At 43.1% G+C, this 113,233-nt stretch overlaps 12 protein-coding genes and 1 long non-coding RNA gene across 66 annotated transcripts; 8 read left to right on the top strand and 5 right to left on the bottom strand.

Moving 5' to 3' along the window:
- The first annotated feature begins 1,627 nt into the window (after positions 1-1,627).
- LOC127767708 (uncharacterized) lies at positions 1,628-3,504 on the top strand. The gene is made up of 7 exons (XM_052293136.1): positions 1,628-1,987; positions 2,086-2,132; positions 2,244-2,358; positions 2,649-2,693; positions 2,781-2,834; positions 2,950-3,045; positions 3,170-3,504. Exons 1-7 carry the CDS (start codon positions 1,682-1,684, stop codon positions 3,284-3,286), a joined length of 780 nt encoding a protein of 259 aa, XP_052149096.1. The 5' UTR covers positions 1,628-1,681; the 3' UTR covers positions 3,287-3,504.
- Positions 3,505-4,363: 859 nt separating this feature from the next.
- On the top strand, positions 4,364-7,435 carry LOC127765010 (thioredoxin-like protein AAED1, chloroplastic). The gene is made up of 8 exons (XM_052289808.1): positions 4,364-4,758; positions 5,041-5,087; positions 5,217-5,331; positions 5,670-5,714; positions 6,372-6,431; positions 6,507-6,602; positions 6,707-6,866; positions 7,148-7,435. Exons 1-7 carry the CDS (start codon positions 4,465-4,467, stop codon positions 6,824-6,826), a joined length of 777 nt encoding a protein of 258 aa, XP_052145768.1. The 5' UTR covers positions 4,364-4,464; the 3' UTR covers positions 6,827-6,866; positions 7,148-7,435.
- Positions 7,436-10,852: 3,417 nt separating this feature from the next.
- LOC127768042 (uncharacterized) lies at positions 10,853-13,641 on the top strand. Its single transcript, XM_052293552.1, has 5 exons — positions 10,853-11,339; positions 11,432-11,559; positions 11,641-11,753; positions 12,443-12,628; positions 13,338-13,641. The coding sequence occupies exons 1-5, from the start codon at positions 10,981-10,983 to the stop codon at positions 13,365-13,367; spliced, it is 816 nt and encodes a 271-aa protein (XP_052149512.1). The 5' UTR covers positions 10,853-10,980; the 3' UTR covers positions 13,368-13,641.
- Positions 13,642-15,007: 1,366 nt separating this feature from the next.
- LOC127768040 (probable zinc metalloprotease EGY3, chloroplastic) lies at positions 15,008-17,460 on the top strand. The gene is made up of 4 exons (XM_052293551.1): positions 15,008-15,745; positions 15,855-16,052; positions 16,194-16,418; positions 16,504-17,460. The coding sequence occupies exons 1-4, from the start codon at positions 15,155-15,157 to the stop codon at positions 17,254-17,256; spliced, it is 1,767 nt and encodes a 588-aa protein (XP_052149511.1). The 5' UTR covers positions 15,008-15,154; the 3' UTR covers positions 17,257-17,460.
- A 6,183-nt stretch (positions 17,461-23,643) lies between these two features.
- LOC127766810 (transcription factor bHLH74-like) lies at positions 23,644-27,363 on the top strand. Of its 3 annotated transcripts, XM_052291961.1 has the most exons (11): positions 23,644-23,834; positions 23,963-24,012; positions 25,167-25,385; positions 25,524-25,639; positions 25,745-25,936; positions 26,034-26,099; positions 26,177-26,245; positions 26,326-26,397; positions 26,477-26,650; positions 26,738-26,828; positions 26,921-27,363. In XM_052291961.1, exons 3-11 carry the CDS (start codon positions 25,205-25,207, stop codon positions 26,941-26,943), a joined length of 984 nt encoding a protein of 327 aa, XP_052147921.1. In that variant the 5' UTR covers positions 23,644-23,834; positions 23,963-24,012; positions 25,167-25,204; the 3' UTR covers positions 26,944-27,363. The 3 variants fall into 3 exon arrangements, with proteins under 3 accessions (XP_052147921.1, XP_052147922.1, XP_052147923.1); XM_052291962.1 differs by lacking the exons at positions 23,644-23,834; positions 23,963-24,012 and adding an exon at positions 24,029-24,594; XM_052291963.1 differs by lacking the exons at positions 23,644-23,834; positions 23,963-24,012 and adding an exon at positions 24,605-25,076.
- Positions 27,364-27,937: 574 nt separating this feature from the next.
- LOC127766809 (DEAD-box ATP-dependent RNA helicase 16) lies at positions 27,938-36,025 on the bottom strand. Its single transcript, XM_052291960.1, has 14 exons — positions 35,629-36,025; positions 34,954-35,118; positions 34,591-34,680; positions 34,361-34,489; positions 33,830-33,930; positions 33,358-33,472; positions 32,980-33,111; positions 32,281-32,346; positions 31,411-31,506; positions 31,152-31,289; positions 30,088-30,170; positions 29,748-29,785; positions 29,444-29,664; positions 27,938-28,321 (listed from the first exon to the last, which is right to left on the bottom strand). Exons 1-14 carry the CDS (start codon positions 35,980-35,982, stop codon positions 28,244-28,246), a joined length of 1,806 nt encoding a protein of 601 aa, XP_052147920.1. The 5' UTR covers positions 35,983-36,025; the 3' UTR covers positions 27,938-28,243.
- A 3,172-nt stretch (positions 36,026-39,197) lies between these two features.
- On the top strand, positions 39,198-54,434 carry LOC127767438 (uncharacterized). 50 transcript variants are annotated; one of them, XR_008016420.1, is made up of 14 exons: positions 39,198-39,689; positions 40,225-40,761; positions 41,218-41,266; positions 42,473-42,573; positions 43,329-43,394; positions 43,531-43,607; positions 44,010-44,235; positions 44,894-44,960; positions 45,064-45,158; positions 47,476-47,566; positions 47,870-47,960; positions 49,197-49,707; positions 49,781-50,306; positions 51,300-54,150. It is a non-coding gene; the product is annotated as an uncharacterized LOC127767438 (long non-coding RNA). The 50 variants fall into 50 exon arrangements; XR_008016429.1 differs by having other exon boundaries at positions 43,526-43,607; XR_008016439.1 differs by lacking the exon at positions 43,531-43,607.
- A 1,839-nt stretch (positions 54,435-56,273) lies between these two features.
- LOC127767437 (uncharacterized) lies at positions 56,274-59,228 on the top strand. 2 transcript variants are annotated; one of them, XM_052292776.1, is made up of 4 exons: positions 56,907-57,269; positions 57,593-57,788; positions 57,880-57,966; positions 58,750-59,205. In XM_052292776.1, the coding sequence occupies exons 1-4, from the start codon at positions 57,040-57,042 to the stop codon at positions 58,894-58,896; spliced, it is 660 nt and encodes a 219-aa protein (XP_052148736.1). In that variant the 5' UTR covers positions 56,907-57,039; the 3' UTR covers positions 58,897-59,205. The 2 variants fall into 2 exon arrangements, with proteins under 2 accessions (XP_052148737.1, XP_052148736.1); XM_052292777.1 differs by lacking the exon at positions 57,880-57,966 and having other exon boundaries at positions 56,274-57,269; positions 58,750-59,228.
- Positions 59,229-59,589: 361 nt separating this feature from the next.
- On the bottom strand, positions 59,590-62,893 carry LOC127767436 (uncharacterized). The gene is made up of 2 exons (XM_052292775.1): positions 61,404-62,893; positions 59,590-59,985 (listed from the first exon to the last, which is right to left on the bottom strand). Exon 1 carries the CDS (start codon positions 62,831-62,833, stop codon positions 61,415-61,417), a length of 1,419 nt encoding a protein of 472 aa, XP_052148735.1. The 5' UTR covers positions 62,834-62,893; the 3' UTR covers positions 59,590-59,985; positions 61,404-61,414.
- Positions 62,894-64,832: 1,939 nt separating this feature from the next.
- LOC127767324 (pentatricopeptide repeat-containing protein At3g49730) lies at positions 64,833-67,442 on the bottom strand. The gene has a single exon (XM_052292618.1). The coding sequence runs from the start codon at positions 67,192-67,194 to the stop codon at positions 65,305-65,307; it is 1,890 nt and encodes a 629-aa protein (XP_052148578.1). The 5' UTR covers positions 67,195-67,442; the 3' UTR covers positions 64,833-65,304.
- Positions 67,443-67,530: 88 nt separating this feature from the next.
- Positions 67,531-73,162, bottom strand: LOC127767325 (uncharacterized). The gene is made up of 7 exons (XM_052292619.1): positions 72,607-73,162; positions 71,811-71,852; positions 70,681-70,812; positions 70,154-70,389; positions 68,937-68,973; positions 68,110-68,167; positions 67,531-68,011 (listed from the first exon to the last, which is right to left on the bottom strand). Exons 1-7 carry the CDS (start codon positions 72,736-72,738, stop codon positions 67,932-67,934), a joined length of 717 nt encoding a protein of 238 aa, XP_052148579.1. The 5' UTR covers positions 72,739-73,162; the 3' UTR covers positions 67,531-67,931.
- Positions 73,163-75,425: 2,263 nt separating this feature from the next.
- LOC127767121 (GTP-binding protein At3g49725, chloroplastic) lies at positions 75,426-92,926 on the top strand. Of its 2 annotated transcripts, none has more exons than XM_052292349.1 (14): positions 75,426-75,988; positions 77,068-77,132; positions 77,358-77,420; positions 77,536-77,625; positions 77,777-77,889; positions 78,827-78,895; positions 78,986-79,130; positions 79,259-79,314; positions 79,397-79,447; positions 79,554-79,608; positions 80,237-80,293; positions 90,585-90,704; positions 90,809-91,321; positions 91,930-92,926. In XM_052292349.1, exons 1-13 carry the CDS (start codon positions 75,571-75,573, stop codon positions 91,319-91,321), a joined length of 1,815 nt encoding a protein of 604 aa, XP_052148309.1. In that variant the 5' UTR covers positions 75,426-75,570; the 3' UTR covers positions 91,930-92,926. The 2 variants fall into 2 exon arrangements, with proteins under 2 accessions (XP_052148309.1, XP_052148308.1); XM_052292348.1 differs by having other exon boundaries at positions 75,428-75,988; positions 91,950-92,922.
- A 3,806-nt stretch (positions 92,927-96,732) lies between these two features.
- LOC127765995 (uncharacterized) lies at positions 96,733-98,686 on the bottom strand. Its single transcript, XM_052290985.1, has one exon. The coding sequence runs from the start codon at positions 98,566-98,568 to the stop codon at positions 97,237-97,239; it is 1,332 nt and encodes a 443-aa protein (XP_052146945.1). The 5' UTR covers positions 98,569-98,686; the 3' UTR covers positions 96,733-97,236.
- Between the last annotated feature and the right edge of the window lie 14,547 nt (positions 98,687-113,233).

Raw genomic sequence — 113,233 nt, 5'->3', positions numbered from 1 at the left:
AGCCATAGACCGATGGGGTAGGGAGACATCTTCCTAGGTAACACCATCACGCAAAACATCTCTCAATGTACCTTCGAGCCTCTCCACGCACGCAATATGGACTAGTTTACGCCATCGCCTACCTTAAGAACGCAATACTAAATTAACCCTAACTAATTAGTACTCCCTCCATTTCAAAATGTTTGACACCGTTGACTTTTTAGTACGTGTTTAATTATTCGTCTTTTCAAAAAATTTAAGTAATTATTTATTCTTTTCATATCATTTGATTCATTGTTAAATATACTTTCATGTACACATATAGTTTTACATATTTCATAATTTTTTTAATAAGACGAACGGTCAAATATGTGCTAAAAAGTCAACGGTGTCAAATATTTTGAAACGGAGAGAGTAGCCCCTACTAACAATGTGGTGGGCAAAAGGGCATTAACCGACAAGCTTCCAGCACTCGCAACTCGCAAGTTCCAGTGTTTTTTTTTTTTTTTTGAAGCAAGTTCCAGTGGTTTTGACGACGTGCTATCGCGTCAACGAATCCGGCCGTTTCGGCGTTAGCGTGGAGGTGGGCTATTGGCCCGGTTTCACGTGAGAAAAAAAAAGGCCGATTACGTGCGGTTTTCATGGGGGAATAAGTTCATATGATGTCCCTTATTCGATTTTCTTTCTTCAACCGAAAAACCATATAGAGCAGGTCCCTCAACAGTCAAAACCAGTAAAAAATAAGTCCCAAGATGATTTGGACGACGGTTTCAGCTGACGTGACGCCTACATATCTAATTTGACTCAGTCTTCATATAACGTGGCGCTTATGTGAAATTTGATTTGAAAAAAAATAAAAATTGTGGGTCCACATATCAGCTTCATCGAATAATTAAGGAGCTGTTCAGATTACTGCTATTTTCAACCATACCATTTTTTTTGTGAAGTTGTCAGAAAAAATGTCTACGTTTAGTTTGTTGCCAAAATTGGTAAATACATAAGAAATTCTACCAAAATTTTGGCAATACTGCCATCTTGCCAAAACTTATTAAGGTTTATTTTAGATATAATCTGAACATGCCCTAAATTAAAAAATGTAACTCTTACCCCCATCTTCTTCCTTCTCTCTCCCCATCTCCCTTCTTCATCTCTCTCCCCTCTCCTCTCTCTAGGAGGCTGCGACACCCTCGTCTCCCTTGTTATCCCCGGGCGAGGAAGGAGAGAGAAGATGTGATGAGTGACGATGACATATTGGGCCACATGGGCCCACCATTTTTTATTATTTCGTGTGTGTAACTGACATGTGGGTCTCATAGTGTTTGTTATTTTTTCTGGATCGAACTATCACATAAGCGCCACGTTAATGCCTCGTAGAAAAAAATACCTAGTCAAAGGAGCCACGTAGATGTCACATTAGCTAAAACTGCCAAGGGATCTCTTTTGCACGGTTTTGTAAATTGGGGGTGCGTTGTATCCGGTGTTGCGGTGCAGGGACCTAAAGTGAACTTATTCCTTTTCACGGAGAAATCGACTCAAAACTCACCGCCAGCCCAACGAACGGCCCAGTTACTCAGTTAGACGAAAACCCACGCGTCCGCTGCCACTTGACGCCGCGCCACGCGCTCAAGGCCACACGTTGGCACCGGCGGCTGCACCTGGCCCTCGATCAGTACGCGTCTCAGAGTTTGGCCTCGTCGTACCTATGGAGATGGTCGCCTCGCTCTCGCGCGCCGCGCTCGCCGGCGCGCCCGCCGCTACACGCGCGACAGCGTCGCGCGTGAACAGGGCCGTGGTCCCTGCGGCGTCCCGGCCGCGCGGGGGACGCCTTTGCTGCCGACGCTCGCTGACGGCCGTCTCCGCGGCGGCAGGGGCTTCCCCTCCCGTCTCCCCGTCGCCTAGCCCCGATGGCGGCTCCCCCGGCGTGTGGGACGCTCTCGGCGGCGTGTCCGTGCTCGCCGCCGGCACCGGCGAAGCCGTTCAGCTCAGGGACCTGTGGGACCCCACCGAGGTAGTTGTCATCTTCATCTCTGTTTTTCTCGGAATCACGCACTCAAACACGAAGAATCGGTGATAGTTTTCGGAGTCCTGTGTCGTTCTTGCGCGTAGGGGGTGGCCGTGGTGGCGCTGCTCCGGCACTTCGGGTGCTTCTGCTGGTGAGGAGATGGAGCCGACGCTTCCATGTTCGCTCCGTTTCTTGTGTTTCTCGGCTGTTAATTACTAACATTTTTGTCCATGGTCAATCAAATGGATTATGATTTATGAAGCTGGGAGCTGGCCTCTGTTCTGAAGGAATCCATGGCGAAATTCGACGCTGCCGGGGCCAAGCTGATCGCCATCGGCGTCGGGACTCCTGACAAAGCTCGCATTCTCGCCGATGGGGTAAGCATTTACGCTTGCTGTGAAATGAAAGCGTATTGGAGTCAACGCGGTAATAGATTGATCACGAGCAAGAGTACACACAGGGACGATACATCCTTATTTCTATAACCGACTTATAGAAATAAAATCGGGGGAGAATTAGGGAAACCGAACACAATATAAATATGACTCTAACATCAAATTGAGATTTAGAGAGCGTACCAGCGTGCTCATTGTTACTGTTATTACGGCATTTAGCATGATCAATTCACTCTGTTCACTGACTTTCTCTGAGATTTTGCGCACTGCAGCTGCCGTTCCCTGTTGATAGCTTGTACGCCGACCCCGAGCGCAAGGTACGTGAAGAGAAATCTAACGGGCATTGGATTTTGACGATGTATTATGCTTATGCACGTATTTACTATGGATACTCATCTTTTCAGGCTTACGACGTGTTGGGGCTTTACCATGGTCTGGGTCGGACATTAATCAGTCCTGTAAGCATCAAAATTCAGTACTAGTAGTGTAATTCTGTAAGCTTGTGGCAATGCAATTCTGAACATTTGCACGAGTGGCATTGAAGTACTAAACATGTGATGTACGTCCATGAAGGCGAAGATGTACTCGGGGCTTAATTCCATCAAGAAGGTAACCAAGAACTACACGCTCAAGGGCACACCAGCAGACCTGACGGGTATCTTGCAGCAGGTTGTTGAACTCTGTGCTTTGCATGTACAAATCCTTTGTGGCTCTGTATTGAAGTTCAGAGTTTCTCTTGCATCTTGGTTCTGATCTGTCGTTCGCTGCTCATCGTACTCTGGTTTCTGTTCAGGGTGGTATGCTTGTGTTCAGAGGGAAAGAGTTGCTGTACTCATGGAAAGACAAAGGCACGGGTGATCATGCTCCTCTGGATGATGTCCTCAACGCTTGCTGCAATCAAACTTCTTGAGGTCTCTAGCCGTCGGAAGATGTGTATGTAAATATATGAAATGCTCAGCATGCCAAACAGAGAGCAATTAGACTCAACAGTACTAGATGTTCGATTAATTATGCATTGTTGGTTTGCTTATGTACTTAGCATGATATTGGATTAGCTACCCAATGGACATGACACTACAGTCTGAACTCTGAACTTCTGATGTAAAAGGTACAGTTACACCTAATCAATTAGATATCTCTACTCAATTAAAAACAGAGTCGCGTTCCTTCCATCCCCTCCTTCTACCACACGTATCAGGCTCGCACGTGTAAAATACGTAGATAAAGACGAGATCCAATGTTTTATCCCTAATACTCCCTCCGTCCTATAATATAAGGGATTTTGAATTTTTGATTGCAATATTTGACCACTCGTCTTATTCAGAAAATTTGTGTAAATATAAAAAATAAAAAGTTGTGCTTAAAGTACTTTGGATAATAAAGTAAGTCACAAAGAAAATAAATAATAATTGTAAAATTCTTTAAATAAGACAAATGGTCAAACAGTACAAACAAAAACTCAAAATTCTTTATATTATGGGACGGAGGGAGTATCTTTAACTAATCCCTTTTAATATGGGTCATAGAGCATGTACTTGTTACTAGTACATGTTAAAAGAACTTGAAGAAAAAAATCGCACGTATCTATCTTACAATTTAACGAAGAACTGGTATGCTCTACATGTTCTTAACTTCTACTTCTCTACTTTTCACAAGTACGTTTTTAACTACTATTTTTAAGTTCAACAGAAAATTTGTTTTAAAAACTAATATATATTAATTTATTTTTAATTTTTAACTAATATTTAATGATACGTTATCCCGAACTATAGGAAGGAAAGGCAAATTGTTGTGTTCTGATTGCGTGTTTTCTAAATCTTTATTTGGTAAATGGGATTGGAAAATAATATCCCACCCTTCAAAAGATAATATTGTATTATAAACATCCATTCTTCACAGCTCATTTAATCCTAGTGATTCATCCATTTCCATATCCAAATCTCATCTCTCATATCCCATTTTAGAAATACGCCTGGAAACTCGTGGTTACACCCCCCGCCATCCGCAACGACCTCCACACCGCAACGGTCCACTCGCTCGCCTCCGTCTCCCTCCCGCGTCTAGGGTTTCGCCACGTCTCACGCAGCCATGGCCGCGGCGGCCGCGTCCACCTCGCTCCCCGTCCCGCGCGTCTCCCTCCCGCCGTCCGCTCGCCCAGCCGCCGCTCCCCGGCACGGTCTCCTCATCCCCGGTCGCCGTGGGTGCTTCCGTCTCCGCGGCTCACCAGCGGCACCGGCCGCCGCCGCCTCGGGCTCCCCTTCCGTGCCTTCCTCTTCCCCGGAGGCTGGGTCGGGCATCGGGGATGCCCTCGGTGGCGTCGCCATCTACTCCGCGGCCACCGGCGAGCCCGTGCTGTTCAGGGACCTGTGGGACCAGAACGAGGTAGAGATGTTCGTCGGTCTCCCCCTAATTAGCTCGATCTACTTTCTAGTAAACTGCAAGGAGATCTGAGCTAGGAAATTTTTCCTTCATGAATGATCAAAATTTTGCACACATGATTTTTGACAATATAAGATGTGATGGGTTGCTGCTTGAGCAAATTTAGAGTCCTTTTGAAGACTGGAAAACTATCTGAACATTGGAGCATTGTTATTTCACTATGAGGAGTTTTGTATGAACACGATGTAGTACATAAATAAACTGGAGAACTTCTCTGTTGTACAGGGAATGGCTGTTGTTGCCCTGCTAAGGCATTTTGGGTGCCCTTGCTGGTGAGAAAGATTTGCTCCTCTCGTGGATATCTGTTTCCCGGATTTATGACCTCATTCATAAGAATTTGTTGCTGACTTGTTTAATTTCTTTTCTGTGCTAATCATGGACATTATTTGTGCTTCCTGTAGTTGGGAGTTGGCCTCTGTGTTGAGGGATACAAAAGAGAGATTTGATTCAGCTGGTGTCAAGCTAATAGCCGTTGGTGTTGGCACTCCAGATAAAGCCCGTATTCTTGCTGAGCGTGTACGCAGTGTTCTTCAATTTATACTTCAGCTTTTAACACACACATCATGAACAGTTCTTTCATAATGAAAAACCTTGTTTTACTAGTTCAAACTATGGAATTTGACCTTTTGAACCTCCTATCTGTTATAATATGAAAAAAAAAATTGGCTACGAATTATTGCAATAGATCATTACAGCTGCTGGTCAATCATGTCGATTGTCTAGTTTGCCCCTCTAATCTCACAACTTGCTGGACAATGGATTTGCAGAGCAAAGCAATTTTTGACATTGTTTATTGTGCCCGTAAAATTTTTCCATCCCAAATGACATTTTTCCAAAAAAAATGCTGATTGCAGTTACCATTTCCATTGGACTACCTCTACGCAGATCCTGAGCGCAAGGTGCATATTCTTGTGCCCACCTATTTATGAATCTGTTTTATATCTTCACAGGTCACACTTTCTTACTTAAGAGTACCCCATGTGCAAAGTGTCCTTGCCTTTCTATTGTTTGAACTGCACTAACAGGACCTATCCCATAAAATGTGTAGTTACTACTTTGGAGAAAATATTTTAAATTTTTGTCTCTGTTGCGCCTGATTGGATGAAATCAGAACACATAGATGCAGTATTCATGTCAACTGACAGCAGGAAAACTTTTAGTGTTAGATTGCATTCACAAATGGAAGGTTTCTACAGCTGTAGAAAGTGGTTTCTATCTTCTAAACCTCTCTTTTTTTCTCTTAATTTTTTAAAATATTTTTTCAACTATAATAAGTGCACTAATAGTATGCAAATTTGTTCCATAAGTAAGCATTCAATTACAATTGGGGTCTTCAGATACTGAAATTCTCCTGAACAGTATATGATGTATTTATTGTTCTTCCCTGTCCAGACATAGATGTTGATATCTGAATTAGACAGAAGCATCATCAGTTTGGACATAATACACATGAAGTTCAATTATCTTTGCATTGGACATTTTGTTGTTGATAAAAAAAACATTTTAATTCTTCTGTTACTGATTGCACAACTTACATTGAGCCTTTTCACCTTCAGGCCTATGATCTCTTGGGTTTGTATTTTGGTATTGGTCGCACATTCTTCAATCCAGCCAGTGTAAGCATCATTAAATTTTGTGATTTCACTTGCATAGCTGTCTTGTCGTGAAAAATGTTACATATTTCCTTGAAGGCAAGTGTGTTTTCACGATTTGACTCCCTCAAGGAGGCAGTGAAGAACTATACAATTGAAGCCACCCCAGATGATAGGGCTAGTGTTCTACAACAGGTTGGATCATATGCCCACACATCTGTGCTTCTTCACCATCATCTGAACTTATCTTTAGGATTTTAGGAAGAATCTTTGATGCTTACATTACTTGTGTGTGCTAGGGTGGAATGTTTGTGTTCAGAGGGAAAGAATTAATATATGCAAGGAAAGATGAGGGCACTGGTGATCATGCACCTCTGGATGATGTCCTCAACATCTGTTGTAAAGCCCCTGCGGCATGATATTGTGTAATCAATGTCCCATGAGAATTTTCACAGCCTGGTAGGACAGACTTTCCTTTTGCATCTTTTTTTTTCTCCCGAACATTTTCTTTTGCATCTTAGTATATAAAGTAGCTTGAGTTTTCTTTTGCAAAATAGAAATTTCATCTTCGTGTTAACTTGGTGGCCTGTTCACAAAAAAGGACGATAAAAGAAAGTTAGAATATACTTCCGTTGTTATGCCATGCTTAGTACTTTCATCGTCAATTCTCATTTACCATCAGCATGCTCTTTTCTCTGTTAACAAGCTACACGTGGTGTTCTATGCTTTCCTTTGTGCAGGTTCTGTTCGTGTCCCAAAGTTGTATGCAGAAAAGCATCTCTTGATTTTGGAAGGCTGGCTTCTGCAAGAAGAGATAGTATCTCTTTGTCTGTACGTCTGATCTACCATGCTGTTGATATGTAATATATCAGTTGAAAACTTGAGGGATGTAGGCAGACCAAAGGACTTTCTCATGCCATAAGCTCAGCAGTTCTTTTCCTTTTCCTCATAGAAATGTACTAATTATAGAAGAGAATCTTACACTGTACAATAAGTTTGTGTTAAAGTTGGCGAAATCTTCCTACAAACCTAAGTAGTATTAAAGCTGGTGAAGTACGGCTCCTTCACAGCATACCTGAACTTTACCCGCGCTGGGCTCGTGTGGTCTTTGACTCTTTAGTTTTGATTTGCATGTTTTAAAATGACCATATTTTCTAATTAGTAATTCTGTTCTGAAATCCGTTTAATGTATCGGGCTTGTTACAATTAAATCATCAAATCACGATCCATATCAAGTATGATTCACGTGTGTCCCATAAATTATTTTAATTGCAAACCAAACATCCGTTTCTATTAATATTTTATTCATCCTTACGATTTTCTATTACTATCAAGTATCAATATTGACTACGTTTCAGCCTAGTGGAGTATTCTTTTATGCAATGCTAGGCCTATACGGAGTACGACTTAGAGTGGGTTGGTATCATGTTTATGTTTCTTTCCCCTAACTTCTAATTTGTTCTACAAAATTATAAGTTGAACAATATGATACAAAACCTTTAAGTTTGTGTAGTACTATATTATTTGAATTAATTTTTTTCCCGCGATAACGCGCAGATTACGAGCTGGTAAATTATATTTCTTGAGGAGTGCTTCAGATATCCAAATTACAAAGTATGACATCTGGTATACGTCATGTTTGAACGCAAGGGGAAAAACTAATAGGGGTGGTTTGATGCAACAACTGCATTGGAGCTCAGATGGTCAAATCCTTAGGCTACCACCCACCCATCCAAATGCAAGTTTGGTGCTTCCAGGAGAATAAGAAACTGCCATGAACATGCAGCCCATGTGAATAACATTGGGATCTTTTAACCAGTAAAACAGTTCACCAAAACAAACTCTTGTTGGCCTCAGAAACCAATCCAGCAGTACCTTGATGAAACCACTCTGTGCATTTACTAATACTCCATCCGTCTCAAAATATAAGCATTTTTAGACTCTCACACGTTCTCCGAGATGATATTTGAACCAATAATATTTATAAAAATAAGATGTTTTAAATAAAAAATGTTGCATATTACTTCATCCGTTTCTAGATATTTGACACTGTTGACTTTTTAGTATATGTTTGACCGTTCGTCTTATTCAAAAACTTTTGTGAAATATGTAAAACTATATGCATACATATAAGTATATTTAACACTGAATCAAATAATAGGAAAAGAATTAATAATTATTTAAATTTTTTGAATAAGATAAACGGTCAAACATATTTTAAAAAGTCAACGGCGTCAAATATTTAGAAACGGAGGGAGCATGATAGTTTGTTTAATAGTAAATCTAGTAACATCAATTTTACATGATTAATCTTTTTCTTTTTTTGCTATTAATAATCAAAGTTTAAAATATTTGACTTGTCACTATATTAAAAATAATTATATCTTGGGACAGAGGAACTAGTATTTACTGGGCGTTCGGTGGCCCGTTTCCGCAGCTGTCTATGCTGCGCTGCGTAGCTTAGCCGTTCGGCTGCAGCAGTTTGCATTGTTCTGTATACATTCGGTCTGGCTGGCTACTATTGGCACTGTAGCTGCTGCTACTGCAGCCAGTTCTTCCGAACAGACCCACTGCTAGCCGGATAAATTCAAAGTTACCTACAACTGTAACATCTACTATGTTGCTTTCAATTGCCGAGTACGATTGGATAATGGTCCTTAGTTAGTGATATGCTTTCAAAATGGGAAAAAAAAACCTATGAAACGTGATACATTAATATGTATGTAGTATACTTTTATGTGCTGATGTTGGCACAAAGGATACGTACTAAGTGTGATATCGCTACCATACAGGATTTGGTCTAGTACATATAGGTTTTGATACCTAGGTTTCATGTTGATGTCAATTAGCACATAAACTATACCGCATCTTAAAATTATGTCGTGCACTTGCACGACTCCTTTCTAAATTTGAATGGTTAAATTTCTTCTTCTCGATTTGTACAATATCTAATCCTTCACAATTGATTCTGAAGTCCAACAAGAAATAAGGAATTGTCTAGTTCAGTCACCTAAAAATATATAAAAAAATTCAGTCAATTGTTTTTATGGCTAAGATAGTGTTGAGTAACCTCTTCCCTCACCTTCTTCTTCCCGTGTGCTGTGTCCACTCGTTCGAGTGTTCGACGCCACCTCCCTCGCCCAACCACTCCACTTCTGACCTCATTTGTTGGATGGAAGGCATAAACGGCGCCGACGAAGCCTGTTAGATTGGGCTCCTCCCTGCCTCCCCACTCTCACCTTTCCCAAGCAGGACCTTTTGTGCCACCCCACTCTACCCTGCTGACAGCCCCCTCATTGTTATCCTCCATCACCACAACTCCAACACCACCCCGCCGCCTCACTACCCACCCGTTGCTATAGCTCACTGTTGATCCAACCACGCACATGACCATCTCTCTAAACCCAGAAAAGCTCCCCCCCTCTTCCTAACTTTCCTTCCCACCCTAAAATCTAATCTATAACTTACCGTCACAACCAACCATCACCGTTGTGAAGAGTAGTTCACCGTTGTTACCGTCATTATTGGAAAGTCGCCATCGTAGTTAAGTACCCCGCTTCCTCACTCTCCTCGTCTTGAGCTTGAAGACACCCCTGATCCAATGGCCAAAGAGCACTCTAAGGCTAACATTTTCCAGGAATCCTATCTTACTATAAAGTTATCCCCCACTAATTTCTTAAGCTTAACATGCAAAGATGTCACATCATCATTCACTAACAATCATCACATTATCATGCAAACATGCTATATCTTTAGAGTTTTTATAATTTAAGAGCTTTTCAAATACAAACATGTTAAATTATCATCCAACATAATTCACATAATGTTTCAATGTATATCTTTATTATGTTTTATGATATCCTATATACTTATATAGTTCATCCTTACTTAGTTAGTGCTTAAATGATTAATCTATGGTCCAAATTATCTTTCTCCTTTTTTCCTCTAATTAAGTCATATCACATCAATTGCTTTTAGTCTTTAGATGATTAATCTACGGTCCAAACTATCTCCCTACTTTTCTTCTTTCATAAAGTCATACCACCTTACTTTTTACGTTTGAATCACCATTCTACATATTTTTTAAATTTAAATTATCATAAACCATATTAATTTACTTAATCTGATGTTATCTAGCTATCTTACACGTTATTTTTTTATTGTTATCATACGAAATTCCTGCAACCATGTGCGGGGTTTTATCTAGTTAATTAAATATCAAGGACACGAATGAACGGACGCACGGCTTACAAATGGACGGAGCTCATCCCACGCCAGGAGCTGAGCCGACGTAGACGGTCTCGTGAGTTGTGCTGTGTTGTGACTTGTGTGAGTTGTTACCGGCAGGTCCGCATCCAACGATCGGGGCCCCCCGCTTCTCGTCCACACCGCTGACGCCATCCACGCTTTCGTTTCCTTCCATTTTAGACCACCACCGCGAAATGCAAATTTTTAGACCACCCACCCAAATCCTTTCCTCCTCCGCCATCCCAATTCCATTCCATTCCACCACCCCCAAAAAAATCTCCACCCGCCGCCGCCTCCGGCGACACCGCCACCGCCCACCGGAGAGATGTTGCTGGTGAGCCAGGCCGCCAATGGTTCCGTCTCCGCGCGGCGGCTGCCCTCCAAGCAGCCCGGCCGCCACGGCGGTAGCGGCAGCAGCAGCGTCCCCAACCCGTACCCGCTCTTCGCCACCACGCGCCTCCTCCCGCACCGCCGCCGCCGCCGCCTCGCGCTCTCCGGCGCCGACGCGCGGCGGGGGGCCCTCGCCGCCGCGGGGGAGGGCCCCTCCGGATCCCCCGCCACCACCACCGCCACCGAGGACCCCGTCCTCGTCGGCGTTACGGACGAGGGCGTCCCCCTCGAGGGCGTCATCCAGTTCGATAAGCCCGGCGACGCCGCCGCCGAGTCCAAGCTCGTCTCCTACGCGTACGTAATAACTCCCCCGATGCACCTCGATCCATTCCTCGTGCTCGCTGATTTGATTCGGTTTCGCTGAGCGGTGCACTTGCGTTCCGCAGGAAGCTGGGGCTTCTGGCCAGCGGCGATGTGCTCTGCCTCCTCGTCTTCTCCGCGATAGGAAGGTTCAGCCATGGGCTGCCTGTTCTTGACGCGGAGACGTTCAAGACGGCCGATCCCTTCATTGCTGGTCAGGAAAATGTGACAGCCTTCTCCCCCTGCTTATCATTTTTTGGAGGAAGGATTGCTTACAGAATAGGGTGTTGTGCAGGATGGTTGCTCAGTGCCTATCTCCTTGGCGGATTCGGGGATGATGCGAAAGGTCGCAATGGCGTGGGGAACGCTGTAGTTGTTGCGGCCAAATCCTGGGCTGTTGGGATACCGGTAATTATCAGTTCTGTTTCGAAATTCAAATGTGACTGCTAATTGTAATGTGTTTGTATCTACATATAATTTGTGATGTTATTTTGCTATCATGGGTCAACACATAAGTAAACTGTATAATGTGGGAATTGCGAACTTTTATCTTTGAGTGTCTTCACTTATAACTTGGACTAATGGAACCCATTCTTTTGTTATAATGAAGCTATATGCTGTTTGCTTGACAATTGACTGATGCCACCTTGTACCAGTACCCAAACCATTTCCGTTCTGTCCTCCATGTGCTACATCATAGGCTCGTAGATTGTCGTGCAAACTACATGACACCTACTTTTACGTACACTAATACAGACAATGTCTTCTGTGTGTACATGTGTGCTTGTGCGAGGGTGGGGTGTTCTACCAAGATATACTCTCTTGAATGTAACGTAGTATATAATATCTTCATAAATGATGATATATTCCTCTATTATATCTTCATAAATGATGGAGACTATTATATCTGATTGGACAGTATTTTCAGCATCTGAATCTATTTCTATTCTGAACTCTACAACAGCTGTCCATCTGCCTTATCGTGTGATTGTTTGCTAAAGTTTATTGACTATGAGTATGTAGTTAATGTTAATGTTAATGTTTTTTCTGGTGTTTCATAGCTTATTTTTATTCTGTTTTCTCTCTCTCCTCTTTAGTTGGGCCTCGCCATTCGAGCACTGTCATCTGGTCATATTCCACCAACTCCTTTTATCCTGGTAGCCATGGGAAGTACTGGGGTTTTGTTGACTGGATGGCGTGCCCTGGTTTCTCTACTATTTTCCACTGGACAGAGCCAGCAAGATGATGTCTACAGGCGGGGAAGTCCTTTTGAGCTTTTTGAGGTTAAGAAAGTTCTTCAAATTATTGGCATATTTTTTTACACCTGCAACTAGTTTGCTGAAGAGTGATGTTCTAGGCCTATACTTTTGTTGTCACGTAAATGGTTCCATTTGGAGCAACTAGTAAAGAATGCATACAACCACATCTAACCATTTAAACTTTTGCGCCTTATTACCTGATGATACCATGCTACTCACGATGATTAGAAACTCTACATTTTATTGACTAACCCTATAGAGTGTCATCTAACAGCCACCGAACAATACTATCAATCCTCACACATCAGTATAACTGCAAATATGATGAAATCAAACAATTATTTGAAATTTTTCAATGAGCATGGATCTTATGTTTCTTTATATATATTGGGAGTTTGCTTTGGTCATAAGTTGGCTACTTGCCTGAATATATCTTGGGAGTTTGCTTTCTGAATATATCTCACTGTAATCAATTTGTAAGTTGTAACATCATGGCTCCAAACTCATCATGCATGACTGGAGGAGCTCATTGAGGTAGCCAGAATTCGTAAGTTAATAAAATGGTGAGAGCTGAACTGTTGCATTTTTTTTTAAAAAAAAAATCTGAAAGTGATCATGTGATAAGGTTTCTTGGTTTCTGTCGAAAGCCATTTTTTCCTTGCATTCTTACTGATAATTGTTTACTCAAGAAACTGCTTGCAAGAAGCGCTAACTGCTTCTATTGTTTTGACAGTTGCTCACATCACTGGTGCGAAGGTGGTGATATCTGATATTGTGTAAAGGTGATGATTGCCATCCAACACTAGATTCTAATTTCTATCGTGTAAGTACAATTTTGGAGGGAAGATGAGAAGGCTAGATCATAGTTGGAAGCACATCCATAATCGCTTTCTGTAACAAGATGGCACAAGGCTGTTACATATGTTAATCTTGAAGATGTACTACTAAATCCATCACTGACATCTCTTTCTTGTGTAGCATGGCCCAATCATTTTGATTACTACTCGTAATAAACTCTGCCTCTGGCCACGTTACAATATTTTTTTTTTAAAAAAAAGGAGAGGAAAATCACCTTAGAGCCACTGAATTTGATTGCCAGTATTTCACCCATCACACACTTTTTCTACACTGTACCAGATTGTTGGTACTTCTTTTTATCCCCGTTTCACTGGTCACAACTCACTAGTTCACTATTCAATGGACACTATTTAGTTCAATCCATTACCACTCTTTTCATTAACAAATTCACAAATATTTAAAATATATCATATTACCAAAGTATGATGGAATTTTACCCTCTCAAAATAAGAACTACACAACTTTTGTTCATTATAATCCAATGAAAAGTTATTATAGTTAAGTTTGAAATAGTATCGGTTAATACTGATAAGTATTTAGAAATGGAATTGTGGAATTTCAAGGGATTTTCGTGGGAATTGAACTAATTCTGATGAAATTTTGTAAACTTTCCTGCACCTCTAATGTAGCCCTTAGGGGGTGTTTAGATTCATGGGTGTAAAGTTTTGGCGTGTCACATCGAATATTATATATGGTGTTGCATGGGGTGTTCGGGCACTAATAAAAAAACTAATTACAGAATCCATTAGTAAACCGCGAGATGAATTTATTAAGCCTAATTAATTCGTCATTAGCAATTGTTTATCGTAGCACTACATTGTCAATCATGGAGTAATTAGGCTCAAAAATTCATCTTGCAACGATTAATCTGTGCAATTAGTTATTTTTTTTAGCCTATATTTAACACTTCATACAGGTGTTCAAACGTTCGATGTGATAGGGTGTAAAATTTTGGAGTGGGATCTAAACATGGCCTTAGTATCATATTGAGCTCAACACTGACAAGTAGTAGTACTAAAAATGGAGATAGTACTGAACTCAAATTGGTATACTCTATATTTTGTGCTGGAGCTAGGACGAGCAGCAAAAAAATATGTGGTGAAAACTTGAAAACTATCATTGGATCAAAAAATAAATGTTCGAGATTCGTTCACGTCATCATGAGTAAAAATTTTGTTACAAGTAAACTCGTGATCACGTGGATTAATCCTGTACATTTATTTTTTAATTTAACGGTAGTTTTCAGATTTCTGGCTACATATTTTCTAATTTCCCAGGACGAGCAGGACTGCGGGAGCCAACTTCAGAACAACTCTTTTTAAGCCCACAATGGAAACGTGGCAAGTAGTCCGTCAATGTAGGGGCCACACGACTACTACACGAGCAAGCGAGCTGCTGCCGCAAGTGTGCAGGTGCAGTGCAGTTCAGCTTGCCAGTTGGATAAGCCGAGGCCTCAACTCCTTCGTCGCCTTCCGCCGCTACTCGATCAGCAGCTCAGCCTCCTCACCGTCGCAGTCTTCACGACTCCTCCCCGCGCCTTCTCGACGTTCTAGAACTCTCCCTCCTCCTCTCCATTTCCGAACCTTTTTAAGCTCCCCTACGAGCTTCCATTCTCAGATCTGCAAGAAAGAACAGCTAGAACAATCACTTGCAAGCATACACACACCAAGCTAGCTAGCTCGATCGTCGCCAATGGCGTCGTCCTCCCTCGTCACCTCTCTCTTGTTCAGCAGTAGCAGCAGCAGTAACACTGCAACTAGTACAAGCTCAAGAAGAAGCTTCAGTCTCTTCTCCAAGAACCAGTACTGCAAGCCTAGGCCTCTCAGGCGAAGCAGTAGCCTCCTCCTCCTCAGGTGCTCCTTGCAACAGCAGCAGGAGGAGAAGGCGGCGCCGGCGGAGGAGTCGCACCACGCCGGCGGCGGACAGGACGACGCCGCCACGGCGTCGCACCACGCCGTGGAAGGAGAGAACGGTGTCGCAGACGCCGACGGCGGCGGCGTGAAGAAGAGCAAGGAGGAGTTGGAGGAGGAGGAGGAGGAGCAGCAGGAGGTGGACTGGAGGTCGGACGAGGAGTTCAAGAGGTTCATGGGGAACCCGTCCATCGAGGCCGCCATCAAGCTGGAGAAGAAGCGCGCCGACCGGAAGCTCCGCGAGCTCGACCGCGAGCCCGACGCCAACCCGCTCGCCGGCCTCCTCCGCGGCCTCGCTAGGGGCCAGCTCGCCCGCGAGAAGGAGAGGCTCGAGCTCGCCGAGAACACCTTCAAGGCGCTTGACCTCAACAAGGTATATCAATGGCGTCTTGACGTACGTCTTCGGTCTTCCCAATTGGGCTAAGATGAGTAGATGAGGGAAAAAAAAATGATTTGATCGTTTGGTCGATTGGTGTGTGCAGCTCAAGAGCTGCTTCGGCTACGACACGTTCTTCGCCGTGGACGTCCGGAGGTTCGGCGACGGCGGCATCTTCATCGGCAACCTGAGGAAGCCCGTGGAGGAGGTGAGGCCGAAGCTGGAGAAGAAGATCGCCGAGGCGGCCGGCACAGACGTCACCCTCTGGTTCATGGAGGAGAAGAACGACGACATCACAAAACAGGTACCAACTTATAATCTTGTGGCATAATGTTATCGATTGCATTTGATCACTCGTGATTGATGTTGTTGTGGCTTTGATTTATGGATCGTCGAAACTTGAAAGCAATTTATCTTGGCGTGTTCTTGTGATTGGATTGATCAGGTCTGCATGGTCCAGCCGAAGGCAGAGATCGACCTGCAGCTGGAGATCACCAAACTGAGCACGCCGTGGGGATACCTGAGCGCCGTGGCGCTGGCCGTCACGACGTTCGGGACGATCGCCATCATGAGCGGCTTCTTCCTCAAGCCCGGCGCGACGTTCGACGACTACGTCTCCGACGTGCTCCCTCTCTTCGCCGGCTTCCTCTCCATCCTCGGCGTATCCGAGGTAAAGATCTGCCGCTGAGCTCTGCTCACTTATGCTGCTGATCTCGGCGTGTTCTTGGACCAATCCGGCCGATGATCCATGGCAGATCGCGACGAGGCTGACGGCGGCGAGGTACGGCGTGAAGCTGAGCCCGTCGTTCCTGGTGCCGTCCAACTGGACGGGGTGCCTCGGCGTGATGAACAACTACGAGTCGCTGCTGCCGAACAAGAAGGCCCTGTTCGACATCCCGGTGGCGCGCGCGGCGAGCGCGTACCTCACCTCGGTGGCGCTCGCCGTCTCCGCGTTCGTCTCCGACGGCAGCCTGAACGGCGGCGAGAACGCGCTGTTCGTCCGGCCGGAGTTCTTCTACAACAACCCGCTGCTGTCGTTCGTGCAGGCGGTGATCGGGCCGTACGCCGACGAGCTCGGGAACGTGCTGCCGAACGCGGTGGAGGGCGTCGGCGTGCCGGTGGACCCGCTGGCGTTCGCGGGGCTGCTCGGGATCGTGGTGACGTCGCTGAACCTGCTGCCGTGCGGGAGGCTGGAGGGCGGGCGGATCGCGCAGGCGCTGTTCGGGCGCGGCGCGGCGGCGGTGCTGTCGTTCGCGACGTCGGTGGCGCTCGGCGCGGGCGCCATCATCGGCGGGAGCGTGCTGTGCCTGGCGTGGGGGCTGTTCGCGACGTTCGTCCGCGGCGGCGAGGAGATCCCGGCGCAGGACGAGATCACGCCGCTGGGGAGCGAGCGCTACGCGTGGGGGCTCGTGCTCGCCGTCGTCTGCCTCCTCACGCTCTTCCCCAACGGCGGCGGCACCTACTCCAGCGACTTCCTCGGCGCGCCATTCTTCCGCGGCGGCATCTAAGGCGCCCCTCGAGGCCTCGATCGATCTCTCCATCCATGGCGGCGCGAGTAGGCTTTAGTGGGCGAACAAGTAGCTAGAGGGCGATTACTCTGTTTATGCTTCGACGCGTATGTGTATATAACAACATAAATCATACGTATTACTAGTACTTACTAACCTCTACGAATTTTGCATTTGAAGATCTTATATCGTTCTTTTCGGCTACTTTACTGAATTATTATCGCTGATTATTTACACCACGCATTCAAAATTACATTTTATGAGCGAGTTTTAGTCTTAGATTTTACATGAGTGTTTGCGTTACGATGTACCTGTCGATAATAAGGCACCCGTATCTTTAGGAGGTGCTTATAAAAGTAGGGTAGACTTATACATGTTTACAGATATGAGTGTACGTACGTTCTGAAAATACTTTGTGTAACTACTTGTTCTAGATCTGGGTGAATACTTTGTTTCAAGCAGGCCCAAAGCATTTTTAAGTCTTGTGCAAAGCGAGCCTGGAGACTGAACAATATTGGGTCTAGTTCTGAACAATATTGAGCCTGGAGACTGAACTAATTGGGCTTTCAGGCTGAGAACGAACTCGATTTCATGGGCTCAATTAGTAGATTTTCCTCCAGGCCTGCTGCACAATTTTGGGCTGATTGGGCTTTGAGGCTGAGTACGAGCTCGATTTAATGGCCTGCTCAGGATATTTCTCTTTGGCCCAAAACATTCATTGGGCCGCTACCATTGCTACCATCCGACAGTGTCCTCTGTCCTCTCAAAGAAAAAGAGGAGCCTTGTGTGAGCAACCTGAGATGTTGGATTTCACAGTTTCAGAAGCTGCTGCCTGCTTGTACAATGAACTAGTACAGAATGTACACTTTGCAACTTGCAAGAAGTGCTTTTATTTGTGATCCTCTCTGCCAAAGAAATCTGTTCGGGCATGCATGCAAACTCCTCTTTCTGAAAGTACTTACTACTGTAGCTTAGGAGTGGTAATAATGTCGAGCAGATCTAGCTGTTGCCTGCACACCACATTGATCTCTTCGTTAACTTTACGTAACCCATATAGTAGTAGTATTAAAGCAGGGGAGGCACTTTGGTCTTGGTTAATTTTTGGTGTTTGTTGTACTGCCTAATCGGTACTACTGTTAACCTGGTTTGTTGTTCATTAAATAATTAATTTCCTCCGTAGGAATCGGTCTCTCCACTCTCCAGGATCCTAAGTAATCGTACATTTTCGTGCCCAACACCAAATCATTCTGAATTCCAAAATCCAAATCCAGAATTCAGAGATCAGAATAAATTAATCAACTTTTGCGCCAACATAAACCTTGGCTTTAATTTGTGCTGTTGTTCGCGCGCTAATAAAGCCGACCGGATGATTATGATTGTCCACGGGAATTAATTAACTAAACTAATCGATCTGATGCAAAATTAAAATGGCCGGCCGGTCTCCATCCTCTCGTCCATTGCATGGTGAGGTCTCCATCATGGGAGGCATTGATGCACGCGAGCTCTCGACGCGGCGATCGCGCGCACACTTGATTAGCGAGCGCACACCGGGCGATCGATCGATCGGGGGAGGCGACGATATGATCATTACGCGCCCTGTACGCGTGCCTTGCCGTATCATACAATTCACCGTATACATGCGGCCCTGTAATTAACTGGGCGTGCTTAATTAGGAGAGTGTGGTTTCAGTGGCTGGCTGATTCAGTTCATCGATTTGTAATCCAAGAGGAGCTTGGAGCCTTCGAGTTGGATGCTAATTCAGCTCAAACAGCTACCTGGCCGGCCCATTCTTTTATGATTATAGCCATCGGATTATCTCTTACGGTAATACTTCGTAAGTTGTAGAGAAATTTTGACGAAATGATGATCTTAAAAAACCGAGAATGAATTGTGCTAAGAACTACTAATTGCAGAAGTAGACAGTTAACTCGGCGCTAATTAACCACAACGACGCTAAGGTATAAAGCTTTAGGGGATTCGGTTCACCTGCAGTCTAGGACCATCCGATGAAAATCCAACAGTTAGATCATCCAAGATATTATTCAGCCGAAAAAATTCTGCACTTTTTACCATAGCTTGGATACTGATAGCGTTAAATCTGAACCATCCATAGAAAAAATAGATGATCAAAATCACGTGCAGTCCTTATGGAACCGTATTTGATCTCAATCTAGCTGATCGGTGCAATATATATTAGCGCTGGCGTTTCGGCCTAAGGTGACTAGAATTTACTAAATCATGGGAGGTCAGCGTCACTAGACTTAGCATTAAGCATGATTGGACAGAAGTGCACTAATAGAGCAGTATTAAGATGCGGATCTAATTTCCATGCAGTTTCTAGTGTGATTGTACTAACTTATTAAGAGATCACATTAGGACTCGTTTGGTTTAGAGGGGATTGAAGAGAATTGGAGGGGATTAAGGAGGAATAATTTTACACCACAATAGGTGTGGAATAAATCCCCTCTAAGAGATTAACCGAATAAGGCCTTAGGGTTTTAGATGCAAATCCAAGGGTCAAATTAGATGGGTAATTGTTCATCCATGGTGTTCACTATAGAACTTTTGTAGCATTTGATCTGGGCCTTCAATTGAAAAATTGGATGCTTTTTTACTCTAGAGTCAGGATCCGGTATAGTTACTAGTCTAACTACAACTTAATTAAGCAGTTGTCCTAGCACCACCGTGATGAGAAAGCAGCCAGATCAATACACTATACACTGATATAACACCATTTAACTCTAGCGAAAAGTATTGTTTTGTACATCCCATAGCAGCGAACGTGAACCGTTAGATTAAAATATGGACGGCTCAAATTACTTTCTGAAATTGGGGAGAAATTTGGGAAATGTTGGTAGTTTGAAAAAAAGTTAGGAATTTATGTGTGTAGGAAAGTTTTGGAAGTGATGTGATGCGATGGAAAGTTAGGAGTTGGAAAGAAGTTTGGCGCAAACTAAACAGTGCCATAGTCTTCATTGTGCAGGTGCAGTACCAATTGCACCTTATCTCAATCCGAACAAAACCAATTGCCATCTTATTCGCACTCTCTATTGTGACAAGTTCCATTTATCTAATCAAGTCGAGCGACTAATCTAAACTCCTCTGTTCCGTGTGCATTCTGCTCTAAAAAGAAAGAGATTTTGTTAGAGGGACGGTACGCCTTGGGTACAGGAGAAACGATTAAACAACAAAACTTGTGAGCTCTACCCAGTACAAGCGTGATGTCACAAGGCCTAGTGCACTAGTAGCACACTTGGTAACCGTGAAAACTAGACAATGACTAGTCGTTCCATTCCAGCTCTCAAATCTTCAGAAAAGTTGTGCTGTGGATTTGGCACGAGTGATCGATTCTCAGTGTCACGTCAAAATACACCCATAATAAACCATTATTAAATCAATTGTAGTAGTTCTAACCATGATTCTTTCACTCTCATCGCTTTGCAAGAACATCAATGGAACAGGCGATCAGGAACAGCTAATGCTTCCAGTATTAAAAACAGTCAATCTGGACAGAACCGTAGTTAAGTATATACTTTGCTTAGATTACTGCAAGCATGTAAACAGCCAATCACACCGACACATAAGAGCAAGTTTAATAGTATAGCTCACTATTAGCTCCAAATCATCTATAGCCAATGCAATAGCCAATTCATACAATAATTGTTTACTATACTATTAATACATGATCCCATATGTCATACACACATTGCGTCTTGGAGTTCATGCTGCAGCTGGCTACAGATCTGTAGCCCGCTGCTCTTCTCTCTCATCGTTTATCGTATTAAAATATGTTTATAGCTGGCTAATAGCCTGCTATTGTACCTGCTCTAATACAAGTCCCAGATTCTCTTATTGGGATGCAAATTAGGTGTCTAGGTGAGGGTAATATACTGTACTCCCAAGTCATCCCCAACTCATGACAGTGAGTCTCTCCCATCTGCTGCTACTGCCCTAGCTGATTAAACATTTTTCTGTAGAGCTGTGCTGATTTATTAGCTGATTAAACATTTTCCTGTAGAGCTGTGCTGATTTGTTGCTGCTGAAGTCATTCATCAATCTCCTTGTCAAATTCGGGGGCTCTAGTTGTATCCATAAAGAAAGCAGGGAAAAGAAAGATCTTGTGGAGATGGAGACACCTCAGCAAGCAAGCGAGCAGCAGGATTCCTTACAGTGTTTTCTTTGACCATATCCCCCATATCCAGCCAGTCCTTGCATTTCAGACTGTAGAGGACAAGAAGGTGAAAAGATTACAAGATTCCTTATGTTTTTCCTTCCTATCCCTCTCACCCCTGGCGTAGAACTAGAGAGAGAGAAGCTGAAGGTAGGCTGGCAAGGAGAGAAAAGACCAAGTGTAGAAATAGATAGCAGTATGTCTAAGGCTGTTTATATTTAGGGGCGTAAGGTTTTAGCGTGTTACATCGGGTATTATATAGGGTGCCGTATAGGGTGTTCGGGTACTAATAAAAAAACTAATTACAGGATCCGTCCGTAAACTGCGAGACGAATTTATTAAGCCTAATTAATCCGTCATTAGTAAATATTTACTGTAGCACCACATTGTCAAATCATTGAGCAATTAGGCTTAAAAGATCCGTCTCGCAAATTAGTCGCAATCTTTGTAATTAGTTATTTTTTTAGTTTATACTCCCTCCGTCCAAAAAAAAAAGACAAACCCTGGTTTCCATGCCCAATGTTTGATCATCCGTCTTATTTAAAAAAATTATGAAAAAATTAAAAAGACAAGTCACGCATAAAATATTAATCATGTTTTATCATCTAACAAAAATAAAAATACGAATTATAAAAAAATTTCATATAAGTCGGACAGTTAAAATTGGACACGGAAATCCAGGGTTTGCCTTTTTTTGGGACGGAGAGAGTATTTAATATTTCATGCAGGTGTTTAAACGTTTGATGTGACATGGTGTAAAATTTTTACGTGGGAACTAAAATTTTTCAGTTAGAAAGAGATCTCCCCTCCATTCAAAGCTTGCAGCTTGGTGTGGAAGAGAAGCACCTTCCCTCCCCCACCTTATAAGCAAAGCCACCGTAGTTTAATCTAAAAGACTATTACATGGTCCTATCTAGAAAGTTTCCAGCATCGGCAGCTTCTTCTAACAGCAACTGTAAACAACCTAAATTCTCACATTAATTCTCACATAGTAGAATATAAGAATATGTAGTAATAGAACCTAGAAAATAAACTAGAATTTAGAAGGTGAAAAACTTTATGCGTTTCACATTCTCATCAGCCACTTCTTAGTATCTTAGGCCCTATTTAGGGAGTTTGCGGCAGCTACAATTTCTCTAACTTCCCCAAACAATCCAGGTTTTCACAAGTTTTAAGAATTAGTAACCACAGAATCCACTACAAGCCTAATAAAAAGCTAGGAAAACCAACTTTTCTTATCGGCTATTACTTGGAATCTCAAGCTCTCCAAAAAACTTTATGCTACTGCAAAGGGGTTAATATAATGCTACTACAACAACAAATATCTCTACAATTGCAACCTCCCTTCCGCTCATATTGCACACACAACCATATCTTATCGGCGAGAAAAGAAAAACAAACGACAGTCAAAGAGGAAACAAATAAAAACTAAGCTATTGGTTAAAAATAAAATATGCTAGATCCCATCCCAACTTATAGGCCTGCGCACTGCAACTTCATATGAATCCATTGTAATGCATGAGCATTTTACTAATAAAGGGTAAAATTGGACTGAAGATTATATCTAGTCTAGAATAAGAAACATAGTGCATATGGAAACAATTGCTGGGACATTAGAAGTTGAGCGCAAAAATGGTTGAGCTGTTGAGGAGCTATTTGTATCTGGCCGCAAAATGGTATACTAAACATTGTGTAAAATCTTCTTGACTGGAACATAGTAGAAGCATTGCTGTCTGATATAGTTTATGTGATCACCTAACCTACTACTATTGCTACTTGGTCAAAATTTCCCTCTTATTTCAAACTTTGCAGTTGTGCACTAGTGTTTCTACTGCTACAGAGCCAATATTATAAACAACACTGTGAAAGAAAATCACAGTAGGGCACCTCTTCATCAATACTTATCTACATTCTACTTCAGCCCAAGCTGGGGCCAACTGGACATTGAGGGTATGCAAAGGTTGGGCAGGTGAGAACTGTATGCTACTATTTTTTTTTCACTCCCTACTTTATTTTTCTCCTTGCTACAGCTATTCTTTTTGTACTAAAGTAGAGCAAGCAGTAAACTACTACTACTGGTACACTAGTCTGTTGTAACTTTTGATTAGGTGTTAGCTTACGCTAAGGTTTTGGAAATATTAGAGAGATGAGAGAGAGAGAGAGAGAGAGAGAGAGAGAGAGGAGGGGGGCAGTTGCAGTGGTTAACAACCCTTTGCCAGAGGGCAAGAAGGAATCATTTCACCTCAGTGGCAGGTAACAAACACCACATTAGCCTGCAGCTCTCTTCTTGCCCTTTTGCTCCCTCTTCTTGTCCATATAATCTTTCACCGCACCATTCATTCTCCCCTGCGGTCAAATTGCGGCCAAGAAGACAACTGAGCTGTGTCCAAATGCGCACTGGCACTAGGTAAGATGCTGCGGAGAAAGATTAAAAAAAGAGAGAATTTTGAAAGGGAGGAGATCATCAAGCTGCTGTTTTTTTTTCCTTTTTTGCGTTATTGAATTGTTTCAGTATACACATGTCTCCATTTGCAGGTGAAATTGGTGGTGGGCTCTTGCAGGGGTTCATGTGATCTCGCGGTCAGGTAATTTTCGAACAGTTATTGTCTTGAACATTTTTGCTTCTGTTCCTTTCAAGATCTTTATACCACGGTGGAGTAGTCAAAGGTTGTTGCTTTCCTTCCTTCTGCTCTCGGAAAGCTTCAACGCCCTAGTAATGTCTCACAGATCCTAGTCCAGCTATCTGTGCATTCAAATGGCCTCACGCCCTCGCCAAGTTCAGTCTGAACTAGTAGCTTGCCCACTCTGCTTCCTTTTATAAGCTTTGCTGATGCAGTACTAGTGTTCTTTCTTTAGCTTCACATTTGTGATTTTCCTAGATAATGGTGAGATTTTATAGGGTGATCAAATCCTCTGTGAGGCCATGAGGGGACGTTCATCTTTCTGTGTGCCCCTGAGTGTGATATCTTGATGATTTCATCATCCAAATAGGTTCTTTTAGTTCAATTTTGGGGCAGTTTTAGGTGCTCTTTTGAGCTTCTTGGGACTAGCTGCCTAGCCATATCCAAAAGGAGACGCACTTCTTGGTTAGTTCTTAACTTGTCTGGAAGCTCTACATCCAGTGAAACAAACACTCTTTTTCTTCAAGTTACAACGGTGGTAATGTGGTACGTGCCTATTTCTTGAAGATTTGGTAGGCTTTTGCTGTTTCCAATTAGCTTTGGTGATTTTGAGTCTTTTAGGAAGCGCAGAGGCTCTCCTCCAGTCTCATCACTTTGCTCCAAAAGAATAAGTTAGTGGGTGCTGTTTGCTTAATGATGGAGTTCATTTCTCCTGTGTCTCTCATCCCTTTGTGTGCTCTGGGGTTTAAAGTTTCACTTTCTGGACTGTGTGTTCTTCTTTGGTGGCAGATTTGGTTTGTTCCTTAAGGCTCTGAAGCATATCTCCAGCTGTTACAGCAGAACTTTTCCTGGATGGTGATCCTTCTTTTGGCCTTCTTTTTATCTTTAGATAGGGGATATGTAGTGGTTCTTGAAGGGACTGGTTTGCTTTTAAATTTCACCACTGTGTGAGGATTACTAGTTGAGCTGTTCATTTGAATGGAAGGGTTTTCCAGGCTTGATCAAAGTTTTCTATGTTTAGTTTCAAGGTGTTCTTTAGCTTTCTATGTTCTGTTGGGGCAATCTTGTTGCAGTTCTGAATTTCTCATATGTCTTCTCTATTTTGCACTGCTGAACAGGGAACAGGGAAAGATAGGTGTTTCCTGAACAGTTGGAGATGTATTCAGGCCAGCAATCTGATCAGTGTCCTGGTCCAAATAGTGGCAAAGAATTCTTGGAGGTGAACTGGGATTCTGTTGCACTGCATCAGAAGATGGGGTATAACAGTGGCGCATTTGGATTTCAAGCTTACCCCATGGTGTTAGAGGATAGAGAGGGACTCTATAGATCACCCAACGGTTAGTAGTTCTTAGCTTAGTATTATGCAGTTGATGAGGTATTAGTAGCTCTTAACTTAGTATTGTGCAGTTGTTGAGATGTTTTTGAAGGTAATGATTTTGTAGATAAATCCTAATAGTGACGATAATCTCTCACAGGCACATTCTGTCAAAACATCCAACTGAGTGATGATCATAGCAGTGGTGCAAAGAGAAGGAAAGGAATAGATGATCACATTGCCTTGTTGAACCCATCAGCAAGTAGCAGGATACAAGTATGCTTTCTTTCTGGGCTTTGTTATATAATCTGTGTGTGGAATTATATGTGGATGGTTTCTTCTCTTATGTCAATAGCTAAATGCATTATATTGTTGGTTTAGAATGTTGGTGATCAACAGACAGAGGTTTCATCTCAGCAAGAGAGGATATCAATGGAGGAGGACAACCAAAGGAGTTGCTCCAAAATGCAAAGCAAGGAAGATTCTTCTGATGGTGATGGTACTAAAGAAGATTATGTTCATGTCCGGGCAAAGCGAGGCCAAGCCACTAATAGCCACAGCCTTGCAGAAAGAGTAAGCTTCTGAGTAGTACTCTTGACTCTTGCTCCTGGTTCAGTTTTGCTTTGTGATCTTCCTTTACTTATTCTTGAGTTGATGGAACTCTTTTCAGCTGAGGAGAAAAAAGATAAGCGAGAGGATGAAGCTGCTTCAAGATCTTGTCCCAGGCTGCAGTAAGGTAAATTTCTTCTTTTATCTGCAAGAAAATCTTCGAGACTATCTTGTGCTGTGCAACTTACTGTTGTCCCCTCACAGATCACTGGTAAGGCAGTCATGCTTGATGAGATAATCAATTATGTACAGTCACTACAACGTCAAGTTGAGGTACTATTAGGGTGGTGGTTCAGTTATTTCTTGGACAGTTGGAATATCACTCTGTAATCTAACACAATCTGAACTTGCAGTTTTTGTCGATGAAACTCGCAACTGTCAACCCTGAGCTTAGCTTTGATATTGAGCAGATTCTGTCGAAACAAGTAATGACAACTGCAGATCATTCTGATTTTTAAGAATTTGTTATAGATAAATTTTGTTCACAGAAATTATTATTTTCAGATGATGCTTTCACAAGATAGACATCTTGCTTTCTACGGAGTCGACCCAGGATCAAGTGCCCTCGTTGCTCATTTTAACCAAGGAATCATGCAGCCAGAAATGCTGTGTAATGTTTCCAACCCTGCAGATGTTTTGCAGGGGACAACAATTCAGGACATCTCCACAGTTAACCAGGTAACTTCAGGTCACATATTAAGATAACAAAATCACACATGAATAAACAAAATCATAGCAATGGGTTGATGTGAACCTTGAATCTAGATACCTGCCATGTGGGAAGGACTTCAGAACATTCCTCACTTGAACTACAACCCTGGTGGCGCAATGGCAGAGGGCAGCACCAACAATTCTGGTATATATGATCCAAAATTTTGTCAAAAATTATGTTTAGTACTAGTGATATATCAAACTCATGGAAATGTTCCTCCTTTTTGCACACTTCAGGTTCCATGAAGATTGAAAAATGAGCAGCTGGTATAGCTTGCACGGTTGCTTGGTGAATCGTAAAGCGCTCGCAGTATCAATTTTTGTATAGATGGAGGCCCCCTAACCATTCGTTGCCGTTGCCTGTTTCCACATCTTGGCTCCCCATAGTGTATGGTTTATCATGTGGCATCTGAAGATTTTGTACAGTTGGAGCTCAAAATAGCTGATTCCACTGTAAATCGCTACTGTATTTTAGATTGTGGAAATTGGGAAACCTTGTATTGTTCATGAGCTCCAAGATTGGGACCAAGTATTGATGGGCTTAAGCATGCAAACGAGTAGGATGGACTTTTGGTACAAATTTTCAAGGAATTGAATCTGTCGAAAGTTCATGATTTGCGCACTATTTGGAATGAGAACTTGCAGCTACCAATGAATGGGAATCTGCGGTTATGTGTGAAGACTGAAGATAGTGTGAATTAGCCTGAATATAAGTTTGAATATGTTTGATCATGTTCATCATGGGAATCTGCGGTTATGAGTGAATCGGCCTGAATATGGTTTGAATCTGTCTGAACAGGTTCATCCTCGTAGGAACTAGAGAACGACATTACCTTACATTTGATCGACCGTAAACAAGGGTTGACTTTCACTGAATTTATGGTCACAGGTAGACGTCAATATAGGATCTTGATTTCATTTCGGAAATGGAATAGAATAGTACTATCTCAAATAAGAGCAAGAAGTTGATGTTATCCATTCAAAAAAGAAGTTGATGTTAAGATATAAATCATGCTCTGTCAACGGCTTTCCTCGTCTAGTCTCCTAATCGCCTTCGAATGATCATGCCAGTATGTTACCAAGTGGCAACTGACCTTCATTAATCTGCAGTCAACTGTATATGAACTCACCTATGGTCGTTATTTTGTTTTTCTTTTCCAATTTAAATATAACTATAGCCCTGAATAGAGTTCTATACAGCGGTTTTCTTCTTCTAGAGCTTCAGCGTTCTCTCTAGAGTTTACTTGAGCCGTCTTAACCTGAAAACATCACCTTTTTATGCAATTTTTTATACAACAAAAATCTTGAAACATAGTTTTCTGCTGATATTCCTCGAATAAATAGAGGAATGGCAATATGCACGTCCTCTAGAAGAACTGAAATTAAACAAACTCTCTACTCGTCTGTCTATATAATGGTGTGCATAGCATAGCACACGCAGCATTCAGTAAAGCTTGACATTGTTATCCCCCTATATCTGGAGATGCTACAAAGTTACAGGACGAGATACCAGAAACCTACAAAACTGTGCGCACTTGGCAGTGAACGCTTCACAAAAGATTAGCTTTCCACCTTCTTCCTCTTTCTTCTATCCTGTTCTCCGTCTCTTTCCTTCCTCCCTCGCCTCCGTGATTTCCCCTAGAAGCAAACAGGAGATCAGAATAACAAGAGTCAATAGCGTGGAAGCATCATGTTGCAGCCAGACGGAATAACTGATCAGTAATCACATATAATAGATTGATTGCTAATATCTCTAATCAACAAAAGCTCATTTGAACTTTGAAATATTTGATGCTTCATAGATCCAAAGTATAGTGGTTCAATTTGAGGCTGCTATGTTGTGCGTCTTTTTAAAATTGTCATGGAAAAGAGATGGAATTTATGTAAATATATCCAAAGTAAATCCAAAAAATTCATGCTACTTTTGTAAATATTTTATTACCACAAATAGTACGCTTTCAAGGAACAACGAACAGCACTTCCATTTGCATATTTCACTAAACCACTGCATTTAAGCACTGCCATGTTTCCATAGGACCTGAAGCCCAGACCCACACACCTGACATCACAAGATTATCCCATTTTTGTTTGTTTACATAGAGGATAATTACCATGACAGACAAATCGAAACACCAGCATGACTAGGTGGCAGAGTGACTGAATGGAAGAGTGATTATACACATTTCCGCCTCATACTGTATTCAAAGCGTTTCACCCTATCTCTTGCTAGTCATGATGAAATTTCAAAATAGCACAACAAAAAGAAACAGGCCTGTGGAATGATTCATTGGACCTGCCCCTTGGATGTGACGACAATGCTTAACATAGTTATGTGAAGTCTCTAAAGCTGTGGCTTGAAATTAAGGTTTTGTGGTACTTTGGCCAAATGCAATGTGTTTTTGAAATTTTGCTCATTAATTTTCCAGAGTTGTCATACCACATTTCACCTCATATGTAGCTGGAATAATGCATCCATTTGCAACTATATTTTTAACACATTTGCAACTATATTAAGAAAAAAGATAGCTAAACAAACAATATCTTAAATCAGTTCAACCGTGACTTTTCGTAATTAACTGCACTCTCAAATTGTGACAGAATCTAGTATCCATGGCATCAATATCTCACCACCGATAAAGTAGAGCTAAAAGGTTCGTAACAGTTAAATAAAAGTATGATTATTCTATGACCTTGTAAGCTGCAAACTTGCAATATCTTTTCAACCTAATTTTTGCTTAGTTATTGAATGAATGGATGTACCTCAGCAGAGAAAGTCTTAAGGGGATCACTACTTCTGCCAGATCCTCCCTTGAATCCCATTCTTTTCCTCCTCCGTGGCTTATCGATATCCATAGCAGCCCTTGAAAGTTTGACTACATTGCTTGCTTCTTTTGTTGTGGGATCAATTAGGTACTCAGGGACATCACGTAGGTGTGCAGGGATTTCCTTGTTGCTCAATAACTTATCATGTTTGAGCAAATCTGGAAAGAAGAAATAGATTCAGTACACCCATTAATTTAGGCAAGTTCAATAGTAGAAAAGTTCTCAACAAAATGAATCTAACCAAGGTCTCTCGGATTCTCATCAAAATGAGCCTTCAACCTAAGATGACAAGAGATAGCTTCACTATTAGAAGAAAAGCATGAGGCAGAAAATGACTAGTAAATGTATGAAAAGTAAATAAACAATTGATGTCTTGTGTGTTTCCTTCTATGTAAAAAAAGAAATGTTTGTTTTGATTTTTTTTGGAAAAGATGACATGGCACCCATAGTGCAGAAGAAAGTTGCTAAGAAGCTCTAAACATTAAACAAGCAAGGCTATATTCATGTTCCCTTTTTTTTTGCATGAGATTCAGTTATCCCCATGACATGTGCATTTGCTTAATGATCAACCACTTTCTTACTTCTCAGAGTTGAGGATTTCATTCTTTATGTCTTGGCGACGTGCTTCTTTTATATCACGGGTTGTCACACTCCTGGCAACATCCTGTAAATGTGTCAATTGGCATTAGCTACCAGATGTCTTGATGAAATGGGAGGCTCTTGCATGTTCTAACAAAAGAAAGAACAAAAAATAGCTACCAAGTAGTACGATTTATCAAGATTCATGAACAAATAAACTCAATAAACATATGAGTTGCAAAATGAACAGTAGCCAACATAATGTTGCACTCCAGGAGCAATAATATGGTTAAAACATGGCCAGATTACTATTAGCCCAACAGCTTTGGTCATGAAAACCCTCTTAAGCTAAAAGGCACATCAGGCATTGTATTACAGAAAACAGATGACACCCTCACAAGGTATATGGAGGGCCCAAGACTAAAAAAAAGTAGAAATATCTTTGGCTATATTTCATGTTAGATGGGAGTGACCCTGTACAACAAGAGTCTCACGACGATGCTAAGAGAGATCCGTGCACAACACCTAAATGTTTACTAACAGGATTAGGCCAAAAAGAGAGGAGAATTTGGTAAAAATAACCGAGAGCATAAAATGGGGCACTGTGACGCATGGAATTGGCGATAAATAGATAACAAGTATATAAAACCAGTAGCCATATATGGAAAATAAAACCATTGCTGCCTACAGTTGGATAGAGGTGACATAGTGCATTACCAGATGAGCTTTCGTCCTTTTACTAGTCAGTGGTGACTATAGAATATATCTCGACCAATGCCTAGCCAGAGTTTCAGAAAGTGGACCAGTCTTTGGTTTCAAAAGTTTATGTTTTGACAACTAACAATATATCTACTAGCAAGAAACCGCTCTGAAAATAGGGAGTTCTGGCTGGAATACCAGTTTACCACTCATACTAGTACTACTAAACAAAGAGATTCTCCATGCCTAACTTCTCTTTTAATGCTAATGCTCAATTCTAACACCATATTGAATAGAGGCAAAAATACCAATTGAAAACATATTTTAATACAAAAGAATAGATTATCCATTGTAATATGCTCCATACCTGAGCTCTATAGCGTAAAGACTCAACGGCATTTTTTGTAAGTAATGGGAAAGGTGAAATGCAACTGGTGTCTCTATTTTCAACATCTTTCAACATATTTTCAATATCTTCAAAAATGCCATTCTCCTTTGGTGAAACCTGAAAAGGTCCAACACCAAACCAAAGGAATAAATAAATAACAGATAGGATCTATAAAACAAGTTAGCTATCTCTGCGATGATTTTTTTTTTTATTGAGCCACATAAAATGGTGAACTTACAAGCGATATGGATGCACCAGTTTTATTTGCTCTCCCTGTCCTTCCTACTCTGTGAACATACCCAGCAGGATCTGGAGGCATGTCATAATTAACTACCTAAAGAAAAGGCCAAATATAAAAGAATATCAATCCTGCAACCTGAATACCTGTTTCAGAAACAAAAGGTCGAATGGGAACTATAAAAATAACAAATAATTTACCATCAGGCTCAAGATAAAATACTATTTTAAAACAAAATGATAGCAAAGTATGTCAAACAGTTGTATGCTCAAGTTACCCTCTGGCCACAATGAGATCTGGTGGCATGCTTGCATATATCAATATATTAACTTACCGTGAATACATTTTTGAAGTCAATTCCTCTGACAACACCGAATTCAGCATCTAAAGTTTGCTGCAACTGCTTGCGTGACACCCTAGAATCCTTTTTGTTTACCTTATTGGCTTGCCTCTCCTCTTTAGACTTATTGTCATCCGTTGCTATCAGATAATCAAATAGCCTAGCATTGAATGCCTAAAAGAAAGATAATAGTTTAAATCGGTAGGACAACGCAAGAAGATATTCTTTCAGACTTCTTTAGAACACTAGAGCCTAAACATTTCCTGGAGCCCACTCACTTTTTGTTCTGGAAATTCTTTGATGTGGACATGTTGGTAAGCTTAAAAACTAAATATAACTGAACCAGATTCAGTTTCCCTAAAGATTATGATAATCCAAAATAAGATGAAAAACTATGGAAACATAGGTAAGCGATTTACTTGTTCAACAAACATTTGAAAGAGAAAGATATATTCAGTGGGAATTATCATCAATTATGTAATAATAAAGCACAATAGCAGCAATAAGAGCGTGCACTGTGGATATGCTACCTGAATGATATGGAGGCGTGAATTTTGTGGTAATTCAGCATTTAGCACTGAAGATCTTATCCCAAACTGTAAAAGTACAACATAGCCACCATAAGGATAAATTATTCATCAATAAGCATATTTATTTTTAAAAAAATGATGCAAGAACCAAGGAAGATAATTGTTGGACAAAGAATTCTGCCAGAAAAAAGTAACACAAAGAAATAATGTAACAAATATCATAGCGAGGAGCCATAACATGCCCAATATGACAATCAAAGACAAGGCACTGGCCTGTTTAACTTCAGTCCACGGTACTTTATACACTCTTACTCCAGTACATGCAATTAAGATTAAATAAAGTAACGTTCCAAATTCAGTATTTTGTGAAAGTTTTCAAGTGTCCAATAATCTAGCACTTAGATTCATTCTACAGACTCAACAGAAACATATCCTGACATGCTGCCCCATAACTATCTGTTTACCATGGAGTCTTCAAAAACTCGACACTCTTGTACCAAGTATTCTAGACTAGCACAACATTTTCACTTTGATTTATGTTCAGACAGCAATCAGACAATGGCCTAAAATTAAGGTTTGGACTGCACTTAACATACTGAAATAAAACAATGGAAAAAAAATTACAGACAACAAATTAAGAAACCAAATCATCAAACGTGTTTAATTATTGACTACTGTAAGGTAGTGGTTCCATTTTACCTTCTCCAGAAACAGCCTTAATTTGAATGCCGAGTCAATTGAGTTTACAAATATGAGAACTTTCTTCTGAATAAGCTCCAACTTCAGGAGTGCAAGGATATAAAGCATCTTATCCTTAGCATCACATGATATCTGTGGACAAAATTGAATAGGAGTACATGATATACAAGCTACTACAGGAAAGCTTAGGGGGAAATCAGCAGGGCAAAAATAATCACCACTAAAGAATTGTACCAGAAAAAATACTAGAAAGGAACATGAAACCATAGGTTGTTTAAATGTTTGTTGGGAATCTATGGATATCCAAGAGGGATCTTAATATGTTTCAGTGATACGACTGAAAGGATGATTGTCTGAAATGCAGGAAAAAGTACTTGCCCAAAACTGCTGCACATTTTTTGGGATCAAATCATCCTTCGCATGACCAACCTCCGTAAGGGTCAGAATAAAAGGGTTGTGCAGAAGTAGCTTAGTCAGTTTCTCAATATCAGCGCTGTAAAAAGAAGTCAACGTTACTATCAGACCAAATATATGAAATCTAAATGGAAGCAAGGGCAAGGAGGGAACATCAAACTACAACAGTGTTCTACCAACTCAAGGGCAGCAATATTGGGGATTCAACCTCCAGGTTGACTTTTAGCAAAATCTCATCAACAGATGCAATGACAGACATGCTGGAATAGTATGGTAAAAATTCAAAACAGAAAAGTCCCAATTTTTGGTTATTTAAATTACAGGTTCCATCCATTCGATTGAAATGTTGATGCTCAGAACAACCAAATCGTGTAACTGCAAAATCAAAACAATTGAACAATTGAAGAAAAGGAAGGAAGATGGAACCAAATTTCACCTTGACGTTGCAGACATCAGGATGGACTGGCAGCTTCTTGGGATATGTGGAACGAGAGCTTTTATGTCATCTTCACAACGATAGGATAGGAGGAGGTCAGCCTGAGAACTAACCATTAATGGATTAGTACCTCCTTCAAAAGAAACTTAGTATAATATTACACAGAAAAGGTGTCAAATTTGAATATACAACAGTCTAAGAGAGTAAGACAGCATATTAGTTGTCAAAATGTTCTTGAAATTTTCAACACCATAGCAAATTTCACACTGTTGCAGCGGCACATGTCAATGTCAGCATTATGTGATCATACAAAATAAACTCCATACTCACTTAAAATAATCACAAAAGTTTTTTGTTTAACTTGAGGAAGGGCACGACAGCCAAAATGTAGAAACATACACAGTTTAAACAGCCATATTTTTTATGTATAAAGAAAATTATCATCCCTTGTGGAAATAAAATCTTATCAAATTAGCCATTGATGATATGTATCAAACTAAAATAAATCATGAAAAGGCAAATAAACTGCACCTCGTCTAGAATCATCATTGATAGTGATTCTTTGATAGATGATCCACGGATAATGCCCTTTGATATGCATGATGCAACACAAGCAGGAGTTGTAACAAGGATATTAGGGGGGCCAGACAATGCAACTTTCTGCAAACAACAGTAAGAAACAAGTTAGTTTGCCAGCATACATACGAAAAACACGAATATTATTTACAGAAAATAACAACAGAATAAGATAGACTTCTCACAATATCTTTGTCTGACATGCTTGCATTCACTTGCACAACCTTCAATTTGGATGTACAGAATTCAAGGAGAGATGATGCCTCATTATGAACCTACCACAAGCAATTCAAATAAACAATCACATAGATGTTATGGATTATGACCATATAATGCAGTACATTAAAAAATAAACCAAAGGACTAGTATGAGGGTCTGCCATTAAATTAAAAGATATACTCATATGTCCATTCATATGTAGCCTATGAATTCAGAATTAATCCTCAACTTGACATAGATCATTGAACTACTCATACGTCATAGCTAATAATAAATATTAAACTGCCCACAAAAATCATCTCATCTCATAACAAGTAGATGAGTGATACCTGCTGGCATAACTCGCGAGTTGGCACAAGGATGAAAACATTTGGAGCAGATTTTCGGATACGCCCTTCTGCAGACAACTTCAATAGCTCATGCAGCATAGGGAGAAGGTAAGCAAAGGTCTTTCCGGAGCCAGTCTTGGCCTTAGCGACCACATCCTTCCCTTCCTGAAATCACAGTATTACACTATTCGTCAGTTGCACAAATTATTGAAAACCTGAATGTCTGCTGGAATTGCTAAAAAAACGTCGCAAGTTTTTTGGGAAAAAAACATGCAAATGTAACTATATCAGAATTATATTACAATTATACTATAATTAGATTTGAAAGTTTTTCCCTTAAAAAACTTGCGGCAGTTTTTTTAGATAGTCCCTTTTTTCTAAATAACTTAAACTTAGCATGTCTGCCCCTGACAAACAGTAGAAATATAGCAAAACTAATCGAAAAGGTTCACCAGACAAAGCAGACAACCCAAATATGCAAACGGCACAACAATTTGCACAATGGCATCACATTATCCATGCTTAATCTTCTCACAACGGAGAGAGGGCTTAAATCACAAATGCAGTAATCAATCATTGAAACACTAATAATTGGATATTAACGACGAATATTTCCAGTAATTCAACAAAACAAAGCAAAAAAAAAACAAAGCATGGATGCCAGAAATCACGCACCAGGATGAGCGGGATGGCCTCTCTCTGGATCGGGGTGGCCTTGTCCAAGCCCTTCTTCCTCAAAGCCCTCTTCAGTTGCTCGTCCAAGCCAAGCTCGTCAAAGCTCACCTCCCTCTCCTCCTCTTCCTTGCCCTCCTCACCTCCCCTGGCTGCAGCGTCCGGGCCCTCCTCCCCCTCCGCGCCGCCCTCGCCTCCTCCTTCGCGCTCGACACCCTCCTCAGCGGCCGCAGCCTCTTCGGCGGCGTGCGCCGTGTGCCCGTCATTCTCGGGCCCCACCTCCGCGGCGACAGTAGCCTCGTCGTGGTTCTCTACCTTCTGCTCCGTCGCCGCCTTGCGTTGCTTGCGCTTCGCCATGGAGGAGGAGGCGGCGGCGGCCGTAGAGCTAGGGTTTAAGCCGGAAGCGCAGCAGCGGGAGAATGGGCGGCTCGGCTCGGTTAATAGCGGCAAAGTTTCCAGCGGATGCTATCTACGCCGTCCGATAGAAATCAACGTACAGGATTACACCCCCCAAGAAAAAGAAATAGTAGAACGGTTCATACCTACACCAAGAATTTTGAATTAAGACTAGCTACATAAAATTTTTATAGTAAATTTTTCCCTAAAATTTACCAGATGTAAATAAAATAATCATAGTGTAATTACACTGTAAATTATATGTAACTATAATATAATTTGTATATCCAAGGATAACATGCTATTTTCCTAAAGTGAAGGCTGCGAGACCAAATCTCCTCACCTTGTGTGCTATGATATTTTTCACAATTTTGCATGGATCTTGAAATAAATCTGATGGTTTAAAAATAGGTAAAAGTTTCTTACCAATTATTATTTTTTAAAATTACAATTACACTGTTTTTGATTTTTTAAGTTTGAAGAGAAAATTTATCAACATACACTCTCTCCGTCCCAAAAATATTAAGAGATTTCGATTAAATGGAACACATCTTTTTTGTTCTCATCCAAACAAAATCGCTTATCTCGGTTACTTTAGTCCTATTAAAAAAACCCTTCTACTACCATCCAACCAAAATCGCTTAGTATATAGTAAAATCGTTTTGAATTAGTTACGAAATTTGGATGAAATCTTTAATATGTTAAATCCCTAAAGCTATCGTTTTTCTCCTTTTTTTTGGAATTTTTTTGGCTCCTCTGTAGTTGTCCCATATAGTTTGCAGGTGCAGAAGCTCCTCAATTGGGTGTCATGATTTTTTTTCGTTGTTTCCTCCACCGGTTGTGCCGGTCTTGTCCTGTATGTACGCCACACACAACCTTTCTCGTAGTAAATGCCGCGTGGTGGTGTTTATGCAAAAAAGTCCTCGTGTTTGGACGGAATAGCGCGCACGTCCTCCCACCGACTAACACCATATTCCGTTTTATAGAAAACACCCCTAATTTTTACAGAAATGCGACACAAAGAAGAGAACATTCTGCTCTTAGGGGTAGTGCTGTAAACATGAAAAACACAAGGGTTTTTCCAAAAAACAACCGAATCTATCCCTTCCTCTCCTACCCCCAACCCTATCCATCTGCTTCCTTCCCTGCCCGTCCCATCTCTACCCCAGCCTTTTTTTTTATGTTCCGTAGGTGGTGGACAACAGCGGAAATGGGGAGCTTTTTATAGGCCGAGCCGTCGCGACGGCGGTGAGGAAGCTTCGGACTTCACGGAGGTTGTGGGGGCTCGAATCCATGCTGTTTTCTGCAGGACGAGTGTGGGAAGAGGTGGAGCACGTGGCAACGAGGGAGGTAGCGAGGGCACGCGGGTTTGGTAGCGACGTGGGCATTGTGGCCGGCTCGGGAGGGAGAGCAACTAGAGGTTGGGGAATGAGTGACAGGTGGATCCTGGCCATACCAGTCAGCATGAGGCAGGCCACGGCCTGAAACGGAGGCATGCCGGATGGGCCGCACGAGTAGAGATGGCAATGGGGACCCGATCACCGATTCCCCATAGTGAAATCACACATTAAGGCATTGTTCGGTTTGGAGGGGATTGAAGATGATTGGAAGGGATTGAGAGGAAATAATTCCACACCACAATAGGTGTGGAATAAATCCCCTCCAATCCCTCCCTCAAGGGGATTAACCGAATAAGGCCTAAGGGATGGGGATGGATGGTATCTGCCATTCATGGGGAATCTAATGGTGCAAAACTCATCACCATCGGGGATGGTGGGGGCAGGCATGGTGCTCCACTCCCCTTCTTTCGCGGTGACCTGCGTGTCCTATAGCTAGGGACCTATTCTAGACCCATATCCGCTGCCACCCACCGTTTCTCTCCCTTGTCGGCTACTGGCCATGGCTTCGACCTCTCCCATAAGCTTCGACGGCGACGAAGTAAGATGAGCACATGCGGTGATGGGGATAACCGTGGGGATGAATTCACCGTGCGGGGTCAAGGATGGGTAAAATGTAGCACCGTCGTAGTTGGTGGGGCGGGGACGGTGAAATTTCATCACCACGGGGATGGGGACACGGATGTGACCCCCGACGGTGAATTCTCTGTTGCCATCTCTACGCACGAGGATCAGAAGGGAAGGAGTAGGCCAGAAACATCCAACAGAAAAGGAGATGATTTCTATTGGTTTTTTCTTTTCTAGATACGGATGAGTAACCAACAGATGCTTGTTCTTTGTAATGGGTGAAAATAACTTTTATTATATACACATGCACTTTGTATAATTGTGCGAATAAATAAACATTATAATATGATAGTTTCTCAAGTACTCCCTCTGTCCCAAAAAACGAATCTAGAATGAGATTTGACATATTCTAGTATAATAAATCTGGACAAATGTATGTCCAGATTCATAGTCCTAGAATGTGTCACATCTGGTATTAGGTTGGTTTTTTATGGGACGGAGGGAGTACAAGCGTGCCAACGGATAAGCAGTCCTAGGGCCGTGTTTAGTTCTTTGGCCAATTTTTTTTAAGCATACGAACACACATTTGAAGTGTTAAACGTAGACTAATAACAAAATAAATTACAGATTCCGCCTATAAACTGCAAGACGAATCTATTAAGTCTAATTAATCTATCATTAGCAAATATTTACTGTAGCAACACATTATCAAATCATGGCGTAATTAGACTCAAAAGATTCGTCTCGCAATTTACATGCAAATTGTGCAATTGGTTTTTTCATCCACATTTAATGCTCCATGCATGTGTCCAAATATTTGATGTGACAGAATTTTTGGAAGTTTGAAGGGAACTAAACACGGCCTAGGAGTGTGTTCGCTGCTCCCAGTTCCCAACTAGAACAACTTACGGAAAATAGAGCGGTACATTAACACGTGATTAATTAAGTATTATGTATTTTTTTCAAAAATGGATCAATATAATTTTTTAAGCAACTATCATATAAAAACCTTTTACAAAAAACGTACTATTTAGCAATTTAAAAAACGTGCGTGCAGAAAACGAGGGAGTGGGGTTGGGAATTTCTCTTGCAAACACAGCCCTAGTATACAATTTATGGAGTACGTCTCAGATTCTCAGCCACCTAACGGTAACATCTTAATCCAACGGCTACTTTTCTGCGTGTGATCCCAACCCCGCCGCCCGTGACGCCTTCCTCACGCTCGCCTCCTCCGTCCCTTGGCGCATCCCCCGATCCGCGCCTCTCTCTCTCCTCCACGCCCTAATCCTCTCTCCTTCTCACACGCCGCCGCAGATCTCCTTCGACAAAGCGCCGCCAGTGCTGCCTCCACCGCGGCTGAGCCGTAGCCACGCTGCCGTCCCTCCGCCTCGCCGATCTCCCGCCCCCGCGCACCTCACAACCACCTCCATCCCGTGGTCGCCGACTCTCCGCCACCTTCTTCGCGCCGGCCTCCCTCCGCCACCCACCTCACAGCTACCTCCACTCCGCGGCGGCGGCCTCCATCGCCGACTCCCCTTTCTCCGCGCGCAGCGGCAGTCTGCAATCGACGAGGCGTCTGGCTTCTGGATCCGTTTGCCTCCGTCGGTGACGTGGCTTGTCGCCTCTCCACGGTGGTCCTCTTTGCGCCAGATTGCACGACGCCGCACTGATCCCATTCCCCTCTTCATATGCCCTGTTGTGAAGGTAAGACCTGTTTATCCTCATTTCAAGTTGGTGACATGTGATGCATGCGTCCAAGTTGAGAATATGCAACAGAAATTGCTAACATGTATAATCTATGATAAAGAGAAGCTTTCTGATAAGACTGGTTGAATTGCCTAGCGGTTTGGATCCCATGTGACAGTAGATCATTAGCTCCTGTTGCTATTGTTCAAGTACATAAAGGCTAACTGAAATGGCCAACATGGATAATTTCATTTGGTTGGCTCGGTGTACAGCTTGCCAAACGCAGTGATCGGTTCAGTATAGTGTCTAACATCAGTTTTTTTACTCTGTTATAAAACCTTAAATGGAATTTTAGTGAAGAATGCCAGGTCCCATAACCAACACTACCATCTTTCAGCTAATCTTTCAGCAAAACTAGTTCCAGGACACAACGGGTTCAGCTGAATAGTCATATATGTTTACCCATGATAATATACACATCGGCTCTTTTTTGCATTTGCTTTCAGGGCAAATTATGATTTTTTTCCTTTTCTGCCATAAAATTCACTTTCAGGGACTGCTGCGAAGCTTATCATCCTCACTGTGGGAGAGAGAGAAATTGAGGAATTTTATGGACATATTCATTTGTGGCCAGCACAAATTGAGGAACCATGCTTAGTGCTATTCATTATTTTGCTTGCTCATGATTTTTCATTGAAGTATACATCTGTTTTTCATTACTATCATAAGGTCATTATCATTACAGCTGTTATATTACATGCCGACTGTACCATGTAATGAATAGTGCTCCCGTAGACCCTTTGTCCTGTAAGATGTACACTCCCCTGAATTTGTTAGCTGTAGCATGTGACAATCCAATTATTGTGGAATGTGTAAAGAAGAAGCATTACAAGTTTTTACTAAATAATTACTTTAGGAAAAAAAGAGCAACTTTTTCTGTGTTGTTTCAGTGTACTATTGTGAACTGTGGTTTCTAGGAGCTAACTGGGAGGCTTCTGATTTTTAATTGTTTAGGTTTGGATATCATGAAAGGTCCCATATTGGAGATCACTTGTATATAGCATACAGTAAACTTACCAAATGAACTGAGGTATTTAAGCTGCTCCTTTGCAGTTTATTTTTATACGGGTGTGCAATCTGTGACTTTAACCACCAGGCAATGCTTGCTCATAGCAAAGAAGTTAAAATTTACTAAATAAGGCTACAAATCTGATCAGGACTATCAGAATGTTGAGTTAATTCATTCTTAGTACTTTCAATTAACCATCAATTATTTATCAATATTTAAATCGTATAAAACTTCTCCTGTTCTTGCCATTTTTCAGTATCTTTATCAATATTGTGTTTTTCTATGCGTGATATAAAATTTGAAGTATCCTGTACATTTTTCCCCTCTCCAGTGCTAGGAAATTTTGGGTTCTACATTCTTTAGTTTCAAACTAAACTATATATGCATATCAGCTATCACTCTTTGTTTCTTATGTCTGGACAATAAATAAGCTCAGGGCCTTATCATTTGTATGGCAATTTTTTTGTGGTATGGCAGGTTGATATGAGAAGCTCATAAGAAAGGCACAAGCTTTGTCCTCATTAAGGTGCGTTTATATGATAAATATTGTTCCCGTTGCTGGATCACTAAACTTCAACAAACCATGTTTATTTTGGTCATAGATTCAGAAAAGAAAATGAGTTTGAATGAATATTGTTTACTTAAATTGCTCCTAAGTTGGTTCAACCTTCTCAAAAAAGATGTGAGCCAATGACTCCAGTTTTTTAGTTCTGTATACAGTATGTATTTGTCACCCTAGGAATTATTTGAGGGGCAATATTTTTATGAATCTTAAAGATTGAATTTCAATCCATCTGCCCTGGCTTGAAGGTAAACATGATTTTATTTTAAGATTGTATTTTAGTTTACACTAGATGTACACTGTACTACTGTAGCTAGGTCTGTTGTTTTCATTTGTGAAACTCAATTGGTGTAACTGCTGTAATTTAACTGCAGATCTCAAAACCATGTATACCACAATTGGTGCTATTAAGTACTTCTGCATCAATATTGATTATTGTTTGTTTTTTATACAATACAACTCTGTTAATTAGTGTGGAATCACTTCACCCATATCCTTTTGGGATTTATTGGGATCAATTGTTTCCAGAGTGTGCAAGGGCTATGTATGGTGCTTCAGGGTGCTGGTATATTGCACACCCAATGATAATTTGCCTATACTTCCATGAACATCGGAAGTGTGTCATGCAAGGCCATGTTGGTGATAGTTTGAGGGTGCTATATGCTTTTCTTTTCTTTTCTTTTTCTTTTTTTGCAAATCATTTGAGAACTGCTTTTACCACAATATATATGATGTACTTTCATTAACAATGTAAAGATATTATTCATCAAATATAAAGATATTGATGTGGTCCTACTCAATGAATTTCTGATGTTTCTCTAACTCTTTTTTTGTATGGAAATAGTAATGACGCTTGGTTTCTTCTCCGTTGCAATGATTTATTTCTTGCCAACATAGATTCTATGTGCATTATTGTAAACTGGTGCTTATTTTTCATTTTCAACATCAATGAAAATTTACATGAAGTTTGATTTCTCTCTAAAATAGAAATGGACTGTCATGTGTGCATATCGAGTCCGCACTGTAGAATGTTAGACTTAATCAAGGTTTTGTACCTCTATCTGTGAGATTGGCCTTATGCTCTGGAGATAATTTGTTTCCTGTGTTTCAACAGTAATTCACTAGGTTTATCCCTTGATGAACACAATTTCTATGTATTATGAATATCAGGAGGGGAAATTTTGGACCAGACATTTGAAGTTGATTGCTCCTTTGAAGAATCATGCTACAAAGCTTGGCAATCAGGGGTTCCAGAAGACGCACTCCAAATGGTCTTCTTTTACTTGTTTTAAGATCACTTATGAACTTAGTTTAATACTCACTTTCAAATTTATGTGAGACCTTGTCAATATGTATATCGAAAGTCTGAACACGCTAGAGAATATAATCGTCGATGCATTCTTTTCTTATATGTTTGTTTTTAGGCTACAATGGAAGTATTGACTGTCATATACTTGTTGAATTAATTGATATTTACAATTTCTGTTGGCCATATACTTACAGAGTGCTAGGCTATGTTTACAATTTCTGTTGGCCATATACTTATAGAGTGCTAGGCTATGGCAGCGGCATGGCAAATACCTGGCTGCAACTTCACTGGCTTTTTTTTTTTTATCGGCAAATGCATTTCTGATTTTTCCAGGTCGTAATTTGTTCCAGACATAAAATTAAATTGTGCTCCCAATGTTTTCTGTCCTCATTATTGCTTTCAAAACAAAAATGAGGCCAATTGTAGAAAATGCATTGTGGTGAAAGTTGTGGCTAGGAAAAATGGCTGCTGGGCTAATTGTACTGAGTTACCTATTAATGTTAGTTGGATGCACCAATTAGTACTGTTTTTTTTATCAAAAAGTATTGTTTTTAATTTATGTATAGTAGTAGCTCTGATCATGTTTTTTTATCCATCATGATCAATGAAGATTTTCATTTATTGAGGTTAGCCTTTTAGATTTATACCGATTTTCCATGATTACATATCATTGGCCATGTTTGGTGTTGAAAATTCACCAGTTTCATAGTTTTGCAGGAAAATCTGTAGGAAGCTGGAAACAACAGTGCAAGCCTGGTTTTCTGTCGATTGTTGCTCTATGTGGTAAGCAACGTTCATGGTGTTTTTATAGCTCATGATGTAATTTATGAATGATTAGTACTTTCTCTGCTACATATTTTGTCAAAATATATGTCATTAGATTGGTGTCCAGCGAAATAAGGTTGTGTGATCAGTGTAGATAAATTTGAAGTGTCGAATCTTTTCTGAAGTGAACAGTCCATGTTGCAGCCTTCAGTGATCCAAACTTCTGAATCAGTGAGTTTCAGCTATATTTTACTTCTGAGCATGATGAAGGGCTTTAACTATATCATCCTCTTATTATTCAGATATAGTAATACGATATGTCTAACCCTATCTTCCTCTTTGTATGAAGGGCATGCAGTACATTCGTGTGTTCTTGAAAAAGTGTGTAAAACATATGCATTCTAAATTTTCCGGGGAAAGCTCCATAGATTTGATTTTGGTCAGTTTGTAAACAGCGGTAGATCTCTGGTTTAGAACTGGAACTATTTCCTAATCACCGATAATGCTGAACACCCTGCATCAAAGTTTTTATTTTATAAGGCTCAACTACTTTTTCTGTTTTATGGGAAGACAACTGGTGAGTAATTTTGCACTGAACATCTGCGCTCTACTAACCTAGTTAATTTTTTGTAGAATTACTTCCACCTTGCTGCAAAAGTGGTTAATTTTTTGTAAAATTACTTCCACCTTGCTGCAAAAGTGGAGGTGAAGGCGAACTGTGTGGCCTGCCACTAGAAGGTATTATAAGGTTTCCTCTCTTCATATTAATTATCTGAATGACAATTTTTACTTCATAGATCACGACAAATGGTATGAGATTAGGAGCAGAAGCTGACTCTGGTGTTCCAGCAGCCCCCTGGTTCGTGACAGGATGCTTAACAATTGAATGTCTTATACTAAATCATGTAATTTTTAATGTTTTACAACAACCTCTCCAACACCTTAAAAGATGTTGGTTAGAAATCAGACGATCTTCAAAGTCAACCTTCCTAAAGTAACTTGGGAGATTAGGGATGGGAGAGCTATTAGCATCTTATTCTATTGAATCAATGTTCCTATTTTTGTACTGAGTTATCTATTAATGTGAGTTGGATGCACCAATTAGTAGTGTTTTTTTATAAAAAAATATTGTTTTAATTTATGTATAGTAGTAGCTCTGGTCATGTTTTTTATTCATCATGATCAATGAAGATTTCCATTTATTGAGGTTAGCCTTTTACGGCCCCATTGTTTGGCTTATTTGAGGAATAAGCCAAATGGCTTATTTGCAAACGAAAAATAATTTGTGAATAAAATTTTATGTATGTGTTCTTAACGATCTAAAAGCAAAGGCTAAAAAATAAACTACGATGAAAAAAAAACCCAAAATCAATTCCAAATTTAAGGTTGAAAATTTAAATTCTGGCTAATAAGCATAAGTGAAAAGATGAGGCTGTTAGATTTATACCGATTTTTCATGATTAAATATCATTGGCCATGTTTGGTGTTGAAAATTCACCAGTTTTATAGTTTTACAGGAAAATCTATAGGAAGCTGGAAACAAACAGTGCAAGCTTGGCTTTCTGTCGATTGTTGCTCTACGTGGTAAGCAACGTTCATGGTGTAATTTATGAATGATTAGTACTTTCTCTGCTACATATTTTGTCAAAATATATGTCATTAGATTGGTGTCCGGTGAATCTATTAGGTTGTGTGGTCAGTGTAGATAAATTTGAAGTGTCGACTCTTTTCTGAAGTGAACAGTCCATGTTGCAGCCTTCAGTGATCCAAACTTCTGAATCTGTGAGTTTCAGCTCTCTTTTACTTCTGAGCATGATGAAAGGTAGTTTGGATGCTTAACAATTGATTGTCTTGTACCAAATCATGTAATTTTTATGTCTCTGGTTTTCAACCACCTCTCCAACATCTTAAAAAATGTTGGTTAGAAATCAGACGATCTTCAAAATCAACCTTTCTAAAGTAACTTGGGAGTTTAATAAAAGAGTAAAGTGCACAGGCGGTCCTTAAACTTGTAGAGGTGTGTCATCTAAGTCCCTAAACTCTCAAAATGTAGATCCAACTCCCAGAACTTGTCAAAGTGCGCCATATAGGTCCCAAATCGCAACAACTCCTCCAAAATCCTACGTGGCGCTGATGTGGCATGCCACACGAACGTGACGTGGCGTTTAAAAATTTTCCTTTTCCTTTTTTCTTTTCTTCTTCTCTCTTTTTTTTTTCTTTTATTCTCTTCTCTTTTCTCTGTGACCTGAGCAACCCGTGTAGCGGTGGCCTATAGCTGCAGTGAGAGCAAGAAAAGGAGAAGAAAGGAAAAAAAAGAGAATAAAAAAGGGAAATGAAAATTTTTTAAGTGGGTCTCATTTGTCATTCAATATTATGCCATGTCATGTCCGTGTGGCATTGCCACATCAGTGCCATGTAGGATCCTGGAGGAGCTGTGACGATTTGGGACCTAGATGACACACTTTGACAAGTTCTAGGACTTGGATCTGTATTTTGAGGACCTAGATAACACATCCCTACAAGTTTAAGGACCGGCCATGTATTTTACTCTTTTAAAAACAATTGAATCAATGTTCCTATCTTTGGAGGCTAGAAAAGGAGAAAACATGATTATTGACCCTGTAAACTATGGTCTCCCACTACTGTTGTATGTGGTTGATTTTATTTTTCAAAGAATCCTTACGCTTTGATTGCTCAAGTGAAACTGATCATGCAATGGGTTTTATGGGTTTTATGAATTAGGAAGTCTTGTATTAAATCAATATACTTTGAGCAACAAGTATAATTAGTTGTTTGATTCTCAACATGATTCTATTTTTCTGTCTATCACCATTGTTTTATGAAATATCACCGTAGCGTTAGCACGTTCATATTACTAGTATAGTAAGTCAATTAGTAATTAGTAGGCATGTACTCTCTGTTTCATATTATAAGTTGTTTCATATTATAAGTTATTTTGACTAATCAAACTTTAAGTTTAATCAAGTTAGCATAGCATTTTAATACAAAACAAATATGTTATCAAAAAACTTGGTTAAGTTTGGCTACGGAAAAAGTCAAAACGAATTAACAAAATATACCCAGATCATTCCTAACTGTTGGATCCTCTCATCTAACGACCTACATTGTGAGTTGGATTAGCAGATGGATTAGTGAAACCAATGGATAACCTCCCTGCTTTGAGCACCCCACGCCTCCACTTCGTCGCCGCCTTGAACCACCCCTCTTCCTTCCCATGTGGCTCGTCGCCACTGTCATCCCCCATCCAATGCCGTCGCCGGCTCGCCAAACAGGCCCGCCACTGTGCGCCTTAGCCCAGCACCGTCACCTCGTCCCATGTCGCCGCCTCCCCTCAACACAGTGCGCTGTGGCCGCTACACATCAACTCCGCTCGACATCGCCGCCTGCCCGCCGCTGTCGGTGCTGTCGATCTGTCGTCGTCCTCGACTCTGCATCTTCGCCATAAGGAACGCAGTGAGCATGGGTTGAGGGCCGAGCGCGACCCTAGGGCGAGCAAAGCGGGACTAGGTAGCAGGCCGCAACGTCGTCACCATAAGAGGAGGAAGAGATGAAATCTTATAAAATGATCCATTGTCTTCCGTTTATCCCCATCCATGTATCACTACATATGCAAAGGATGGGGATAGCGACGGTTTCTTGTGGACAAAGGGGAGAGATGGTAGCGGCAATAGCGGCGGTTTCCTGCAGACAAAGGGGGAGAGATGGTAGCGACAACAGTTGGCAGCACGAGCTTGAGTCGCCTGACAATTGTTGTAACTGATTTGCCAAGGCTTTGAAATTTTTTCAGGTCTTCACATCCCTTGCCAACTCCTATGCGGTTGCTCCTACCGTCTGCTAAAAAAAATGAGTTCAATGCTCTTGCTTTGCTTGGTAGGGACGATTTGCTGTCCCGCTGCAGCACCAAAAACCACTAATGCGTTCCTCCTCTTCCTTGTTCTCTTTGTATCCTTGTTGTTGTTGCTGCTGCTGCTATTATGTTACTGCCACTGCATTGCTCTTTTTGATTTGTTGTTGATTTGCTTCTGCTCTGTGATGACCTCATGATGTATGTGATGCCGTGTACTGCTGCTATGGCTAGAGAATAGAAGGATACAAAGAGAACAAGGAAGAGGAGGAACGCATTAGAGGTTTTTGGTGCTCAAGAACTGCTCGATGAAATGTCTCTTGAGGTACTACTAAAGTTTGAATACATATTGAATTATCTTTTTAGTACTTTTACATGCGGAAACCTTCTTCCTTGTTTTTGTTATTATACTTTCAGTGGAAAGTAATTTATATTTAACAAATATTTCAATGACTCATCCATGTCAATCAACTAAATCAATAAGAACATGCTTAGTTTATTCCCATTAGGGGGTTGTATAAAAAATACAAAACAAAATAGATGTTTGGTGATTGTATTTACTTGATCTGGCTTTTGGTGTACTCCTAAGCAAGTCTGTCAACTTTTTTTGCCTGTGGACATATTGTAGGGGCTCATCCAAGTATTTGTCTCTTCTATCGATTGACATGTAGTGATTTAGTGCCTTCCTCTGGATTGTGCACACAAGAACTGTTGGCCAGGTTAGTCAAGGCTGTTTAGTGTTGTTAAGATTATCATGAATGCATACTCATCCTTATTATAAACACCCCTCTTCCCGTTATCTCTCTCTCCGCATGAGGGATGAGATGCTATATAGTTACAATTGCTTTTTATCACCATCTCACATGTTTATTTATGGTTTTTTTTATTACACCATGTTTCATTTATTAGCTTGATCACTATTTCTCCTTCTTATATACTTTAGTTCAGTGAAAGTATTTTCAGGGAATACGGCAAAGAATTATGCATCATTGTATTAAGAGAAATTAAGTTCAAGAAAGAAAATAAAAGGTGTTGGCCTAATTCTCGTTGGTTCAGGTGTGACCAAATCGACTACCAAAAGAACTACAAATAAGCTAGGGTAGAAAACCTGCATCCATCGGCATCAGGCCAAAAAGAGGAGCACACAAAAACTTCAGTCCCTCCACTCCAAACTTCTCTTGGCTCATCTCTATCCGAATCTTGATATGAATACTTCATTTGCCACCTTTTTTTTCCATTTGTATTCACCATCTCAGTTCATGTTCTATCCTTTTAGCCTTTTTCCCATCATTTGCATTCTCCAACGCATTTGTCAATACTAGAACCCTTTTCATTATAAGAATTCCAAATTTATTCAACTACATGTTGTAAATCCTCTCAAGAACTAGTTGATTTCAAAGTTAAACATAGAGGATTTCCACTTAATGCCCTTTATATCATGTTGGATCTATGCTAGCGGGGTTTGTTGGAGTTCTTAGCGTTGTCGAGGCACTAGACATGTTATGGATCCTCTGATCCCGATTTCCTCGTGACAAGAAGTAGGAGGATTTATAGAACTATACATAGTACTATATATACACACGTATTTCTCATGTTGAGGATTAGGATGGTATATGTACACAGTCGTACTGTAATGTGCACGTCTACATCTGATTGTGTTAGTACTATGTACACATCTACGTTTGTGCTGAGGATTACATTTCATACTAAGTTTGATATCTTACACTGCAAATGATAATGCATTTTTTATATTTATTAGTGTAAGTTTATTTTCAGGTGTGATATCTGTTAATTCTTATTTTGGATGATTCATTTTTGTTACCTATTTTCTTTCATGTGATATATGTTAACTCAAAGTGTTGTAATTAACCAAAATAAATGGTAAATTGCTTATCTCATCCTAATATTTTAAATGTTTGATCAATTTCTTCAAATATTGATGTTTATTTCTGTAGGTTCCCCCTCCACTTTAGCTTAAGCTCCATTAGTGACGATGAGCAACCCATAACCATGGAGATCATCTATTTCTTCTATAAGGTACCCTTTGTTCTATGAGCTTAAGGGGGCATGTGCCCCCCATTGCCCCTTGTGGGCTTCGCTCCGTTGCATCATTGCATTGACGGTGCGGAGAGGGCAAGATAGAAAGGTGCTACTAGTCGCGGTTGGTCGCGATGTGCTCGTCTACAAAGAATCGTGCGTAGGTATGTCTTGGTGGATATGCTTACCGACCTTACGGAGATATGTCTTGGTGAATATGTGGTTTGCGGTGCTTTGGGGTTGCTGGAGTTGCTCTAACGGAGATGTCTCGGTGGATATGTGGTTTGAGGTGCTTTGGGTTCCTGCAGTTGCTCCTCCAATCAGCATACCAGTTCTTTTGTGCCCTCCTCCAATTAGCACACCAGTTCCTTTGTGTCGTGAGACACATATCCACTACCCTGCACATCATGATGTGCTCGTCTACAAATGGTAAATTGACTATCTTATCCTAATATTTTAATGTTTGATCAATTTATTCAAATATTGATGTTTATTTCTGTAGGTTCCCCCTCCACTTTAGCTTAAGCTCCATTGGTGACGATGAGCAACCCACAACCATAGAGATCAACTATTTCTTCTATAAGGTACCCTTTGTTCTATGAGCTTGAGGGGGCATGTGCTCCCATTGCCCCTTGTGGGCTTCGCTCCATTGCATCATTGCATCCACGATGCGCAGAGGGCAAGATAGAAGAGGCGCTACTAGTCGCGGTTGATCGCGATGTGCTCGTCTACAAAGAATCGTGCGTAGGTATGTCTTGTTGGATATGCTTACCGACCTTACGGAGATATGTCTGGGTGAATATGTGGTTTGCGGTGCTTTGGAGTTGCTGGAGTTGCTTTTACGAAGATGTCTCAGTGAATATGTGGTTTGAGGTGCTTTGCGGTTCCTGGAGTTGCTCCTCCAATTAGCACACCAGTTCTTTTGTGCCCTCCTCCAATTAGCACACCAGTTCTTTTGTGTCGTGAGACACATATCCACTACCCTGCACATCATGATGGGACATATCCACTGCCCTGCACATCATGAGGTACTGCTAGTGGGCGGGTGGTCGCTTCCCCCTCCTCTTAGCGATCACCCGTCCCTCCCCTTCCTCCTCTTCTTCTCTTCCTACTACAGTACACCATAAAATTTTAAAAAAATATAAAAAAACAAAGTTGGAAAAAAATATGCATAGAAATACTATATATAAAAAATTTAAATTCAAATTCAAATTTGAAACGGGTATGCAAACTGTTGACTTATAAACTTTGGTTCTATAAACTTTAGGTCTGTAAACTTTAAATGTATAGAAATACTATATATAAAAAATATTTGAATTCAAATTCAAATTTGAATCGGATATAATTCAAATTCAAATTTGAATCGGGTATGTAAACTTTTGACTTATAAACTTTGGGTCTATAAACTCTAGGTGTATAGAAATACCATATATAAAAAATATTTGAATTCAAATTCAAATTCGAATCGGATATAATTCAAATTCAAATTTGAATCGGATATAATTCAAATTCAAATTTGAATCGGGTATGCAAACTTTTGACTTATAAACTTTCGGTCTATAAACTTTAGGTGTATAAACTTTAGATGTATAGAAATACTATATATAAAAAATATTTGAATTCAAATTCAAATTTGAATCGGGTATATAAACTTTTGACTTATAAACTTTGGGTGTATAAACTTTAGATGTATAAAAATACTATATATAAAAAATATTTGAATTCAAATTCAAATTTGAATCGGATATATAAACTTTGGGTCTCTAAACTTTAGTTGTGTAAACTTGAGGTGTACAAACTTTATGTACATAAATTTACTAAAAAGGGAAAGTAATGTGGTGCCAAAAAAGGAAACCACGTAGAGAAGAGGGAGAGGGGGAGAGGGGCGCCACGGGCGATCGATCGCCCGTTAGCCATATCGCATCATGATGTGCTCGTCTACAAATGTTAAATTGGCTATCTCATCCTAATATTTTAAATGTTTGATCAATTTATTCAAATATTGATGTTTATTTATGTAGGTTCCCCCTCCACTTTAGCTTAAGCTCCATTGGTGACAATGAGCAACCCCCAACCATGGAGATCAACTATTTCTTTCACCCTTTGTTCTATGAGCTTAAGGGGGCATATGCCCCCATTGCCCCTTGTGGGCTTCGCTCCGTTGCATCACTACATTGACGGTGCGGAGAGGGCAAGATAGAAGAGGCGCTACTAGTCGCGGTTGGTCGCAATGTGCTCGTCTACAAAGAATCGTGCGTAGGTATGTCTTGGTGGATAGAGGCGCTACTAGTCGCGGTTGGTCGCAATGTGCTCGTCTACAAAGAATCGTGCGTAGGTATGTCTTGGTGGATATGCTTACCGACCTTACGGAAATATGTCTTGGTGAATATGTGGTTTGTGGTGCTTTGGGGTTGCTGGAGTTGCTCTTACGGAGATGTCTCGGTGGATATGTGGTTTGAGGTGCTTTGGGTTCCTGTAGTTGTTCCTCCAATCAGCACACCAGTTCTTTTGTGTCGTGAGACACATATCCACTACCCTGCACATCATGATGGTTATGATCAATATGATATGTTCACTGGCTCAAATAATCTCCTTATACTTTATAATCTCCTGATTAATATGCATAGTACAAGTATTAATAGTTTGTTTAGCAAAAATTGAGAATAAAATGAAATACTTTCAATGTCTTTTCCTCAGATCCCTCCCCAATCAATGATGGACCAAAATAAGCCGTGCAATGAAAGATCCCTCCCCAATGATGGACCAAAATAAGCTGGGCAATGAATGGAGTAGTAAAGTACTACTAACATTTTTTCTACTTTCCTCGTTATGTAGTACGAGCAAATACATTTTTAAACAAACAGTGGATGAGGGTACTTGGCTTTGGAATAGTGTCATGGAAATTATTTATAAAACTGACTATATTTTGGAAATGGATAGAGTTAATTAATGTTTTGTTTATATGGACCTCAATGCTGGCCATGCAAATGAGGTCTTACAACTCACTTCCCCTCAAACGCCCCCTAATTTGATTAAGTTATATAGAGTAAAAAGTTATATCTATGTTCATGTAGGTGCTCATGTGTTACACGTCAGGTAGGGTGAATTGCAGCTTGAGCGCTACCCTGCTTGGTAGACAGCATGATCTTTGCATCAACGTGGTTGAGTGTACACGGTTCCTAGTTGGATCTGTGCTAGCGGTGTATGTTGGAGTTCTTAGCGTTGTCAAGGCACTAGCATGTTATGGATCCTCGGATCCTGATTTCCTCGTGCCGAGAAGTATGATCTATAAAACTATACGCAGGATTATATATACACGTATTTCTCGTGTTGAGGATTAGGATGGTATATGTACTCTACATCTGATTGTGTTAGGACTATGTACACATCTACGTCTCGTGCTAAGGATTGCATTTCATATTAAGTTTGATATCCTTATACTGCAAATGATAATATATTTTTTATATTTATTTGTGTAAGTTTATTTTCAGGTGTCATATCTGTTAATTATTATTTTGGATTCATTTTTGTCATCCTATTATCTATTTTCTTTCAAGTGATATTTGTTAGCTCAAAGTGTTGTAATTAACCAAAATAAATGGTAAATTAGTTATCTCATCCTAATATTTTAAATCTTTGATCAATTTATTCAAATATTAATGTTTATTTCCATAGGTTCCTCCTCCATTTTAGCTTAAGCTCCATTGGTAACGACGAGCAACCCACAACCATGGAGATCAACTATTTATATAAGGGACCCTTTGTTCTATTAGCATAGAAGGGCATGTGCCCCCATTGGCCCCTTGTGGGCTTCGCTCCGTTGCAACATTGCAACGACGGTGCGGAGATGGCAAGATAGAGGAGGTGCTACTAGCCACGGTTGGTCACGTTGTGCTTGTCTAGTACAGAGAGGGCAAGATAGAAGGGGCGTTATTAGCCATGGTTGGTCGCGCTATGCTTGTCTGTGTAGGTGGTAGGCGCTTAGGCTGACTTATATATGGCGAGATTAGAGAAAGTAGGCATTATTAGCCATGGTTGGTCGCGCTATGCTTGTCTAGTGCGTAGGTGGTAGGCGCTTTGGCTGACTTATATATGACGAGATTAGAGAAAGTGAGATTTGATGATTCGAATTGCGATGACGAGCAACCCAAAACCATAGAGATCAAGAGGGTGAAGATTGTCGTTCACGTGGCGAGGATGTGCTCGATGATCCTCGTCATCAGGGTGTTTATCATTATATCCCGACGTCTTATGTCAAGCCTATGTCCTACAAGTTAGTGTTCGTTGGAGAGTTTGTTCCCACTTTTTCGTGGTTTTGTTCAAGTTAATCTAGAGAGTTTGTTGTTCAGTGTTTTTGTTTACTAAAATAATTAGTTACCATGACTGGTATCCTTACCGACCTTACGGATATGTCTTTACTAAGTTTATAGGCAAATATAGTAATATTTATAATACTAAATTAGTTTCATCACATCAATAATTAAATATATTTTCATAATAAATTTGTCTTGGGTTAAAAATGTTACTACTTTTCTCTACAAACTTGGTCAAAGTTAAAGCAGTTTGACTTTAACCAAAGTCAAAACGTCTTATAACCTGAAACGAAGGGAGTACATTTTTAAACAACGGTGGATATTTTAGTACTTTCCTCATCATTGTAGTACAACAAATACATTTTTAAACAACAGTGGATGAGTGTACTTGGCTTTGGAATAGTGTCAGAAATTATTTATAAAACTAACTATATCTTGGAAATGGATAGAGTTAATTAATGTTTTATTTATATGGGCCTCAATGCTTGCCATGTAAATGAGGTCTTACAACTCACTTCCCTCTCAAACGCCCCCTAATTTGATTAACTTATATTTATGTTCATGCAGGTACTCATGTGCTGCACGTGAGGTAGGGCTAATTGCAGCCTTGGGTACTGCCCTACTTGCTAGACAACACGATCTTTTCATCAGCGTGGTTGAGTGCACATGTTTGCTAGTTGGATCTGTGCTAGCGGTGTTTGTTGGAGTTCTTAGCATTGTCAAGGCACTAGGCATGCTATGAATCTTCGATGCCGATTTCCTCGTGCCGAGAAGTAGGAGGATCTATAAAACTATACATAGGAGGATACTCTCTCTCTCTCTCTCTCTCTATATATATATATATATATATATATATATATATATATATATATATATATATATATATATATATATATATATATATATATATATATATATATATATAGACACACACACACGTATTTTTCGTCTTGAGAATTAGGATGGTATATGTACTCTACATCTGATTGTGTTAGCACTATGTACACATCTACCGTCTTGTGCTGAGGAATGCATTTCATATTAAGTTTGATTTCCTTACGCTGCAAATGATAATGCATTTTTTATATGGGACAATTTGAACCATACCACACAACTTTTGCAAAATTTGTGATATGCCACCCTGACCCACATGTCATTGACTCATGTGGGTCCTACATGTCATTGAGATACAGGTGGCATATCTCAAATTTTGTAAATATAGGGTAGCATGGTTCCAACAAACCCTTTTTATATTTATTAGTGTAAGTTTATTTTCATGTGTGATATTTGTTAATTCTTATTGTGGATGATTCGTTTTTGTCATCCTGTTATCTATTTTCTTTCAAGTGATATATGTTAACTCAAAGTGTTGTAATTAACCAAAATAAATGGTAAATTGATTATCTCATCCTAAAATTTTAGATGTTTGATCAATTTATTCAAATATTGATGTTTATTTCTATAGGTTTCCCCTCCACTTTAGCTTAAGCTCCATTGGTGACGACGAGCAACCCACAACCATGGAGATCAACTATTTCTATAAGGTACCCTTTGTTTTATGAGCGTAGGGGGGCATGTGGGGTATTGCCTGTCGTGGACTTCGCTCTTAGGCACTGTTGCAACGACGGTGCGGGAGAGGGCGAGATAAAGGAGGCGCTACTAGCTACTGTGGATGGTCACGTAGTGCTCGTCTACCAAGAATCGTGTATAGGTGGTATGCGTTTAAGTTGACTTATATATGACAAAATAGAGATTAGAGAAAATAAGTGTGGTGGTTCAAATTGGCGATGACGAGCAACCCAAAACCATGGAGATCAAGAGGGTGAAGATTGTAGTTCACGTGGCGAGCATCACACTTCGATGATCCTCGCCTTCAGGTTAATGTTTATCATCTATGTCCCGATGTCTTATGTCAAGCCTCTGTCCTACAGGTTAATGTTTGTTGGAGAGTTTGTTCCCACTTTTTTATGGTTTTATTCCGAGTTAATCTGGAGAGTTTGTTCAATGTTGTTGTTTACTAAAATAATTAGTTACCATGACTTATATGCTTATCGAACTTATGTATATATGTCTAGGTGGATACGTGGTCTGAGGTGTTTTGGGGTTGCTAGAGTTGCTCCTCCAAGAAGCACACTAGTTCTTTTATGGCGTGGGACACATATCCACTACCCTGCTCACCATCATGATCATAATGATATGTTCACTGGCTCAAATAATCTTCTTGAACTTTGTACTCTCAGTGTCCCATCGGTATATTGCCAATCTTCTTGAACTTTGTACTCTCCTCAGTGTACCATCGGTATATTGCACAAAGAGACATTATCAGTAGCAAATCGTTGAACTGAGACAAACTCAGTAGCATATAGTGGATTCTCTCTTCTTTTTTACACTATGTAGGTGTTCGTGCGTTGCCACTGGGAGAATTTGATGTGTTCCAGCACACGAAAAACGAAAATTGGTAAAATAAAAAACATCCACATTAAATATATATTATGCCAACATCATTATTTTTGTTGTGGTTTAGAAAAATTGTAATGGATCAAACTCCCTCTGTCCCAAAAAAAAACAAACCCTAGGTTTTCGTGTCCAACGTTTGACTGTTTGTCTTATATGAATTTTTTTTATAATTAGTATTTTCATTGTTGTTAGATGATAAAACATGATTAATACTTTATGCGTGACTTGTCTTTTTAATTTTTTTCATATTTTTTTCAAATAAGACGGACGGTCAAATGTTGGACACGGAAACCCAGAGTTTGTCTTTTTTTAACGGAGGGAGTATATTTGAATGGACAATATCATTCACAGACTTTAGAAATAATTATTGATCATAATTATACCTAACTCTAGAAGATAACTAAGGTATCGAAGTAAGACTAGAAAAGGCTTATACGGAATAATCTTCTTGTACGCATAAAGGCAATAGAGAAGTTTACATTTACATAGGAACATTCACGAATGGGTCTAGAGAGTGTATAATAAGAATATAACGCACAGGACGCTTGCAAAAAAAGGAGGAACAAACATCTATCTATACATGGGCTTGTGCTGACATCATCTATACAGGCTTGCTCCAGTGCAAGTCCTAAAATATCAGGTTTGGACGTGTCAGTCAGTTTGATACTACAACTGACAAGATAGATAAATTGATGATCAAAGAACCGATCAGCCAATAAGCCGATTCGATATGGCCTTGAACAATTGGCTATATGTCCGAGGTAAATTCTAACGCTTAGATAAATAATGATATAAAGACAATAGAAGAACTTGAACAATCAATCCAATCCACCGATGATAATATGATGGAGTAGATATCCAATGATATGCGCCGAAGTTGTATTTATCGAGGGATATTAATGCATGGGTAGATACCAGTCTGTTTGAAATTCCTGGCTCTTGAGGCGCCGAAGTGACCTCTTCCACCGCGCCGCCGCCTCCGGTAACGACGATGGCCGAGACGGTGGACTTCGCGAGCGGCGACGCGGCGGAGTGGCGAGCGGCGCTGGCGGCGTACGACCGCCGGCTCGCGGCCCTGGGCAAGCCCGACCTCGTCGAGGTCGACTCCTTCTACCGCCGCGACCTCCCCGATCTCCTGCGCCGCCGCGACCCGGAGCCCTTCCTCGCCAAGCCCGAGCTGGTGCGCCTCCTCCAATGGAAGCTCTCCCGCGGCAAGTGGAGGTCGTCTCATCCCGCTCTTAGATTTTCTTTCCTGTTCCTCTTTAGTGCACTTGAACTTCTGGTTCCCAGGGGCGTGTGATGTTGTAGTAGTATTTCTCGCTCAAATCTCCCTAGAAATCGTGCCGAAATGTGTGGATCAATTGGATGATGCTAGTATCTTAGGGTGCTTGGACTGATTTGATCCATTGATTTAGGGACTCGTTTTCTTGGCAAATCAATCATTACCCTAGTTGGTTAGTTGATGATACTCCTACACTACACTGTTATTATCAAACTCGTTGGGGGAAAAAATAATCATATTGTTGCTCTGTTCTTTTGTGCAGGCCGAGACTGATGGATTTCGTCAAGGGCTTGGAGGATGCAGTGGTAGAATCAGCATCGCGCAAGGCGTTCGCAGCGCTGCCTGACCTCCGCAAGGCCATCACCGAGCTCACCGTGCTGAAGGGCGTTGGCCCTGCCACGGCATCCGCTGTTCTCGCTGCCTACGCGCCTGATGTTGCACCGTTCATGTCTGATGAGGTGAGTTTGTGAATTTTGTTTTGGCAGTTCTGCATTTCCAGGTGAGATGAATGCATCTTTGATGTTGTAAACATGGATGGACTGTGTTTAGGCTATGGTGGCAGCCTTAGGCAATGCGAAGGAGTACACTCTGAAGCAGTATCTTGCTTTTGCTGAAAAGTTGCAAACTAAATCGACGGTATTGCTTCTGCATTTGTGATGTGTGATAAACTGTTGTTAAGATAGCATTTGTTTTTCCTGATTGTGCTGATCGAAGTGTCTGTATAATAAGCCTTCGGTTTGCTAGGCAGCTGCAAGTCTGAACCTAGTTAATGCTTTAGGATTGTTTTGCGGTGACTATCACTTGAGTTCAGACAAAGGGGAAAAAAATACGGTGTATTCCCTTTTGTGGAGATTTCTAGTTGATACACTTCAAATATGTGGTTGATTTAATGCAGATAAACTGAAAGGGACTTCAAAAGGTAGCTGGTTGTGTGGAGTCATTTTAGAAGAATTGATCTTAGCTGACATTTGAAATTGAAATAGAACATACCACCACATATTTTTTGTTATAGTACTGTTCAAGAACTAGTGCAGAAAGATAACACCTTTTTCTTGTTTGCTGATGCTTCTCTAAATCATAACGTCCAATAGGCTCAAGGATGCCAGGCTCATAAATTTACAGAGTATGCATTACAAAAATCGTATGCCAAATTTTCAGCTGCTTGCCTTTTTATTCCAGACAGCAGCTGCAACAATAGGGTAATATACTGATAAGCTGATTAGTACTTGAACGTTATGCTTTTATATTTGCAAAATGCAAGCATGTAACGTCCGCATTGCTAGAATAACACCGAGTAAACTGCAAATTCCATATCAAAATTATAGATTGTTGAACATTTGGACTGTTAGCTGAAGTCTGAAGATGAACACATGCGGTGCTTGATTGACATTTATTTCATATTTTTTGTTTCTCTGGTAGGAATTGAGCTCAGGAGAAGAAGTTTTCACTACTTCTGATGTTGAGAGAGCGCTGTGGAGCTCAGCAGTTGCATCCAAGTCTCTTAAGGCGCCACCAGGAAATGACCTTGAGAACAAGTCAAAGACTCATGGCAAGAGAAAACGATGACTCTTGCTGCCAATGTTCTAGTTGAGCTAGGAGTTACTGATGGTAGGTCTTAGAACTTAGATTGTTCATTGTATGAAGTTAAGCAATGCTTCTGCACCTGCAAAAAGAATGTGGACTGCGTGCTCCCGATGAGCAGGTTAAACCCTTTGGAAATGTCTTCCGCTGTGAGTCTGTACATCAGTACATGGCACTGAATGAGCTGGGGGTGATGGGTGTGTTTTTCTCCACAAAATGGCATGGATACCAGATGTTGCCATGCGTGTGTTGTTCTTTGTTAGATAATTGCATCTGATCCTTTCTTCTGTGTTGCCATTCGATTTAACAGTTCATGCTGTGCAGGTGAAATTGCATTGTGCGCTTCGTATCGCTGAAAATAAAGATAAGATTGAGCATTCGTTCATTTTTCACCTGAGATTATTACTGAGCGTTGCATGTAGAGGATCGAAGGATCCCATTAAAGAGTGGGTTTTAACAATATGAGGATCACTGCAACAAATCAGGTACATTTTCCAAGTGAGATGAGAGAGGTCATTGAGACTAGAAGGTGGTCTGATTTAGTATCAAAACATGAGAACTCATCTTCACCAACAAATTCCCAACAGTTGATACTGATCATTCAGGAACACGTTATTCAAAAAAAAAAAAAAAAAAACGGGGGAGGGGCAAAATAATCAGTTCTGACTCCTAATAGCAGCCATGGTAGAAACGACATATACATTCAAAACATTGTCGCGTTGTATTCCAGATAGAGGTTAGGCATGAATAAACATCACCTTAGAGAGGCAATTTACAGAATGAAATCTGCGATGCATGTTGAATGCCTTTGCATAGAGGCCTACGAACCCAGGTCCTACTTCATGAGTACTAGAGTACTGGTACTACATAACTAGAGTAAACATGAAGAGTGCTACAGTGTATTGCATCAATGATTTTTGCGGCATTTGGTGGAACTGGAATCGATAATGAGATGATCCCAGTGAAATATCACCTAATGGCTCTTTGTGGCGCTTCAGCAAAGCATTGCCTCCAATTAATGTTATCTCCAGGCATCACCCCTACGTCAGATTGACCAAATAGCTCCTAATTATCCTGTAGACAGATGGCATGTTAAGCAAATTGTGGATAAAAGCTAAGCACAAGCATTAGTAGATGAATAGCAAAATAAACCGTACTTCTGCCACAACTCAATACATGAGACTATGGGAGCAAGGATTACACAGAAAAATATGATCCAATGGATGTATCTTCCTTTTCAGCATCTCAAACGGAAACGCTGAAACTGTGAAAAACTATTTGCGAGTTCTGTGTCACTGGGTTGTAAAGCTTGCTGAATAAGACGGTGTGGCACCAAAAGGCAATTTTAGATCTTGAAAGAGTCGTGCAAAAAATTTCTTCAACATTGTCATTTTAGTTCAAGGCATCAAGCATTGGCTGTGGCAAAACGTCAAGCAGAACAAAGAACTGCCGCTGAACAATTATCTGTTCGGTTGTGTAATAGATCACTCATGAAACTTCAGTCCCATAGTAGCAGATCAGGAACGTGGAGTGTCATAGCACTAGCAGTATGGAAATAGGCACATCATATGGTGACAGAGGCAGCTTTTACATGTAAATATGTTATGGATGCAAAAGGGAAACATTACAGGCAAAGAACAAACTGCAGATATAAGTATGTTCTACTCCTTCCGTTTCATAATGTAAGTCATTCTAGCATTTCCCACATTCATATTGATGTTAATGAATCTAGACATATATATCTATCTAGATTCATTAACATCAATATGAATGTGGGAAATGCTAGAATGACTTACATTATGAAACGGAGGGAGTAATTGTCTATGTTAATTGCTACACCTCAATGGCTAGAATTGATCAGTAAACAGTTATTCAATATGCAAGAATGAATAGATCACACTTGCTTCACAATTACACATTCATTTCAGATCCAAACAGTAACTGTCAACTACATCGTAATTGTTCCCATCATATGTTGGAGACTAATAATGGGTAATGGTTGCACTGGAGATTAGCCAGATATGCGCTCGGCATTCTGGTTTTTGCTGAGAGAGGACATAAATCAGACTTATGAAGTGAAGATAAAATATATGACAAGAGCACCTGATGAAGTTATTTGGTATGCAAGAACTTTCTCAATAAACATGATCCTACAAAATTGTTGCGAGAAAACTTTAACATAAGCAAATGTTGAGGCAATCCAGATTGATAGTCAGCAATAAGGCATTAGGCATGGCATAGTAAATTTATGCAGATACGGCCCCAATACCAACTGCGTTCAAGTACAGTTCCTATACATATACTGTATCTAGTAACTAAAATGAATTATCAATTACTGGGCAATGCAGAAAAGTCATTGCTAGACCTGAAAGATTGAGCTATTTGAACATAATAGAACATTCTGACAGCAGTAGGAAATTTCATAAAGAGAACTGAACTTGCTGAAGAGAAGTAACAGAAGGACAAAGATTTCTCTTGAGAGCTGAACATACCATGAATCACGCTAATCCTCAAGCGTTGAAATGTACTCATCTATACGCCGATGCCTCTCCCGCAGGGCTGAAAGCGCCTCTTCAGCAGCCTCATTGATCATCCTAGGGAGGTACACATTCATCCTCTGAAACCACTCCCTCAGTGTCATGGTTTCCAAGCTGCTGCTCCCAGAACTCTCCCCCTCCACTTCCACAGCCGCTCCCTCTCCTCTACCGCCGTCTTCCTCCTCAACCGCGTTGTCCGAAGCAGCATGAGCATTACTACTTGCAGTAGCCTTCCCCTTTGGAGCTCTTCGTGCCCGTCCTCTCCGCGCCACTGGCACCTCCTCCTCCTCTGATGCCTTGTCATTCTGTTCAACTTCTCCATCCATGGCTTCCACCTTATCATCTTCCTCCTCACCGTCAGTCGCCGCCATTGCCCTCGGTTGATCCTTTATCTGCTCTTCTGCCACAGCAGTAGCCCCCTCTTGCTGTTCCCCATCATCGTCATCGTCCTCAGGAACGGCCATCCTACACTTCCTTGCATTAGACCTTGTAGCCCTTCCCCGTCCCTTTCCGGCCATCTCGCTCTCCCTCTCATCCAGGCTTGTGTCCACTGCCTTGCCTCTCCTAGCAGCAGCTCTCGTCGACCTTGCCCTCGGCGGCGGTGGCGCAACGGCTGCCTCCGGCGCCGCCTTCCTCGACCTGCCGCGGCGCGTCACCACCGGGACCTCCTCCTCCTCCTTCTCCTCTTGTTCCTCATCCTTCCCCTTCTCTTGCTCCTCCTCCTCATCCGGTTTAGGGGGCTCTGCGGCCTTCTTCCGCCCACCGCGGCGCGTCACCACCGCCGCGACCACCTCCTCCTCGCCCTCCTCGTGCTCCTCCGCTTTGGGGGGTTGCACGGCCTTCTTCCGAGCACCGCGGCGAGTCACCACTGGAGCCTCCTCCGGCTCTGGCTCTTCCTTCTCCGCAATGGGCGGCTCAACCGCCACCGCCGCCGCTGCAGCGTTCTTCCGTCCGCCACGGCGGGTGACCGCAGGGGGTTTCTCCTGCTCCCCCACCACTGCGGCGGATTGGCGCGAGGAGCGCCTAGGGCCAGGGTTGGGATCCGAATCGGGCGCGATGGAGACCACGAGCATGCTGGACTCCCCGATCTTGATGACATCGCCGTCGGAGAGCGGGGAGGGGACGGTGGGCACGAGGGGGGAGCCGTTGAGGAGGGTGCCGTTGGAGGATCCCACGTCGGAGACGGCCCACCGCGAGGCCGGCGGCGGGAGGAACTCGATGGAGAGGTGGCGCTGCGACGCCCCGGCGTCGCGCACGGCGATGTCGTTGCCGGTGGCGACGCGGCCGACGCGGAGCACGGCGCCCGCCCGCCACTGCCGGGTCTCCCCGCCGCGGCGGCCCTTCTTCACCTGCAGCGTCAGCACCGGCGGCGGCGCGTCGGCCATCGCCGCACCGCCCTGCAGCCGGGAGTGGGGAATCGCGGAGAGGAGAGGGATGCGAAAAGGATTTCAAATTTTTCGGGGGGAATGCGAAATTGCGAAGGAGTGGATATGGGCACACTTCCACCTATCGTAGCAGACCCGGTTCGGTCGATCGGTTGGACCAAAAAAGATCGGACCCTACTATTAGACCGGGCCAATAGACCGTTGAGCGACGGGGAAAGGAGCCCAGCAGCCGGTGCTCGTTAGAGAAGGATAATAATACAGCCAGCTGCTTACTTATAGTCTATCTATCAGCTTACTCATATAGTGATTAACTATTCACTATAAATATATGGTCCACATGTCTATCTCACAGATTTTCTTGGTTCCTATGTCTAAGCCGGCTGTAAACTTACAGCTCGCTTCTCATCTCTCTCCCCTTTTCTCCCATCCACCTCAGCAGTTTACAGCCGGCTTCTCATCTCTCTCCCCTTTTCTCCCATCCACCTCAGCATTCAGCCTTCTTATAGCCCACTATTATACTTGCTCTTAGTCGTTAGGGATTGCCTTTCTTACTACCACGTGGGCCTGATAATCTTTTGGCCCACACGTTAGTTACAAAGGTAATCCGCTCATTAGAGAGTGGTTCAAAGTGTAAAATATGTAAATACTTTTAGCTTTATTATATAAAATATAGAATTTAGAATAGCGCAAAGACTTCAAAGTGAAACTTTGTTAAAAATCTTGTCCAAATGGTAATTTAGGGACCCTTTGAAATGGAGGATTAGCAAAGAAATTTTGAAGGACTTTTTTTTAGAGTCCTTTGATTCCATAGGATTCCATTCCTATGGTCAATTCCATATGAAAATAAATAAGAGGTTAGATCTCTTGTGAAACTTTTCTTCGTTGATTGTTGAATGTTTCCTGTGATGCAATCAAAGAGTCCATCTTTTTAGAGTAAATTGCGTTCACGATACACAAACTTGTATGGTGGGTGCAAATAGGTACAATAACTTGCAAATTGCTTATTCCGGTACAATAACTTGGCTAGTTCATACAAAGATGGGCCAAACCAATCCACACAAGTAAAATTGATGTAATATGATACGTACTAGTGTGTAATTATTGTTACACATCAAAATTTTTTACTGACACATATTATTAGTCGCATGATACTTTCAAGAACTAGACCAACGAAAAAGCAAAATAATTAAAAATACCTGATTGTTAAAATACACTTTCGATGAAAGTGTCAGAACATGAACATGAAAATTAAAATTTTCTTTTAGTAGTTAATAGTACATATAAAAATTGTCTTGGTCTTGAACAGATAAATAAACATTAGACGAGTTATATAGATGATCAAATTTTTCCAAAAAAAATGAAACAAATATTGTACCATGGACATGAAAAATAAACTTTTGCACATTTTTATTTGGATTCGAAATAAGATCTCCAAATCACAGTTATATGTATATGTTGTTATGTCATTAGTGTGCACTAATTTAGAGCAATTTTACTTGTGTGGATCATTTTGGCCCGGTTCACACCAACTAGCCAAGTTATTGTATCAAAGTGAGCAATTTGTAAGTTGTTGTATCTATTTGCACCCACCACACAAGTTCATCTACCATGATTGTAATTTACTCATCTTTTTATATATATATTTTTTTCTCAATTTTCATAGGATTGGAAAAACATAATACTTCAATTATTACGTTTTTTTCCTATTGTGTTTTTTTTTCGCCGGGAACCTATTGTGTTTTTCTATCGTGCGTTTTAAGGGGGGGTCTTACTACACGACAAATGTATGTATTCATCCCAATTTTCAGGCAAACAGTCATTTCCTTCTTCTAGCCAACGTTTTCCGCAGGTACACATAGTCAAAACACCCGATCTGGTTTTTGTTGGCTTAACCAAACGAACAATAGAAAACCAAACCATGTTTCTTCGGCTCCTCACCACCCTAGAGCAAAGAACATTACTTTAGTGCAGTACTCCGTATTTCTTAAGGGAGGAATTCAATTAAGAAATACTTAAACAAATGTAACTTAAAGTAATACTATTCGTGATACTTTAAACTACAATATATAATGAAACCAGAGAAATTCAATGCCCATCAAACTTGGGAAAAGAAATACTGCTACGTATACATCAACCTACCAGTTATCACAAATTGAAATTACAATGAGATATACTTATGATCACAATCATACTGCATGCAACAACTTAAGAGACATAAAGTAGATCATTACAGACTACCTATTTCTCTGCACGTGTAAGATTTTACAGTTCGCTCTAGTTGCATATGAAAAAAAAACAATATATTTTTTTGTGACATGTTTATTGACTTGTTTGGATTAGCAACTTTACAATCTAGATCCAGTGATTCCCCAAGAAAAAAAATATTAAACCTCACACAGAATGATCTAGAGTAATAAGTCGAAACTATATAGAGCAACTATCAGAAGGCAAAAACTAGTCCTTGCATGAAATTATTCATCATCAAAATCATCAAAAAGGTCAGTTTTGTCAGCATGCCTATTGGATTGATTCTGACCAGCCTGCCTCAAGCGACTCCTTTTCTGCCCTTTCTTTCTCTTTGCCTTAGGCTTCTCTTCAAGATCCCTCACCCCACGCCTCTTATACATCTTGAAGCTAACATGTCTCTCCTCCGCCATCTTCCTCACCTTCTCAGTGATCTCAGCAGCAATCTGCCTGTTGTAGAGCTTCTTCAGTCCCTTCATCAGCTTTGCAAATGTGTCGGGCTGCGGCATCAGACCAGCCTCAAGCATGTCCAAGCAATACATGCAGGCCTCCTTGACGTGTTTCTTTGCGTACAGTGCATGAATCCAGATTGTCCATGCGCCAACATTGAGCTCACAGCCTTTGGTCATAATGCATCCCCAAACATCCTTTGCAAGCTCAAGTTTCTGATCTCTGACCAATGAATTGAGGAGGTCCTTCAGCACCCCATACTGGGGTGCAACAAAGAGTCCCCTCCCAACCATGTCCTTGAAATAACCGCAGGCCTCAACCAGCACGCCTTGGCCAACGAGGCCAGTCACCATGATAGCAAATGTGTCAACCCCGGGACTAAGCTCGCTGGTCTCCATCTCGTTCCACAATGCCACAGCCTGCTTCGTCTCCTCGAGTTTGCAGGCCAACCTGATCACCACATTGTAGATGCTGAGGTCTGGCGGGCACCTGCACTCCCTCATCCTCTCCATCAACTCCAAGCACTCCTCAAGCTGCTCCTTCTTCTCGTGCGCGATGAAGAACCCGAGGTACACGCCGGCGTCCACCCGCAGACCCTCCCTTGCCATGACGTCCAAGAACTCATATCCCTGTGATATCCTACCAGCCTTGCAGAACGCAGTAACCAGAGTGCCATAGGTGACGGAATCCGGTGCACACCCCTTCCTGCGCATTTCCACAAACACCCGCATTGCCTCATCAACCCTCCCCCTGGCGCCAAGCCCCTGCATCAGGGTGGTGTACGAGACGGCGTTCGGCGGGCAGCCACGCCGCTCCATCTCCCGGGCCAGCTCGAACGCGTCCTCGAACCGCCCGTCGGCGACGAAGCCGGCGAGGAGGGTGTTGAAGACGACGACGTCCGGGGCGACCTCCGCGGCCTTCATGCGGGCGAGCACGTGCTTGGCCTCGTCGAGCTTGCCCATGCGGCACCACCCGTAGAGCAGCGCGGTGTAGTGGCGGAGCGAGAGCGGGAGCCTGGGCTGGAGCTCCTCGACGAGCTGCTCGGCGACGGCGACATGGCCGGTCTTGGCGAGGGACTCGAGGAGGGAGAGGAAGAGCGAGGGGTGGTCGTGGTTGGGGCGCGCGGAGAGGAGTGAGAGCGCGAAGGGGAGGAGGCGCGGGGGCGGGAGGCGGCGGAGGACGGGGGAGAGGAGGGACGGGGAGAGGAGCTGGGCGGGGAGCGGCGCGAGGAGGGAAGGGGACGGCGCGGAGGAGGCGCGGGAGAAGGACTTGGCGAGGAGCGCGAGGGAGGAAGGGAGCGGCCCCGGCGGCGGCAGCGACGGGGAGCACCAGTGGAAGAAGTGGAGCGCGAGCGCGGAGGCAGCGCCGCAGCGGCGGAGGACGGCGTCGAGGAGGCGCGGCGAGGTCGGGTCGAGGCCCGAGCCGGAGAGCGCGGCGGTGAGCCTCTTGGGGTCGGAGTGGTGGCGGCGGAGGAGGCGGTACGCGAGCTCCGCGGAGGAGGCGAGGGCCGGGTCGGGCGCCGCCGCGGCCACGGCCGCCGTGCATAGGCGGCGGCGCAGCGGAGCGGAGAGGAGACGCCGCATGGTGGGCTGGACTGTGGCAGTGTGGCGCAACTGCGCAAGCCCAGAATGCTTGCCCGGTTCATTTTTCTTTTCTTTTTGGTTCATTTTTTATTTTTCTTTTTCGTGGCAACATGATTATAGGAACAACTTAGTATCAGATTTAATATATTCTATTACTATAAATCAGATTTATTTTTTATGGGACGGAGAGAGAACTCTCGACGTATCAGAGTATGATCATACGGTGTCATTTCGAAAGTGACATGTTGGTTTATGGCTAGATTGCACTCACAATTTCAGTCTGAAACTGCGATCTGCTGTGCAGAATCAACAGGGTCAGCTGTAACAAACCGAATTCATATCCATGCATCATTTAACGCATATAGATGATAGGCAGCACCGGTTTGAGCTAACCACAGCTCTAATGCTCAACAGAGTAACTGAGTAAGTCGTAATAAACATTGTTTTTCTGCTATAATATTATGGGCTACTTATTATTTTCTATCAGATCTTCACTCTACTTTCTACTAATAAAAAATAAACCAGCAGGTGTACACAACAAAAATGCTCACCCGCAGTCTAGATTTTGCAGCCCAAATTAGTGGCTAAGCACAAATGAGCAATTTCCTTTTGCACATTTGTCGACAATATCCTAGTCTACATCAGGGCCGTGTGCTCCCAAAAAAAAAAAAAACTCGCAAATAAAAACTTGTGCTTACAGGCTATCAACAGATACAGCCGAACCTAACAGATCATCCACTTGATTGCAAGGCCTGCTGATACTGTCTTCATTGATCCTTTCAATCTTCCCAATGAGCTCCAGTGAAGCTACATATTCACATTCAACTTGCATCATTTTTTCTCTCCAGTTTTATTGCTTCGTATGATTTGACAACCTCCTTGAACCTCTCTTCTGCAGCCTCTGCACAACATAAGATGTTCATGGTATTCGTGGATACATAACAACACGATACATATATATGACGAATCAAGAAAAAAAAGCATGGAGTTGTTAGCCACCTCTATTATCTTGATTTTGATCAGGGTGAACCTCCATTGCTTTTGTTCTAAAAGCATTCTGCAGCAAGTAAATTCCTGACGTTAGATACTCAGCTACATATCACACACAGCAAACATGGTAAATATACCAAACAACAAATTCGGTCTGCAGATCTAGAACAACAAATCCCTACTAGATTTTTGGGGCTATCTTCTCTTGAAAAAGGAAATGAGAAAAATTTCAATTTCTTTCATGAACCGGATGGTCTTTGGCCATTCCCTTTATAACCAGATATTCCCAAAAAGCCACTTAATACATTCATATACAATAGGAAAGAACATAAAATATGAAATATTTGATTGGTGGAATCAAAGATCACGTAAGAATTATTGAAAAACACGGTTAGAGAGTTGTTCCATCGTAGGAAAATTGGGGACGGCACAATGCAAAATCCTCAACAGCCATACAAATTAACAGGGTATGATTTCTGGATAGCTAGCTGAAGGATTTTTAGTTAGCTTGGATATTTGATAAGTGATATGGTAAAACAAAAATAAATAATCACAAACATAATGTTTCCATTTCTTTGCTAGTAAGAAAAGGCATGAAAACTCTTGAATCAGAAAGAGCAAAAGAGTTTAGCACAACAAAGGGGATGTAAAAAAGAGGTAGTTGAAAGCATAAAGAAAGCTGGAACAGGCGGTAGGCTTCCATCCAGGATCAGAAAGGAGGTAATTAAACCATCAGAGGAAATGCCACTATCATGTCAGCTGAGACAAGTTAAAACATACTACAGTACAAGTCTGGAGGAACAATAGCATGACAGACAGATATTCGAATACAATACCTTGACTTCTGCGTCGGTGTATGGTGTTGTCCGTGACCTACAAAGGAGGACATGGCTTGTTAGGACAAATTGGTATATCTGTAGCACATCCTACTATTGTGAAGGTTATTCTCAAACAAAGGCAGTTGAGGGAAGGGAAAAAAATGGGGATAAAAGCATCATTGTGTTTAATCAAATGAAATCGGCATCATAGTTTATTTGTTCCTTTCCATCAAGAACTATGAGAATATCAACAGTTAGATTGCAAAAAATAACTTTTAGAAATGCAATAGGAAATTTCTTATGTACTACTGAATGCGTAAAGAAAAGGGATAAACATCGCAGCACCAGTATACAGCATATAAGATTTCCAAGATTATCTTTTAATCTCATAATAGACTTGTCTGTACATCAAAATATCCTAGTTCACTGAGCTCAGATAGCCTTGATGTCTGTCCTGACAAAGGACTATCCTTTTCTTTAAGGATCAACAATCCTCATTTCACTACTGATTATAGCGTGCTACGTGTGCTTCCGTCACTTCTTATAAAGCCTTCTAGTGTACTACTTTGGATACCAACTAATTGACAACTTGTTTTATTATCAATAGCAGAAATGTTTCACCAGATAACCAGAATTGGTAAAAAAACTATGAAACTAACATGAATATACAGAACAATATAGCAATGCCAATTTGACCTTGATTATATAGCAAAAAATAGCAATGAGAAACTGGTCCCATAATAGAACCTCTCGCATGCCAGATGACTGCAAGATGCTAATGAAAGCTTCCTACTACCAAAGGACCACTTTAGGGATTTCAGGTAATATAGAACTGGGTTCATAAAATGGTAGTATTGAAGCAAAGCAGGCTTGTTCTATTTTTAGAAGACGTAATAGCCAGATTCAAACAAAAACACAAGAACTCAGTGCAAAAAAAGGAATGACCATCTGACTAGTGTATTAGCCAGATTATACCATACACAAGGAAGTCCATGGGTCAATACTACATGAAATGTTTAACAGAGCCTTCTAATCCAAAATACTAAACCTTTAGCTCCACTATATTACAACATGTGTCTGAGGCTCTTAGCAATTTAGATTGATTTGAGAAACTTCAGAGTACCATAAACCACAGATCACTTAATACTGAGTATGGCAGTAAAATATATCTGTACCATGAAATGAGTATATTAACAGATGAACAGAAGTATGCAGCTAGAGACTTAAACAAATACCTATCGAGACCAAGGACTGTATAGTGATGTGACATAGAATACACCCTAGGTCCTGCAGGAGTATATGTCCGCCTATTTTTATGTTCCGAGTGTGATGTATCTGTCTGCCAGTACCAGTCGTCCCGTGGGACATAATTATATCCACCTGGAGGGCCATTCTCCCTCCAAGCTTCATAACTTCTCCTAAACTTGTTCCTCTCTCTGTTGAAAACACTTTGCATGTGTCTTATTCTTTGCTGCAAAAAAGCAAATAAAAAGTGAACATACTGAAGGTAAATGGGAAAAGGACCTGAGAAGATGTTGAATTGAGACATTTAAGGGATGAAATAGGAATCATTTGTTCCTCGTGAATGTGTATAACTTTAATTAAAACATAGCTCACGATAATTTCTAAACCTTAACAGCAGCAGTTACAATGTATAGGCAGCATTCATATAATGTCCGACTTCCAAATTCAAAGTCCAAAGATAAATGAATGTCTTGGAATATAAAGAAGTTTAAAGGATTATGCATTATTTAAAACTTACAACTCTCTCTTGTTCCTCCTCATATTCCTGTTGCATACGTTGGTAATATCTTCTCCTAGCATCCTCACTGAAACTTCCACGGTTAGAGCTGTTACTTGCATTCCTCCAAGATGTTGTCTGCATCTTATTGAACTTTTGAAAGGGAGACATAAAAGGAACATATAAGTAAATGATGGAAAGAATCAAAATACAGACAAGTATAAGCATACAGCGGAGACATAGGATGATAAATCAGTCATCTGTTATTGGCTAGCTTCCTGACTACACAGCATTTTTGTTGGGATAACAATATAACCAAAGGGATTCCGACATATAGCAGGGAGACTGAGAAATAATCAAATAATAATAGAATGCAATAGCAAGAAAAGAGTTTGTTCCTACGCAAATCCATTGTTGGAGTAGAACTGACGAGGGAGAGAGGATTGACAGGAATCTTACCCTACTGGTCTATCATAATAATGCTCGTCTATGGGGTAGACACATTAAATTTGTTATTGCCGAACTGTACTACATTTGAGCAAACAATCTATTACTCCCAAACATCCAAAAATGTAAGTCATATTCAATACTATTATGAAAGCATTTGGCAAGACAAATTCAATACTATTTATTAAAGCTAACCTATATATTTTTCCATGTATTAATGGTCGAACTCTCATTTTGGGACTGAGGGAGTAACTACCGACCATTAGATGTAAAAAAAACCCTATATGGTGTTTTAACCTAAAAAGAATGTTCCACCCCACAACACAGATCATGTCTCTATACTGTACAAGGCTCAAACCATAAAGTTTTGGGGGCTTCGCTTCAATTCATTCTGCTTGAATAGAACAATCCTGATTAGATAAGGAGCTGGAACAGGACATTTAGTTTGGGATGTCTACATTTCTCTACTACTTAAAAAGTGGAGATGCCCATCTCCTCCCCTCCGCACCCCCACCGAGAGGAGCGTGCCCCATACATACCCCCCCCCCCACCCCCTCCACGCGCGTAACGCAGCCACAATCCAAACCCATTGCCAATCATATGGGCCAATGAATCAATGTCCGCATGGACATATTATTAGTTCAAAGAAAAGCAACAGTTTGCATTTGACCAATCAACAAACAGATAGATGCTAACTTGGATACCTGACTGTAGACCCAATCAACACTTCTGCGAACTTGAGCAACCTGAAATTTACATGGTAAGAAGAAACAGAAAGGTCAAGCACAGGTGATCTTTGCAACTTGTAAGTCGTAACAATAGCTTACAACAAGGGTTTGTTTCCAGCAAAAACAATAACCGTATATCACAGTTGAACGGAGATGCGAAAGGATTTCCAATAATAGCAACAATCCTTAGCAACCCACCTCGCAAACATGAGGATGGGAGTAAGTACCTGCCTAGCACAAGGTTTACCCATCTGCAGTGCTCGTGCAATCTTAAGATAGCATTTAGGACCTTGGGGCTTTGGTCAGCAAAGAGACATATGAAGCCAAGAGCATTACTACTAATAACAGGTTTAAAGAGCCATATGCTTCGTTGCCACAAGGAGCTGCATAAGAACCACTAAATCCTTGCAGAGGCTAGGAATGTTCTCAGTGCAGTTGTATCACCTTGATATAATTGACCGGGTTCAATAAAAACTTGCATTATCTTTAAAAAGAAGCACTGAAGGTGCCACTGCCTTGGGCATGAAACGATGCAAACAGCCTAATTGGAGCATTTGACGCCGAATTGCAGGTACAGGAGCAAATTTCATCAAAGCAACAACTAAATGGAAACAGTCATGTCATCACGGAAGGCGTGAAACTAAACAAGAAAGCTAGTAAGCTGGGCACTTGAAACAGGACTGTATTCGTATTGAATCAATCAACCAGGTCGTCGACTATCAATCAACACAAAAGTAACAGACTAACAGAGAAGAGGGGATGCTCTGCTCACCGCGAAGGTGGCGGTGGTGGCGCCGATGAGGCCGAAGATGAGGATCCCCCACGCCTTGGACGGCCGCCGCTCCTGCTCCGTCCGCCCTCCGCCGCCACCGCGGCCGGCGCGGTCGTCCTCCCGCGAGGCCATCTCCCTCTCCCACCACGGTGCTCGCGGCCCCTTATCTCACGCGATTCGAGCTCGACGGCTAGGCGCGTGGGAGGCCAAGCTCATGCTTCCCCTCGGCCGAATTCCCCCCGCCCCTACGTCTCCGCTTCGATTCCCCTCGCGTGGCGTCCGCTGCGGTTGGTTGGTTGGTCGGTCGGAGCGGCGCCGCGCGGGGTGAGGAGGATGATTCGGAGTTGGATTGCTGGGCGGCGCGGCGCGGCGAGAAGGGGAGGGGAGGTGGAGGTGGAGCCGCGCGTGGAGGCAGGAGGCGGCCGGGGACGGGAGGGAACCGCGGGTCGTCGTGCGTCGGGGAGGCGCCAACCGAGTGGCCGACCGTGGCCGTGGCCGTGGCGTGGCACGGGGTGAAAAAATCGTGGCGTTTCTTCGGTAAGGTTCGATCGGCGGCACGGTGACGACGTCGGGATATCTATTCTGTAGACTGTAGCATAGAGATCGGTCGGATATGTGTCGTGATAGCGAAGCCGTAAGCGAAACTAGTTTCTATTCAAAATGTGCTCGAAGGTCGCGTGTATGAATTCTACCTCATCACTTATACAATATGGAAACGCAAGTACTATTCGTAGATAAGCTCTAGATGCAACTAAATCTTATTTTATCTGTTTCAAAATATAAGTATTTTTAGAATAGTGTAAGTCAAACTTTCTAAATTTTAACTACTTCATCTATTTTACAATATAAAACTTTTTAGCATTAACATCTAAATAAATTTGGGCAATGCTAGAAAGTCTTATATTGTGAAACGGACGGAGGGAGTACTAATAGCAAAAAATTTAAAAAGATTAGTCATGTAAATTTGATGTTACTATATTTATCATTAAACGAACCATCATAATATATAACTCTTTTTATTTAAAACATCTTACTTTTGTAGATACTGTTAGTCAAAGTAGCATAAAAAAACCATATCGATAAACAAATGTTTATATTTTGGAGCGGAGGGAGTAGTAGAGGGACAGCAATAAGAACCTTTTTTTAATCATTGTATTTTGAGTAAGATCTTCCAGATCTTCTACTTAAGTAAGCCCACCTGGTTTTAGATGATTATATTAATTTTTAGATATCATAAGTAAATATATATCCTGACATCCATGTACTTCAAGAAAACATGATTTTAATAGACCATATTCACCATTTGATAGCTTTTAGAAACTTCCTAGCTCTATTAATTTATGGCCGTCCAAGTTAAACAGTACTTTCAAACACAAGAATTTCTCTTCACAATATATTTTGTTTGGAAAGTAGAATCTTATTGGGTTTACGATGAGTTCACTCTATAACCCAACCACTAATAACTATTTTATATGATTTGTTTTAGTCAGTTTAAGCTGTCGTCTTTCTCGTTCGGATTCATCGAAAAAAACAAGGAGAACGTTGTGACTAACAAATGACAAGCAGGTAAAACATGAAGCAAATGGTGAGCCCTTCCTTGTTGCATCCGTCTTCTACTCCTCTAATGTATCATATTGCTCACAAGTCAAAAAAAAAATGTCGAATACATTCATAGTACCATCGATTCTCACTATAGCGCTCCATTTCTCGTGCGACAAGCACAATGAGAAGGACGATGACGATGGTGGTTGTGGCACCTGGCCTGACACGATGCTCTTTGTTTCGATCAACAAGGACGACAAGGAGAATGACAATGGCGGCGGCAACAATAACGAAAAAATGATGCTTTTTTCTAACTTGCTGCTTATTCCTTACGGACAGACGAGATGAAATTAGGGACGGAAAAAAAATTGTGCTTACATATATACAAATGATTTAGATGGGTTTATAGCCTAACCCAATCCAGCGCGTAAAAACTAGCTAGTCAAGCGGTTTGGTTCATTGGGATGCCCAGGTTGTATGTGAATACCTCTACATAAAAGATCATTCCTAAAATATTTCTACCGTTGGCCTCTTTACCTGGAGAAAATTGTTAGTGTGCCATCTTCAAATATGGGTTTCACCGGAATGTTGTCTTGCATTTTGATTTTGCTAAATTACCAATTTCAAATAGACGTTGCACGTTAGAGTGCCATTTGCCATATAAATGGACTCAAATGTCCTCGTTCTCTGTTTCTCTTTCAACTCCGATGGCCTTGCTACACCGGCTTGAACCGTCATCGTCACGTGCTGTTGAAAAGGGACATGGACGAGTACACTACACCTAGCCAGCCCACCGCTGGCACCCCATCGTTGAATTGTGCACCGCCAAGCTGTGCAGTCCGGCTTTTCTATCGGCACGACGTGAAGGCCGCCATGACGCACGGAGCGCCAAAGAGAGACATGTGCGGGGAGTTCACAGGATGACGACAGATGTATTATGGAGATGGCTTTGATTAGGCGGCACAACTAGGAAGTGATTTGGGTTGAGCTGATGAAGTGGAGCGCAGTGCATTGTCAGTGAGCAGTGATGGTGGTCATGGCATTCGGTGGTGCTGCCGACAAACACATTGACGTGTTTAAAGGAAAGGAGAAGTGATGTTCAAGCGAACTTTTGTTTATAATAGTATTCTAGCGTATAGACATTGTTTAAAATGATAATTTAACGATATATGACAATAGACGGCACAACTACGAGGAAACCCTTGTTGAAAGATGGCACGATAGCAATTCTATCCTCCACCTTTTGCTGCCGCTCTCGCCATACCGACTCGTGTCGCACGGTCGCGCAGTCGCACCGTCGCGGTTCGTCCCACGATCCCTCGTGGACTCGATCCAACCGCTCTCCTCCATCAGTGCCCGAGTGCTAGACCGGTGGGACCCAACGCCACACCTCCGGCCGCCGCCGCCGCGCCGCCATTCGCGATGCTCCGCGCCGCCGTCTCCCGCCTGCGCGCGCACCTCCACCCCCACCCCCACCCTCACGCCCACCACCACCACGGCCTACCCTCCGTGACGCCCGCTCCGCTCCGCTCCCTCTCCACTCGCTGGGGCAAGCGCTCCTCCCCGACCGCGTCGCCGCCCGCCGACTCCGACGACGAGGGCTCCCCGCGCGGCCTCTCCCTGCTCCCCCGCGACCCTGAGCGCCCGCCGCGGCTGCTGGTGGTGCAGCCGCGCCTCCGCCCGGGCTCGCTCCTCGACTCCAAGCTCGCCGAGGCCCTCAACCTCGCCAACTCCCTCGAGGAGCCGCGCGACGGCTTCTACCAGGAAGGTCTCGCCGCCAAGAGCGCCCCGCCCCACCTCGTCGTCCAGAACCCCTCATCCCGCGGTCGCTCCCATGTCGGTATGTGGCAATCTTTTGTTCATTTCCAGCGGTTAACTCAAGCGGGAGTGTATTTAATCGTAATTGTATTTCGAAGGTTTAGGTCTTTTCTGCATGGCGGCATGCGATATGCAGCGATTTTTATTTAAATTCTGGCACACCTGGGGTTTGTTGTGATAAGATTATTAGACGAGCACTTTTAGCATTGTATGAATGAAGGGCGAATTGTAAGGCTTGAATCTGATTGTTTGAATTTTACTTATAAGATTATTAGATTAGCACTTTTAGCATTTTATGAATGAAGGGCGAATTGTAAGGCTTGAATCTGATTGTTTGAATTTTACTTATAATATTATTAGGTTAGCACTTTTAGCATTGTATGAATGAAGAGCGAATTGTAAGGCTTTAATCTGATTGTTTGAATTTTACTTATAGACTGAGCTTTTTGGATGGCACATACTAGAGGGCTGTGCATACAGAGTTGGGTGAGATTTGCTCATGAGTACTCATATAGGCGCATTACTCTACCTATTCTTCTGTCTTGAGAAAACGGGAAATAAGGCTGGCTAGATTGGCTTGAGGTTATTTCTAATTGCATCTGTTATGGTTAGGGTATGCTTAGTGATGCAATACATTCTATAGATCTGCCAGTTATTTTTACTGGAAATGGTATAAAATAAGTCATGTTTCTTTGGAAGACCCTCATTGGCATTTCTATGTTGCTCTGAAGATGTGGTTGTAGTACATTTTCTTAGTGGTGAAGTTGATTTGTACCTTTGAGTTTTTAATCCTTTCAAAATGTCAAAATTATTTTCTCCTGAGGTGCTAACCACCTTCTTGCTAAATATGCGTAGTTTTTAGTTTGCAATGTTTGAACTTCATAACCCAGACTGAATTTTCTAGAGTTCGATCAATAAGCAAATAGGTGAAGTCTTGAGCTTCACTGGTTGACACTTCCAGCTGTGCTATCAAGTAACTTTATTTGTTAGAACTTTTTGCCAGCATTTGTATAGTTCTATACTTCTGTTCACCTAGGAGAGTCTTTCGTCGGCTTTTCTTGGATTATAGGATTTAACCTTATGTGACAACTTGTCATACAGATAAATTTTTTGGACCTGGAACTGTGGATAATGTCAAGTGCTACTTGAGGACATCGGAATCAGAGGTGCACTCTTTATTTGTTTCTTGTACATAAACATGACTACGGTGTAACTTCATTTGTAGTTTTACACCCCGGATGATCCATTATATATTCCATTTGTGTTGTGATCGCACTTGCTTATGCTTTCTTTTCTATTGCACGGTCAATTCCGACATGTATGATATATGAAGGAAAATATTCCAGTATGCCTTAAGCGCCATTTATCTGGTATTCCTTTGAATCTAACAGGAAGGAGTAGATGCAGTTTTTGTTAATGCAATTCTCACTGGAATCCAACAAAGGAACTTGGAGGCAAGTGCTCCTGCTTATTTTTTGTTAGATTTTGTCGAAGTTTCAATTATTGTGCTGCATTCTGAATTTCTGAGCCTCCTGTCCTTTTTGTTCATGATGATATCTTATTTTGCAGGTTGCCTGGGGTAAGCCGGTTTTAGATCGTGTTGGGCTTATAATTGAGATATTTAATGCTCACGCTGAAACAAAAGAAGCAAAATTACAGGTCCATTCCATTTTGATATCTGACCAAAATGTCACTCTTGTCAGATCTTTTGAGTGCATGTATATGGTTCTCTTTGATGCATAATATTCATGGAAATATGCTGTGACATTTGGATATTTGTTTAATTGCTCTATTGTTTTGCTTGGCACAGTCAGAGTTAGCAGCTCTCATGTACATGAAGACTAGACTTGTCCGTGTCCGTGGTCCAGGTGGACGATTAACTTTTGGTTCGAGTGGTGAAGCTGAAGTTGTAAGTGCTCGAGGGTATGTCTGCTCTTAATCATAGTCAGCGGTGGTAAAATATTGTTTGATGAATGATGAGCAAAATTTAATGTGGATGCCATCTTTGGTACAATGATATTGTAATGTCAAGGATGAACTTTAACCTGTGCTGGTCCACATTTTGAAACATGGTAAACTTGCATGTTCTTGTAGTTGATTTCAACCTGCAAGATTTCAACATTTAAATTGTACTTATACACTTATGTAGTGACATCAACATTGCTCTTTGTTTATATCGTTTAGAATTATGAACTCATTTTTTATCATGCACAACTGGATAATCATTCATATTCCTGGTACGGTTGTAACTGCAGAAGATGAAATTCCCACTATAAGAAAATGATCACTATGGTCACACTGGTTTTTAACTATTTTTGGTGCAAGAACTAGAGTGTTATGTCTTTTTTTTCTTTATGTTGTGGATACATTAGGGCATAGATTTAGCATGCTAATGTAAAAGTGGTGCTGCCATTGTTTCCTTATCAATTAGTTCAAGTACGATGTACTTGCTGGTATAGTTCTAACATAGCTGCACAGGTCCTTCAGAGAAACATTATTATGTGGCTGTTGCATGTTCATTTTGGTATGTGCCTCGTGTGATTTGCTAGTTGAATACGTAAATTGTTATGCATTTGATAACATGAAGTATTCAAATTCAAAATGGGCATAGATCCACTTGTCAATTTTCATTGTTATTACTTGTTTTGTTTGTATTTACTATACACAGTTTTAAATGTGCATGGAAATAATTGAAGCTAGTATAAAAAAGGAAGTTGACATACATTTCCTTTTGTCATCACTGTGCTGATGTTGTAGTTGCTAAGAATTTGTGGCCATCTTAAACACATTTTTGTTGAAATCTTATTTCTTATTGTGTCTAGTGTCCTGATCTTGACTAATTCACTGTTGTGGCTTTTAGGAGAGGAAGTGGGGGACGTGGCTTCATAAGTGGTGCTGGTGAAACAGAACTTCAACTACAGCGGAGGAGGTGCCTAACAGTTGATTGATAGAATCTTGTTTGAACCTGATTTTTATCAGAAATTTCTCATCGTTTTTCCTTTTACTGCATCTCGTGTAGAATCCAGGAACGCCGTGTCAGATTGTTAGCTCAAATTGAAGATGTACGTCGAACTAGAGCGATACAACGCTCAAATCGAAAACGGCATGGCAACTCATTTGGTCAAGAGCTTGTAACTGTTGCTGTTGTTGGCTACACTAATGCAGTACGTTGATCTGCCATTGCAGTTCTCTCCCTTAATATTGGACAACCATTTTCTATGCTCTTCCAGAAATACAGCGAAATATATCTGAGCTTTCTACAAACTCCTTCCTTTGATGCTATCTTTTACAGGGAAAATCTACTCTAGTGAGTGCACTTTCTGAAACTGATCTATACAGTGATGACAGGTATGATGAGAACTTTTCCCTGTATAGCTTACTATTTTAAATGTGCACTGTGTAGCCAAATCATTTTACTGTTTCCATGCAGGCTATTTGCTACAGTGGATCCCCGCTTACGCAGTGTGATCCTCCCATCAGGGTACCTTAATAGATTTTTCATTCATCTATTGTATGTCAGTAGATTTGATTTGTGATTAGTGCATGTTCAGTATATAATCTTTTTTTTTTTGTCAAATGCTATTCAGGAGAAAAGCACTTCTTAGCGATACTGTTGGCTTCATCTCAGACTTGCCTGTGCAGGTAGCTTTCTTGATTTAATTTTGACCTTGCAGATTGTTTTGACACAATCGTGGATTTAGCGTCTACCATTTTGCATACAAGTTATTAGTTTATTTTGCATAGTTTTGTACTCTGCCAACAGCACTGCTGGCACGATTTAAAGCGAAACCATCTGTTATGCCGACCTCTGCTAAACCCCAACATTCACCTTACTATAAAGATTTGGTTAATACATTTTTTTAAGAAAATGCTGCAGAGAGGCTTGTATTACATTGTGCTATTAATACTAGGTTAGAACTGTGCAGAGTTGATAGTAAAAGAGAGAAAAGAGCTGGCACTGCAAGTTAGTTGCAAGTATGTGGTTTGAAGTTCACATATTCATTACTTCCTAGTTTCTCTATTATCTTATCTCTTAGATTGAATTATCTTAGGAATGCTCTTTTTAACATGAGGTCTTAGCTCATGAAGTGCTAAGCAAGAGTGACCTGAAATTCCTTACTCTATCTCTCCCTGCCCTTGTGGTGTTGCTGCCAATCACAGCACTATCATGCCACTTTGGTCTAGGCCTCCAGGGGAACCTTAATGATGCATGAAAGCCTTTTTCAACTACTGTGGTGACAGTAATAATATAGTAACCTTTCTTGTGCAGCTAGTGGAAGCATTTCATGCTACTTTGGAAGAAGTTGTTGAAGCAGATATGTTAGTGGTATGTATAATTAACTTATCTCCAATTCATTTTTTATTGGCATTCATAGGTTGAAGATGGCTTCTGTCGAGGAGTGATCCTCTCTAGCGGGAGATTGTGAGATCCCCTTTAGTGAGTTCGGCCGGGGGAAAAGGCTCGCGTGGGGAGATCGCGAATCCGCCCTCAATGTTACTAAAACGCGTGTGGGCACTAAGATTATATAGGTTCGGGCCGCTATGGAGCGTAATACCCTACTCCTGTGTGTGAGATTATGGCTGAGTGTTACAAGGGTTCCTAAACTCCGGAGAGCGCTCCCACTTCTCTTCTCCTAGAGTTCAGGCTTACTGAGAGTCGTCCCTTTTCTCGGTGGGCAAGGTCCTCCTTCTATAGTTCAAGGGGATACCACATGCACCGCCTCTACCTACTCTTCTACGGGAGGGGGACCCACTCTACCTTGACCGGACTGCGACCCGTGCCTTCGCCCGGAAGCTAAGCAGCAGTCCGTCCTTGAGCGGGACCCAACGCACCCCCCCGCCTGACACGGGGGACAGCCCTGTCATTCCCTCATAAATGGGTGAAGACTTGTGGCGGTCCTCCTCTCACGGAGGGAACTCCGAATGACGTTTCGATGGGACGGGACATACCTACCTCCACTTTGCCGGATACAGAGGCGACGTGGGGGCACGGCCGCCCGTTCAGTCGAACGTGACCGGCGACAGGCCGGTCACAGACTGGTCAGACCCGATTGACGTGGGTTAGTGGTGCGGCACCGCACGTCCGTCCTTACTGCATTAAACGCGGTGAGGGATAGTTGGGGTGCCGCGCATTGATGGCTGTTCAGCCTGGGCTTCCTCCCCTCGCTCTCCCCGCCACATAGCAACTGGGGGAGGGCCTCGGGGCAAGGCAACGCGAGAGCTCGAGGGGCATGACGTGGCACCCGGAGGCCCCCCAGCCGCTTCTGCGACCTGCGACTCGCGAGGTGCGGGGGTAGGGCCAGGCTGTAGAGCCACGTGGCTGGATGGGAAGGTAACTTCCCCTCACTTTGCATACCCCCGGGCCCATATCTCCGACAGTAGCCCCCGGCACCACGTCGGACATCGGCCTCGTGAGGGCAGTCTGACGTGGCGCCTCACGTCTTCCCGTGCCAAGGTTGTGGGCCCGACGGGGAATCCTGACGGTTGCCGCCGCGCGGCCATGCTGGCGCATTAGCCATAATGGCGATTTGACCGCCATTAACTGCGCTGATGATGGGGGCGCCTAAGGCGCGAAAATCGGGGGGTCGGCCAGACCACGCCCAGAATCGTCAGCCACGCCGCCTCGACTCCCTCGCCTGCCAGGCACGCGACGGGACCGACGGCGGGCCCGCCTAATCCGTGCCCACGAACATCGCACGCCCCGCGCTGAGTGTGCCGCTGACAGGTTCACTGAACGCGGGGCGCGGATTCAGTGGGCGACGTGATGAGTGGACGCGAGAAACGATGAGGCGCATGAATCGAGGAGACAACCGCGGGGGCGTGAAACGAGGAGACGAGCGCGGGCGAGGCGGGGATAAAAGGATAAGGGGGCGAGTTCGTCCCCTTCTTCTCGCCGACTGCTCGCCCGCTCACTCGTTCTTCAAGCCCCATCGCTTCTCTCGCTCCACGCCATTCTATACACTAAGCTCCTCGCCGTTTCCCCGCCGGTCACCATGGCCCAAGACGCTGGTGACGCTGTGCTCCCGGCGTCGTGCATCACAGCAGAGATGCATCTTAGCCTCGTCCGCAAGATCATGCCGGAGGACGCCGCCATGAGGGTGGGGGAGTCACGGCCGCGGCCGCGGTATCCAGAGCGATCCGTGCACCTCCTGTCCTTCGCCATGGTGGGGTTGATCCCGCCATTTTCCAGGTTCTTCCATGAGGTTTTGGATTTCTACGAGATTCAAGCCTTGCATCTCGCACCCAACGCCGTGATGACGCTGGTCATCTTCGCGCACTTGTGCGAGATGTTCGTCGGGGTGCGGCCGACGATGCGGCTGTTCCAGTCCTTCTTCGTCCCGCAGCTGCAGCAAGGCGCGGCAGTGGGAGGATGCTACCTCCAGCCCCGGCCGGGAATGGCGGGGCAGTACATCGAGAGCCACCTCTGCAAGAAGTGGGAGGATTGGAAGAAGGATTGGTTCTACACCGCGCTACCGGATCATCCGCGACTTCGGCTCCCCGTCGGCCCTCTCGAACGATCCGCCGCGTGGTTGGCAGTTTTGGAACTGGGCGAGGAGTACGATGCCGTGCGGGATCGCCTCAGGGGCCTGCGAAGCCAAGGCTTAACGGGGGCGATGGTGTTTGGCGACTACCGCCGTCGCATCGCCTCTCCAGGAGCGGTCCCGCGGCGCGTGGGAGTATACTGGGCACAACGATCCCATGCGCACCCACGTGGGTGAGCGCTGGGACTGGGGCGAGGACGCGAAGACGGTGATCCGGCGAGTGCTGGGCCTGGACACTATCAAGCAAACGCTGATTCCGGATGGGATCCTCCCCCTCTGCAGCGACCGCGACCGGGAGAGTATCCTGGCTGTGATGTCGGCAGTCGGTGCTGGCAGGGGTCGGTCCCGCCGGAGCGGCGCCGGTGGTGGCGGCGACGGCGCGGGTAGCAGCGGCGCGACCGCAGGCGGCAGCCGGGCCGGCGGCTCTGGCGGGGTGTCGGCTCCTGGGCGCCCGGTCCGAGCCATGGACCCGGGGGGGACTCGGCCGGCGACCCGAAAGGGAAGCGGAAGGCGTTCGAATCTTGGCTCCCTTCTCCCCCGCGTGGAGGGGGCGCCGAGCGAACGGCGGACCGACCACCGGCGGGCCACAAACGCCTCGCCGCGTCCGAGGCTGGACGGAAGAAGCGGCTCCGGAAGATAGGGCAAACGGAGCCGTGCCGGGGGAGCTTCATCGAGCCCCGGAAGTGGACCTTCAAACGCCCCCCTCGCAGGTACGATCGCTAGCATCCGACTCGGTGCTCTCTATCCATCTTGGCCTCCTATTCCTTCTTCTTTTTTTTTTAACGTGATTGGGGTTCTCCTGAAGCGGGATTCCTTCCCAGGGGGTCTCGGTGTACGATCCCTTGCAGGGGTCAAAATCCGAGCGGCGGGATCGACCGGGACCCGGCCAACCCGGTGTCACGGGGCCTTCGCAGTACCCTGGTGGGGCCCACGGGCCACACGCCGGGTCTGGTTCCGAGCCCGCCACAGCCGAGGTGCAACCATCCGCGGGTGATAGCAGCGGCGACGGCGTCCCCCCGGGGGCGATCCCGAGGGCGCGACCTACGAGGAGCGCCACTCGGGGGCGGAGGCCGAAGCGGGTCGTGGCTCGGAGTCCGAGGTGGAACGCGCTCCGGGGGTCGAGGCGGGGCACGGCCTGGAGGCTGAGGCCGGGGGCGGGCCCGAACCCGAGGCCGAGGCCGAGTCTGCCCGAGGGGCCGAGGCGGGGGGTGACGGGGGCAACTGTTCCCCTCTGCATTTGGGGCGCCCTCGGGGCTGGCCGCGCGGAAGGGGGGCCGAGAGCAGCCCCCAGTCTCGCGGGGGGTCCAGCAGCACTCCGTCATCTCAGGGGCGGACCGTCTTTTTCTTCTCCGACTCCCGTGAGCATGGAGCCACTCCTGCAGGTGCTCGCCGCCGCCGACTCCACCGTCCGGGAGGGGCTCAATGCCCAAGTTCAAGCCCTGGCGGACGAGCAGGCGGCCCTGGAGGCGGAGTGGGCGCAGCTCGTGGCGGACCGCGCGCGAGTCGATGAGGGGCGCCGCGCCGTGGACGACATGGTGGAGGTGGGGCGCAAAATGCGCCAAGCCCAACTGGCGGAGAACCAGGCGCGCGAAGTGACGCTGGACTCGGTTATGCGGGAGACGGAGGAGGAGCGGCAGGCGGTGCTCATCGCTTCGAGCGTACTGGATAAGGCGCTGGGCGACATCCGCTTGCAGTACGAGGCCCACGCCGAGGATCTGGCGAAGAGGGTCGAAGACGCCCGCGGAGTCCTTGACGTGGCTGCCGCCTAAGAGCGGCGGGCGTCGGAGGTCGATGCCTCGCTGCGGGCTCGGTCGGCGGCGCTCGAGGCCAAGCGCAAGGCCTTAGACGAGCGCGCCCGCTCCGCGCAGGAGTTCGAGGCCACGATCCATCGACGGATCGAGGTCCTCGACCGTAACCAGCGCGAACAGGACGGGCGCAGTCGGGAACAAGCGCAGCGAGCCCGGGAGCTAGAGGAGCATGCTTGGGCGCTGGAGGAGCGGGCGCGCATGCTAGACTAGCGCGAGACCACTTTGGCCGCTCGAGAGAACGGCGGCCGAGGCGGAGTCCTCCCTTCGCCTCCGTCAGGAGGCCGCAGCCGAGCGCAACCGGACCACCCTTGCCGCAGAGGCTTCAGTGGCTCATCGAGCGGAGGGGTTGCGGCTTCGGGAGGAGGCGTGCCGAGAACGGGACACCACGCTTGCCGCACGCGAGGCCGAGGTGAATCGCCGCGAGGTGGCGGCGCGTCGGCTGGGCGAGCAACTCGCGAAATGCGAGGAGGCCGTTGCCGGGCGCGAGGCCCGGCATTTGGAAAGCGCCCGCGCTGAGCGCGCGGCGATGGCGGCGAGGGCTTCCGAGCTGGAGGCACGGGAGAAGGAGCTGGCGGCAGGCGGGCAGCCCGGCGGCGCGGAGTTGATGAGCCAGCTCACCGCGGTTCAAAGCACCCTCGCCGACCTGCGGCTCCTGGTGCAGGACCAAGCTGGAGAGATTGCGGCCCTCCGCCTCACCAACGAGATCGGACCTAGCCAACTCTCCGACGCCGTCGAACGGCTGGAGTGCGCGGGGCGCCGGGTAGACATCTCCGTGCGCCGGGACAGGAAGCTCCCGCCCACACAGCCGGCACTCGCACTCCGGCTGGACGGGATGGCTGCGGATTTGGAGAGGCTGGAGGAGGAGGTCGGCGAGGTCGTGAAGTCGTCGTCGGCTTCTTTGGCGCGGGCTGCGGTGGAACTGGTCCTCGCAAGTCATCAAGCTCGCGACCCCGACTTCGTCCCGTGGCGCGCGCTCGAGGACTTCCCCCCGGGGACCGAGGCGAGGGCTCGGGAGCAAGTCCAGGAGGCGGCCGACGCGATCGTCTCCAGCTTCGAGGGGTCGGCCCCTCGGTTCAACCTCGCGCTTGCTTCAGACGAGGGGAGGGGAGCGAGGACAGTGGTGGCGATGACGGCGGCGAGGACTGGGACGAGGTGGTCAGCGGCGCCGGACTCGGGGTCCCGGGCACTCCGTGACTATCCCCGCTTTTCTTCTTTTATTTTGTTATGTGCTCGTCGTGAACGCTTCAAACTTTAGGTCATCGTGCCATACTGTTTGTAAACAAAGCTTCTCCTTCGCGCCTTTACATTCTTGCTTTCTCCTTTGAATGTCTGCGGCAAGAAAAGAAGAAAAAACCAAAGCGAACGTATTCAATTGACTTTCTTATGATTAAGTTGCCGTTCTTACCCTCTTTATGTCCCCCCTCGGGCTCATTCTGGTGAAAAGGGAAACTCACGCTCGGCCCGTGGCACCTAGGTGGCGAGGGGCAATGCCGTCGCCCCGAGGGAGCTGCCTAGCAGGTCTGGCCAGACCGAGGCTACGACGACCGGGGGTCGGGGATGGCCGTGTGTAGGCCCTTCCGAGCCCCCAGGGTTCGCCGCAGCTCGGGGCGCGGCCCGCGTTTAGGCTCCCTTTCGGCGGTTTTCAGGTTGCCCAACGCTACTTAGGGTCCGGAATAAGCGCGAATCATCCTTTGAAGCAGGACGAGCCACAGGAAGGAGTAAGAAAGGGCGCGCAATAGCCTCCGCTTGAGCGGAAAAATTTATTGCTGGGGAAGGGAAAAGATACAACATAATTAACAGTGGTAGCCCCCGGCCAAGCCCGCACAAGCCGAAGGATGTGCAGGGGTTATGCCTCGGGAGGAGACTAGAAAACCGAGTTTGCCCGCCGGCACACCGAACACACTTTTCGGGGTTCAGTTTCATGCGCGTGGACCTAAGACTGTCGAAAGTCTCAGCCATCCTGCAACAACGTGTCCTGGTGGCGTGTCTTTACCACCAGGTCATCGACATACGCCTCTACATTGCGCCTATTGCGCCCTATTTGATTACTCAAAGTAATACGAGTCATGCGCTGAAAAGTAGGACCTGCGTTCTTGAGACCAAAAGGCATAGTTGTATAACAAAGGTGTCTACAGGAGTATTGAAAGCAGTTTTTTCCTCATCTTCCCTAGCCATGCGGATCTGGTGATACCCGGAGTAGGCATCTAAGAATGACAAAAGGTCGCACTCCGCAGTGGAGTCGACTATCTGATCTATGCGCGGTAAAGGGAAGGGATCCTTAGGGCATGCCTTGTTGAGGTCCGTGCAGTCGATGCACATCCGGAGCTTGCCGTTGGCCTTTGGGACGACCACTGGATTTGCCAGCCACTCTGGGTGGATGACTTCTCGGATGAAGCCGGCCTCCAGGAGCCGCGTCACCTCCTCTCGGATGAAGGCTTGCCGCTCCGGGGCTTGGCGCCGTACTTTCTGCCGGATGGGTCGCGTATCCGGCCGCACGGCGAGGCGGTGCTCGATCACCTCCCTAGGGACCCCGGGCATATCCGACGGCTTCCACGCAAAGACGTCGGAGTTCGCCCGCAGGAAGGAGACGAGCGCGCTTTCCTATTTGGCGTCCAAGGTACCGCTAATCTTGGCGGTCTTGGATGGATCATCGCCAAGGGGAATCTCCTTGACGGGCACCTCGTCGGCCGAGGCGAGGCGCTTCTTGGAGGCGCGGGACGCGGAGGCCTTCGGGGCCTGCGGCTCCGTGGCTGCCGCCAGGTTGTCGGCACGCCACTCCGCGCAGGCGAGAGCGACCTTGACATCGCCAAAGACAGTGATGGGGCCGCTGGGGCCCGGCATCTTCATCTGGAGGTAGGCGTAGTGGGTGGCGGCCATGAACTTCACCAACGCGGGCCTGCCCAGGACCACGTTGTAGGGTAGATTGAGGTCTGCCACATCGAAGTCGATCCGCTCGGTACGGAAGTTGGTGGAGTCGCCGAAGGTCACCGGGAGCTCAACGTGACCCAGAGGCCACGTGTCTCGGGGTCACGCCGATGATCGGCAGTGACGGCTGGAGCTTCATCCCCGGGGCTTTGAGCGCGTCAAAAGCAGCCGGGGAGATGATGCTCAGGCTAGCCCCCCCGTCGACCAGGACACGCTTCATCTTGACGTTGTGGATGGTTGGGGAGACCACGAGGGCCAACTTCCCTCCCCGAGCGAGCATTGTCGGATGGTCGCTCTGGTCGAAGGTGAGCTTCACCTCCGACCAGCGCGCCTTCCGTGCCGCCTCGTGAGTTGGGACGGCGGCCAGAAGCTCACGCCTCGTGACCTTGAAACCGCGGCGGGAGGTGTGAGCGCAAGCCTCCCCGTCGAGAGTGGCGACGGTTCCCTGAGGTATCTGGAATTCCAGATCCTCGCTATCATCACTGTCATCGGCGGGGGCCTTCTTGGCCTCCCCTCGCCGGTCATTGGCGGGGGTCGCGGGGGCTTTGCCCTCCCGTCGACTCTGCTGCTTCTCATCGGCTTTCCGAAACCGCTCGACCAAGTTCTTGACCGAGCGGCAGTCGGTGAGGCTGTGCTGATAAGTGTTGTGCACCGAGCACCACTTCTCTGCCGACCGACCCTCTCCGGAGGGAGCGGTGGAGCTCGGCTTATCGCCGGTGGCTTTTTCCTTGCGCGGGGCCCGTGAGGGCCCATCGGCCGCAAGGACGTGGCCCTCGTCATCGGAGCGGGCTGGCTTCCTTTTGCCCCTCCTATCTCGCCGCTTAGAGCGGGTAACGGATTCGTGGGCAGCCGCAGCTGCCGCGCCGGTGCTGGGGGAGTTCCAGGCCCACGCCTCCTCCTTCCGAGCCACCTTGTCCGCCAGCTCGAAGAGCTCGGCGGTGGTCTTGGGCTCCTTGGAGGCGATCTTCTCTAGCATGCGGTTGTGCCGCACGCCGTTCCGAAACGTATAAACGACCGCGTGGGCCGGAATGCACGGAATAGTGTTGCGGACCTGGCAGAAGCGCTGTATATACGAGCGGAGGGACTCATCGTCCTTCCGCTGTAGAGCATGTAGGTCCGCCTCCTCTCCTGGGCGGGGGTACGTGCCCTGGAAGTTCGTAATGAACTGCTGGCACAGGTCCTCCTAGGAGTGGATGGAGTCGGGGGGCTTGGTCATGAGCCAGTCGCGCGCCTGACCCTTAAGAGCCATGGGGAAATAATTCGCCATGACCTGGTCGTCCCCCCCCCCCTCCCCCCCGCCGCCGCCATGATGATCGTGGTATAGATCTGGAGGAACTCGGAGGGATTGATGCTGCCATCATACTTCTCCGTGAGGTTGGGGCAAAACTTCGGGGGCCACCGGACATTCCGGAGACTCACAACGAAGGCCCTACAAGCAGTCCCTCCAGGGGTGAACGTGGGGGGCGGGCCGCCTCGCGAGGAGGAACGCGGCACTCCAGACGAGGAGGCGCCTTCTCCCATGCGGGCAGTGCGGCGCTCGTCCCGGCGTCGCTCGATGTTGATTCGAGCGTCCTGCTCCTCGTAGAGGTCATCGTGATGCCTCCGACTTCCCGAGGCCCCCGACAACGTTGGGGTCGTGGATCGCCTCAAGGCCGTGGCCGACCGACGGGCCCTCCTCCTTGCTGATGAGGAGAGGGTGGTGGGGGTACGTGACGTACCAGTGGCGGTGGAACGGCCACCCGCGGCCAGCTGTCGCTGGGCAGTGGTGACCAGGTTGGCGACGTCGTCCAACTATCGTTGGACGGGGGCCTCCGGCTCCGCGTTCACCGGAGGATGCCGTAGAAGGGCTCCCGCCGCCTGAAGCGCGCCTCGGGGCGAGTCGCCGTCACCGTATGTCAGGCGGCGACGTGCTCCGACGCGCCGTGGCCTCCCCCCGCCTCCCGGCGGGGAGAGGGCCGAGCCACCCGACCGGGTGGGATCCTCTCTCCGCGGGGGGTCGCGACGGGGCGGAGTTCGCCAGTTGCGGCAACGGTGACGGGGGCCGCGACTCCCGCTAGCATCCTCACTCCCGGAGGGAATGGGGGTGTGCACCACCACCTCTTCCTCCAAGACCTCGACCATGATCGTCGAAGGTAGAGGAGAACTTGGGGCGGAAGGAAACAACTTCCCTTTGAAGCGCGCGAATTCCCCCTACCTGGCGCGCCAGCTGTCGAGGAGTGATCCTCTCTAGCGGGAGATCGTGAGATCCCCCTTTAGTGAGTTCGGCCGGGGGAAAAGGCTCGCGTGGGGAGATCGTGAATCCGCCCTCAATGCTACTAAAACGCGTGTGGGCACTAAGATTATACAGGTTCGGGCCGCCATGGAGCGTAATACCCTACTCCTGTGTGTGAGATTATGGAGTGTTACAAGGGTTCCTAAACTCCGCAGAGCGCTCCCACTTCTCTTCTCCTAGAGTTCAAGCTTACTGAGAGTCGTCTCTTTTCTCGGTGGGCAAGGTCCTCCTTGTATAGTTCAAGGGGATACCACATGCACCGCCTCTACCTATTCTTCTACGGGAGGGGGACCCACTCTACCTTGACCGGACTGCGACCCGTACCTTCGCCCGGAAGCTAAGCAGCAGTCCGTCCTTGAGCGGGACCCAACGTTCCCCCCCCCCCCCCCGGCCTGACACGGGGGACAGCCCTGTTATTCCCTCATAAATGGGTGAAGACTTGTGGCGGTCCTCCTCTCACGGAGGGAACTCCGAATGACGTTTCGATGGGACGGGATATACCTACCTCCACTCCGCCGGATACAAAGGCGACGTGGGGGCACGGCCGCCCATTCAGTCGAACATGACTGGCGACAGGCCGATCACAGACTGGTCAGACCCGATTGACGTGGGTCAGTGGTGCGGCACCGCATGTCCGTCCTTACCACATTAAACGCAGTGAGGGACAGTTGGGGCGCCGCGCATTGATGGCTGTTCAGCCTGGGTTTCCTCCCCTCTCGCTCCCCCGCCACATGGCAGCCGGGGGAGGGCCTCGGGGCAAGGCAACGCAAGAGCTCGAGGGGCATGACGTGGCGCCCCGAGGCGCCCCAGCCGCTTCTGCGACTCGCGAGGTGCGGGGGTAGGGCCAGGCTGTAGAGCCACGTGGCTGGATGGGAAGGTAACTTCCCCTCACTTTGCATACCCCCGGCCCATATCTCCGACAGCTTCTAAAATCTTTCCATTGCTAGTTTAATAACAAATAGTTCTTCAGCCATGTACATTTTCTTTCCAGAAATTGTTTTAAGATAAATTACTTAATAAAAAAAAGAGAAATAGAGTTTATTGTATGTCTCTTTATTTGCATTGGTGCAGCATGTATTAGATTCTAGTGCTCCTAATATCGAGGAACATCGTTCTACTGTTCTGCAAGTATTGCAACAGATTGGTGTTTCACAGGATAAAATCAACAGTATGATCGAAGTTTGGAATAAGGTTAGTAGTGAAATTTAATTTGGCTGTGACTCTCACACTTGCATGGTGAATTGTTGGTAGCATGGGTTTTCATGTAACGTGACTTTTTTATGGTGTTTCTTCAGATTGATATTGTGGACAACAATGATAATGATGTAACTGATGATATTGAAGATGAGATTTTCCTGACCGAAGGTGAGGAGGATAAGGAGGAAGAATTATTTTCTGAAAACGATGTGCCTGCAGAAGAATCATCATTTGAGTCCTTGGATGATGGAACTGACTCCGAATATTTATCAGAGGAAAATTTGGAAGACAACAATGGTGAAATATCATCCTCACTTGAGCCTAGTGAGATGAGAGCAATGAACTCAGTATCATCATCATCAAAAGATTGTTTTGGAGAGCTTTGTGGTCCAGAAACTATTAGTACAGATGGCTGCAGTTCAACACAACCAATGTCCACTTGTCATGTGAAAACTTCTGCAGTGACAGGGACAGGATTGCAAGAGTTACTGGAGCTAATAGATAAGAAACTAACCGAGCGGCAAACTATTGTGGAGAGAAGCTATGGGCCTTTTGATAGAAAATGGAGACCATCTTCTTCTGTGGTTGGTGAAAAGGCCGCAGAACAGTAGGTATGTTATTGCTTTTTTTCTAAATATGTCCACCCATTTCTGGCTTTATATGCAATGAATATGCAACTTTGCATGATGTCTTCTTTATAGTTCAGGTTAAACAGATTAAGAAATATTTAGATGTTAGTTCTACATAATCTTTGGCCTTCTACAATCCACCAGTAAATAAGGTTTGCGGTTTTGAGTCTTGACTATGGGGGGGAAGCCTTCAGGCATAGCATAACCAGGTTTTATTTAACTTGTGGATTAGTATGAGGCAGAGATATGAGGGGAAAAAAACTGTGGTGTACTAAAAAAATATCGATTTTCTTAATTCGGTTATGAACTACTACGTGGACCAGTGAAGATTAAAGTCACATGCATTGACCCAGAGTCCTTGCTAAAGTTTACATATGTTCTGCATATAGCTATAGAGCCCTTTGCCACAGTAAAAACAGTTACCTCCTGAAACTAAAGCTGTGTATAGTACAACCCTAACGATGGTTTACATTAAATGACATTTAGTTTTGCCTGCCTCAGCACAGTTAATTTTTTTAGTTTTCAATGTATTTTGTCATATTTCTTTTATGTTCTACTGCTATATGAAATTCGCATACTAATATTTTCAGCATTTGATTCATGTGGCAAGGAGCCAAGGAGTGGTTCGAGGCACATCGGCTGCTTGTATCTTCTCGCTCCATGTGCCTGACATTTCAGGCCCGAAAATTGCCACCTGAGTCGTCCCATCAAGGCAATGCCCGATGACTTGGTTGGCAAATTCGAGAAAAAAGTTTTTGCAGAAAGTTGGCGCAGTTTGGAATGCTGGAATTTTTGTTTATGCCTACAGGAATTGAAGTGATCCTCGTGAAAATCGTTCTACTAGTACGTCCCGAAGAGGACTTTCTCCTTACATTAGTACATTACAGGTGTTTATACTCAGTCAGTTTGCTGGAGAGTTTAGTTGGATGATGCGGAAGTAATAAAGCTGTCGTGTATGTATGATATTCAAAGCAATCATCGGTAGCTTGAAAATTCTCAGGATAGAAGTTTAACCCAATGCATTACTCGACAGCCTTTAATTCGGCATGACTAATTCTTGTGCTTGTATTTGGCCTATTCGCATCGTGAAGGAGATTGTGCTTTTAAAGAGATTCAGTAATCAGTCTGCTCCACCAGGTAAAACTTTGCTGTTGGAAGCCTGTTTTCACGCTGTAGTCCAGACTTTTGCATCCATGTGATCTCTTGCATAATTTTTTCTTCCGTTGAAAACCTCAAAATCAACTCAAATTAAGCTTCAAAATAAATCTTATTTGCAACTGATAAGCCAAAAAGCAGACAATGAGAGCACTAGAGTTGGTAGTGATTGCTAGCCTTCACTCATCCGACCTATTCATACTCGTGCAAAAACAGTATATATGAAAAATGATAATGTGATTTATGATAACAAATCAGCTTTGTTTAATAATAGTGGGGGCAAAGAGCGAAAATGTTGCGCTAGTTAATGCGATTTTCATTATCCCTTTTTTTTAGAAATCCTACGACGAAACATAATGTTTTTACAGCAACTTAGTTACACCCACAGTTGGAAAGGAGATTTTCTAAGTAAATTTACAAGGGATGTTTACTTTGACGTCACACCGCCTTCTTCACACGAATTAACTTAAATCTCGTAAAAAATATTTGGAAAATCCTTTATTACAAAGAAGACCTAAGTAGAGTTTTTTTTTGCAAGCATGCACTGCATACTACTTTCTCCGTTTCACAACGTAAGTCATTCTAACATTTATCATATTCATATTGATATTAATGAATGTAAATAGATATATATATCTAGATCCATTAACATTAATATAAATATGAGAAATGCCAGAATGACTTACATTGTTAAACAGTTAAACGGAGGGAGTATTTCAGAGGAGGCTTAAGTTGACAAATTTAGGATTTGTTTGGTTCAATATATTATCAGTACATAATACTTTCTCCATTCAATAATATAAGTCACAACTACTTTTTAAAGTTGTTTCATAATATAAGGCGTGCATGCATGCATGTCATTAACTAGCACATATTTTCCACTCAAATATTATTATTTAAAGCTTCCACCATCAAGATCTCTAATTTTATTGGGTGTATGCATTCTATTTATTAGGGTAATTCAAACTATAAGGTGATAATAATTATTTCTTGTTCTTTGGGTTAAGGGTGGTTGTGCCTTATACTCCCTCCATCTACTTTTGATAGTCATATTTCATCTTAACACATAGACCAATAATAAGTGATTCTACTTATCATCCATTTAAACATGCTACTAGTCATTCCTCGTAAACAAGCGATTCATTAATATTTACATTTTTGGATGTCCATGCAACCAATCTTGTGTAGAAGAATGGAGTCATGCATTAAATCCGAGAAAGTCATTAAGATGATAGGTTGTTGGATTGAAATATGCCTATCAAAAATAGATTTTTCAGATTTGGAAATATGACTATCAAAAGTAGATGTAGAGAGTATTTTGGAATGGAGGAAGTATTAGTAAATAGAATATGATCTTGTTGGATTGAGTAATATGCAATCATAACTCCCCAATGTACTTTTGAAGAACAGTGAGAGATTGATTAAAAAAAAGAACATTGAGAGAAGATTTGCCTTATTTTCCACGCGCATGCTTCCCGAACTACTAAACGGTTTTATAAAACAAATTATATAAAAAAGTTGCGTTAAAAAATTATACAAATTATCTTTTCAAGTTCAAAATAATTAATACTCAATTAACCATATGCTAAAGATTCACCTTGTCTTACGTATTTTCACTCCACGTAGTCAGCACACACCACATTTGAACTCTTCTGGTCCTAATTCTACCTCAGTTTTTTAAATAGATGATGACTTTGATTGTTAACACATATTTAACATTTATTTTATTAAAAAATTTACATAATTATTATTTATTCCGCTGTAAGTTGTTTTGTCACTAAAAATTTTTTGGGGCATATTTTAAGTATGATTTATATCTTATGCATTTACATAAAATTTTTTAAATAAGATAAATAGTCGAATGTGTGTAAAAAAAATAACGGCGTCGTATATAAAAAAAATAGAGAAGCACATATTTTGTGCATTGACTTAAACATTCTTAAATGCACCAACCCATGGACAAACACGTACTCCCTACCAAACACATGTATGTTCCTGCTTCCAAAATTAATGGCATCATTTGATTTTATTAAAAAAAAAACTTTATATACCACCTTCATCCTAAATTAGTGGTCTTTTTGACTTTTTGCTTGCTACGTTTGACCATTTGTCTTATTTAATAAATTAGTGCAAATATAAAAAAAGGATAAGTTATACTTAAAGTACTTTTGATAATAAAGCAAGTTACAAATAAAATAAATAATAATTTCATGATTTTTTAAATAAGACGAATGGTCAAACGTTATAGACAACAACTCAAAGCGACAAGTATTTTGGGACGGATATAGTATAAAAGTTTATTGAAAAGATGAATAAATCCATTTTCAAATTTACAATGGTTTACTTTTTCAATCAAGTCACACAAGATAGTGTGAGGTTTCATATTGATATAGGATAAAAAAGTTACAAGATCATAGCTATGGGAGATCATGACTATAATCAGGAAAAAAATAAAACAACAAGCCATATCACACGCCTACAACAAAGCGAACCCTCTAAGGAAACAAACAAAAGCGTCGTGTTTTATCTACACTCAACGCCATCCACCTCCTTTTGTTGTAGAGGGAGAGGGCGATAGAGAAATGGATCCATTCTCTCTCACATGAACCCACCAACATGATCATTTTGTGGCGGTTAGAAGCGTCGCCGCAAGAGGACAAATCGTCTGCATAAGAGATTGGTAGAAAATGGAAATGGAAAAGCATCGCCGCTGTCAACCTGGAAGCAGACCAGGATGTCGCCCAAAAACATCCTTCCCTCGCATGCCGTCGTGCCCCAGTCATATGTGACAGTTGCCACCATCCGAACACCTTCGACGTTTGGCCATCGTACCAATGCTCCAATACCGGTCGACCATTGAGATGATCAATGGCCCACACGCGGAACTCTGGTAAGTCGTCGACGTGTCGGCCATCATCTCCCCACATCATACTTAATTAATGAAGTGTTTTTTGTGCCAATCATAACCATCTTTCATTTTTTTTTCACATACTTTCTTTTCTCAATCAATAACGATCATCTTTAATTTAATTTTTACTCTCCTTTTATTTTTTTAATAACTTCAGAAGTGATTTGCGACAGAGGTGGTAACATTTAAACAAACAAGTATACCCAACATAAAAGCTTTCGTTGTACTTTGTAGAATAAGGCTGTGTTTAAGTTCGTTGGCCAAATTTTTTTTTGACGTATACGGAAACACATTTGAAATATTAAACGTAGAGTAATAACAAAACAAATTACAGATTCTGCCTGTAAACTGCGAGATGAATTTATTAAGTCTAATTAATCCGTCATTAGCAATTTTTTACTGTAGCACCACATTGTCTATATCATGACGCAATTAGGCTCAAAAGATTTGTCTCGCAATTTACATGCAAACTGGGCAATTGGTTTTTTTTCATCCACATTTAATGCTCCATGCATATCTCCAAACATTTGATGTGATGTTTTTGGCTAAAATTTTTTGGAATCTAAACACAGCCTAAGTGAATAACTTCATTACTTCCCTGCTGGATGTAATGAGTGCACCTGGTTGTTCGGACTGCGATGCTACTAAGGCTAAGTTTGAGATGATAGGAAAAGAGGAGATTGAGAAGATACACAAAACGCGGTGAGCTATTATCTTATGATTAGTTGAGTATTAACTATTTTAAATTTCAAAAATAGATTAATATGTTTTTAAATCAACTTTTCTATATAATTTTTTTTGCAAAATAAACATCATTTAGTAGTTTGGGAAACGTGCGTGCAGAAAACGAGGTGTTTTCTACTCAATCTCACAGCAATCTCTCCTATCAAACGAAGCCTTATACTAGCAACTTCTCCTTTACCATCACATTACCTTTCCTAACTGAAAATTTTGATTCCTTCTATTGTAAAAAAGAGTGGTTTCTGATCCAAAATTTACATAAATACTCCTTTTGTGCCAAAAAAAAAAAAAAGGCCAATCCTACCTACATTCGTAGCTAGGAATTCGTTTTTTTTTTTGACAGAATAGTAGATATTACTACTTCAACTTTTAAGAGATATTTATATTAGAACTTTCAGAAATAGGGGATAAATTTATTAGGACTAGATAAAATTAAGAGTAATTGTATTAGAATTTGATAAAGTAGAGGATATTGGGATAATTTATTTTTCTTTTATATTAGTATTATGAAATGGATAACAAATAAAGTTATTCTATAACAGGGAAGTAACTTTTAGCAACAAAGACAATGTTCTTTTGAATGAAAAAAGGGGGCAATTTTCGTCATTCTTTTTTTAATATTCGAGTTTTACATTATGGCTATCAGTGATGAATGCAGTCAAATAATGCGTCCTGGTAAATGAAAAAAAAATGGCAGAAACGGTCGGCTTTACTCCTAGCATTCACAAGATTTACTCAACATAATGAACCAATCCTTTCAAAAGTCAAAGTGACATTCGAAGCGATTCGTTATGAGTAACGGCAACATGCAAGGGAATGCTCTTACTAAGTATATGTTCATGAAAGAGATATCACAAAGATAAAACCACCCAAAAGTTTCACCATTCCCCCGCAAAAAAAAAAAAGTTTCACCATTCCAGTATGATTCAGTGAATTGTATCACATTGTTAATCACATTTTTGAGTAACAATGGAAATTGACGACAAATTCGCAAACTGCATTCTTAATTTGTTATCTTCTCATCGCTACAGGCCTACAGCAAAAAAACACCTTCAATTCAAGTAGCCTGCCATTTCGTCGAACACCTTGCACCTCATTCCTTCTCGCCAAGATCGCCGCGGCGCACCGGTGGCCAAACCATCATCTCGACGGGGAAGATGTCGCCGAGCGGCCTCGACTCATCTGTGTTGCGCCACATCCTCTCAAACCTCCACGTCGCGAGGTCGAGGGATACGACCCAGTCGGCCATGACGAAGAACAGCGCGCCGGTGCCCTCGCAGAATCCACCGAAGCTCACGAGCTTGCAGCCGCGCAGCTGGTCCGAGATTTTCGCCGAGAGCTTGATTCGGGAGAGGTCACCGACGGTGGCCGGGTTCATCAGCGCGCGCAGGTTCACCGCCGGCTGCTCCACCCATTTCCCCGGCGACTCGAGAACCCACTTCGCAAGAACGAGCTGCTCCCGCAGCGCGAAGAAGCAGAGACGGCCGTCGTGTGTCTTGCCGATCCAGTGGTTCCCGGCGTACAGGAGCATCCCGGTGTTCGGCAATGGCACCGCCGAGAGCGTCATCTTGGTCGCGTCGACTGCCATTACGTATTTGTCTTCTTCGCTCTGGAGCTTGTAGACCATGTCGCCGATGACGACCGTCGGGCCTTGGTGTGGGTTCATGGACTTCTTGAGCGCTCCGGTGGCCGCCTCCCATGCGGAGGCGGCGGAAGAGTACACTAGAATGTCGAAGTGGGCAGCAGCGCCGAAGAGGACGACGGCGACGCGGAACGCCGCGCCGGCGCCAGGTAGGAGCGCGCAGCAGGCGACCTTGTGTCCGGCGACGAAGCGGGAGGGGAGGGACACGGACGTCTTCCTCAGCGGATCGCAGACGAGGAGCTTGAGCTCTCTCGCCGACCCGGCGCCGAGCTCGCGGAGCAGGAGGCGCCGGCCACGGCAGTCGACGAGGAGGGCGCCGCACGCGGGCGATACCGAGAGCGTCCCGTGGTCGAGGCCGAGGCCGACGCCGGCTGCAGGGACGAAAGGGGGAAGCGCGAACGGCGCGTAGTTGCGGAAGAACCCGAAGTACGGAGGCGGCGCGGGGAGCCCGCCGGCGCCGGAGACGAGCAGCCGCCAACGGCGGCACACCGCCGCGGCGCGGACGATGTCCGCCAGCGGCGACAGCCTCTTGAACACCTCGAGCAGCATGTCGTCGGGCACCGCCGACGCCCCCATCCCCTCCACCTCCACCCGCGCCGCGGAACCGGACCCACCTGGCGGCGACTGAGACCGGGCCCGCGCCGACGCCTTCCCGCCGCGACCGCGCATCTCCTCCTCCCCCTCCATCCGCGGCCGCGTGCGCCGCGCCGAATCGAACTCCCCCGGCGGCGACTGCGACCGGGCGCGCACGCGCGCGCGGCGGACGACCACGGCCGACGGCATAGCCAGACCACCGACAACAACTACCTCCACAACTCGTCGGAGATTGGCAATGGCGCGGGGAGAGACAAAGGAGAACTCGGGGAGGCGCGTTCTTAAGGGAGGCGAGAAGGCGCGGCAGCGAAAATTTTGGGGGGGGGGGGGGGGGGGGGGGGGGGCGTTTGAGATTTCGGCCGCGGCGAGGCGGCGCGAGGGAGAAACGGGGGCGGCCTACGATTTTTGTTGGTGATTTGGTTTGCCTTTTCGGCTTCCCCTCGCGCGCGTACTATGGAGGGTTTCTTTCCGTGTATTTGCCCCAACTTTTCGCGACCTGCCGCGCGAGGGGTGGCTTGGCTCGCGTAACGTCGGTTCGTTTTGGGCGATTTTTGGGCGGGGCGGGTGGTGGACGCGAGTTTGGGGGGCAAAACGAGGCGAAATCAGCGGGAAACGGGGTTTATTTTTCGCGTTTTAGGCGTTGCGCCGCGGGGAGGTTTGAAATGGTTTCGAATCGAGTTTGGGGGCAAAACGAGGCGAAATCAGCGGGAAACGGGGTTTAGGCCCCGTTTAGTTGGCAAAAAAAAATATATTGGCCTTGCGTTTCACATTGAATATATGAACACATATTTAAAGTATTAAACGTAGTCTAATAACAAAATAAATTACATATTCCGTCTGTAAACTGTGAGACGAATTTATCAAGTCTAATTAATCTATTAGCAAATGTTTACTGTAGCACCGTATTGTTAAATCGTGGCGTAATTAGGCTTAAAAGATTTGTCTTGCAATTTACACAAAATATATGTGATTGCTTTTTTTCTATATTTAATATTATATATATGTGTCTAAATATTTAATATGATAGCGTGAATAGTTTTTGCGTGGAAACTGTCTTATTTTCGCGTTTTCGGCGTTGCGCTGGCGGGGGAGGTTTGAAATGGTTTCGAATTCTCGTGGGGTTTCGCTTCTACTGCGGACATGGCAGATGGGGCCCCCGTTGTTGGTGGTGACCCCATCCAGGCGTAGAGGGTGTGTGGCACCGCGGGGAGGTGCATCGTGCACCTGGTTGGTTCAGGAGACGTGTGTTTCTATTTGGGAAATACGATAGATCGTTTTGGTAGTGAGATGGGCTCGAGGCCTACGCGCGCTACACCCTCAGCACGGGTTTTCGAGGACGGCAATCCTCCTAGAGGATACGGCGTCGTGTCTAGAAGCATCTAGTCGGACCCAAACCATTACTATACCAACTGTATCGGTCGAAAAAAAAATATGTCATCGTTCTTATCAGCTTACGCTATTTTTTTTATTTCTCGTGAACACACTTTTTAACAGGTTAAATGTTATGTTTTAACACGCTTTTCAACTGGTTAAATGTTATGTTTTGAGCAAAAATTTTAAATTATTATATATGAATTTGGACAGGTATTCAGCTCTATCCGTCATGTCCAGAAGCATCTAGTAGGACTGAAACCATCATGTCAATTGTCTTACTCTTTGTCTAAAAACCCTTTATTTTCCCATCGTCGTTCTTATCAGCTTACGCTACTTTTTATTTTATTTTTCGTGAGCGAGCACCCTTCTTAAATGGTTCAACGGTTTGTGCAAATACTTTCTATTATTTTTTGTAAAAGAAAAATAGTTCACTTTTAGACATGAATGTATACAACTCTTTCGGTCATGTCTAGAAACATCTAGCACCATCAAAATCATCATGTTAATTGTCTTACTTCATACGACAGAAGTACTTTATTTTTTGTCATCTTTCTTATCAGCTTAAGCTATTTTTTTATTTTTGTAAGCAGGTTTCTCAAACCGTTAAATAGTGTCTTTCTTATAAATACTTTCTATTGTCTTCGTTAAAAAATAATTCACTTATATATATAAATCTGAATAGCTATACGGCTCTATGAGACGTCTCCAGAAGCATCTAGTCTCACAGAAAACACCATGTCAATTGTCTTACTCCCTACCGCCAAAAAACATTATTTTTTATCATCATTCTTATCAACTTATGCTACTTTGTTTTATTTTACGTGAGCACGCTTATCAAACTGTTAAATGGCATGTTTCATACAAATACTTTATATAATCTTCGTATAAAAATAATTTACTTTTATACATGAATCTAGACATGCACACAACTCTATCAGTCGTGTCTAGAAGCGTAGCCCCACAACAGCCGTCATGTCAATTGTCTTACTCTATTCATCTAAAAAGACTTTATTTCTAGTCATCGTTCTTGTCAGCTTACTCTACTTTTTTTTTTTCATGAGCATGCTTCTCAAACTATTAAACGATACTCTTACTCGTGTGCAGAAACATATAATCCCACCAAAATCGTCATGTTAATTGTCTTACACTTTTACTCCCTCCATCCAAAGAGGCTCTATTTTTATGTCATCATTTTATCAACTTATGCTTCTTTTTTAATTTTTCATGAGCATGTTTCTCAAGCTATTAAATGTTGTGTTTCATGCAAATATTTTCAACTATGTTAGCAAAATGTTAACATTTATAAATGAATTTGGACAATCATTTATCTAGATTTATATAAGAGTACCTATCCATATTCATGTACTACCTCTATATGAAAATATAACAACTTTTATATATGAATCTAGACGGGCGGATGTTCAGATTCATAGCTATAAATGTTTATATTTTGGAACGGGAAAAATATAAAAATGATTTTTATTGAAGAAGGTAGTAGGCAGAAGTTTATTTGTTTTAAAAAAAACAAATAAATATATTCTTCATACTTATAACACTATCTCTGTCTCAAATATTTTATTTTTCCTATCTCACGCATATTAATATAAAGTCAAAAGGCTAAAATGTTCTTCACTTTTTCAAACTTCGATGTATTTAACTCCTACTTTATTAAACCTCAACACATTTGACCCCTTCTTTTAAGAAAACTCCATTGCATCCGTTCTCAAATTTCTCAAACTCAAATACATTGACTGGCTCAAATTATCGGATAAATGAAGAAGGCAAAAAATGAAGGCTTTGTGTGATGGAGGGACTGGTTAATTTTAATTATCACGTGCCAATGGTCCATTACGTTTTCCGTGCCACAACTCAACCCAACCTCACATTCAAACGGTGCCTTAAAGCAAGTTTTATATAGAATTCCATCCGTCCCAAAATATAAGAGATTTTGGAGAGATGTGACACATCCTAATACTACGAATATGAACAATATGTGTCTAATTCTTCCAAAATCCTTTATATTATGGAACAAAGGGATTAGTAAGATGGTTGTTATTACCTATATTTTTTTTCATATCGCATACTTATAAATTTAGACATAGCGTATTTAATATATTATATCCATAAGTCTAATACACTAGTTCTAATATTTATTTGTCCAATGTACTGCGGTTCCTCTCCCTCCTTTTGTCTTAATGTTTGTATAGATATTACATTTTTTATGAGGGGTGTCTTTTTCCCCTCTCTTCTATCCTCCTACTCATCATATGATATTGGGACTAGCGCTTAATTAAATCCTTAGATCAAGTTTTATAGAAGAGATAGTTGCTACTTCTAATTTTATTCATACAAACTAAGAGGTAGTATGTACTCAATATATCACATGCACACTAACTCTAGTACACTAATTCTAATAATTTTGTTTGTCAAATCATTTTTTTCTTACTTAAAGTCTATGTGGAAACTGCCCGTTACATAAGGGGTGTCTTCTACCGCATCTCATTTCTTCTCTTCTCCATTTTATCATATGGGCTTATGTGGAATTTTGAGGTAAGTGATTAAAGGTTTATAGTACTTGCTCTTAGCCATTCCTTATGTTTTTGCAAACTCCAATAATATATCTGTCCCCACTTAAAATTAACCGTCCTTTTGTAAATAATAGTGAAATATAAATTCTCGATGAAGGACCTATTAGCTACTTAGGCAAGCTATAGCATTTGCTTCCACATTCTTTGTCACAACGTAACTATTTTATCACTTCATTTGACTCTCACTGGAATGTTAGGGTGCTTTTGTTTATCGTCAAGATATCTCACGATATGTCCACATTTTCTTTAGATAGTGGTTTAAATTTTTGTTTGATTGAGTAGATCGGACGATCCAGTTTCTTCTTATTTGGTTGGATGAATGAAAATGGATAGAAAACAATAAACTTTTTAAATTATAAATACAAAATATTAATTATTATTAATATGTCTATAATACACAAATTAACAATAAAATGGACTAATTTTCTCTAATCAACACTAATCTTAACAAGTTGAAGGGCAACCCCAATGTTGCAAAAAAGTAACCTCCTTAAGGTCTTTAAGGTGGACAGTAGACATTGTGTAATTGAAAATAGGCTAGGCCACAACAAGAAACAACCATAAACTAATGAGTAACAAAATATATTAATCATCACAAACTAATTACTAATGATTAAGACTAGCAAAGGAGATGCTTCATCCGGCTAATTTTGTGGATGAGCTCATCCAGCCTTTTTTTTTTGGAATATTCCTTCTCTGGCTCTCTCATCTAATCTTGTTCCCATCTAAAAATATCTTTTCAAACGAACACATGCTTAACTATTTTATCACTTAACTTCCCAAGTTTTACTGCAGCTCAAACGTGAATCCAAATACAATGCAGCCGCCTATTTAATGGGCCATGGACTGCGGTGATGCATTATCATCTTGGAGGCCCATTTTAACATATATGGGTCGTTTTATCTGTTCATTCTATCCATCCAGTTTCTTATTCCATACTTCAGTGTGGCTTTTTTATCATCTAATTATGATCTCTCCAACAGCAGCAGCGTGATATGGGAATTGAAGCATACTCCCTCCGTCCCCCAAAAAACGAATCTAAAACTGGATGTGACATATTCTAATACAATGAATCTAAACAGAGGTATGTCCAGATTCGTAATACTATACTTAATAGTTACTCCATTCGTCTCTAAAATTAAGGGATTTTGGTGGGATGTGACACATCCTATTACAACGAATCTGGACAGGTTTTTGTCTAGATTCGTTGTATTAAGATGTGTCACATCTCACCAAAATTCTTTATTTTTAGAGACGGGGACCGAGGGAGTATAAGCCAATAGAAGGAAATATGATAGTCCATAGACTCGCTGAGTTGGGGTCCTTGTGCTTGGCAGATTCTGAACCAGTGCTCGTCTCTATACCATCATGTATTACATACTTGGTTGTGGAGGACACCTCGGCTAATGGATTGTTGAGGATATCTCGGCTAATGGGGAAAATATGCGATGGAAACAACATATGCAGTGGAAACCTGAAAACTACCGTCGGATCGAAAAATGGACGTCTGAGATTCTTCCACGTTATCCCGAGTAAAAATTTTACTCGCAGATATACTCATGTAGTAATTTTTTTTATCATGCATCTATTTTTTATCTAACAATCGTTTTCAGGTTTCCACTGTATATTTTTCCAAGCTAATGAGTAATGAAAGTTAGGGTTTGATTAAAAAAATAAACAGATAAATCTCATTAACCGAAAATTGCAACATACTCCCTCCGTCCCAAAATATAAACATTTTTTTGTTATAAATCTGGAGAACTATGTGTCTAGATTTATATATAGATAAAAATTGATATATTTTGGGATAGTATGTAAATACCGCGATGGGTCTATGTGCGTGCCACGTGTGCAACTTGTCTCTCTAGAACTGAAAACTGCTAAATCGAAACAAGCTGGGGCTACTGGGCTTTACACCTCAGGAATGAATCGAACTGTCGTGGCCCCATAGGCCCATAGCACCCATGGGCCGGGGCCTTCACTTCATTTTCTCTACCATAGTATCGCCGCAAGAGAAAATCACGCGACGGCGACAGAGAAACAGCAAAATCACGCATTACGCACCAGGAGAAGAACGAATTCTCATCGTGCTCGATTGCTCGTAGTAGTAGTAATAACAGCCCTAAATCGCGACGTGCGCGGCGCGGGGGCGCAAGACAAAGCATACACAAGGACGTGCAGGGAGTAGGGGAACCCGTCACCTGAGCCTGTCCAGAGTATACGCGCGCGCGGCCGGGTACACCACCCTGCACGCCCCCGCGGAACACGGCGAAACCCCCCGTGTTCCCTCGCTGCCTCTCCCGGCCGGCCGGCGATGGATAGGGCAGCCGCCCCCCCCCCCCCCCCCCCGGCGCAGCCCCGGTGGATGCAGCACTGCACGTTGGATGTCACGGACTCTCTCCATTCTAAAATACATATTACTTTAATCTAAAATGGATTGAGACTCGGTTGAGTTTGTGATTCAAATTCAATCGCACACATAAGCTGTCGTTCGGTGTTATAACCTCACCTGATATAGTGAAGATATTTGCTGGCTGATGCCCGTGGTTTTTTCTCTCTTATTTAAGAAGGGTATTCCATATTAAATCTCGTATCTTCTATTATTGATCTATTATTTTTTATCGTTTATTTAACTATCGTTTTCTATCAGACTCATCGTATAATTATGAATCTGGACATTGACGGCTTCTGGCCGATCGACGTGCGAGCGGTCGCCGCATTTACGCGCGCGGTACGACAAATTCTCTCGCATTCAAAGCACCGCGGCGGCGCGGCGCTTGCGATCTGAGTTTATCAAACTACGGCGTGTGGTGGTGGCCGTCGACTTGATCCGTCGGTCCGCGTCAGACTACGGATGCAGCAGTGGGTGCCTACCGCCTTTAGCTTCCTGCGTAACCTCGCATGGGATGGCACCCCACCCACCCATGCTGCAGCGCCCCAAAGCCCACATGGGCCACCACGATCGCTTGTAGGGAATGATACTGCCGGCCGGTGTGATGCGTTTACCTGCGTATGCATGGCATGCCCCAGTCGCACATGAGATAGCAATAGACTTCTTCTCCCAGAAAAAAGAATATCAGAGAGAAGATTGCGGTACTAGATATGAGTATTCATGTTTAGAAATGTACACTTTATTTGGACGAACACACACACATACACACTTTATCTTTATGAGCATATGAAAAATCCGACCAACATAACTTAAGATTAAGGAAATCACTACGGTGTCGATGACTACATTACTTATTATTGAAAATTAACGGTATTAAATGTGTACCCTCTCAGTTCCAAAATAAAAGAATTAAGTATTAGATGAAATATTTTATGTTACAATGAATTCAGACATCCTCTATCACGATTCGTTATACTAGAACACATCATATCTAATATTAGATTGATTTTTTTTGGACGGAGTGAGTACATTCATATCTTCAATGCTCCATACATTTGAAAAAAAAAAGAAATATACGTATTTTCTGTAGAATTTGCAAGAAAATACCGAACGCGTGAAGATTTGCAAAAATATACCGCCGTCGCGGTTTTGTTGAGCGAGACCGCGGTCTCACACGATTGAGGCGCGAGAACGAGAGCGGTATTGCTCGTTACGGAGCGCACGCGGTGGCCTAGGCGGTGCTACGATATCGCTTTGCCGAATAGTGAGAGCGCACGGTGTCGCACTCTAAAAGTGCGAGAGCGAGCCAGTGGGCCCCGCAACTGTTGCGACTGCGACCCACGCGGTCTCACGCTACAGGAACACGAGAGCGGTGGGCCCCCTGACTGCGATGGCGTGGTCTCGCGCTAGAGGAACGCGAGAGCGGTCAGGTGAGCCCCACTGCGCGCCTAAGGGCAAGTACTATGGTAGATGTGACTACCACCTTCAAATTTATCTATTTTATTCACTCATGAACTAAGAGGCAACTCATACAATGTATCACCTCTAGTACACAAATACCAATTTCTCTAATACTCTCACATATTTCTTGAAATTTGTGTGGATGTTGCCTCTTAATTTAGAGGGAGCTTATCTTCTCTCTCCTCACTTCTCTCCTCTACCTCATCACTCAATCCAATGTGGCACTCTTAGGGGTAACATATGGGAGATTATAGTACTTGTCTTAATGGTGTTAAGGTTAAGTTAATTACATAGAAAACTTCGTATAAAAATAGATTAATCACGCGTGAGCAATTAGTAATTAAGGGGTGTGCAGCTTATTTCATGACAATCTTCGTACACCGCTTAATTGAAAAACTTTTTCGGATGCAGTTTACTATTGACTTGTTCCATTATTTTGCTAGTGTGATTGCATGCGTGCGTATTGATAATGCGTGAGTGCATGCTTGACGGGAGGGTGTCAGTGTCACATCAACTTCGGTCTCGCAAAACCAACGCGCGAGACCGCGCCCCCCCCTCCGAGCGATATCGCGCTCCCACTGTGCGATACCGCGGCTGCCCAATCTCCCAACTAAAAAAATCCAGTGGGACCCACTCCACAGCCGCTATCGCGCTCTGAAAGAGAGATACCGATTGTGCTCTCGCGATTTAGCTGTGTGAGACCGCGGGCCCGCGCTCTCGCGCGTCTAAACCCAGTAGCGATCCCGTTCTCGCGCTGACAATAAGCGAGACCGATAGCACCACTCCAGCTGTTGCTCCCAAATCGGTACGACATGGCGCTCTCGCTCAGTGGAAACGCGATACCGCGTCGATATCGCATAACCAACAAGCGACACCGCCAGCTCAAATCTCCTCGCCCATTCAACGCGCGAGACCGTCACGCTCTCGTGCATTGCTAATGCGATACCGTGGCGATATCGCGCTTTCCCATAGCGAACCTCGGTATCGCGTTTTCTAACCGCGATTTCGATGGTATATCTATGCTAATCAAACAACATCCAGTATATTTGTGAAAGAAAGATCAATGAACAGTATATTTTCAAATTTTATTCCCATACATTTAACGAACATTCAAAACGCAAGAGGTAGGCATAATCCATCTCTCTCCCGGTCTCAACTGGACTCGATCGACGACGCAGGTTTTGACTCGGCATCCCTGTGTTGTGAGGGGCCATGTTGGCAACTAGGCATTCATGGGCCACAATGTCTTCGATCGGTTTTGCAAGTTAACGATGCCTTTAAATGGGTCAACGAGAGGGGGGCCATGTCTCGGTCGCGAAACTGATTCCGCGAGATGAAGGTTCAGTACCCGTCCCGGACGAGAGCGAGTGAGCGACGACGCCCAAGAACCAACACCGGTGGCTCGTACAAATTATTACAACTGGTAAGGTGGCACGTATAATTGCCTCAGCTAATACTCTCTCCATTTACTTTTGATAGCCATATTTTATGTTGGCACATAGATCGAAGATAAGTAATTCCACTTATCATCCATTTAAACATGCTAATAGTCATTCCTCGTAAACAAACGATTCATTAATATTTACATTTCTCGATATCATGTAGCCAATCTTGTGTGGAGAAATGGAGAGTCACGCATTAAATTTAAGAAAATCATTAAAATGATAGGTTGTTGGATTGAAATATGCCTATCAAAAATAAATTTTTCAGATTTAAAAATATGACTATCAAAAGTAGATGGAGGGAGTACCAATACGAAATTATCTAAATTATTTTACACGTAAATTTATTTGAATTTTATTAAATAGTAATCTTGTTGTCTTTTTATTTTTTGAAAAAAAATATCGAATTTGATCATGATCAGGTTTTCAATTTTATACTTTCTCCATCCAAAAGTCTTTTACTATTTTACTATTTGCTTTTTTTTTTCCAAGATGAGTTGAGTGTATTTGTATTGTGCATGCGTTAAAGCTTTTGAATCCACGTGACTGTTTGTTAAACATGCATGAAAGTAGCCTTCTTTTGCATGAGGTAATCCATCTGTTGCACTGTTTTTTCATGAACGCGCATAAGACCAAGTTTAATAGTATAGCACATTATTAGCTCCAATTTATCTATAGCCAATCTAATAGTCAATTCATATAATAGTTGCTTACTATACTATTAATATATGGTCCCACCTGTGATACACACATTGCGTCTTGTAGTCCGCGTTGCAGCTGGCTACAGATTTATAGCCTGCTGCTCTTCTCTCTTATCTTTTATCTCATTAAAATATGTTTACAGCTAGCTAATAGCCTGCTATTATACCTGCTCTAAGATCGTGCATAAGGGTTTTTAGCACATACCATGTTTAAAGAGAGAAGACTTTAATGCTCCTTAATAAATATGAAATGGATGGAGGTGGGAGGGTGGGTAGGGGTAACATGGAAAAAGAATTAAATGCAAAATGGTTGATGAGACAAGTAGTAATATGAATAGTGCTAAAATTCCTTATATTGTGAATCATGATTTGAATCCTATAAATTTTTATATTTTAAAATGGAAGAAGGATAGATAAATAGATAGATGGAGAAAAAAAATCTTTACTGGAGATAGGTATAAGCTTGAAATATATTTTCATCAAATCTTAAAATATTAAATTCAAAGTCAACTTTATTTAAGAGCAACAAAATGATAAATTTATAGTGAATAGTAAGAGGGAACTATTCATATGAAATTGATTTTTTTTCTCTTAAATGAAATTATGTTGGACTTCAGATTTGGTATCGACGAATTTATAGAACTTTTAAATATGCGTGTTTTTTACTTATTTAATCGTTCTTACTGAATATTTCTCGTAGACAGATAGATAGATATAGATAAACAGACGGATAGATACTCGTAGATAGTACAGCCAGTACAAGGCTACTTGGCCCTTGTTTAGTTCCCAACTTTTTTTTCAAACTTTCAACTTTTTCATCGCATCAAAACTTTTCTACACACATAAACTTTCAACTTTTTCGTTACATCATTCCAATTTCAACCAAACTTATAATTTTAGCGTGAACTAAACACACCCTTGCTTACACCAGCATGTACCAGCAGAGACGTTGTGTCAACAGAGGCCGTGCGGCATGGCATCTCCTCTGATCAGAAAACAACTACAGCCTTATTGTTTCGTTTATTCTTATGTTTATTATAGGTCTGAAGCATTATTATATTACTCCTACAGCTAGCCTTATTACAGGTCACGGTGGTCTCACATCAAAATTTAAATGCCCCGTTGTCAATGGAGGCCACGCTGCTGTATATATCCATCACGCCGTGGAATTTGCGCCGGTTGACATCTTAAGATTTGTCAAAATGAAATGATAACGCAGTGTGCTCACCATATTCTTCCTGTCATTTTATTTCCTCTGATTATCGAGATTCACTCGCCCGCGTTTTGTGTGGTTTCTTCACGAATTCGCCGTCAAATTAACCCAGCGTACGTGCAGCTACTCGAGTACAGATCGAGCAGTGATCGGTAACATTTTGAACATTTCCGAAGATTCAGGAGCTCATACACGGGATGGTACATTAGAAATTGTAGTACTAATCTTTGTTAACTTCTGACTTTGTTCTTTTACATCGCGAATAGCGGATAAGATTGCGTAGTTGCACTTGATTGCAAGTTCGTACTACGAAACTTCGAGTGTAGGAGATAATAAAAACACCTTGACTTGGTAACTAGCCGCGTAACATCAGTGTTCTAGTATCATTCGTTTACATGTACATGTATTTATTGTGTGATGGAGGGGGTTGACTTCGTCTTGTTAAGCATACATGTCGATACTCGATTGTTCTCCTGAAATTTGGGAGGGACAAGATAAAGATTGCAACAGCATCAATGCTTGAAGCTCGAACCACGCAGTTCCCTTTTGAGGTAGGTGATGACAGAGCTCCCTTCATCTCTCGATGGCGAGCAATGAGTTAAAAGAAGCATATATGTACAAACGCATTTTAAAATATTCAAAAAGGGATGACCTCAAAGAGCGGGGGTATTTAACTTTTTGCTACTTTTAAGACAGTAACGAAAAAAAGCGGATGACCGCACACCGTCCCCCGCGTGGCGCGTCACGTAGCGCGCGCGGAGAGAGAGAGAGAGAGGGGTGGGCCTCCCTGTGGCGACGCGTGACCGGTTTTTTATTTTGTATTTTTCTATCGGTTTTTTTGTTTTTCAGTTTTTTTCTGGATTTTTTATTTTTAATATATACATATACAAACTTTGTATACATATGTATGCAAAGTTTTGAATATATTATACAAATTTTACATACATATGTATACAAAATTTGTATACGTGGTTCTTTTGTATTTTTTTCAATATGTACATATATAAAGTTGTATATGTATGTATACAAAGTTTATATATTTAAACTTTTTATACATAAAAAAATGTATACATACTTATAAAAATATACATACATACATACACACACGTATGTATACTTTATATACATACATACAAACTCTGTATATATGTATAGAAAATTATACGTATATACATAAAGTATATACTACCTCCATTTTTTAATAGATGACGCCGTTGACTTTTTCTCAAATGTTTGACCATTCGACTTATTCAAAAAATTTACGTAATTATAATTTATTTTGTTATGAGTTGTTTTATCACTCATAGTACTTCAAGTGTGATTTATATCTTATACATTTGTATAAAATTTTTGAATAAGACGAATGGTCAAACATGTGAGAAAAAGTCAACGGCGTTATCTATTAAAAAACGGAGGGAGTACATACCTATAAGAGAGGAGATACTAGATGCCCCTATTTTGTTGCCTAGCATGTGCGTAGCTTGCGGCGCGTGGCTAGCCGCGCACTAGCGTCGCCCACTTTTAAGATGTGACAATTAACGATTTGTTACTCAAGATCTATCATATGTTGATCTTCATGTGTCTATGACAATATGGGTCCAGTGGTAAATTCTTAATTTTCACTTGCAAGAGTAGCAAATAGTTAAAATATCTCCGTAGTATGAGGCTACACATCTGAAACATTTCTCTCTCATGATGCCGACTTTAAGTGATAGCTTCAATTTTTCATATCGACTCCTCACATTTCTATTCTAGTCCTCACTTTTTTTTTGTTTTTTTACAAATTAATATAATACTTAGACTCTCCTCACTTGTTCACTCCCTTACTTATTCCCTTTAACCACCGCTTGTCCCCTTCTTCGGCCATTCCTGCCACCTCTCACATCTTTGGTGACGACCTTCATTGTCACTGCCTCTCCCCTCTTAGATGACAATGATGAATTGGTAGTGGTATAGATTAGACAAGGGCTTGGTGGTAGCGTAGATCGGGTGATGAGAACAGACTCAGTGGTTGATCTAATTAAAGCGTTGACAACGACTGATCGGAAACAACAATGTGGGCCAAATGCTCCTCGGTGGCGTGGGTTGAGCAATCCTTAAGCAGCGAAAATCGAGATAGTGTGGACCAGTGAGCTCTGTGATGAGATGGATAGGTGCCAACTCAGACTGTGCAAGCTCTATGTTGATCCAACAACACAATCAATATTATAGTCTTGGTTTGTACCCTCTTGGTATGTTCCTCCTAGTTTACATCCCTACTCCCTATAACCCCTCTATGGACTCCTAATTGGCTGCCCCTTCTATGGTCGCCGCAATCTCTCCCCACACCACCCAATGTTATTGGGATTTGCCTTCGATGAGCTCCGTGCAACATGGATTGAAGGTGTCGACAAGCTCCTACCTTTTCCCAACCGCTTGTAACCACATGTATGTAGGAGGGTGGGCACAACCTCGCCCAATGTGGCTCATGAGCCATGGCATCAAGCACAAGTGGCCTTGCATTGACGAGGCAATTGTGCTCTCTATTGGACACGAGAAGCCTCCTGAGAGCACGGGTTTGGTTGAGCCGTTGTCGTGGCTCCAAAATGAAGAGCCTCGCACAAACCCACAATGTGAATGGCCTAGTGTTGGGAAGCAATGTCACAATGAGAAAAAGGTGCAAATCATACATGCCTCCTTTGAATTGATTTAGAGAAATTTGATGATTTGTCAAGTACGCAAGATTGCCATTTTGATGATATTATCACTCCTGTGACAATGACATATGGAAAAATAACTCACATGTCGAGGAAAAGTACAGTAGTTACGAAAAAGATAACACTATCTACGAAAAAAAGCAACTTAGTGAAGCGTGTATAGCCGCAAATTAAAAATCTCCAATTCGAATTGAAGTTGTACTGTGACGGGAAAACTGTTGCACATCAAGGAAAAGGTTAAATTACTATTTTCACAAGAAGTGGGCTGATTCGTGTTAAATATTTTTTTTGAGGTGAAAAGTAGGAATTTTGCCGTTTTATAGGTAGAAGGGGAAAATAAGTTTAATAGTTTTACATAACTGTTACATGTAGTGCCCTCTGGGTTGGTTGTGTTCTTGTCATGTTTCGCTTCCTTGTTTTTCCTTGTGTATTTTCTCTTATCTTCCAGGGCTCCTGTGTTTGCATAGCTAAAAGCTTTGCCATATGTAAGACCGTTTGACGTAATATATTCAGGTGAGCAATTCTCCCCCTGGTGTCCCGTAAAAAGAAGCCATAAACAAAAGTTGTGCTAGAATTAGTTGTTTCTATGTGCTTGACTGTGAGCGTTTAATTCATTCATGATTGTAAAAGCAATCTGCTCTTCACTTTGGCTAGTGTCCTCGAAAGTTATTATGTTCCTCTCTAGCTAGATGAACCACCAAGTTGTAATTTGAACCCCCAACCACTCCTTTCTTATGTTCTATGGCTTGAGTTTGGTTAGAGCAAACCATTGCTCATTGAGGCTTATGTGTTGTGTCAAACCATTGCTCATTGGCATTTCCCCCCATACATTTACCATGAATTCACATTCTTTGAGCAAGTGATCCGTCGATTAAAAAGCTTCGTTGCAAAGGCGACAGATCCATGCGCAGGGCCAGTGCCTTCCTAATAAGTTATCGGTCATGAGTGTCTCTTTGATGTATTATGAGCCGTATAAAGAACTTGTGC

The sequence above is a fragment of the Oryza glaberrima genome, chromosome 3 (assembly GCF_000147395.1).
Source record: "Oryza glaberrima chromosome 3, OglaRS2, whole genome shotgun sequence".
NCBI lineage: Eukaryota > Viridiplantae > Streptophyta > Magnoliopsida > Poales > Poaceae > Oryza > Oryza glaberrima.
The sequence above is the reverse complement of the archived record's forward strand: the minus strand, read 5'-3'. Positions and strand labels throughout refer to the sequence as shown.

What these genes read in the sequence shown, in the direction of transcription:
- LOC127767436 (XM_052292775.1), bottom strand. Translation starts at nt 62,833, where the DNA reads ATGGCCGACGCGCCGCCGCCGGTGCTGACGCTGCAGGTGAAGAAGGGC.
- LOC127767437 (XM_052292776.1), top strand. Translation starts at nt 57,040, where the DNA reads ATGGCCGAGACGGTGGACTTCGCGAGCGGCGACGCGGCGGAGTGGCGA. An exon ending in CTCTCCCGCGGCAAGTGGAG is followed by an intron (nt 57,270 to 57,592) that starts GTCGTCTCATCC and finishes TCTTTTGTGCAG; the next exon opens with GCCGAGACTGATGGATTTCG. An exon ending in AGTTGCAAACTAAATCGACG is followed by an intron (nt 57,967 to 58,749) that starts GTATTGCTTCTG and finishes TTTCTCTGGTAG; the next exon opens with GAATTGAGCTCAGGAGAAGA.
- LOC127768042 (XM_052293552.1), top strand. Translation starts at nt 10,981, where the DNA reads ATGTTGCTGGTGAGCCAGGCCGCCAATGGTTCCGTCTCCGCGCGGCGG. An exon ending in GGCCGATCCCTTCATTGCTG is followed by an intron (nt 11,560 to 11,640) that starts GTCAGGAAAATG and finishes GGTGTTGTGCAG; the next exon opens with GATGGTTGCTCAGTGCCTAT. An exon ending in CCTGGGCTGTTGGGATACCG is followed by an intron (nt 11,754 to 12,442) that starts GTAATTATCAGT and finishes TCTCCTCTTTAG; the next exon opens with TTGGGCCTCGCCATTCGAGC.
- LOC127767708 (XM_052293136.1), top strand. Translation starts at nt 1,682, where the DNA reads ATGGAGATGGTCGCCTCGCTCTCGCGCGCCGCGCTCGCCGGCGCGCCC. An exon ending in ACCTGTGGGACCCCACCGAG is followed by an intron (nt 1,988 to 2,085) that starts GTAGTTGTCATC and finishes TCTTGCGCGTAG; the next exon opens with GGGGTGGCCGTGGTGGCGCT. An exon ending in TGACGGGTATCTTGCAGCAG is followed by an intron (nt 3,046 to 3,169) that starts GTTGTTGAACTC and finishes GTTTCTGTTCAG; the next exon opens with GGTGGTATGCTTGTGTTCAG.
- LOC127766810 (XM_052291961.1), top strand. Translation starts at nt 25,205, where the DNA reads ATGTATTCAGGCCAGCAATCTGATCAGTGTCCTGGTCCAAATAGTGGC. An exon ending in CAGCAAGTAGCAGGATACAA is followed by an intron (nt 25,640 to 25,744) that starts GTATGCTTTCTT and finishes TTGTTGGTTTAG; the next exon opens with AATGTTGGTGATCAACAGAC. An exon ending in AGCAGATTCTGTCGAAACAA is followed by an intron (nt 26,398 to 26,476) that starts GTAATGACAACT and finishes TATTATTTTCAG; the next exon opens with ATGATGCTTTCACAAGATAG.
- LOC127765995 (XM_052290985.1), bottom strand. Translation starts at nt 98,568, where the DNA reads ATGCCGTCGGCCGTGGTCGTCCGCCGCGCGCGCGTGCGCGCCCGGTCG.
- LOC127767325 (XM_052292619.1), bottom strand. Translation starts at nt 72,738, where the DNA reads ATGGCCTCGCGGGAGGACGACCGCGCCGGCCGCGGTGGCGGCGGAGGG. An exon ending in ACACCGACGCAGAAGTCAAG is followed by an intron (nt 68,168 to 68,936) that starts GTATTGTATTCG and finishes TACTTGCTGCAG; the next exon opens with AATGCTTTTAGAACAAAAGC. An exon ending in TCAAAATCAAGATAATAGAG is followed by an intron (nt 68,012 to 68,109) that starts GTGGCTAACAAC and finishes TATGTTGTGCAG; the next exon opens with AGGCTGCAGAAGAGAGGTTC.
- LOC127765010 (XM_052289808.1), top strand. Translation starts at nt 4,465, where the DNA reads ATGGCCGCGGCGGCCGCGTCCACCTCGCTCCCCGTCCCGCGCGTCTCC. An exon ending in CATTTTGGGTGCCCTTGCTG is followed by an intron (nt 5,088 to 5,216) that starts GTGAGAAAGATT and finishes TGCTTCCTGTAG; the next exon opens with TTGGGAGTTGGCCTCTGTGT. An exon ending in CCCGTATTCTTGCTGAGCGT is followed by an intron (nt 5,332 to 5,669) that starts GTACGCAGTGTT and finishes TGCTGATTGCAG; the next exon opens with TTACCATTTCCATTGGACTA.
- LOC127766809 (XM_052291960.1), bottom strand. Translation starts at nt 35,982, where the DNA reads ATGGCGAAGCGCAAGCAACGCAAGGCGGCGACGGAGCAGAAGGTAGAG. An exon ending in TAAGGCTGTTTCTGGAGAAG is followed by an intron (nt 32,347 to 32,979) that starts GTAAAATGGAAC and finishes GTACTTTTACAG; the next exon opens with TTTGGGATAAGATCTTCAGT. An exon ending in CTGGTGCATCCATATCGCTT is followed by an intron (nt 31,290 to 31,410) that starts GTAAGTTCACCA and finishes GGACCTTTTCAG; the next exon opens with GTTTCACCAAAGGAGAATGG.
- LOC127767324 (XM_052292618.1), bottom strand. Translation starts at nt 67,194, where the DNA reads ATGAACCAAAAAGAAAAGAAAAATGAACCGGGCAAGCATTCTGGGCTT.
- LOC127768040 (XM_052293551.1), top strand. Translation starts at nt 15,155, where the DNA reads ATGGCGTCGTCCTCCCTCGTCACCTCTCTCTTGTTCAGCAGTAGCAGC. An exon ending in AGGCGCTTGACCTCAACAAG is followed by an intron (nt 15,746 to 15,854) that starts GTATATCAATGG and finishes TGGTGTGTGCAG; the next exon opens with CTCAAGAGCTGCTTCGGCTA. An exon ending in ACGACGACATCACAAAACAG is followed by an intron (nt 16,053 to 16,193) that starts GTACCAACTTAT and finishes TGGATTGATCAG; the next exon opens with GTCTGCATGGTCCAGCCGAA.
- LOC127767121 (XM_052292349.1), top strand. Translation starts at nt 75,571, where the DNA reads ATGCTCCGCGCCGCCGTCTCCCGCCTGCGCGCGCACCTCCACCCCCAC. An exon ending in TGAGGACATCGGAATCAGAG is followed by an intron (nt 77,133 to 77,357) that starts GTGCACTCTTTA and finishes TGAATCTAACAG; the next exon opens with GAAGGAGTAGATGCAGTTTT. An exon ending in CAAAAGAAGCAAAATTACAG is followed by an intron (nt 77,626 to 77,776) that starts GTCCATTCCATT and finishes TGCTTGGCACAG; the next exon opens with TCAGAGTTAGCAGCTCTCAT.